Raw genomic sequence first — 144179 nt, 5'->3', positions numbered from 1 at the left:
GTCTGCAGCCAGCTGATCCGCTCTCCGTGCTTCTACAGTGTTCCTGCCTGTGTCAACTCGCCAGTCTGCATCGGATCAACGCCCTGCTGCTTTCATCTCGTCTAGACCATCTCTACTCTTCAGTGTTCTCCAGGTGTCCAGTTCTATATACTACTGCTTCCTGAGTATTTGTTTCTATCTCTGCTGGTCTACCTACCTGTGCGCTGCACCTACTTGATTACCGCTTCTACCCTCCTGGGACTTCGCATCCTGCCGGCCTCCAGCCGTTCAGGTATCTCTGCACTCCTGTCTGACAGCATGCTCCTGAACCACGGTATGCATACTTCTCATTGACTGTGTTGGTGTATTGCATATCTTGCTGGACTGAGTTGTTCTCCTCTGGAGTTTACTATCCGCTGAGACTATTGCCATCATTTGACTGTGTTACCTTTTGCCCGGATAGTTCCTGTGACTTTGTATTATTGTGCAGTGCTGTTCAGTCATTACTATATTGTGCATATCATCGTGGGATCAAGTTCAGTGTGCCCGTGTATACTCTGTATTGCATTTCTCTCCCCGTGCTCCTCCTCACATATATATTCAGTGGTACAACTTGCTAGAGGCAGACCACTGATCCCTGTTTCCTGAGTCACCTGTTCCAGTATCCTTTCACTATAGCAGTGGTACAACTTGCTAACGCAGACCACTGACTTCCCGGATACCTCCACCTGGATTCCATTCCTTCACCTAGACAGCGGTACAACTTGCTAAACGCAGACCGCTGACTCTCATCACCTCCTCGTTGTTTCTGGACATTCCTCTTCACTATAGCAGTGGTACAACTTGCTACCGCAGACCACTGACTACCCTCACGTTTCCTTGTCCATTCAGTTCCTCGTGTATTACTACATATATATTACCAGTGCTGCTAGTCATAGACTTTCCACGAGCATTCTCTACCATCTGCTGTCTCCTGTTCCGTGATCACCCCGCTACCAGAGTACCATATTACCATCTATACTGCTCTGGTAAGTCCATCACCTGGTGATCCCTGGGTAAAGACTCCTAGTGCCCGTGACAGAAATAAAGAGACAAATATTTAAAAGAGAGTGTTATGCTTTATGAAAAATAAACCAGTAGTGTATTTAAATTTACAAAACATCATGAAATTCCTATGAAAGTAAGGATGAGCGGGCTCGGATTTCTTTAATCCGAGCCCACCCGCACAGTGCGGATCCGACGGGATCCGAGCACTGTTCGAGTATTTCCGGCGCCAAAAAAATGAAACTGAGGCTCTGACGTCCGAGTCTCGCGTCGGATCTCGCGAAACTCGGATTGCAGAAATTCCCCGCTCGTGCCCGGCATCTTCAGTCGGGCTCAGATCATTGAAGAGGGAGGTTATAGGTTTAGTGGTGCTCCGTCCTGTGTCCTGTGTCCTGTGACTCTGTCCTGCTTAATATCCAGTGGTTACTTGGTCCTGTGCTCTGTCCTGCTGATCAGTCCAGTGGTTATTTTTTCCAGTGCTCTGTCCTGCTGAGTGCAGTGGTGCTTTTGTCCTGTGCTCTGTCCTGCTGAATCTAGTGGTGCTGTGTCCTGTGCTCTGTCCTGCTGAGTCCAGTGGTGCTGCCTGTGTCCTGTGCTCTGTTCTGCTAAGAGCATTGTCAATTATTCAAAAGTTATAAAAAAAAATTTTAAAAAATTATAAAAAACTTATACAAAAATAATTAAAAAAAATTATAAAAAAAATTATAAAAAAATTATTGAAAAAAAAAAGATAAAAAAATTAGTTAAAAAATACTAGGTACTGCTATTTCAAAGTCAAACTACGTTCACTGTTGCTGCTGTACCAAAAAAATAATAGGTACTGCTCTTTACTATTTATTTATTTATATACTGTTCATTATTTCTGTAGTTCCAAAAAATAGGAACTGCCAGTTCTATTACTACGGTCATTGTTTGTGTAGTTCCAAAAAAATAGGAACTGCCAGTTCTATTACTACGGTCATTGTTTGTGTAGTTCCAAAAAAAGGGGAACTGCCATTTCTATTACTATGTTCTTTGTTTTTATAGTTCCAAAAAAGAGGAACTGCCATTTCTATTACTACGTTCTTTGTTTCTGTAGTTCCAAAAAAGGGGAACTGCCATTTTTAATACTATGTTCTTTGTTTTTATCTGTGCAGTGGAATTCAGACCAGTTGAGGGTGATATATTGTGGCCCCGATACCAAATTGGGTACCGGGGCCACTCCACTACGCAGTCCAGATAGATGTGTATCAGATATTAAACTACATTCAGTGTTGGGGGCAAATCCAAAGTTAATGAAAATGACCTGTCATCGTCAAAAACAAGAGGTATTGACGCGCTCGAACTACACCCTGTATATGCTGCAGAGGATGTAGGAGCAGGCAGCTGTGCAGTGGAATTCAGACCAGTTGAGGGTGATATATTGTGGCCCCGGTACCAAATTGGGTACCGGGCCCACTCCACTACGCAGTCCAGCTACCTCGGTGCAACGTTTTGGACTAAAAAGAATATTGTGAGGTGTTCAGAATAGACTGGAAATTAGTGGAAATGATTGTTATTAAATGTTATTGAGGTTAATAATAGCGTAAGAGTGTAAAAAAAAACAAAAAACGGATTTTAGCGCTTTTTATGCTTTTTTAAAAATAAATCAGAACCCAAAACCCTAAATCAGAACCAAAACCTTTCGTCTGGTGTTTTGGCAAAACAAATCAGAACCCAAAACCTCAAGCTAATCAGAACCTAAAACCAAAAACACAAAACACTAAAAGTGCCCGGTGCACACCCCTATATGAAAGTAAGTTATATGTGTATTGCACAAAAAGGAAAGCCTTTTACCAATGGCAAGTTTTTGAAAGAAAGCTTTTTACAATGTTCCTAAGATATTTTTGTAAATTTTCCAAACAAAAATAGATATTATTGCTCAAATTTGAGATATACTCCTCTCAAACTGTTCATATTATAAGCGACAGTTGAAAGTAAAATAGTTGAAAACTGATTTAGAAGATTGTAAAGTCTTTAGTCTCACTTTGGACGAGAGCACAGACATAACCCATTTAACAGTAGTTGTTTCATTTTATTCACAGAAGCACAAATATGTTGTAGAAGTATTATGTACAGTTGTTTCAATGAATGGGACCACAACAGGATTAGATATTCTTAAGATTGTCATTGAAATGACTTTAAAGTATAATTTGAAAAACAAATTGTTTTCTGAATGTACAGATATCATATAGTACAATTTGCTTTTGTTGAACTTTTAAAACCAAAAGTTAAGAAGCAGATTCTGGCATTTCACTGTATCATCTATCAAGGAGATTTGTGCTCTAATGTTTCTTAAATTTTTTTAAATGACGTAATGATTCTTGCAGTCAAAATTGTTAACTGTGGCATGATCAACGCTTTCTCACAAGCGATTTAGAAGAAATGGTATCTTAATATGGTGATCTCATATTGCACTGCTGTCAGGATTCCTAGCATTAATACCACAGAGAGAATTGTAGAATGAACAAATCGGTTTTATTAAGGCAGAAATACAAGGAAATGATGGTGCAGTAACTGATAAATGGCAACTCAGTTCAAAGCAGCAGATACAAACAGCAGGACTGGCAATGATAGCTTGAATAACTCTGGAATTCACAAATCATAACACAGTTCGTAGCACAGAATAGCCGGATTACCATAGCTAGCTCAAAGGCTGAAGAAGCAGAGAAGGCTGCAGACACAGGATATACCACGGTGTCAGGATACCTGGTAGACTCAGGAGATATAAGGCACTGGAAGAACCATGGATGGCAGGATACCTGTATACTCAGGAGGCATGAGGCACTGGAAGAACCATGGATGGCAGGATACCTGTACTCAGGAGGCAGGAAGCACTGTAAAAACCACAGATGGCAGATACATGGTATACTCAGGAGACACGTGGCACTGATAGAACCACAGATGGCAGGATACCTGGTATACTCAGGAGACACAAGGCACTGGAAAAACTACGGATGGCAGGATACCTGGTATGCTCAGGAAGCATTGGATGAACCACAGTAGTCAGGACCCGAGGTTTTGCCAGGAGGCATGAGGCACTGTATCGATTCATAGGTATCAGAATAGAGGAGGTTCAAACAAGCCAAAGAGTCAAAAATGAGGAGAGACACGAAGGTACCTGGGAATGAGCTGTAGCGTAGTCAAAAATGGAGCCAGGGTCTGGGTCAGAAAATAAGCGGCAAACTGAGGAACAGGCAGGGGAAAATACCAGGAAGTCAAACAGGAACAGGGCACAGGACACACAACACAGGATTACTCTGAAGAACCACAGAAGCATGCAAGGACAACAATGAACTGCCATAGATTACTGGGAGAGGCAGTTTTATAAAGGCAGTGAAACAGGTGTGGATGCTGATTAGGGAAAGGGTAACTCTTGCTTGTGAGGTGCATGCAATGTACAATGGTAAGACAGCAGCACCTCTGGTGGTAAAGAAGTACCGCGGGCCAGATTCACATAATGGCAATGTCCAAACATAGTCCTTGTGGCGATTATGTAGTATATCTAATGACTGATTGTTATTTTCTGTTGAATTTATTTATAACACTGTGAAAATTTTATGTAACCTTACAAAGTGTATTTTGTTAAAACACCTGAGTCTGACCTAGGCAAGTGTCAATGAAAATAGCCAGACCAGGGAGAGATAGGTTAGGGGGAGTTTGAACCCAAAGTTGTGTATGCAGAGGAGTTAGCCAGGCTGAACAGCAGAGGTGAGCACTCAGGTCATGTAAAAATACTAGGTCTCAGGACATCATCATCATCAGGATTTGACTTAATTGAAAGTGGAAATTCCTAAGGTGGGGGTTCAGGAGCCAGTAAGAAATGGTTTTAAAATCCCTTGTTTCAAACATGAAATTATCATTTCTTGAGGAGAGTCTGTAATGACTGAAATGTGCCAAAACTTCTCAATATGTTTTCCTCACATGCCAATTCCTGAAACTTGTAAGTAGGGATTCTGGTTTCATTTCCTATTTTATTTTCTGAAACTCATTTGTGCATTTAATGTATGTCTGTTTATTACCTTTTTGTAAATAAGCCTTGAAAATATTTTTAAGATTAAACATATTTAATCTATCGCATTTCTCAGTGATTCTTTGCAAAGTTACGATGCCCAGGGAGGCTCAGTTAATACCAGTCACGGTCAGCTGTTCAGATTGCTGTATCTGGGACAGGCTGAGCGTTCGTGACAGTCCTTAGTAGACAGGAGCCGCAGGAGATTTCTTTCAGAAATCTGTGAATTTTATCCAGAATTGGAAATCAAAGAATGGTATCTGAACTTTATGTTTTTGACAGATATCACCGCACTTTTAAATAGCCTGAACGCACAACTTCAAGTTCAAAGGCAAACTGCTAAACTTGTATGAAATGCTCTGAGATACTTTACAACAGTTAAAATATTTATGGATAAGCATTCAGAATTAAACATTCAATAATTAAATGCATATATTTGTCATTTGCAATAGATTTCAAGATGTCCAAATTCATGGCCCTATGTTTAAAATATCTTGAACTCTGAGAAAGCAACAGAAAATAACCGGGAACATATCTATTTTAAGTCTCAAACAGAATATCTGGAAATGGAATTAATTGATTTTCAGAGCTGTAATGCATGGGTCAAGAAGTTTACAGCTATGAGGGATGAACTTTTGAAAGATGAAAATCAATTCCTGCACTTTATGGAAAGTACAAGGGGAGAACTACTGGCAAAATTTTCAGCAATGAAGAAGTTGCATTCTCTCTGTTATATGCTTTAGGTACAAGTTATTATTTTGATCAAGTTTTTTCAAGACTAAAAACAAATGTAGTCCTGTTCGCAGTCAACTAACAGTAAAAAAATCTGAAGCAAGTCTTCGTCTCCAGACTATAATTTATCAAACTAACCATAGCAAATTAGCTTCAAAAAGGAAGGACAGGGAAGTCACTAACATTTTAGTACCCATCTATTACTTTTAGAAAAGTTTGTATATGTTGTAATGGTGGTGGCAGTAGTTTGGAAATATTTTTGGCTTCTAATTTTCAACGTCTGGCACCCAAAGAGAAAAATGTTGCCTACCCCTGAATAGGAGACTGGATCCCTATATTCTTAACCCAAGTATATAACTTTATTTCAAAGACATATATTTATATAGCTAGTGTAGTATAGTTTTGATCCCTACACTTAGCAAATAAGCTTGTTACTCTGAAATTCATTTAATTGTTGGAAATGTAGAATGTTCACACAATTAAAGGGATTTTAAGTGATAGTTGAGCCAGTCAAATATACAACCAACCGAGGTCAGAGGGCAGTGAATTCAATGCATTGCACTAGCAGGGACCATGAAGAGAAACAGAACCAACATGGAATAGATATGAAGCCAAGAGACTGATACAATGTTAATATAATTGGAAACTTCCCTCCTTTTTACTTAAGACGATATCAAATCTGTTGCAGAATTAATTGCTTCACTTTTTTAGTAGCACAATTATGATTTTTTTTTTTATTAAGTTTATAGTACTGTTACTGTGCAGTTTTCTCAGTCACAATGGCCACTTGGACTCATATAAAAAGATCAATAGGAAGCTACAATGGGCAGAATGGATATTGTCTAGAGACTTTTTTGGAGGGCTGTCTAGCACTTATTAGTGCTTGTACTATACTTATATAAAGGAGCTAATCATTCCAACCTCGGACTAGGAATGCCCTGTTAGTAGGTTGGCCATGCCTCCCAGTCATACATTGCACATAATGCAGAGATGTAGTGTATGCTGTGTCGGGAAGAAATGCTGCAATATGGAGGTTGAAACGTTAAATATTATTAGCACTTTTCTGCATTGTATATAACACAGAGAAGGGCTCATAGTGCTAAATGTGCAGTGGCAGCAAAGGTGAATTCAAAGAGAACCATCACCTCTGCTGTCAACGGTTTGAATAAGGATATTGATGTAATTGGATCATTCACATAGTTTCTTTTTAAATTTATTCGATCTTACCTTTTTCATACATATGATGCTTTATATATGTTTTTATGCTAAATAAATGTGTATTTATATTATATATGATTATTTTAACTATTTAGGTATACTAATACTTTATGTATTCATATACTGTATGTCTGTTGTAATAATTATGAAGTGTGCAATCATGGGTGTTATATATCAAGTATGATTTATAGTTATGTATGCATATTATTGATATACATGTAGATTGATGATAAATTATGGTTTTAATGACACTATGGTAACTGAATTAATTAATTTATTAATTCATTGTATTACGCTACGGTAAACTCCAGTGCTATTGCAATCTGAAATGGATGCAATCTTAATAATACTTTATAAATATTATTGATTGTAAAGTTATTTTTGTTTATGCCTTTAGCAGTGAGAATAATGAATTAAACAAATTGTAATTGATATCTATGTATGTGTGTGTGTTCTACATTGTAATAGAATGACACTCCACTGATGAAGTATCTTACATACAAAACATGCTGGCTGTGTTTCTGATCTGATTGTCTGACATCACTACCTTAAATTACATCAAACACTACTTCTGTTGCTATCATCTCAAGTCAGTCCAAAGACTGAGGTATGCTATGCTGGTTGGCCTTTTCTTCTCATCTGGGCAGGGTTTGTTAATTTAAATGGCTCCCATTCAGAAAATCCAGATAAGCGCTTTAAAGTAAATATTGTTTTGGTTATTAATAAATATGAAAATCATATTTTCAATATACAAATACCTCTACATCTGTTGTTTCCACCTTTAAAAAATGAAATAGGATTTCTTGCCTGCAGTAATACAAATGGAAAATTTCAAATATATAATGGGAATAGATGACCACAAATTCATATAAAATAGGTGCAACTCTATAATAAATTAAGTAACAACGGGAAGGGTCAATAAGTAGTTAATCAGAAGCGGCTAGATGAAACATGAAAAGAAATAAAATGATCTATGTAGAGTAACTGTGTGTACAGGTACCTTTGTGTTATATAGAACATTTATAAAATATTAATAGGAACTATAAAGCCTACCCATAAATGGGGTATATTTTCCATTTCATTTTTTTATTTTTTATTTTAAAAAAGAGTTTTGCATTATCAACCTGTCCTAAAGGAAATATTATAGAAATTCTTAAGGGGGAATTCAGCTGTGCAAGATGTCCCGTTGGAGACTTGCATGATGTGCACCTGCATGCACTTCTGTGTATCATGGTAAGTAAAACATTGCTGATTTTTGCTCACATCTCATAGAGCAATGTTTTAATACAGTAACATATTGCGCAGCCTCATCACTCAAGACTCTGACTGGACTTCACGCACAATTTTAATAGATTTTTAAATCTTGAATGTTAACAAGCAGTTAATAATTTCTGTGTGCAGCAAGAATTCGGTCTATGGTTTCATGAAATGAGAATGTGAAAACAGGACCTGTGAATGAAACTCAGGCGTGAACCACAAGCAAACCTCTAATAGTTAGTGGGGGAGAAATGATTGTTTTATTTTTATAAGACAAGCATTTAGCATAAATAATATTATCACATTATGTTTTTGGATGATACTTAAAATGACATACAAAAACATGTAGAAACTTTTTGTACAGAATACATCAATGTTTGCCAATCTACTTAGCGAAAGGCGCCATCTACTGTCTGTTTGGTCATGCTAGCCAACAAGGTTTCTAATATGTTAGGCACAACAGAAATGAGAAAACAAAGTTAATATCAGCATGAACCTTGTAGATCAGACTTATACAACCTCTGGCTCTCTAGCCTTTGTGGAACTAAGAGACCCAGCATACCCTCCTTGCTGCAACTTGTGGTTCCACAGCAGCTTCATAAGCCATGGATATGCAGCTGCCTCCTCTTCCAACTTCTTATGTTTGCATTAAAGAGTGTATGTAACAGTACTACCTAACTGGCGTTAAAGTAGATCTCTTTCTCTTTGAGCTTATTGTGCCTAATGCATACTCAGTTGCTCCTGAGAAGTATGCATGCATCTACAGAAGTTTATTAGACTATGGTCTTATCTGTGTGAAGTTTGTATGTTCTCCCCGTGTTTGCGTGGGTTTCCTCCGGGTGCTCTGGTTTTCTCCCACACTCCAAAAACATACTAGTAGGTTAATTGGCTGATAATTGACCCTAGTCTGTGTATCTGTTAGGGAATTTAAACTGTAAGCTAAAATGGGGCAGGGATTGATGTGAATGAGTTCTTTGTACAGCGCTGTGGAATCAGTGGCCCTATATAAATAAATTATGATGATGATGATGATGATGATTAGTTTGGTCGACAATATACAACAGCTACAGGAATACTCTTAGTTAAATAGGCTAAGGTCTAAAGTACATTGAGAAGTACAGAACTGCCAGACAAATCACATAATTTTGGCCCTGCCCTCTAAACGATTGTCACAATTTTGGCCAATTACAGATGACATGATATTTGCGTCATTAAGCCGTGCCCCCGTCACTTATCTATTGCAGGGGCGAGAACTGGGAGGTTGCCCTGCTCTCCCGGGAGGTCTCCAAGAAATGCAGGAGTCTCCCGGACATTCCAGGAGAGTAGGCAACTATGCGTTAAAGAAAAGCAGCTAATGAATCTCTAGAGACTGAAGTGTCTATTACATTTCTGTCTCCATTACTGAAGTCATGTTGTCTTACCTGTCAGTCTTTGATTAAATCTTGGTCACCATGAAAATGGCCAGCTCCAAAGGCATCAATACATGGACATAGGACACAATTTCTGAACTGTGTCATCATGCCACAGATGACGAAGCCAACCACGTCTTGTACTGGCTCAGCATCAGGGAGATTGCCAGACTCTTCAGGGAGTGAGGGAGATCACCCCTATTTCAAGGAGTCCCCCTGACATTCACGCAGAGTTGGCAAGTATGGATAAAATTCAAGCAAAATTCAGTAGGTAGAGTACAATCAGAAGTCAGTGAAAAAGAAGAAGCCAATAATAAAAATGTACAGAACAGCCAGATAAGAAACTTAAAAAAAGTTTATTGGGCATCTAAACAACAGCAAGTCTGACATTATATCGGTGCAGAGAACAAAAGTCACTACATGAAGGAACAAAGTGCATCTGGGTGTTCGAGTGCAATTGTGTGAGGGCAGCGCATGTAAGAATCCCAGACATGTGCACTCCTAAGAATATTTCAAATAAGTAACATTTTTAAGGTGTAAAAGTTGAAATATATTAATATTAGAGATGAGTGGGTCGGATTCTAAAAAATCAGACACAACCAATTTTGGGGTACCATGTCGAACCAATCCAAGACTCGTTTTCTCCTGCCAAATTCAGATTTGAAAGTGAGGCAACACATAATTTCTGTGTTTTGTATCGAGAACCAGTTCTCCCTCCAGTTCTTAGGTGCCATTTTAGAATTGATAGCATGTGGAGAGGTTCATTGCTGGAATTGTGTGCTGATAAAGTGGGTCATAGTGGTTTGAAAAGAGTAAAAAATGCAATCAATGTGTATTGTTTTAGCTGTGATTTTACTGCAGAAATATATACTTTATTTACAAATAAAGCTAGAATTTTGTGGTAAAGTGGGTATAAGAAAGTGAAGAGTAGACAATCAGTGATTACTGGTAGTAATACTAGTATATTAATAAACTAATTAGTAGTGAACAAAAAAGCAAAAGTATTTCTTGATTTTAAAATACAAGTCTTTGTTGAATGTGAAGGCTATTGTGTGAGGGGCAGCACCACATTTGTAATAATAAGTGGCCAAAATACAGGGTGTTGTGTTTGACTGTGAGCAGCACACCTCAAATAGACAAAGTATTTCTTGGTTCTAAAATCCAAATGTTTGAATGTGAAGGCAATTTTGTGAGGGGCAGCATTATATCCATATTATAAAGCACCCAAAATATAGGGTACTATAATTGTGGATCTGACAATGATGGATGTGTTGTTGTATCAGATATACATCAGAAATAAGGTATTTGCTTTTGAAAGGTTAAAACAGAAAAAACTAATTTTCTACCCTGGTCTCAGAAATAACGATTTCCTATCACACAATATACACAATATCAAATAAGTGCACGTGCAATTATATAAATCAGCGGCCTGCGCTATTTGCTTTAAATAAATTTATACCAAAAGTTATTTAATAGTGATCCAGTCACGGGAATCCTCTAGGTGGGGTCTTGGTGGAAGTCTTGGTAAGAGCGATTATACTCGTAGGGTTCCAGATGGGCTGAAGTTCCGAGGGAGAACAGAGGTCAGAATTGTCGAAAGAACGGGGAAGGGCGTCCACCCGAACGTTCTTGGCACCTGGATGGTAGGTAAGAATAAGGTCGAAGCAGGAGAAGAAAGGCGCCCACCGAGCCTGGCTTAAGACACTGTTGAGAAACTGTTCTGGATCCAGAGTGTCATTCTTCCGTTTAAAAAACTGGTGTTTGCTGATTGTTGTCTGAGGTTGGGTGGGATCGTCACCTAGAGACACGCTCTCCCCTTGGATCTCATTAAAGCACTTTTCACAGAAGTGGTACTAATCAGCAAGAAGACCATATTTGGGTGAACTGTTTTGATAACTGTAGTAGGTAGCATCACGCGGAATTGTACACAACTGTTAACCATAACATCACAGTGTTTGTGGAGAAAACTTGAGACATTTAGCCTCGCTAATATAGACTAGGTTCTTGTGCCCATAAAGACTGTTACCGGATGATGGGAATCCTCTAAAAGGTAATGCCATTCCTCCAGTGCTAATTTAATGACAAGAAACTCTTTGTCGCCAATTCCATAGTTCCTTTCATGATTCAAGAACCTCTTGGAAAAGAAACCACAGGGAAGGTGAGTGCCCGGTAAGGACTTCTGGAAAAGAACTGCGCCAACTCCCATGGTGTAGGCATCTACCTCGGGGAAGAAAGTTTCCAGTTGGTTAGGTTGAGAGGACCGGAGCTAAAGAGAATTCTTGTTCCAAGCGAAAAAAGGCCTCCTGAGCGTCAGGTGTCCAGCATTTGGGATAGACCGATCTCCGAGTGAGGGCAGTAATCGAAGCACTGATGGTAGAAAAGTTCCTGGTTAACTGCCTATAGTAGTTGGCAAACCCTACAAATCTCTGGACAGCTTTAACGCCTTGAGGAAGAGGCCAGTTGGTAATGGTGGTCTCCTTCTCCGGGTCCATACGTAATCTGGAACCAGATACGATAAAACCAAGACATGGAACTTGCTTGACCTTGAAGATGCACTTCTCCAGTTTGCAGTAGAGCTGATGGTTACGAAGACGAGAGAGAGCCTCCCGGACATGTGACCGATGAGAGGCAGGGTCCCTGATGTTTAACCATTACTGGGCTCATTACCATATAGCAATTTACAAAAGCCTAGTGCTTATATAACATGTGGGGACTTGCCCATAAGGGGTGGTGGCAATGGAATGATCATTACTGCCTGGGGAACAGGATTTGCAAGCTGGGTGGCAGAATCTCTGCTGAACTTATATGAAATTTTTCGTGTTGGTTGAAGGTTGACTGTCAATAATATAATTGTGATGTATATCTTGGTATCTGGCACATCTCCAAATACTGTGAGTATATCGGTATAGGTATGTAATTTTTCTTACGTTTCATTTGTCCTGGTACAGATGCAGTTCATATTGGATGGGATCTGCGGTAAGGAAGGACAGTACACTGGAGGTTATGGAAGAGTTAACGGCTGTGCGACATAACTTACAGGTCTGGAATGGCGTGTGTCCTTAGTAAGTCCTCTATTCTCGCAGTTGACACGGTGAGTGCAGAGTTATTATGTACAAGTTGTTAGGGGCAAATTTTTCCTGGGGGTAGCAGTTATTACATTATAATGGTACCTATAGCATTCAGTTGAGGGTCGGTAGCGCCAACCCGGTTTCCTCCTGGTTCACTTATTAGGTGGAGGTGGGATGGTTCTTGCAGGTGAGTAGGGTTACATTATTCGGGAATACTCTACCAGCAGGGCCCAGATGGATTTCTTGTGCCAACCTGGGTCATTTTTATTTTAGGCATTTTTGCGGGCGAGCAGGTGGCTAAAATTTGGGGTCCACAGGGTAATGGGTGATCCTTTATTAAGAATGGTGCCATACAATATATCACCTTAAGCGCATGGTGCTACCCGCCCGATCTAAGTTTTTCTTCAGCTTCACTGGCTGAAGATTATTTGGACGGGTCAAGGGTTCTATGGCATGTTAATGTTATATGTGTGCAGGGCTGGGCATGCTGATTACACTACTAACACAGTGGAACAAACCTGTTTTAGCTGCGATGTGGAAGGGCAGCATCACTCAGATTTAGGTTACACAATAGGCTGTATATATGCTGATCTATGGAAAAACAATAGACGAGAGACTTGGCGCATAGGGGAGAGGAATGAACACATGACGTATGGGGAGTCCACCGATGTGGTCCTTAGAATCTATAACATGAGCCTTCTCAGGTGTAGGGTCTTATATAGCCGTGTAGAGGAAAAATGGGTATACCAAATTTATAGCCCCATATATATATGGTTTTGTTCCAACTAAACATTAACAAAGGCTTCATGTATTGTACATGTGGCAAAACTGATTGCGGAACATGCAGTCTGATATGCAGTAGGGTTCCCGGACTTGTATAAATATATAATTGGCATATTGTGGCATAACCCACTGAAGCTCACGATGTATAATGAATTGTAAGGGGCACAAGTTAGTAAATTAAGAACTATTCTTATATGGGAATGGTTAGTGTTGTTGGAGATACAGGTTCGTGTACAGATTCAGTTACATATGCAGAGACATGATACAGATATGTTGATCGGATACAGATACATGTAGGGTATGATGATGTAGATATGTTGATCGGATACAGATGCATATGCAGAGACATGATACAGATATGTTGATCAGATACAGATGCATGTGGGGTATGATGATGTAGATATGTTGATCGGATACAGATACATATGCAGAGACATGATACAGATTTGTTGATCGGATACAGATACATGTAAGACATGATGGTACAGATATATGGATCAGATACAGATACATATGCAGAGACATGATACAGATTTGGCAAACGGATACGGATGCCTGTAAGGTATGATGATGCAGATACGTATGGGATGTATGGCACGGCTGGGTTCACGTGGTCAAGCAATGCTCCTCGTATGAAGCTACGGGTTTTGCAGAGTGTACAGGACAAAGCTGATTGTGTCTAGACTTAGTTGACTAAGGTACAGGGCATTTGGATATAGTTGTTTGCAGGAGACCTATTGGCTATCAGCAATGTTTGAACACTAAAGGGGCTTTACTTTCATTGTATTTCTTTATGTATGGTATTAAGCGTTCCTGGGACAGTTGTTAGAGTGGGACAGTTTTCAATTTGGATCAGGCCCATGAGCTGATGATATTTAGGAAGTGGCTTCTTTTAGTGACACTGTTGTCTTTGCCCTCCTACAGGAGTGGGCCATCAAGGGGGGCCTATGCCCTGGTGTTCCAGCCTTACTTCTTCACTGGTTTATTTCCCCATGCTGCATAGTAATATACATTTTCAGGGGTGGGTCACGTGGATCCATTTATTGTCAATATCTCCTAAACAAATTTACCCATCTGCAGTTACTGAACACGGATAGGTCGAGTTGGTGAAGGGGGTTTGATACAGTTTCTTTCATGCCCTTTGGGACAGACGGCATGCCTTGCAGCATTGAGGACCTTCCTGATGATAGTTATGGATCTGGGTAGGGACCCTAGTTTTGATGGAAGTGGGTTTTTTGGAGTTGGCATTTCTGGACTATAGGAATTTAGACAAGAATTTTCCTTGTGGTCTTCATGGGAGACACTGATCATTGTTATGGGGTTAATCATTGGGCCTACATGGGCACAGTGTAAGTAGCCTGGCATTTTTAGCCTTACATTTCCAGCTTAAGTGGTGGCATTAATCCTGTGAGGGAGGACTTTGCTGGATAGTGATTGGTATGGCACTATAGCCTGAGCAGTCAATTATATTTTGCTTTGCTCACTTCGTTTATAGGGTAGGGGACGCTGGATCACTCTGGCTCCCAGGGTTGGTTTTCCTGTATGAACGGTTGCAATTGTGTGTGGATTTACTGGCTTTTGGCCGGGATATCGTAGCGGAGGAGTGGTGATGGTTCTTCCCTAATCTGGTACATGTTGCTGGTGGTTTTTCAAGCTGACATGGGTTGCAATAGGCTTGAATAGTTGGGCATTTCTGCACCCAGTCCTTTCAGAACGGGGCGCCAAGTCTGCAGAGGTTGATGGCGCTTATGTTGCAGTATGTGAAGGCGCTAGGCTGATGAAACACTAATGTTTGCAAGCTTTATGTGATGCTGTCACTTCCTTCGTGATTTCTCGCCTAACTTACACTCAATGCTGGAAGACACAGGGTTACGGCTGCTTGTTGCCTTTGGAGGCAGGGGCGCGAAGGGACTTAAATGTACGTCCTGCTCTTCTTAACTAATCTCTTCTAACTTTTCTATTTTCTGCTGCGGTGGCACAGGTTTTAGACTGCTTGGGCCTTTGGAGGTCGGGTGCGAAGGGATTTCTCCATTTTTTCCCCACTACCTTACAGACCATCGACCTTGCTGCGGATCTGGGTGCTGGGACACTCATATATTCATTGGGCTGGTTTCCCATAGGGCAGCTAGGGATATTTCTCCTTTTACGGGGTCAGAGGTGGTGCAGTGGATAGATCATAGAGGATTCAGATGGCCTGGGTTTCGGAAGCTCCTTATGGGTAATGTAGCTAGTCAAGGGTTTCCCCAGGTGCTGGTGATACATCTAGGAGGAAATGACATAGATGGTAGCAAGTCGATTGATTTGATATTATGTATTCAGGAAGACTTGGCTTGGGTACATGCCTTTTGGCCTGCCCTGGTCATTTGCTGGTCAGATATTGTGCCAAGGAGGATTTGGCGTTCATTTCCTGATGGATGCATAGCAGATGAAGTGAGGAGGAAGGTTAATTCCGTTGTTGCACGTTTTCACGCTTCATAGGTGGTTTGCGGTTTGAGCACCCGCGGATTCGTTTTCAGAGCCCCTCGCTATATAGGGGCGACGGAGTGCATTTGAGTGAGGATGGCATAGTTAATTTTGTTCAAGATATTTAGAGGATTTTTAGCATCGGCAGGTTTAGCTATGGTGGCAGGCCACGGCTCCTAGGGATCTGGGCGTGGACGGAAAACGCAGTTCAGTCGACGGCCAGTAGTTGGTTGGGTGCACATTACGGTATTAGGGTACGTTGAACCCGCCTCTCTTCGAGTGAATTAGTGGCTATTAGTCTCGGTTCAGGTACCACCCCTGTGGGTTGCCATGTGGTTGCTTTCCGTATAGCCCAGAGGACGGGCGGGTTTGGTAGAATCTGGACGTAGTGCCCCGTCCAGGTAGATATGTACGCCCGGGGTGTGATTGGTTGTCCCCCACTTGAACCCAGGGGTTTGATGAGTCCTAAGGAGATGCTATGACAGTTGGGTTTTGCCTGGCACGCGTCGGACTGACTGCTTTATTCTCCTCCACCATAGTTAATAAATTAATTTAATTTTGCCACACTCAAGTCTCGTGTCGTTACGTTAAGGTCATAGTTGAATAAGACGAAGAAGATAAAAGAGGTTAAGATATCAGACATAAGCCTTTTAATTCTTGGTAGATAATCACACACGCAGGGCCGCCGAGATAGGGGGGGAGCGGGTACTAATTACCCGGGCCCGGGCATGTCTTTCTTCTTTTTTTTTCTTTTTTTTTTGCGGCGGGGGGGCTCGGTCGTTGGGGGGGAGCAGGGTAGTTAAAAAAAAAAACAACATACTCACGTGATCGCGGAGCCGGCGTCCCTCCTCTCTGCTGCTCTGTGCTCCATTCAGACTGTCTGAATGCCAGGTGTGATGTCATCATGTCATGCCCAGCATTCAGTCAGTCTGGAGCAATGGAGCACAGAGCAGCAGAAAAGACCAAGAAAGCAGAGAGGAGAAAAGGTAAGTGAAGGGAGGAAAACGAGGGGGGCACAGAGGGGTTAAAAAACAGGGAGGCAGCATGACAGAGGGGTTAAAAAACGAGGGGGGGGCACAGAGGGGTTAAAAAACGGTGGCCAGCATGGCACAGTGGGGTTAAAAAACAGGAGTCAGCATGGCACAGTGGGGTTAAAAAATGATGGGCAGCATGGCACAGTGGGGTTAAAAAGGGGGGGAGGCATGGCACAGTGGGATTGAAAAAGGGGGGGGAGCAGCATAGTATAGTGTGATGAAGGGGAGCCAGATGAAGGGGGCAAGAGCAGCATGGAGGGCACAGTGTGATCATAAGGCATGGCAATGATGAAGGGGCACATTATTGTAATATTGGAGCTGGAGGAAGGCCTAATTATTAATCGTGGATGGTATTGATTTAACGCCAGGGTTGTTTGGAATTATCTAAATGTAGCTATTTTTTTCCAAATAGGGCCCCCTGGCAACTAAAGAAACATGCAGCCACAGGTGGTGAAAGTGAGAAGAACAGGTAGGAGAGAGCAGAACAGTATGTGAAATGTTGTGATTCTAGTAGGGACAATGTCAATTTTTGGTGAGTGATGTGCCCAATGTAAGGTGGAGGCCAAGACTGAACTCTTTGTGTACACACTGCATTTTTTCTATACTACACTGTGGTGCTAGATGTCCTGAAAGTCAGGAGTGCTTGGACATATGTGACGCTCGGGCGAATTGAGAGCCTAGTGATTTTGATGTGTTAGCCACGCCCCAATGGCGCATTTGCCACGCCCCCAAATGCATGACCACATCTCAGAAAAATTTTGCGCCGCCAATTTGTTGTACCGGGGCCCTGAATTCCTCTTGGCAGCCCTGCACACACGATCTCCTACTTTCAAGGCAGGGATGGCTTGCCTCTTTCTGTCAGCAAATAATTTGTATCTGGAAGATGCCTTCTTGAGAGCTGATCGGGCTTGAGCCCAAATAGATGAAAATCTCTGACGTAGAGTATTAACTGCAGGAACCTGCGTAGGTGGAAGAGCAGGAAATTCGGGGAGAGAAGGATGGTGACCGTATACCAGAAAAAATGGAGTATTAGCTGATGATTCATGATATGAGTTGTTATGAGCGAACTCGGCCCAAGGGAGGAGATCTGCCCAATCCTCCTGACTGGCAGAGGAAAATATTCTTAAAAAAGTTTCAAGATCCTGGTTAATTCTCTTGGTCTGGCCATTTGACTGAGGATGGTATGAGGGGGAGAGACAAAGACGAATCCCTAGAATCTTGCAAAGAGCATGCCAAAACCTGGATACAAACTGAACACCCCTGTCCAATACGATCTCAGAAGGGCATCCATGAATATGAAAGATCTCTTTAATAAAGTGATTTGCCAATGTGGGAGAGGAGGGTAGTCCTACCAAGGGTACAAAATGTGCCATTTTAGAGAACCTATCTACCACTACCCAAATGGTGTTAAACTTCCTGCTAGGTGGGAGATCAGTGATAAAATCCATGCTGATATGGGACCATGGTTTGAAAGGAATGAGAAGAGGTTTCAGAAGACTGGCTGGAACTTGATGGGAGGATTTACATTGCGTACAGATGTCACACGTAGAGATGTACTCTTTAACGTCCTTCCTGATGGTAGGCCACCAATAATTCCGAGAAATAATCTCCAACGTCTTCCGAAGTCCAACATGACCAGAGAAATGAGAGGAGTGATGCCAGGCAAGAATTTTCTTCTGAAGCAATGAAGGTACAAAAGTGTTCCCTGGAGGCGGGGTGGTAGAGGAGGAAGCCGCTAAAATCACACATTTAGGGTTCAATATAGGACGTTCCTGTAGATCTTCCGAATCCAAGGCAGAAGTGAAGGCTCGAGAGAGCGCATCAGCTTTTTTGTTCTTAATAGCAGGTTTGTAAGTGATAATAATGTTGAAATGGGAGAAGAAGAATGACCATATAGCTTCCCGTGGGTTCATACACTGAGCAGATTGTAAATAGAGCACGTTTTTATGATCTGTAAATATAGTGATTGGATGATGAGCTCCCTCTAAAAGATATCTCCACTCCTCCAAGGCTAATTTAATAGCTAACAATTTTTTATCTCCAATAGTATAATCCTTTTCTGCTGGTAGTAAACTTTGAGAATAGAAGGCACATGGATGGAGTTTCTTCTGTTCAAATTTTTGAGCAAGCACTGCTCCAATGCCAATGTTGGAGGCATCAACCTCTAGGAAGAAAGGGAGAGTTATGTTGGGTTGCTGAAGAATGGGTGCTGTAGAAAAAGCTTCTTTAAGAAATTGAAAAGCTTGAAGAGCCTCAGTAGATCATTGCTTAGGATTGGCACCCTTGCGAGTCAGAGATACTATAGGTGCTATGATGGATGAGAATCCTTGTATAAATCGCCGGTAGTAATTGGCAAAGTCCAAAAAGCGCTGAATTGCTTTAAGGCTTATAGGCAGGGACCAATGCAGGACAGCTCTAACTTTCTCAGGATCCATTTTTAATCCTACTCCAGACACTATATACCCCAAAAAACGGAATTTGGGGGAGTTCAAAAGAACACTTCTCCAGCTTGCAAAATTACTGATTCTTCCGTAGTCTAGTCAGGACCTCTGCAACATGTTGTCGATGGCTGGACAGGTCTTGGGAAAAAATCAGGATATCATCCAGATAGACCACTACGCACACATAGAGCAAGTCCCGAAAGATCTCATTGACAAATCCCTGGAAGACAGCTGGGGCATTGCATAGCCCAAATGGCATAACCAGATATTCATAGTGTCCATCACGGGTGTTAGAAACTGTCTTCCATTCATCTCCACTTTTAATTCTGATAAGGTTATATGCACCCCGCAGGTCTAGTTTGGTAAAAATCTGAGAGCCTCGGATACGATCAAACAATTCTGTAATCAACAGGATAGGATACCGATTCTTTATGGTTATGGCATTTAAGCCATGGTAATCGATGCAAGGTCTTAATGTGCCATCTTTCTTTTTTACAAAAAAAACCCTGCCCCAGCAGGAGAAGATGAAGGACGAATAAAACCTTGCTGAAGATTTTCTTTAATATAATCTGACATTGCCTGTGTCTCAGGTAAGGAAAGAGGGTACACCTGACCTCTAGGTGGAATTTTACCGGGTTGAAGATCCACAGGACAATCCCAGACCCGATGAGCAGGAAGTTACTGGGAACGTTTTTTGTCAAATACATCTGCAAAGGAGGCATATTGCGGAGGCAACCCCAGTGGAGGATTATTAGAAGAAGACTCAACAATCCGGACTGGTAACACTTGAGAAAGACATTTATGACGACAGGTTGAACCCCAAGAAAAACTTGGGGGTGCTTCCAATCTATTTGCGGTGAGTGGAGTTGAATCCAAGGAAGCCCCAAAACGAGAGGACTTTTTTGCCTCAGCTTTATCTGTTAGGCAAAAAAAGCAGACTGAGGACATTATAAGCCGGAATAGGAATGTCTTGTTTCTCATTCCAGTGCGCACTACTTTAATTGAACACAACATTGTCACTCTGCTGGGAGTTTTTGTGAAGCAGAAGCAGTATCACTTTCATGAAGCTAGACAGTTTGCGGTGTGAAAGGAGATTGAGAAGATGGCCCAGCCATCGTGAATGAGAAATCCACTAGTGCGTGGAACAGCCCTATTGTGTTTGTCCCAAAACCCAATGGGAATATTAGTTTCTGCAATGAATTTAGACGGTTAAACAGCGTATCCCAGTTTGATGCCTACCCTATGCCATGGGTGAATGAACTAATAGAAAATCTAGTTAGTAGTAACAATTTGACTACACTTGACTTAACAAAGGGGTATTGGCAACTTTCCCTTGCTTCCTCAGCTAAGCAAAAGATTGCATTTTACCCCCCCCGGATGGTCTCTTCCAGTATAAGGTTCTACCCTTTGCTTCTACCCTTTGGGTTGCATGGGACACCTGCTACCTTCCATACGGCCATGGATAAATTGCTACAAACCCATACAGCTTATACAGCCGCTTACTTAGGTGACATAGTAATTTATACCCCATACTGGAGGTCACATCTGGTCAAAGTCAAGGTGGCCTTAGCTTTTCATTGAGGTCCGCGGGCTTGACAACTAATCCATAAAAGTATGCCATAGCTATGAGAGAAGCCAAATATTTGGGGTACATTGTCGGGCAAGGGCAAGTAAAACCCCAACTAGATAAGGTGGAAGCAGTCAAAAACTGTCCAAGCCCAGAAAAGAAATCACAGTTAAGAACCTTCCTAAGCCTAGTAGGTCACTACAAGCCATTTCACCACTAAAGATGCTTCACTCATGGACTTGTTAAAGAAAAGTTATCCAGCTAGCCTTGTCTGATCCTGCAAAAGCTGCTTGATCAGATTTTCACTTAGCTCTCTGTTCCTCTCCAGTACTACAAGCACCTGACTTTATCTAGAGGTTCTTCCGCCAAACCGATGCCTCCGATGTCGGCTTCGGTGCATTCTTGTCACAGGAAAAGAATTGAACAGATAATCCAGTCCTGTAGCTGAGTTGGAAGTAACTTGTCAGGGAAAAAAAAACTATGCAACGTAAAGAAGGAATGACTCGCCAACTAAAAAAGTCACAGAAGCTCTGCGCTATTATCTTCTAGGCAAAGAATTCTCATTAATAAAAGATTATCCACCATAGGGATGGATACAGAACAACCAGGAGGTAAATGTCAAGGTAATCTGCCAGTTCTTGGCACTAAAACCCTCATATTTACGGTAGACATAGGGATTTGGCACAAAAATGCAAATGCATTGTCATGGAAAATTACGCTCCTCACAAAGTCCACAAGAGAGGCACCTGCCACCCTTCAAAGCGCCATGGATAAATTGGTACGATACAGCTTATGCAACCACTCACTTAGATGGAATATTGATTTATACCCCAAGTTGGAGATCACATCTGGCCAAAGTCAAGGTGGTCTTAGTTTCATTGAGGTCTGCAGGCTTAACAGTCTATCCAGAAATGTGTGCTGTAGCTATGAGAGAAACCAAATATTTGGGGTACATTGTCGGGCAGGGGCAAGTAAAGTCCCAAATAAGCAGGGTAGAAGTAGTCAAAAACTGTCCAAGACTAAAAAAGAAATCATATTTAAGAACCTTCCTAGGCCACAGCTAACAGCAGCTGACAGGGTGTATCTGCAGTGAGTCTAAACAAGCAAAGCACCTGAATGCCTCTGTAAAGACCCAGTGGTAGTGTCACCTGTCCATCAAGCTAGGGCTGTGGGAGGAGTGTAGAGTATTTAAGCCTGATGCAGGATGAACAAAGTTGAACAAGTTGGCAAGTGACTAGGGAGTTGGTGTCTGTTAACTTATCGTTAAGTTCAAAAAAAGTGTGTGGAAATTTGTGCTATTAGCTACTTTGCCATCCTGACAATAAAAGCAAAGTACAAAGCAAGAAGTTGTTTATGTGTGCAGCTCTAGATGGGTCAGTGCCACAATATATATATTTATATTATTTTTTACGTACATTTTTTTTTTTGGGGGGGGGGGCACTCTCAAACAACACCCTGTTTTTCTGTCTACTATAAAGTTGTCACTGATGCTGCCCCTCACACAAATGCTTTCAGTTTGAAACACTTGAGATTTTAAATGCAAATAATATATGTATATTTTTTGGGGGGGGTTTGCTGCTTACAGACAAACAGCACCATGTTTGTTCTCCACTTAACAGTTCAAATGTCACTGATACTGACCCTAGCACAACTTCCTTCAGATTTAAATACTTTGATTTTAGAAGCAAGATATAATTTTTGTTTCCACTCTAATTAGTTTACTAATATAATATTATTTCAAGTAGCCACTGCTTGTCTACTCTGTCTGCATAACACCCATTTATTAGAACACATTCCAGCCGACTGATCTATAAATAAAATGCTAAGAATTGTGCAGTAAAATCACAGCTATTTCAATATACACTGCATCTTTCATCCTGTCCAACCCTATCACTTCTAAAATGGCAGCTGAGAACAGAAGGGGGTGGCTATATATAGAAGATATCAATCCAAAGCTCTCGAGAGCATCCATTTTACAGTTAATGATGTTTTGCCTCGTTTTCAGATTAAAATTTGGCGCGAGAAACCAGGTCATATATTTGTTCTATTCAGTACCCCAAAATTCAGATCTGCCGGATATTTCTGAATCCTAACCACTCATCTCTAATTTCTATAAAAAAAAATACCAGATTTTACAGTTCAATACTTGATAGTTTAAATGTGTCTATTACCTTATAATACGTACAACTTTAAATATAGCATACAGATGCATGCAAAGCAGAGATGTGACAGGCTTCATCATCATCAACATGTAAACGTGCACCACGACTACCTCGCGCTCAGGCTTATGGGATGCAAAATGATGTCTCCTAAAAGTAGTATCTTAAAGACACATGTGGGTCAAAATTGGAAACATCGTAAAGGGTTAATTCAGCAAGCAAATAGTTTCTGCATGATGTTTGGCTTGCAAACCGGAGGTTTGATTCAAACTGCATCCAACTGCTGGAAGTTTTAAAATTTCATAATAATAGACTGTGCTTTGATACACCCCTCTCAAATTTGAAGTCCACATCTTAAAATTTATTTGCATACATGTATAGGTGTCTTTTTGAAGATAATCAGAATATTTACAATATGCAGATGACAAAGAAGCCTAAGAAAATCATATTCTTTAAATAACATAACAAGTGCTAAATATTTCACTTGGTAATTTTTAGAAATGTAATTTATAGTGACAGCAAAAAACTGCTATTTACATCAGTTTATAACTAGTGTAGCTACATCTATGTTTTATATCACTACCCCACAGACATCACTTATTGTAGTGATGTTAATGGAGACAGATTACTAGGCTTTGGAATTCCAGTTATTTATAAAATGATTACTCCAGGTGTCCGACACTGCAGAAGCTCTGAAATTAATCATTCTTTAGTTTTACATAGAAAACAAGCAGAGTTAAGTTATTTGATATCCATCAAAATAACTGATCCTTTTTAGGTTTGTCTAGGGTCTGAATACCTTATTATAAACAATCTTCATGTCCTGCTCATCCAGTATGTCTTTAGTTTTGAAAGGGACGGGGATAGAACAACCTGTATTCAAGCATATGATGAGAATGTTAACAGCGCTGTGTGTTTTGGAGAATGAGTGTCCCTGGATTTAAGCAGGAAGTTAAGACAGTGGAAGGAACAGGGTCCCCCAAACAGCACAGAATAGTGATGTCAGGTCTGGTCCATAACAAGAGGGGTGTCAAACACACCTCTATATGAATTTAGGTTCATACATCACACGTACAATTTTTGTTATACAAGCAATCTTATCCCTTATAATGAAAAGAAAATTACCATTAAAATGACAAAATCTAAAATACAAGGTGTCTTATATAAAATACCAAGATAAAAAGCTGTTTCCATTTGGGTCTAAAAATTATTAATATCCCTACTCAATTATACCTCAAAATCATTATCAATCATCCAACATTGACACCACCAAGATTTGATTCCAAAGTTAACACTTTGCAGAAGTTCTTTGGTTCTCCTCAACTTATATCCATTACTGTCACGAGCCGCGGCGGTACGCCACATCCTGCCGTGATCTAGCAGCCGGGCGCGTGCTCTATTTCTATGCTCTGTTTTTATTCTTTGGGATTATCCTTGTTGCATAGATGCAGGAGGGTGTAGTGACATCATCCAACTCCAGGGGGAGCTCTCATATTATTTAAACTGGTTCATTTATATTTTTATACATGCCTCTGGTTATGTTATTACCTATGTCAGTTCTAGCTAGTGATTAATTATCAGCCTCCTGAAGCTGATTGTCAGCCCTGTTCTCCTTTGTCCTGATTGGCTCTCAGTACTATTTAAGGCAGTGAGGTCAGAGCTTCACTGCCGGTTATAGCTTCCAGTTCCCTGTCTGCTAACCTGCTCCTGTGCTATTTGGTGTAAACCTTCTGGATTGAACTACTGTGTATGACCTTTGCCTGTTTCTGGACCTTGAACCACTGCTTCTGACCCCGACCAGGGCTGGATTAACCCGAGGTCTAACTGGGCTACAGCCCAGGGGCCTCGGGCATCCGTGGGGCCCTTTCTTGAAAGTACTTTTTTTTATGTTTAATAGTAGCGAGCCACGGGCCGCGCTACAGCCTGTACCGCGGTCGGCGACTCCTAATGAATGAAGGTGACGTCACTGTGACTCACCTGAAAGGACTGCCTGCAGCCAATGGTCCATCTGCGGCGCTCATTAATCTCCTTACTGAGGAGATCTTGCGAGAGTGAGACTATCTCACTCTCACGAGATCTCCTCAGTAAGGAGACAGCTGGGCGCCACGGAACGGACAGTACAGACAGCAGGGAGTGAGCAGAGCCTGAGTCAGAATATCGCTGAAGACTGAGGTAAGCTCTTGAGTCTGTACATTGTATTTTTGGGGGAAGAGAATTACAAGGTAGGCGGGGGGGGGGGGGCTGGCTGGCAAGCATGCATTGTTTGTTGGGGGGAGATAATTACAGGGGGCTGGCTGGCAGTGGCATGGACAGACTTTGCACTGTTGGGGCCCGGGGGAGATAATTGCAGGGGGCTGGCTGGCACAGTGTCCTCTTTTGGGGGAATTTATTGCAGGGGGGGGGGGCTGGCTGGCAGGCACAGTGTGCATTGTTTGGGTAGATAATTACAGGGGGGGGTTAGGGGCTGGCTGGCACACACAGACTTTGCACTGTTGGGGGAGATAATTGCTGGGGGGGTGGGGGCTGGCTGGCACAGTGTGTTCTTTTGGGGGAGATAATTGCAGAGGGGGGTTGGGGGCTGGCTGGCACACACAGACTTTGCAAGGTTGGGGGAGATAATTGCAGGAGGGCTGGGCTGACACAGTGGCACTAGGGTAGATCACTGTAGGCGTGGCTGGAACTGTTGGGAGCTTATCATGACTGGGGGGGAGGGGTGGGAGAGCATTGCAGCAGGATGGCTGGCACTGTTGGGAGCTTATCATGACTGGGGTGGGGTAAATCATGAATAACAAAAAGGCAAAAAGATAAGAGAAAATATATATAGTTTAATATGTGTAAATGGATTATGACATCACCATGTATACAGTGATTCCCTTGCATTCACACGCAATAGTCCCAAAATAGACCAAAACAGGTGAGAGACCCCTATTATTATTATTAGCACCATCTTTTATACCTCTCTATCTTCTGCTTCTCTGGTTCCTTGAGCTATTTGAATTTCAGCTTGCACACTTATTTGGTATACTTTAGAACTATTGGTGTGCATGCAGGGGAATCACTATATACGTGGTGATGTAATAATCCATTGGAGCACAATACACTATAATGTTTTTTGCTGTTCATTTTTTTATGAGAACTCTGGACCCACACGGCTGGAAATTATTAAAGTAGAAGACGTTTCATCCCCTATGTGCTGGCTATGTTGTGAATTGTGCCATAATATTGAAGCCTCTTTGCCATGATCTGTTAACATGTTAGATATTACATCATGTCGCTATTATAATGGACTCATGCTATTGCAAAATATCTTTGTTAATATATGCTTGTTGCTATTGGTGAAGGACTATAGAATATTTTATGTGCAGAGGGTCAGTGGCAAGTGTCTGTATTCTGTATTAGTTTAGTAGCTCCATATCTTTAGGGGGCTTTTGATGAAAGCCAGTTTGGCTATCGACACTGGCTGCAGATAGACACTTTCTTATTCTATAGAATAATTTGTAAGTTTACTGAGGCTGGCTGTTGTACTATTTCTTTCAATGTTATATTTTTCTGTCTGCATGATAGCTAGATATGATTTAAATATCTAAGAGTGTTGTGCGCTGTGAACGTTTGGTATAAGATATGATTTAATGTAAGTCATTTTAATGTCTCAACTACAATGGTAACCGCAGGTAAAAAATATACAATGTTAATGTGCTTACATTTTATTTTTTCACAAATATATTTTTCTTAGTTATATGACTTGAGCATTGAGTGAATATGTTGTGCAATTAATTCTTCATCAATGTGGTGAAGTCTGCATGGTTAACTCCATAATTAAGGCTATTAATCCAAATGAAATGATATTTAGTTTGGTCTGTAAAAGGTTGATGTTCTCTTTCTGTACTGACTGAAACCAAATCCTGGGGGTCGTGTCTGTCTGCCCTTTGTCTGTTTTCTGCCATTTTCCAGTTCTTCTGGCCTGGCTTTGGAAATTGATGCTATATCATGACCTCAAGCTGTATGATTGACAGGACGGCTTTGGGAAGAATAATTCTGGTGTTGGCAACATTTATGGCCCCTTGTTTGCGAGTAAATATCCATATTTATCGGCATATTTTGTTTATTATGATGCGTGGAAGCTTCCATGTTACTTCATAGAAAAGTTACAAGTAAAATTTAATATATACTAATGTACATGATGTTGTTCCTTACAGTGCAATTTGTCTGAAGCTAATTTATTTCTGGCTTGTTTTATATTGCTAAGGGTATCCTAAAAAGAACATGCCCAATCCGATATTACTGGCGAGCCCCCAATAATATCGGATTAGGCATAAGTCGCTTGAAAAATGGGGGCCTGGCAGTACCCCTAGCCCAGGGGCCTACAGTGTCTTAATCCGGCCCTGACCCGGACCTATTGCTTGAACCTGAATTTTGAACCTCTGCTTGTGACCCCGATCTTACGCCTGTCTCTGGACTCAGAACCTGTGCCTGTGACCCCTGACCTTGGTTCGTTCCTTGGATGCGTTGTCTGCTGTCTGCCATAGCATTCTCTACCTGGCTTCTCCTTGGCTAGTACACATCTCACGACCCTCTGTTTGTCTGCAGCCAAGTCTGTCCCCACCACTAGGGGCACCAGTGAACACCAGACTTCAGAGCAGACTCCGGGTTTTGCTGTACTGGCTGGAGGGGTTCCTAACAATTACAATGAAACTTAACCAGAGTTCTTGTAAGCCAGACAGCCATAACTTACATACAGGAGATTATTTTGTAAGCCAAACAATCCCCTGTATGTCAGTTATGTAGCATATTGGATGGCAAGCTATCTAGCATGTAAATCCTTTAAGAAAACAAAGACAGAATGCAATTAATATGACAATAAATGTCACAATGCTTAAGGTATAACAATAAATAATTAAATGACAAACAGTAATATACAATTATGCAAACAAGTTTCTAAGAATAAAAAATTATGAAGAAATAGTTGAAACCACTGTCAATGCATTTTGGTGTTATAACTAGGGATTATCGATTTAAAATCACGTTTTTATTTTTAGTCATTAAAAGATTTTTTCAGACTCTTTTATATTTTGTCCCATGTGTAATATTAATAAAATTTTAGTATGATAAATAGAAATAAAAAGTGTATTAAAGTTTAAAAACAGGGGAATGAGAAATGTACTCATTTAGTTAGTGCATTCAAGATTTCTTTAATTTTTTATATTTGTAAATGGAGTAACATCTTTTCACCAATCACTTATATTGTTTCAGGGATTATTGGGTAATATAGAAAGATATTTTAATGCTATATGAAATTGCTGATATCTTTGTGATGGCTTATAATATTCTCATGATAACATTTTGGTAACTTATTTTGTCTCTTATCATATAAGTTTTTTATTACTTTTTCTCTAGCTACAATATGATAGTCACTTAGGGATCCACGCACTTCATCAACTGCTTATAGTTATTTTTTTTTCAATTTCCTCTAGTAAACATTTCCTCACAAATAAATTGAGGTTTTTTTACCCAGGTAAATCGATGAAAATGCTGAGTAGGGGAGAAAGATAATCCCCAACTCAATATCGTAATATGAGTCAATGTTAAATTTTTATCTGAGAGGTTCATTATTCTTAAATTTCTATATAATTCAGCTTGTACTGTCTCTCCTGATATTTATGATCTTTTTTTCTGTTCCTTTCTTCCCTGCTACTGAGATTTCTTTAGCCCCTTCAAATTTTTCTCGTTGTCTCTACTGTCCCTCCTGTTCAACAAAGAATCCTCTAAAAAATCTTGCTTCTATATGTTCTATCTCTTTTACTTTGCACAGAAATGGTTTCATTTTCTGAGAAATCTAATTCAGATTAGTCAATATTGCTCAGGGAAGTGCCTTCTTTGTTATCAGTTTTTTGGGATTCATAAGTTTCACTTAAAAATACCTCCTGACATATTTTTTTTGATCTTTCGCAGATTTACTTTTTTCTATTTTATTTATAATTGTGTTTTCAAAATTATTAATTATAATTCTATCTTGTAGAAAAGTCTTTAGGAATTCTTCCAAACTTTGATATTCTTTTAATCTTTAACTGATCTTATAGATTTGTTTAGCATATTGGTCTAAGTGTAAATTATCATGTTTGTTCAGAATTTCTTCAGAAAATCAGCTATTTAAAACATTTTAAAAGAGCTAATTTCCAATTTTATTTTAATTTCTCTGTTAACATATGCTGAATATACATTTGGCTTTACTCCTCATTGGGTCATTGAATGTTTAAATATCCTACAAAAGTTTTCCAATTCCACCAGGTCTTAGTTTGCCTCTGATGCAATATTTTCAGATTTCCTAGATCTTCTTTCCAATTTACAGATCTTTCTTTCCCCCTTCCATACTCCTAGGATAGATGGAGCATATATCCTGTTTCCATCTGTCTTGTATATTACTTTATTCTACAAGTAAGCTAAAACTTGTACATTTTTTATGAAATTGTGGTTCACCTGCCACCAGAACTTGTGCTTTATTATTATGTGATAGTTTATTGTATTTTTTTAGCTGTGAAGAACAGAAAATATTATTTCTCCAATATTCCATCTGACAACAATTTTATATATATTGATTTCTTCTCATATCTGTGTCGGATAGTGTGAATACATGCTAAAATAAAATTGCTGAATTGAATGAATGGGAGGAATATACATTATAAAGCTATAAATAAGTAGTCAGTTGATACTGTTTATTACACTATAATTGTATCAATATTTCACATGGGAGCAACAAAATAAATAAATAAATCACCAAAATAAATATTTTCTATTTTTCTAATGACAATTTGTTCTGAGAGCGTACCCCTATAGTGAAAATATAAATAGATTACTATTAAAAAATAAAAATGGTAGACTCTATAAGTAGTTATTTTAATGTAAATGCAGATAAATGTGTTATCCAGTGTGAATAATAGACTATTGAGGTAATAAAAAGGAAAAGTACAGAAACAAAAAATCAGATTTTCCCATGCTCCGATACCTGAGGAAGCAAAAACGTGGATCAGATCCTCAATAGTAGATTAACTTCTACAAAATTGTTAATTTCTCGAGTCAATGCATTACATATTAAGAATTTTCTTCTGCCCATCATCTCCTTCCTACTTGTGAGGTCACTGGCAGAGGTGTAGTGGAGATGCTAATTGGTTTTTATGGCCTGGGTTGTTTCTTTTGTGTAAGACCAGTTTTAGAGTTGAAATCTATAAACTAATGACATCATTCCTCTGGAACATATTAGCGCCATAATATTACATTTAATAAACCAGACGCTCACAGTTGCAAATGAAAACTAATTAGGAAATATCAATGCCTTAGAAAGATATGACTTTTTGCTATATTTTACATGAGACTATTAGCTACATTTGGCATATTTGATGCATCTAGTTGCCCAGAGTATAAATAGGTATAGAGGTTTTATTAAATATGAATAAAATAAATAGTTTTGATATATTACATAGTTGATGAGTTGATGAGGTTGAAAAAAGACACCAGTCCATCAAGTTCAACCTATTTTGGATCTCCTGCGATCCTGCACTTATATTTGTAATTAATCCAGAGTAGGCAACCGCCCATCTGTTTCAATTTTGAAAATCCCCCCCAGACTCAATATTGCAATCCAATTTTTACCCTATATCCACTACTATCCTTTATTTTAAATTAACGGTCGTATCCCTGTATACACCTTTCCGCTAAAAATTTGTCTAACCCTTTCTTAAACATATCTATTGAATCTGCCATCACAACCTTCCCTGGCAATGAATTCCATATCTTGACTGCCCTTACTGTAAAGAACCCCTTCCTTTGCTGGTTGTGAAATTTCCTCTCCTCTAACCTTAGGGATATTAATTTCCTATATGATATATAGCAATATAGAATGCACTTGAAGGGACCACACTATGTCTTATTATTTACAACTGTGGTTGGCAACAGGTGGCCAGCCAGTGGCCCAGCGAGCCGTTGTTCTTAGCCCCCAGCTGGCTGCTCCAGATCTTTTTTCTTATAAAGTAGAGAATAATTCAGAAAGGAAGCTGCTGACATTCACATGAAGTGACCTCCACTGAGGCATATTTAGTACTGAGAATAATATCATCAGCCATACCTGATACAAAATAAAACATGGGTCTGTTTCTGGTGCAGACAAACCATATCTGATGCCAATCATAAATATCTGGTGCCAGCTATAAAAAATAGAACCATTTCCTGTACCAACTGTGTAAAACTGTCAAATCTGGTGACAATAAAAATATTCTGAGCCATATTTGGTGCCAACAACAGAAAATTGAGCCATATAATGAATACAAGACATAGCCAAATCTTATTCCAAATATACAAAGTTAAGCCATTATCATGATATCTGTGTGTTATTTGATGTACAATTCTCTATAGTACAAATTACAAACAGTCATTGTAGAGGAAGCTAAATAATTAAATACAGGCACAGAGCTAGGTATTAACTAAGACCTTCAATAAGGGTATAATAAGCATTTAAAGTTTATACAATTACGATTGACCCCTAGATATATTCTATAATAAAGAGTTGACTTTTAGATTAAAAAAAAACTATTTTAAGTACATATACATCTACAGTACAAATCACACATTAAAACATTTAAAGACAATCCAATATAAAATAGATCATAAAAGCATTAATGTTATAATAAAAAGGTATTACAAGTGGAAATCTTTAGCCAGGTAATTAGTTGTGATGTCTATATATTAATAACTCGTGTTATAGAGTACCAGGGTGGTAACCAAAAGGTTTGCCCCAAAAACGCTGAATTGCTGTTTGGAGGTTTCTGGGGTACCTCTTTGGTAAGCTAGCTCTCAATTTAAAAACACATATATGTATGGCCCAAATATATAGGACTCTCACAGTTTAGAGTTAGGATCACATTATTATCAAAAGCACCGTGGAGTGGCGGGAGTCTTTAACATACAGCTGCAAATATGTGCAACTAAGGACTTTTGCATTTTTATCTACAGTAGAAATGGCAGGTCTTTTGCTGGCTATAGCAGTGTGCTGGGGGAATTTTCTGTGTGTTTGTTCCTTTTAGGATAACCCCACTCTTTCAAACACCTGCGATGAGCCTATAAAAAAGTTCTTGCCCTTAGATTTGCCCTCATTCAAGATGGCCGTGATTGCCTCATGAAGATTCCATCTTGGATCCCATTTCCTGTTTGGGCCTAGAAAAGGCACTTCCTCTTATGCAGCCTTTGCTCGAGTATTGTGTTTGTGTCTGAACCAGATGCTTCCACAGAACCTTGCTCCCTTGTGATTTGGAATACAATTACTTGGTACCTCTACAGGATATTTATCCTGTTGATACTTTGGACTTGCTTGCTGGACATTTAAGATTTATTTTTGTATCAAAATAAATCCTGTTTACTACAGTACTACCTGGCTATTGGGTTCCGTTTGTAATACCAGAAGTGTGACAGGATACTCGAGCCCAAAATGACGGACCCCGCCGGGTCAGAACCATCTGCTTTACAGCGACTTTCAGATCTGAGTTTCCACATGCATTCTGCTTCAAGACAACTGCAGGAATTTCATGCAAAATTTCAAGAACTGGAGACCCAGTGTACAAATAATTTTCAACTGCAAAATCAACACGTAACTGAGTTGCAAATAAATGTTCATGAACTCAAAGATCAAATAGCTCTACAAAATGGAGTTATTACAGAACTACAGGTGCGGCTTCAAGAAGTTAATGCTGTAGCACCTTCAGCTGCAGTACATCAGCCCACACTCCCACTACCTCCGGCTCGATTCTCAGGTGATCGTAAAAAATACAGAGGTTTTATTAATCAATGTAATATGCATTTTGATTTACATCCTACTTATTTTTTGACTGATGTACAGAAAGTACGTTGTATTCTTTTATTGTTGAAAGATGATGCCTTGGCATGGGCTTCTCCTTTGATAGAAGCAAAAAGTCCCATATTACAAGATCTTTCTAATTTTATGGATGCAATGAACCAGATATTTGATGATCCAAATCGAAGTGCTACTGCTGAGTCAGTTTTATTAAAGATGCGTCAGGGAAGACGTTCAGTGGCTGAATACACCTCTGATTTCCGAAGATGGATCTTGGACACAGATTGGAATTCGGCAGCTAAGCTGTCTGTTTATCGAAAGGGGTTATCTGAGTTCATTAAAGATGAATTATCTAGAGCTGATGCACCCACTGAATTTGAAGCCTTTGTTAAACATTGTATTCGTATTGATGCTCGTCAAATGGAGAGGAAACAAGATAGATGGGGTTCCATGTGGACTCGTCCTAATTATCCAGAACCAGCAATATCAAATTACTCTGGAACTCCTGCAACACAACAGATTGAGGAGTCTGAGCCAATGCAAATAGATACCATTCGCAAACAGATTTCTATTGAAAGAAGAGATCAACGACGACAAGAAAATCTCTGTATTGTGGTAAATCTGGACATTATGTATCTAATTGTTCTCAACGACCTCGCAAGACAGTTGCTACATTGATGGAACCTAAAGACTCTGACCAGGAATCTATTATTTCATGCTGCTCACATCAACTGAATGCTATTATTCCTCAAATCTCTTCACTGTCTACATTTGAGAGAGAGAACAGAAGAATAAAGAATCATTTTTCAATACCAATACAACTTGAGATAAACTCTCAACTTATTTCAACCATGGCAATGCTGGATTCAGGAGCCAATGGTAATTTCATGGATATAGATTTTGCTAAACAAAACCATATAGTATTTCAAGAAAGAAAGACTCCTGTATTGATGGAGACAGTTGATGGGTCTCCTCTGAATTCTGGTCCCATCACACATGAGACAGAACTTATGTCCCTGATGATAGAACCCAATCATAAGGAGGAACTCACTTTTTTTCTCATCTCTTCTCCAAATTTTCCCATAATTTTGGGTCTCCCTTGGTTCCCTAACAATAACCCAGCCATCAACTGGGAGTCTCAAACCCTAACGTTTCAAGAGCCTATCAGTGTGGCCCCGCTTGCACAAGAAGAGAATCAGATCTCAGTGTCCCCCTCTTCTGGGGTGGAACAATTGCCTGTTCAATATCAGGATTTTGCAGATATCTGTAACAAACAAAATGCTGACAAATTACCACCCCATCGACCATATGATTGTCCCATTGATCTATTACCTGGGGCTGCTATTCCTTTTGGTTGGATTTATTCATTAGCTGATCCTGAATTAAAGACGCTAAAGACTTACCTGGAGGAAAATGAAACTAAAGGTTTTATACGTCCTTCAAGATCTCCAGCAGGGGCTCCTATTTTTTTTGTAAAAAATAAAGATGGATCTTTGCGGCCATGCATTGATTATAGAGAATTAAATAAAGTTACTATAAAGAACAGACATCCACTTCCTTTCATCCCAGAATTATTGGAAAGACTGCAGACAGCAAGTATTTTCACAAAGCTCGATTTAAGAGGAGCGTACAACCTAATACGCATTCGACCAGGTGATGAATGGAAAACGGCTTTTCGAACAAAATATGGACATTATGAGTACCTTGTGATGCCGTTCGGGTTATGTAATGCCCCTGCTACTTTCCAACATTTTATAAATGATGTCTTTCGAGATTTGCTTGATCTGTTCATTGTTGTATATCTTGATGATATCCTTATCTTTTCTAATTCTTTACCAGAACATCAAGAACATGTTCGAATTATTTTACAACGGCTACGTATAAACCAATTATACATCAAGTTGGAGAAATGCGAATTCCATCGTATTCAAATAAAATTTTTGGGTTACATTATATTCCCTCAAGGACTGTGTATGGATCCCTGTAAAGTGTGTGCTGTGGTAGATTGGCCCATACCTAAAAACGTCAAAGATGTGCAACGATTTATGGGCTTTGCTAATTTCTATCGACGTTTTATAAAGGACTTTTCTGGAATTGCTGCCCCCATTACTCAGCTCACAAAAAAGGTTTCCTCCTTTCAGTGGTCACCAGCAGCTAATAAACCTTTTTCCATTTTGAAAACGAAGTTCACGTCAGCTCCTATATTAATTCATCCTGATCCTACACTCCCATTTGTTTTGGAAACTGATGCATATTTCAGCTATAGGAGCAGTAATTTCACAAAGAGTAGGAGAAAAAATGTTACTTCACCCCTGTGCTTTTTATTCAAGGCAAATGACTGCTCCTGAAAGAAACTATGATGTGGGAAATTAAGAACTTCTTGCCATTATAGCTGCTTTTTCAGAATGGAGACATCTTTTAGAAGGTGCAAAGCATCAAGTGATAGTCCTCACCGATCACCAGAATTTGGAATTTCTTAAATCAGTAAAAAGATTATCTCCCCGACAAGCTCGATGGGCTCTCTTTTTAAGCCATTTTGATTCCCTAATTTCCTATAGACCTGGATCGAAGAATGGAAAAGCTGATGCCCTCTCAAGAGCCTATGCGGAGAATCCTCAACAGGTAAAGCCTGTTCAAACAATAATTCCTGATTCAAATTTTTTGGGGGTTATTTGTACAACTGAGTTATTAACAGAGATCAAGAATGGATATGATATGGATTATACCCTCATGAATCCTCCAAAAAATGTTAAATTATCTTATGACAACAGAGTCTGGCATATGGCACATCAACTATACGTTCCAGAAAAAGCACGGTTAAAGGTCATGCAACTATTCCATGACTCTAAATTAGCAGGCCATAAAGGACTTCAGAAAACTCAAGAACTGTTAAGCCGTTCATTCTGGTGGCCCAACTATAAGGAAGATGTAGCAAAATATGTATCCTCTTGTACAACGTGTGCCAGATTTAAGACTCCTCGTGCTTCTCCTTTTGGACTACTACAACCTTTGCCAATACCTACACGTCCATGGGATTCCATTTCCATGGACTTTATTGTAGAACTTCCGAGATCTAAGAATATGACCACTACTTTGTGGTAATTGACAGACTGACAAAGATGGCTCACTTTATACCCTGCCAGGGTACTCCTACAGCAAAAGAAACAGCCGACTTACTTATAAAAGAAGTTTTTCGTTTGCATGGCGTTCCTAATGATGTGGTGTCAGACCGAGGTGTTCAATTCACATCACGATTTTGGAAACAGTTTTGCAAATCCCTTGGCATTGTGGTGAACTTGTCCACTGCATTTCATCCACAGTCAAATGGACAAACGGAGCAAACAAACCAAACACTTGAGCAATACCTCAGATGTTATATTTGTCACCTACAAGATGATTGGGTTGATATTCTCCCCATGGCTGAGTTTGCATACAATAATTCTCAACATTCATCTACAAGATTTAGCCCTTTCTATGCTAATCTAGGATATCATCCAAATATTTGTCCCAATCTACCTTGTGACTCTCCAATTCCTGCTGTGGAAGATAGACTCATTATTATGCAAAGTAATCTGGAATTATTAAAAGAGACATTGAAAACTGCTCAAGAAAGATATAAACGTGATGCTGACAGATCACAAAGGGCTGCTCCAACTTTTAGTATTGGTGATGAAGTATGGTTGTCAACTAGACATTTACGAATGAAGGTACCATCTGCTAAGTTGGGAAGTAAGTTTATTGGTCCATATAAAATCATTGCACAGATTAGTTCAGTGGCTTTTCAATTGGATCTTCCTGATTCCATGAAGGTACATCCTGTTTTTCATGTATCATTACTAAAACCTTCAGTTAAGAATCCATTTCCTGGACGCTCTTTGCCTCCTCCTGAGCCAATTCAAGTTGATGAGCATGAGGAATTTATAGTCGAAAAGATCCTGGACTCTCGTATGTCTCGAAATCAATTACAGTATCTGCTACGTTGGCAGGGATATGGGCCAGAAGATGACTCTTGGCAATCTGCAAAGGATGTTCATGCCCCACTTTTGGTAAAAGCATTTCATCAACAGCATCCTGGGAAGCCTGGTCCTAAGTCGTCCGGAGGACATCGTTGAGAAGGGGGCATCCTGTTATGTTCTTGCCCTTAGATTTGCCCTCATTCAAGATGGCCGTGATTGCCTCATGAAGATTCCATCTTGGAACCCATTTCCTGTTTGGGCCTAGAAAAGGCACTTCCTGTTATGCAGCCTTTGCTTGAGTATTGTGTTTGTGTCTGAACCAGATGCTTCCACAGAACCTTGCTCCCTTGTGATTTGGAATACAATTACTTGGTACCTCTACTGGATATTTATCCTGTTGATACTTTGGACTTGCTTGCTGGACATTTAAGATTTATTTCTGTATCAAAATAAATCCTGTTTACTACAGTACTACCTGGCTATTGGGTTCCGTTTGTAATACCAGAAGTGTGACACCTGTGTTCCTGCGACCTTGGCCTGATTGACGATTCTCCTGGATTCTCCCTTTGTAAATCTCATACCGATTGGCTTGACCCGGACCGTCTGACCCTTCATTACACTGGCAACAGACTAATAGGACCGCGACATGCGTACCCTGTGCAGCGAAGTCCAAACCTCCTTGCGGGGGTCCCTGGCGAAAACCAGGGGTGCATTAGACTCTGCACCTATTTGCTCAGTGGCGCTAATACCGGTTAGTGTTCCCTCTCTATTCATGCCTGACAGTTTACTCTGGCCATGACGGATGGCTCCGATGAACCCTCGGCTCTTGACCTCCTCATTCATTTGGGTCAGCGCGTGGAACAACAAGAGTCCAATCAGGCTCAGCTCCTGCAGTGTATACAAGGGGTGGTCTCCCGCCTGGATGCCTTGAAATCCACCTCAACCATCTCCTCCGGCCGCACCTACTTCAAGTGCGAATACCGCTACGCCCAAGAATCTACGTATACCTTCTCCTGAGAAGTTTGATGGTAACCCTAAGGGCTGTCGAGGCTTTCTCAATCAATGCTCTATCCAATTTGAACTGGCACCGGAGAATTTCTCTTCTGAAAGAGCCATGGTAGCCTATATTATATCCCTTCTCACTGGTCAGGCTCTGGCCTGGGCTTCCCCGTTATGGGAACGGAATGATGCATCTCTATACAACGCCACTATATTCATTGAAAATTTCCCGAAGGTGTTCGATGAGCCCGGCCGAGTCTCCTTGCCCTTTGTAAAGGGTCACTCTCGGTTGGTCAGTATGCTGTACAATTCCGCACCTTCGCCTCCGAACTGGGATGGAACGATGAAGCCTTGACAGCTACCTTTTGGCAGGGGTTGCCTGATCCAATCAAGGATGCTCTCGCTTCCCAGGACCTTCCTACTAAACTGGACGAGCTGGTCTCGCTTAGCGTTAAGGTGGACATCCGTCAACAAGAACTTTCCCAGGAGAGAGATCAAAGTCACCGCTTCACTCGGTTGGCTCCTCGTTTCCAGTCCCCGGCACCCCCGATTGAAGAACCCATGCAGATTGGCCATTCTCGCCTATCTCGGGATGAAAGAGAACGCCGGATTAAGAATCGCCTGTCTTTATTGCGGAGAGGCTGGTCATCTATTATCTACTTGTCCTAAGAGGCCGGGAAACTCTACCTCCTAGGCAATAGTAGGGAGGTTGTCCTAGGATCCAGTCTCCATTCTCCCTACTCCCCTAAAGATACTAACTTCCTCGGATACTTCTCTGGAGTGCTCCGCCTTTGTGGATTCTGGATCCACAGGGAACTTCATTTCTGCCACTCTGGTGTCGAAGCTCTGTATACCCCTTCATCCGTTGCCGCAGCCTCTGGTTCTTACCGCAGTGGATGGTAATCGAGTCGTTAGCGGTTCCATCACCTGTATCACTAGTCCAGTCCGGTTGCAGGTAGGGGTCCTTCATCAAGAGTGGATCAAATTCTTGGTCATTCCTAGATCCATCAATTCCATAATTCTGGGTTTACCCTGGCTCAGGACTCATTCTCCACAGTTTGACTGGCTTCATGCTCAGGTATCTTCTTGGGGTGCTTCTTGCTTCAACAATTGCCTCTCTAAGGTACACCCACCCATCCACGTGCCTTGTCTTTCTCTGGTTTCCCAAAGCAAGCCTCCAGAGTCATATCTAGAATTTCTTGACGTATTTAGCAAATCTGCTGCGGAGACCTTACCTCCTCATCGTCAGTGGGATTGTCCCATTGAACTTATGCCTGATAAAACCATTCCCAAAGGTAGGGTGTATCCATTATCCCTACTGGAGACTGAGGCCATATCCAAGATTAATCCAGTCTCCTACAAACTCGCTTTACCTCCTTCCCTCAGGATCCACAATACTTTCCACATCTCCCTGCTGAAACCCCTGGTCCTCAATGAATTCTTCAAAGAACCAGTTACTCCTCCACCCATCAAGTATGAAGTAGAAGTAGAACGAATTTTGAGGGTCCGTTCCATTCGTGGCAATCTTCAGTACTTGGTTCACTGGAAGGGCTACGGTCCCGAGGAGAGGTCCTGGGTTCCTGAAGCAGATCTTCATGCCCCCCGTCTCCTTGCAAAATTCCTGAAGAGGACTAATCCTTCTATTGAGGAGAGAAAGGGAGGGGGTACTGTCAGGTGCCGTCCTCGCCGTTCTTCCTCTCGGCGGGGACGGTCGCCTGTCTCCGTCGCTCAGCCCGGACAGTTGCCGGGCAACACTACAGCCACGCCCCCTAGTACTGTCAGGCGCATGCGCACCAGGCCATCCCGTTACTAGGCAACGGGACGCTTTCTTCGGCACTCGGTGTGCCTGATTATGACTCCTCCAATCCCAGCACTCCTGTCATTATTTAAACCTGGCTCTGGCGCCCTTAGGGTGCCAGAGTAACAGGTTCCTGCCTCTAGCTCCCTTGTGCTTTCTCCTTGTTGTGACCCGGCTTCCTCGACCACCCTTTAGTTCTGCCTTCCTGTTGTGACCCGACTAGCTGACCATCCTCTTTTCTGTGTGCCCTCCTGTGTTCCTGCGACCTTGGCTTGATTGACGATTCTCCTGGATTCTCCCTTTGTACCTCGCATACCGATTGGCTTGACCCGGACCGTCTGACCCTTCGCTACACCGGCAACTGACTAATAGGACCGCGACCTGCGTACCCTGTGCAGCGAAGTCCAAACCTCCTTGCGGGGGTCCCTGGCGAAAACCAGGGGTGCGTTAGACTCCACACCTATTTGCTCAGTGGCGCTAATACCGGTTAGTGTTCCTCTCTATTCGTGCCTGACATGGACTCTTTGAATAATTCAGTACAAACACATCTTAAAGAGGATCTGCCAAATATTACAATTTTGCAAAATTTTAATTCCAAATAGGTTTATACATTGCTCGTATATTCATTAACCATACATAAAGTGATGCTCATGCTTTAGGGAAAATCTCTGGCCAGGAGAAAAGTCCCAAGCAGGGCCTGAATATGGGTTCAGGCCATCCTAGATTAATACACTTATAGCGCAATCTCGGCTTCCATGCCAGCCAAATACGTGATGCTTTCGAAACGCCACTCTACTTGGCTTTTTAAAGGGGTCATGGCAATCTTTGTGTTAAGGACAGAATAGCAAGAGATCTTCAACTGCTAGAACTCCTTCACGAGATGTTCAGCTTTAGCAGACCGTTTCCGAGAAACTGGCTATGTTCCCCAGTACTCAGTTGCCCCCAAGACTTAAGCTCGGGTAGTAGCATATGTTCTACATAGATTCATCAGTCATTAGATATATTATATTTCGTCACAACTGTGATCAGTCTCAGGCTCTCATACCTGGAGAGGACACTGGATGCCTTCTGGGAGATACTGCAAACGGTGACCAGTAAGTCCTTTATTTTTTATGTATGTAGGACATAAGGTCCCTCACTTGAGAGGGTGTTCCTGTGCGTTAGAAAACAGATAAACAGGGTAGGAACTTTTGTTATGTTTTATTTGTTTTCAACATGGCAAATAAATCCAGCTGTGGCTAGTTAATCAAAAACTATTGACATATGTGATATCCTTGACTGAACTGTATTTATATATATATTCTATATACACATACATACACATATATACACACAGATCAACCACAACAGTAAAACCACTGTCAAGTGAAGTGAATGACATTGATTATCTCGTTACAATGTTACCTGTCAAGGGGTCGGTAAATTAGGCAGCAAGTGAACAGTCAGTTCTTGAAGTTGATGTGTTGCAAGCAGGAAAAAATGGGAGAAATGGGCAAACCTAAGGATCTGAGTTACTTTGACAACGGTCAAACTTTGATGACTAGGCGTCTGGGTAAGATCGACTCCAGAATTGCATGTCTTGTGGGGTGTTTCCGGTATGCAGTAGTTAGTACATGCCAAAAGTGGCCAAGGAAGGACAACCAATAACAGTCAACCTCATTGATGCGTGTGGGAACAAAGGCTAGCCTGTTTGGTCCAATCCCACAGAAGGGCGACTGTAACACAAATAGCTGAAAATGTTAATGCTGCCTATGATAGAAAAGTAACAAAACAGAAAGGAACTTTGCTCAATCAATTTATAAGCTAAGAGCAGGTGCTTGCAAGGGTGTGGTTACCCTGAAGAGAGCAAATACAGAAACAAATAACCAGGCATACTGCTGTTAACCTGTAACAAATCTGCTATTTATATTTGTACATAACAATGCAGAATTCTTAGTTACACAAATTTACAAATGTATGCCAAGCCACCCGCCACTTCACAGTGCTTCTGCTAATAGGGTGGTCTTAACTCTAATCATTAACCATAGGACCACCCAAATAGCAGAAGAGCCGTGAAGTGGCGGGTGGACAGTCATGGCCAAAAGTTTTGAGAATGACACAAGTGTTGGTTTTCACAAAGTTTGCTGCTTCAGTGTTTTTAGACCTTTTTTTCAGATGTTGCTACTGTATACTGAAGTAAAATTATAAGCGTTTCATAAGTGTCAAGGGCTTTTATTGACAATTACATTAAGAGCAAATATTTGCAGTGTTGACCCCTCTTTTTGAAGACCTCTGCAATTCGCCCTGGCATGCTGTCAATTAACTTCAGGGCCACATACTGACTGATCTCTGTTCATTCTTGCCTAATCAATGCTTGGAGTTTGTCAGAATTTGTGGGTTTTTGTTTGCCCACCACCTCTTGAGGATTGACCACAAATTCTCAATGGGATTAAGGTTGGGGGAGTTTCCTGGCCATGGATCCAAAATTTTGATGTTTTGATCCCAGAGTCACTTGGTTATCACTTTTGCCTTATGGCAAGGTGCTTCACCATGCTGGAAAAGGCATTGTTTGTCGCCAAACTGTTCTTGGATGGTTGGGAGAAGTTGCACTTGGAGGATGTTTTGGTACCATTCTTTATTCATGGCTGTGTTCTTAGGCAAAATTGTGAGTGAGTCCACTATTTTGGCTGAGAAGCAACCCCACACATGAATGGTCTCTGGATGCTTTACTGTTGGCTTGACACAGAACTGATGATAGCGTTCACTTTTCTTTCTCTGGACAAGCGTTTTTCCAGATGCCCCAGTTTCATCAGAGAAAATGACGTTACCCCAGTCCTTAGCAAAACAATCCCTGTACCTTTTGCAGAATATCAGTCTGTCCCTGATGTTTTTCCTGGAGAGAAGTGGCTTCTTTGCTGGCCTTCTTGACACCAGGCCATCCTCCAAAAGTCTTCCCCTCACTGTGCGTGCAGATGCACTCACACTTGCCTGCTTCCATTCCTGACCAAGCTCTGCACTGGTGGTGCCCCGATTCCGCAGCTGAATCAACTTTAGGAGACGGCCCTGGCGCTTGCTGGACGTTCTTGGGCGCCCTGAAGCCTTCTTCACAACTATTGAACCTCTCTCCTTGAAGTTCTTGATGATCTGATAAATGATTGATATAGGTGCAATCTTACTAGCAACAATATCCTTGCTGTGAAGCCCTTTTAATGCAAAGCAATTATGACTGCACGTTTCTTTGCAGATAACCATGGTTAAAAGAGGAATAACAATGATCTCAAGCACCACCCTCCTTTTAAAGCTTCCAGTCTGTTATTCTAACTCAGTCAGCATGACAGAGTTATCTCCAGCCTTGTCCTCGTCAACACTCTCACCTGTTTTAACGAGAGAATCACTGATCTGATGTCAGCTGGACCTTTTGTGGCAGGGCGGAAATGCAGTGGAAATGTTGTTTTTGGGATAAAGTTCATTGTCATGGCAAAGAGGACTTTGAAATGAATTACAATTCATGTGATCACTCTTCGTGACATTCTGGAGTATATGCAAATTGCCATTATAAAAACTGAGGCAGCAGACTATGTGAAAAATAATATTTGTGTCATTCTCAAAACTTTTGGCCAAGACTCTACATTTGCAAATGTATGACAGACAGGTGTCATAACACACAGTGCACTGCATTTTTCTGCGCATGGGGCAGTGTAGCTGCAGACCGGTTAGAGTGCTCATGCTGACTGTTGTCCGATGCCAAAAGGGCCTACAATGGGAAGAGATGGCACCAGGGTGCACTACAGGAAAAAGGCAAGCTGGCAGAGGCTGTGTGCTGCTCTGGGCAATGTTCAATTTAAATAATGCTCAATTGGTATTAATATGTGCCAACAAAACATTTCCCCCACCATTACATGCTTGCATTGCTGACACAAAGCAAGAAGAACCGATGGATTCATGTTGATTACGTCAAATTCTGAATCTACCATCCGCATGTCACATCAGAAATCGAGATTCGTCAGACCAGGCAACAATTTTCCTATCATTAACTGTCTAGTTTTCGGTGGGCCTGTGCCCACTGTAGCATCAGTTTCTTGTTCTTAGCTGACAGGAATGGAACCCAGTGTGCTTTTATGCCACTGTAGCCCTTCCACTTGAAGCTTTGATGTACTGTGTATTCAGAGATGCTTCTGTGCATAATTTTGTCCATTCACCCACAGAATTGCAGCTCACTGCATGGTTTTTATTTTGTGCACCATTCTCTGTAAACTTTAGAGATTGTTAGACGTGAAATCCCAGAAGATCAGCATTTCAGAGATATTTAAACCTACCTATCTGGCACCAACAATCATTCCCCGTCAAAGTCTCTTACAGCTCATTTCTGCCCCATTCAGGGTTTTGGTCTGAACAACAACTGCACGTCTTGACCATATTTGCTTGATTTATGCATTGTATTGCTGTCACATGATTGGCTGACTAGATATTTGCATTAACAGTAGGTGTACAGGTGTACCTAATAAATTTGCCACTGAGTATACATTTATATAACAAAATAAGATGGCTAACACATGAACAATAATGATGATGGTGCTAAACATATTTAGCTTATAGGTGAATAGTATTTTATTAATACCTTCCCTTTAATGCTAGGATCGTATGTAACATTTAATGTAGAGTATTGAAAACTGTATTGAGATTGCCATTTGTGCTCGTCAATCCAGAGAGAAAAGATGGAAAAGAATAAAAATGAAAGCAATCTTACCAACGATTTTGGTACAATGAGGTTCAAGCATACAAACAAACAGCATCCTCTTCAACAACAAAGAGGGCACTTTAAGTCTGAAAAGCTTTCAGTATGTAAGTTATAAAGTCCAAGTTTTAAATTAATCTCTTTACAAAAGAACAAGTCTCAGAATGAATCAGAATGAAGCTCTTTTATATTAGTAAAAGCCACCATAACCTGCAAAAATAAACAATACAACATGATGAGTGTATACTTTCCTCTGGACACATACTTTCTTTTTTTTCGTAAACCTTTCATTAAAAGAAAGGATATAACATTAAACTGTTTTTTATGTTGAAATCCATGAGCACTAAACTTAAACTTGCACTGTGGGCTACTTAGCAACTGTCTTTCCACAGGCCATGGGCATATGACAGACATGCTGCATAGAAGCACAATGATTGTTCCATGCTTGAAGGAGAACCTTAATACAAATTTATTTTACCTCTACCACCTGAAGATGGATACTTTTATGGCCACATATTTAACATAACACCTTCAACACACTCTTACATTAGCTTTGATGCCTTGTCTAGGAACAAATCTTCCCCCATGTGAGCTTCAATTATTTCAATGACCAATGAACAAATATGGTCATTAAAGCATATGGGCACACAAAGTACCTTTTTAGTTGCTGTGCACTGGATCATCTCTGTGATGAGTAATTGAGAAAAGGAAGTACAAACACATGGTGTGAGCTTTTAAATAAGGCACTGACTGCACAGAGCTGCAGCTCATAAAACTAAAACAGACATGTTTACTCTCCAAAGCTCTCCTGTTGTTAATATGTGGAGGGGATCAGCCGTGCTCGTATAGGTGAGTGGTACCAACACAATTCTAGTACTATCTAGTGGGAGGGGGTGGTGACTTAAATGAACTTTGTGGGTGGGAGTTAGGAACCCCTCCAGCCAGTACAGCAAAACCCGGAGTCTGCTCTGAAGTCTGGTGTTCACTGTTGCCCCTAGTGATGGGGACAGATTTGGCTGCAGACAAACAGAGGGTTGTGAGATGTGTACTGGCCAAGGAGAACCCGGGAAGAGAGTGCTATGGCAGACAGCAGCGTTGGGTCCAGGCAAGGGTCAGCCGGCAGCAGACAACGTCTCCAAGGAACAAACCAAGGTCAGGGGCCACAGGCACAGGTTCTAAATCCAGAGACAGGCGTAAGATCAGGGTCACAAGCAGAGGTTCAAAATCCAGGTTCAAGCAATAGGTCGGGGTCAGAAGCAGAGGTTCAAGGTCCAGGAACAGGCAAAGGTCATACACAGTAGTTCAATCCAGAAGGTTTACACCAAACAGCACAGGAGCAGGTTAGCAGACAGGGAACTGGAAGCTATAACCGGCAGTGAAGCTCAGACCTCACTGCCTTAAATAGTACTGAGAGCCAATCAGGACAGAGGAGAACAGGGCTGACAATCAGCCTCAGGAGGCTGCTAATTAATTACTAGCTAGAACTGGCATAGGTAATAACAAAACCAGGAAGCATGTATAAAAATATAAATGAACCAGTTTAAATCATGAGAGCTCCCCCTGGAGTTGGAGGATGTCCCTACACCCTCCTTCATCTATGCAACAAGGATAATCCCAAAGAATAAAAACAGAGCATAGAAACTAGAGAGCACGTGCCTGGCTGCTAGATCACGCCAAGATGCGGCGTACCACCGCGGCTCGTGACAGTGGGTATATCTTTTAAAGTGGACTTTTTACCAGCACGTAAAAAAGGTCATCTGTAATAGTTAGGAGCCAGCAATTTTGTACAGAAAAAAGAGGGGTGGTGCAATGCAAAAGTGTCTACACTTTATTCACGAATTCATTGCACCACATACAACAAAGTAGATCTTACCTAACACTAACTAGCACATAACTGAAATATCTATTATGGCATCATAATAGCTACCAACTTTACGCTGACAACACTCAACTATACCTCTCCTCTCCTGATCTCTCTCCCTCCCACATCTCTAGGGTGTCCGCCTGCCTCTCTGCCATCTCCTCCTAGATGTCCTCTCGATTCCTCAAACTTAACCTTGCCAAAACTGAGCTCATAGTTTTTCCTCCCTCTCATACCTCATCCCCTTCTGACCTCTCCATCACTGTCGTCAACACCTCTATCTCCCCTGTCCCCCAACTTCGCTGCCTTGGTGTCATCCTCGACTCCTCTCTCTCCTTTGGCCCCCACATCCTCTCTCTTGCTAAATCCAGCCGCTTCCAGCTGTGTAACATCGCTCGCATCTGGCCCTTCCTCTCCCAAGATGCCACCAAATGCCTTATCCACTCTCTGATTATCTCCCGCCTGGGCTACTGCAACATCCTCCTCACTGGCCTCCCCCACTCTCATCTCGCTACCCTTCGATCTGTTCTTAACACTTCCGCTAGGCTTATTTTCCTTTCTCGCAGCTCCTCTTCTGTCTCCCCCCTCTACCGAGCCCTTCACTGGCTCCCATTCCCCTTCAGAATCCTCTTTAAGCTCCTCACACTCACCTACAAGGCCCTCGCCAACTCCACTGCGCCCTACATCTCCACCCTCCTCTCTACTCATGCTCCATCCCGCCCTCTCCGTTCTGCCTCTGACCGTCGCCTCTCTTCCCCCCTTTTAACCTCCTCCCATGCGCGTATCCAAGACTTCGCCCACGCTGCCCCCCTCCACTGGAACAAGCTCCCTCCCTCCATCAGAACTTCCCCTAATCTGTCCAGTTTCAAACGGGCCCTAAAAACTCACCTTTTTCTTAAAGCCTTTCTGTCTCCCACTTAACTTCCTAATTTATCTTCTGCCTCCGTCCCCCTACTCTCCCTCTCTCCCCTGCGTCTCTCTGTCTGTCCACCCCTCCCCTTAGATTGTACGCTCCTCTGAGCAGGGCCATCTCTCCTCCTGTTTCCACCACTTCTAACTCTGCTCTCCAGCTACTTAGCCCTCCTCCTCGAGGGTCCTATAGGTCCGATAGGTTAGCTAACAAGTCGGTTCTGACACACAGAGAAGCAAAGCAGTGGAGGTCAAGTAGCAATTCAGGTCTGAAACACAGAAAAGCAAAGCAACGGAGGTCGTTATTAACTCATTGGAACAGGTATCCTCATTATACCACCAAAGTACAGTTAGTGATATATACATTTATCAAAGGATTATTATTACCATACATTCTACTTAAACTATACATATTCTGTAACAACTGACTCCAACAAAGACGGCAATCGAATCTGACACTTATCATGGATATGAGATATCATACCATCATTCAGTCTTCATGTAATAGATACTAAACGGGAACGGACTAATGAGATAGCAAAAAGGGCATGAGTAAAACATGCCAAGCGTTATGATTATCCAAGAAGTCTTGAATATCAACATAGATGTGAAAGGAGATAGCAAATGTTTTCCAAGCTTACACTGCCACTTGTTTTCAATGTAAAAAAATATTATGCCTGTGTAGCAGTCTGTGAGTATTGTGTGACCTTTATGCCCAATACATTTATATCTACATGTTGTCTGCAACAGCATTTAAAATTTGTATTTGCCAGTACATAGTCATGGACAAATGTTTTGAGAATTACACAAATATTATTTTCCACAAAGTCTGCAGCCTCAGTTTTTATGATGGCAATTTGCATATACTCCAGAATGTCATGAAGAGTGATCAGAAGAATTACAATTCACTTCAAAGTCCCTCTTTGCCATGACAATGAACTTTATCCCAAAAACAACATTTCCACTGCATTTCCACCCTGCCACAAAAGGACCAGCTGACATCAGGTCTGTGATTCTCTCAATAACACAGGTGAGAGTGTTAAGGAGGACAAGGCTGGGGATCACTCTGTCATGCTGACTGTGTTAGAATAACAGACTGGAAGCTTTAAAAGGAGGGTGGTGCTTGAAATCATTGCTCTTCCTCTGTTAACCATGGTTATCTGCAAGGAAACACATGCAGTCATCATTGCTTTGCACTAAAAGGGCTTCACAGGCAAGGATATTGCTGCTAGTATGATTGTACCTAAATCAACCATTTATCGGATCATCAAGAACTTTAAGGAGAGAGGTTCACAATAGTGAAGCCTTCTTTACAATAGTTGTGAAGAAAGCTTCAGGGCGCTCAAGAATGTCCAGCAAGCGCCAGGACCGTCTCCTAAAGTTGATACAGCTGCGGGATCGGGGCACCACCAGTGCAGAGCTTGCTCAGGAACGCCAGCAGGCAGGTGTTGGTGCATCTGCCCGCACAGTGAGGCAAAGACTTTTGGAGGATGGCTTGGTGTCAAGAAGGCCAGCAAAGAAGCCACTTCTCTCCAGGAAAACCATCAGGGACAGACTGATATTCTGCAAAAGGTACAGAGATTGGACTGCTGAGGACTGGGGTAAAATCATTTTCTCTGATGAATCCTCTTTCAGATTCTTTGGGGCATCTCGAAAAACACTTGTCCAGAGAAGGAAAGGTGAGTGCTACCATCAGTTCTGTGTCATGCCAACAGCAAAGCATCCAGAGACCATTCATGTGTGGGGTTGCTTCTCAGCCAAGGGAGTGGGCTCACTCACAATTTTGTGCCTAAGAACACAGCCAAGAATAAAGAATGGTACCAAAACATCCTCCAAGAGCAACTTCTCCCAACCATCCAAGAACAGTTTGTTGACGAACAATGTATTTTCCAGCATGATCGAGCACCTTGCCATAAGTCAAAATTGATAACTAGGTGGCTTGGGGATCAAAACATCGAAATTTTGAGTCCATGGCCAGGAAACTTCCCAGACCTTAATCCCATTGAGAAATTGTGGTCAATCCTCAAGAGACGAATGAACAAACAAAAGCCCACAAATTCTGACAAACTCCAAGCATTGATTTAGGCAAGAATGAGCGACCATCAGTCAGTATGTGGCCTAGAAGTTGATTGACAGCATGTCAGCGTAAATTGCAGAGGTCTTCAAAAAGAAGGGTCAACACTGCAAATATTGACTCTTTGCATAAACTTAATGTAATTGTCAATAAAAGCCCTTGACACTTATGAAATGCTTGTAATTTTACTTCAGTATACCATAGCAACATCTGACAAAAAGGTCTAAAAACACTAAAGTAGCAAACTTTGTGAAAACCAATACTTGTGTCACTCTCAAAACTTTTGGCCATGACTGTTCATTGCTCTGTTCTTTACTTTGAACATTTCACACAGCTGGCAAGCCTTAAGGACAAACTGAGAGCCCACCGAATACATGGCAGGAGCACAAGCACTGGTCCCATGGTATCTTTAGGCCTAAGTACTCTAAAGTGCACGGCATTGGCCTGCATAGATGATCAAATAGTGCAGGGCGTAGGGTGCATTGATAATGGGGAGAGCTTCCCCCCAATCGCACAACAATTCCCACCAGGTAGATTTCATATCAGAATACATGCACTATCTATTCATCAGACTATAATGTTGTGACTAAATAAATATAAACATCCTCACCATCAATGTAAATATGCCTGTGTTTAATAAATGAATCTTGACTTCCCTTTTTACAACTGAGACTTTTTATTTCATTATTTTTTCAAAATAAAATCAACTTGTACATGTTAGGCATTAGTGATAAACAATAGTTTATCTTTTTTCTCATTATTACATGATTTCAAATAGTTTTCAGAGGCTTTTTATTTTTATCACACCTCAAAGAGGTACAAAATAAAACAGTATATTTGCCTGTTTAACGCGCCGAGGTTAAAAAACAATTAAATAGCTTTTAACACGGCTGCCTCTCACACACCCTATACTTTCAATAGACCTACTACTGGAGTGCGAGAGGACCATTTCATGAAAAAAAAAGTAGCGATAAAAATGGAATTGAAGCCTTGAAATATACAACTTGCAGTTATGAATACCCCCCATAGTTGGGGTAGAAACTAATTTGCACCCCTTGCATTGTAACATGGTTTTGTCCAAGATCAAATTTAATCCTTTTTTTGCCTTGCTCTCCTTAATGACTCAGGCCACTAAGCATTGCCCATTCAACATGGGAGAGATTGATCAATGCAATAGTTTCTTATATTCAGAATCCATCAGTTTAACTAACTGCCTCTGGTGCCTCCTTTTGTCTCTCTGTCCCATCTGCTACATTGCTACTCTCCTTACCTTATGCCACTTGCTGCCCCAACTTCCCATATGTCAAATGTTGCCCCTCCTGCCTCTGTGCCACCTGTTTACTCTCCTTACCATCTACCACATTTTAACTTCCCGCCCCAGTGACATCTGCTGCCCCATCCAGTCCTAGTGATATCTGCCTCTGGGTCAGCCGAGCAGCAGATAACATCCAGCAGCACAGGGAATGTTGTGCCAGCGGGCAAACGAGGCCGCAAGACCAAATGATTTTGTTTCCTTTCACCCATGTTTTTGTGCGTGTCACTATTTTTGCCTGTTTGCTCCACTCAATACACCATTTTTAAAAATAAATGGTTTCCTTAGTTATTTGTCCAATTATTTTAAGCATTACATTTTTAGCCAACCCAAAAGGTACTTACATGTAAAGTAAGATGAATTTGCATATGCCCTGAAGGCTGAATAATCTTGTGAATCCAGGACTAGGATAAAGGTCCTCTTCCTCCCATGGCTGACAATATTGTGGAAAAAATTCCCTTATGCATTGTAGATTGTAATCCCCTTTGAAATTACATATTATAGACAAAACATACTGCCAGCTAACAAAGCTTGGTCTGTACAAATATGTAAACTTTTTAATATTGTGTGTCAAAAAAATAAAAAAAGCAGTACAAAAAAGTATGAAATGTGGTTTTTGAAACATGAAAAAAAAATTATAATGTATGCAACCATGTATAAACTGCATCACATAGGCAACACAGTCCTAACATTTTAAAACAAAAAAAAACACATTGCCCAATGTATGCAACTATGTCTAAACATTTGAAACAATTACCATACTTGCCTACTTTCAGGCAGTGCAGTCCGGGAGAGGGGCATGACTATGTAGCGGGGCGCGGCCAATCGCGTCATTTTCGCCAGCAAATAGCGGGATGTGGGAGACTTGCCTGCTCTCCCGGGAGTCCAGGAGACCGACCCAGATTTCGGGAGTCTCACGGACATTCCAGGAGAGTTGGCAAGTATGCCATATACTGCACTGCAAATTGTGAATTTATTAGGGGTATTTTATAAGTCTCACTTTGAAGGTTATTTTAAAAAAGGGACAGCGGGACAATTTAAAGTATTCTCACATGCTATCGAATGCCATGCTTTTGCAGGAAAATAGGTTTGTTGCTACTGAGATGCACATGCGAAGGTTTCACCTACCTCTTTCAAGTAAGCAGTTTAATTTATTTTCAACTGAAATTATACAACAGCGTCCACCTGCCATGATCTTATGTTATTTTGCTAAAATGAGTGGTGTCAGGTGTGCAGGGGATTTGTCAATTATCCCATTAGATTGTGATAGTGAATGCCGCGTTTGATCATCACTACCATCCGTCACCTACACCCGCCCTGGAGCAGATGCCAACTTTACATCTGAAAAGGAGCGTACTTCTGAGTACGTCCAAACTTAAATCGCCCACATCTGTTTGGGAAAGCCATAACTATACCTCAGCCTTCCCCCATTTCACCTTTGAAGTCATAGGCAGTAGTAAGTGTAATTTGCGTTTGAAGATTTATTGCATGCACTTGCGTTCACTTGCATGCTGGTTTGTTTCTGGACATGCGCAGAGCAATTATATGCAAAATACGGCACGTATCGGGATTTGCCTTCATTATTAAATCAGGCCTACAGTGAACAATATTCTGATACCTGCCAATAACTAACTTCACCTGCTGCAACCTGCACTGTACTTTTTAGTTCACATTCCTGGACATTGTGACTTGGTTATTAATATACTTGTTGTCTCTCTTTATTTCCTTGCTCTGCTCTCACCATCCAGATGTTCAATTCCTGCTCTCTCTGATCCTTACCTAATACCTTAGTATTTTGCTTTCCCCCAAAGCGCTTACCTCTACTTTCTCACAACAAAATAGAAAGTTATTCCAGCTGTACTACATGGAAAAAGTATGCAAAATAATCAATGACAAAAAGGGACAACCAAAAACATTTATAATAAAAAAAATATTCAGTATAATAAAAACTTATTTCAGTTTTTTTTATCCAAATATATAATTTATATCCACTTTACCTTTAACTTATGCGTTTGTTTTTAATGGAAATGACTTCTTTGAGAACACTCACCAACATATTAGCGCTCTAAAAATCAAAAGCATACCTCCCAACATTTGGGTAGGCAGCATCCAGACAGGGGTGTGAAAACGCACACATGTCCCCATGTGGACATTGACAAACACATGGGGGCGTGCCTAGCGCTTTTGAAGCACTAGGCTGTCTGTTCTCTCCTTCACTTCCAAATCCTTTCATTGCCAGAATACCTTCCAACTTTTCCACCAATCAAGATGGTGGGACAGAGCCCTCAAAACGGGACTGTCCCACCTAAAGTACAGGTATGCAAACATGATTAAAAAAAAATGCTTGAAATAACACTTCTAATTTAGAGCAAGGGTACAAAAAAATATGCAAGAAATACCTAGTGTAAAAGCCTGATATGCCAAGTCATATCTGGATCCAAAGCCTGATAAAGAACCACATTAGGCCCCAAAGTCTGATATGAATAGCCATATCTCATTTCAAAGCCTGATATGCACATTCATATCTGTATCCAACACTAGATACGCACAGCCAGATATGGATCCAAAACCTGGTATGTACAGATTTATCTCAATCCAAAGCATGATATGCACATCCATATATGTATCCAAAGTCTGATATGTACAGCCTTATATGGTACCTAGTAATACACTTACTGATTCTTGCCAGCTCTCTGAAAGGAGTCCTCCAGTCTTGCACTACACTCTGACAAACAATTAGAGTTTAATCTGGGGCAGGAACTTAAAGAGTTAGTGAATCAAGTGGTACAAGGCACTATGTAGTAAAGCAAAAAATATAACCAGAGGACTAGTGCATTACTAAAAAAAACAAAAAGAAAACAACAAATTCAATAGGCCTCTCTGTGAGCTGTAAATATCAGGGTGCAATGCACCCTCTCGGGGCTAGCTCGTCGGTGGCATGGATGTCTTCTGGATGAAAGCTAATCGCATCACTCTTGAATGACATGAACAGCGTACTCTTTCTCAGCATTGTATCTTTAACATACACTTTAATTCAATTTCAAGGGTACCAATCCGGTTTCCGACCCCCTCCACTCCACTAAAACCACCCTGACCAAAGTTACTAGTGATCTTCTATCAGCTAAATCTAGGGGTCACTTCTTCCTACTCATCCTCCTGGACCTCTCTATGGCCTCTGACACTGTGGACCACCCTCTCCTGATGTAAACCCATCTCTCTTGGACCCTCTGATTCTGTCCTCGTCTGGTTCACCTTATACCTTGCTAACCGCTCCTTCTCTGTATCCACGTCTGGTTCACCCCCACCCTCCCCACTCCCTGTAGGTGTCCCTCAGGGCTCTGTTCTTGGCCCTCTACTCTTTTCTATACTACCTCCCTGGAATGCTTTCATCTCTTACTTCGATCTTCAGTATCACCTATACACTGATGACATTGAACTCTACATCTATTCTCCTGATTTTTCCTCCCCTCTCCACTCTCGTGTATCTGTCTCTCTGCCATCTCCTCTTGGAGGTCCTCATGCTTTCTCAAAATTAATATTGCTGAAACTGAACTCATTGTCTTCCCTCCTTCAAGATTCTCATCCCACCTTGACCTTTCAATCTCGGTTAACACCGCCATCTCCTCTGTCACCCAACTCCACTGCCTGGGCAACATCCTCGACTCATCCCTCTCTTTTGCCCCCCACATTCAATCCCTTGCTCAATCCTGTCGCTTCCAATTTCGCCCACATCCAGCCCCTCCTATTTCAGGATGCCACCAAAACTATCATCCATGCACTTATCTCCCATCTTGATTACTGTAACCTTCTCCTTACTGGCCTCCACCACTTTCACCTTGAAACCTTCATTCTATACTCAACGCGGCTGCAAGACTTATCTTCCTTTCACTCTGCTCTTCTTCTTCCTCCCCTCTCTAGTCTTGCCTTACACTGGCTTCCCTTTCCCTACAGAATCCTGTTCAAACTCATCACCATCACATACAATGATCTCTCCAACTCAATTGCCCCTATATCTCTAACCTCTTCTCCATTCATACTCCCTCCCCCGCTTCTCCTCTACTCTGATCACCTCATCCCATTCCAGAATCCAAGATTTCTCCAGTGCTTCCCATCTTTACTGGAACGACCTCCCTCGCTCCAGCTGTCTGTCCCCTAACTTATACTCCTTCAAACGGGCACTTAAAGCTGTTCCTCAAAGCCTACCAGTCATCCAACTCTCTCTTCATCTTTTCCGCTCATTCTAATATCCTCTCTTTTCCTGGCCCATTTTTTTCACACCTCCCCTCTACTGACTCCTCTTTGAGTCTGATGTCTGTCTACCCTCCCTTAGGATGTAAGCTCTTACGAGCAGGGCCCTCTTTCCTCCTGTCTCAATACCTATTCTTCTATCCAACTTCACTACAATAACCATGCCTAGAGTCTCTGAAGTCTTGTCATTATTCGTTTATTGTTCTGTAGGGTTTTACCCTACTGTTTGCATTGTGTACGGCACTGCGGAAATGTTGTGGTTTCTTACAAAGGATAATAATAATAATGTGGGGGCGTGGCCTAGCAGCCATTTAGGATGTACACATCTCCTTGCAGCTCCTCACCTCAACGGAGAATATCCTTGGTCATCACCTACCATCAAACCTCCTGATGGTATATATCCAACACCTAAGTCATAGTACATTCCACCTGTGCGTCCGGGTATCTCAATATTGCCTCCATGTCTAAACTGACTGATATGGATAATCAATCCACACAAAATGGAAGTTGAATTAAAGCTGGTTATAAAAATAATAGGATGCGTAAGAGTTACATAAGCTACAGTATATATATATATATATATATATATATATATATATATATATATATTATATTATATATTGTAGCAACGGGAGTGGTTTTCCACAGGCCTCTAATAGTGGAATTAGCTATGGTGCTAACTGTCTGCAGGTAAAAGGCTGCAGACCAAGTTATATACAGGTTCAGTAATGTACAGGTCAGAGACATGTGGTAAAGTAAATGTAAAAAGTAATTTACTTGCATGCTTTAACGTATTTGTATCCACAGAGCTGATAGGGATGGCTGTGCTGATTAGGCGTTACAGAACGCCTGAGGAGCCATCCTTTAAAGACAAGGTGGGAGTGTCGCCTGTCAGTCATCCAAGCCTGTGGGAGGAGACATCTGTATTTAATTCTGAGTTGTGCTATGGTTAGTGGTGACTGATGCTGAACTAGTTGGCCAGTCAGTAGTGAGCTGGGCTATGTCTAGTTAGTGTTTAGGGTCACCAGGAGGTGCAAGTAAAGGTATTGCTTGCTGGTGTCATCCTGACAGAAGTGTTATTTATTGTGATGCCAACAATAAATATGTTTGATTGAAAACAAGAAGTTTCGTGTTGCTGATGTCTACTGGGTATTCTTGCAACAGAAGGTGACAAAAGTGCCAAGAGAAGGGTGCGGTTTTGTTAAAACCACCCTAACACTGCAGTCTTCTCTGAATGCAGATATCTCCCTGCCTGAGCTCCTGGCGGCTATAAGTCCTTGAAGGCTTTGTCGACTCCGGGTCCTGATGGTCTCACCCCTCAGTATTACAAAAAGTTTGCTGGGGTCCTTGGTCTGCACTTAACAAAAATTTTTAATGAAGTGCTCAAGGGGGCTACCTTTGATTCTACCACCACTAGGGTTAGCATAATTGTTATCCCAAAACCAGGGAAAGACCACTCTCTTTGAGCAAGCTAGAGTCCTATTTCATTCCTCAATGTTGATTTGAAATTAAATGCAAACATTTTGGCCTCCAGGTTGAACCCGCTCTTCCATGCCCTCATCCATCCCGACCAGATGGGTTTCATTCCAGGGCATCAAGCCCCCGATAATATTAGATGGGCCATCTATCTGATACATGCGATTCATTGCGATAACCTTCCTTCTCTTCTCATGGCATTCGACCACATCTCCTGGTCTTTTATGGATGGGGTGCTCAGACCGATGGGATTCTCAGGCAGGTTTTTGAAAGGCATCTTGGCTCTATATCGCTCTCCCTAGGCTGCTATTTCTGCAAATGGTCTGACTTCGGTACCCTTCTGAATGGCACACGCCAACATTGCCCACTCTCTCCACTTATATTTGCTCTCATCATTGAGCCTTTGGCCACCAGGATCCGGGCCAACCAGTAGATAACTGATATACCTGTGGGCCCCTCATAAAATTGTGCTCTATGCTGATGACACCCTACTGTCCATCACCCATCCTACCACTTCTATACCACCCCTCTTGGCCGAGATGGACGTATATAGCCACTTTTCGGGCTACAAAATCAACTCGGACAAGACTGAGGTTTTGGATTTAATGTTTCTCACTCTGACAAGATACTCCTGGAGCGTTCCTTTCAATTTCCAAAAAATCAAGTATCTGGGGGTTTTTATTGCTAAACATTACTGCCACCTTTTTCAAGCAAATTTTCCCCATCTCCTTGACCTTAGTTAGATCTTACAGTTTGGTCACAGCTTTATATATCTTGGATTGGCCACATTAATGCCATTAAAATTAATATCCTCTCCAGATTGCTTTATCATTTTCAAACCCTCCCCTTCCGTATCCCACCCTACGTTTTTAAATTCCTCCAATTCTATGTCACTAAATTTATCAGGTTGGGCAAACAGCCCCGGGTCCGACTTAATGTCCTTCAGAGATCCCCGTAGGGAGGGGGCCTTGGTATTCCGGATTTCTGCCGATACTACCTTTCCGACCAACTCACTCAATGTGTTCTATGGTGTGGTTCGACAGTTTCCAGAGTCACCTGTTCGCGGCATCAGCACTCCTCCTCCATGCTCCGTCCGCACTGAATGTCGGGTGTGACATCCTCATGTAACGCCTGAGAAAAAAGCTCGGGCATGCGCACAGAGATCTGGACTGAAAGACGGTGGGTCATGTAAAAGGGAGGGATCACATGATCCCTCCACACATGCGCTGTCCAGCTCTGCTCTTCAGAGCAGAGCTGCCGACGGTGAAACTTTTCAATTATGTTAATGTACGCATGTAATGTATGAGCTGGCTTACATTAACACAATTGAAAAGTTAATTTCGTACATTGTTAAACAGCATTACTGAGCGCTCCCCATACACTGTTATGGGGGGTGCTCAGTAAAATGATAAGAGATGCAAAGCAGCGATGCTACAATCATGAATAGCAAATTAGTGATTAATCCACGAAAACTGTTGTTTTTTCGGGAATTAAACAGGGGGAAAGCGTTGATAAATAGGCCATCATGTAACAGAGGTTATTAAACCACTAGTTACTGGCAGGTTTCTCTCATTGTTTAAAGCAAATAGACAATCATCTTATTTTTATTTTTTAAGATAAGACCTAAAGTAAGGACAAAATATTATGATCATCTCATCTAAAATGTGTAAATTGGTTTTATCGCTTGGTAGGTGCCTAAGTCATTTCTGTCAGAGGATATTTGAGAAACTAACCCTGTTTCTGGAATTAAACTTGAAATAGTTTATATAAAAATTGTATACACTGCACTAAAATTGGCAATTTCAATTTAAAGATTTAGGTGGATATCAGTGAAATAGAGACACCTCGTGTGGTAGTACTTGCTATAATAAATACAGGGTGCCACAATTAAATGCTTTGTTTACCCTCCATAATTTACAGAGGAAGCTCAGCTGTCACTCTGCACTATTCGTTATCCCAGTCGCCATGGTCACAGCATTGCTCCCGCCCTGAATGAGCTGATCCGTCACTTTCCATACAAAGCTCTGTGGCCAAACCAGAAGTGTCAGTCAGAGGCATTTATTCGGCCTCTTCTTTTTTTTTTTTTTTCTTGTTTCGTTCTTCTGACGTCATCAGCTTCGCAGCCACCTTGGTCCCTCCCACCCACCACTGACTGCTGTTACCACAGAGACGAGTCTCACACACTCAGTGGAACCAGGGAACCGAGGAGCAAATCACGTGACTTGGCAGCTAAACAAACAGATACCCCGATTTCAGGACCAGGTGAGATATAAGGAGTGATGGCGTATTGTACTTTAAGTCCATTCACATTATTATTATATAGACTGTCTCCACAATGCACAAGTGCCTCAAGATGACCTCTGTGTGTGTGAATATTCACGGTTACAGACAAACTAAGCACATATATGTATACAACTATTGTATTGAATGTGTTTTGATGTTTCTAAGTACAACTTCTTTTTAAACGCTCATTTTAAATATGAGGCTGTGGTAAGGCCATTTTCTATTCTGGACTGCAGTTGGCAATTGTATAGACTGAATAATAATTAACAGGTATTTTGAAGGCTTAAATCAGAGGTAAACTGGGCGTCTTTCTCCAGCTGGTGTGGAGCTACAAGTCCCAGCATACCCTGGAATAGACAAGCAGGGCATGCTGGAACTAGTAGTCACACAGCGCTTGTAGTGTCATAGGTTGTAGGTGTCTAGGTTATATGATCATGGGACATTTAACACCACTATTTATAGAGGAAGTTAATCTGCTTTGAATATAATTGTTTCTGTTCCCAAATGGCTCTGGGCTTGAAAAATGGCACCAAAATGACCAGAAATTACCATTTGGTCGCTTTGAATCATTGTTACGCCATCACTGGTTTGTTTTTCTGCATCTATTATATTTTTTATATCAACTGAGCTCTAAAATCAATGTTATTTTTTTTATATAAATATGACTATAAAAACATGTAACTGTAGTAGAGGACCTCTCATTATGAATTAAGCAGTAAGCCTTGTTTACAATGTCCCTGAAAAATGCACCTGTTTGTCTGCATGGCACTTTCTATACATTTTTTGGCACTGCCTCCAGAAATGTACTTTTGCAAAATGGTAGGTCCAGATAGAAATACATATCATCATCATCATTTATTTATATGCTGCTACCAATTACACATTGCTGTTCATAGAATACCGATTCAGTCCCTGTCCCATTGGAGCTTAGATTCTAAATTCCCTAACATACACACACAGACTAAGGTAAATTTTGTCATCGGCCAATAAATCTAGCAGAGGACACCCACACAAACTCCACACAAGAATCAAGCTCATGACCCAGTGCTGTGAGGCAGAAGTACTAACCAATGAGCCACAGTGCTGGTGACAGGAGTAACAATGCCACCGCAAAGTCAAGCCTACTAGAACTTTATGACAACTGTCTTCATTAATTGAAGTGTTCTGATTTTCTTTTAAAACACTGCTGGTTCCAGCCTCATTCATGTCTTAAATTACTTCTGATAATTAGGGGACATTGAGACTATACTTATGATATGTGTCACAACTGTTTTTGTTTTATTGGTTGAAATGCACCCAAAAATACACTTCCCTGTAGAAAGTAAAGTAAGAAAGTGCAAAAGTTGTCCAATTATCAGTATAAGCAGAGGCCTAATCTCCGCCTCTTCTGAGAATATGTAAAAAAAAAAAAAAAACACAATCCCTTTGGGACAAGAAAGAGGTTTTGAAACAACCGCATTTAAATATCTTGTCTCATAGGGTGGAATTAATTTGGCCGCGTTGCTGCCGAAAGTAATGTGGCCTGTGATATTACGGTAATAGTGCTCATTATTATCATTAATACGTTAATCTTTAATGCTGGTTTTTGCTCACAGCTCAGGGAGCCACGTGCAGAAATCAGGGTTAAAATTACCGTATTAATGATAATAGATTTAGCGCCACGTTACTCGTGGCAGAATTGAATTCCCCCATAATGTCATTTCTTTGAAGTAGGAGCAGTAGCAGGAGCATAAGTGTACTTAGGCTGCATTCAGTAAATGTTACACTTGTTTGTCAAGCTCCTTTCATCAGAAGATGCAAAAATTTTCATCCTCACAGACCATATTGATGCATAGATTTATGTACCTCTTGTGCAATCACACAAAAAAGGCACATGACGCTGCAAATCTTCACTTGGCGAACCAAGTGAACCCATTGGAACCCTGCCATTCTTTAGATCCTGTGCCCCTTGAACAGACTTTAGAGCAACAGTGATTGGAGGTTATGTACACCCTGTCAGTGGTATTGGAATGCCACTGCTTGTTCCATTACCATGGACAGATCTCTACACAAGTTACAGGTACCACTGTCAGGTAAACAGTGTACAACCTATCTGGAGCAGTAGCACCATTGTCTTAATCAATGGGGAAAGGGATGGTAGTGAAATATGTGCTATAATTAGACATCCCTTTAAACCAAAGATACATTTTTGGTATCAATTTTATTGTATACTAAACACTGTCTAATATTTTGGTGGCAGGATTTATTTCTTTACATATGAGACACGTGAAAGCGCAATGTGAGTCTTAGTATAGATTGGATTACCGGAGGAAGAACATTACCAACATGTAGAAAATGGGAACTAGTCCACCTTATAATTAAATATCCATATTTTCATATATTAAGGGACAGTCCATGCTGTGTGGAAGTGATCATTTTCACTCTGTAAAAAGCCTTAAATTTTGCACCGGACTAGAACTGGCGGTCTCCTGCTCTTGTCCTATACAATCCAATTTGCTAATCCATGTTGCAGTTTGCCAGAGAGGTGCATTTCTTGTTGTTACATCCATGTGTATAATGTATTTCATCAGTAAGATATTCATCTAAAGGTACAGAGAAAAGTTAATTAACTCATTAGTTTGAGAGGCAGGAAACTAGAATTTAAAACATTGCTATAATCAGTACAAAGTGAAAGAGTAGTTTGATGTTATCACAACAAGTTTTTTTCTATAAGTAGCCATATACTTGGATTTAAACTCAGTCTTGCAATAACTACAATTATCCACATTCTGATGCTGTCTCCGGTCATTGATTCCCAATCTAAACAAACGACATAAAGATAGTGGACATCAAATGGACGCACCAATTTGAAGTCACTTAATAGAGTCACCATGTGCGGCTAGTAGGGGTTGTTTGCACCGTACATTACGTGTACCTATGTCTGTAGTTGTGTTGAAGGCTTGTAGCACTACTCTTCCACAAAAATGTCAATCAGCTGATGCCTCTTTGATGGTTGGAAAAATGCTGTCCCACGTATCATTCCAGAATAACCCATAAATGCTTTATTAGGTTCAGATCTTGTGACTGAGAAGACATATGGATCACATCTGTGTCATGCTCATCAAACCATTGGGTGACCACACATGCTCTGTAGATGGGACCTTGTTATCCTGTAGTACAATCCTACCATAAGGAAAGAAATGCTACAACATGGGGTCAAGATGATCACAATTAAGAAGTCATTAGTATTGACCTGCATTCTAAGGGAATCTCTGCACCCAAACCATGCCAAGAAAATGCTCCCCTCAACATTACAAAAACCCTTTACTGTTGAAAACAAGTACTCGGGACTGTAGAGTTGTTTAGTTTGGTGCCACAGGTGCACGTCCGTTTGCTGATATCATGATAAAGGATGATTCATTTGACCATATCAATTACTTCCACTGCTTGGTAGTATAGTGCCTGTGCTCTCTGCACCACTGAACGCGCAAATATGCATTGACCGGTGTGAAGAGTGGTGTATATACTGCAATCCGTCTATTCTGTCTTTCTGGAGCTCTTGTTGGACTGTTTTTGATGAATCTGTCTGCTCGCACCTCAGGTTGAAATTTAAAGTAAACTTACATTTTGAATTAATGCATGAATATCACAAATCCAGAGTATCCACTTCCACACACTGTTGCCCTTTGATGTTTTCCCCTAATAGTTCCATGTTGACGTCATCTTAGAAACTGTTGTTCGCAATACATTGCCAAGTTGAGCTGTTTTGGTCACTGAAGTTTCTGCTAAACACATTCTAACAAAGTCATTGAAGTCTCTTGCAGTCAAGCTAGCCATAATTATATACAACCAGGATAGTACAACATGTTTATACATGACTCTGATCATGATAGGATGTTATTTGCCTTATTAAAAGTTAAGGCACACCAGTATGGAAGTCCTTTCTTTTAACATACTTAGTGAATTGTGTTTTTTAATATTCAACTTTTTTCGGTCTTCCTTCTTTGCTGCTTTTCTGTTTGAATCCAAAGAAAAAGTAAAAAGGTAGAGAGAAAGAAGCAAGAACATGCTTAAAAAACATGAAACAAAATCTACTGTTCATTTTATGAATTTATGCATTTTTGAAATAATTACATGTTCTTGAACAGGCACACTGATTTTTGTCCAATTTACCTTCCCATGTAGATATCAAGATTAGATGGCTTCAATCTTGGTGCCAAGCGGCTAAATTACACAGGGCCTATTAGTGTGGTTAGCAGATGATAGCACATAGATCACAGTCATTGACTGACTGTATTCCCCACCAGTTCTGATTTGGTATTTGATCATTCCCGACAAACAAACCACTGTGTGTATGGACCGTTTTAATGTTCTGTTTGTTTCTCTTTTATCCTGCATGTAAAATATCTGACTAACCACACCATGTCCTCCTTTTTGTTTTACTTCAGTATACAAAACTTTATTGAAAGCACAGTGTACTGTAGCGTTAGTCGTCTCAATAGATTTCAGTGTGTTCACATGTGGTAACATATTCAGAGGAGCTGCATGTTACATTTGGAGAGTTTGAGCGCTCTTCATTTGCATAACCCAATCAACAGGATAATCTATCATTAGCTACTCATGGACACTTAGTAAAGAGATATTATTTTTCAATAACAACTTAGGCTGGGTACACACTGCAGGAAAAGGTAACGATTAGCGATTCACTAACGACAGAAAAAGAAAAAAAAAGACCTGATCAGCATGCCGATATGTGTATACACACTATAGCAATCACCTTCAGATGTCTGCTGTTCATCTGTCATGACCATCAGCCTGTCGCTTTTACTGCACTCTGGACACGCTCAGCCTGCATGGAGCTCTGCTGCTGCCTGGAAGTCTGGGTGCACACACAGCTCAAAGGTCACCATCAGCACAAAGGTCACCCTCCCCATCCCCTACGTGCAGCCTCTGCGTTCTGAAAATGAAAGCTAGAAGTACTAGCAGGGTCTGCAGCAGGATACAGAGGGAAGATAACAGCACACTTCCAGTGACAGGTAAGTGCTGTTTCAAGCAATGTCTGTCCAATTCTGCATACACACTGCAGAATTGGATCGACATTGTTCATAACTGAACAAGATTTTTTAAGCATTACGACCAATCCGTTCAAACGATGGTCTGTGCTTTGGAACGAAGATCGTTCATCATTCCAGTGTACACACTACTGTGATATCGGGCCAATCAGTCGTTTATCGTCTGATTGGCCCGATTATTGGCTGAAAACAGTGTAGTGTGTACCCAGCTTTATGCTCTAGGTTGGAATACATCATTATAGTTGCTTGATCATTGTCAAAATTCATAAGAGCATCTTGTACAGGACCCTTGGCAGTGTATTCTCTGGCTATACTAGAACCGCCTCTGGATAGCTTTGGTGACTAGACTTGCAGCCTGTAAGGATTCCAGCTCTTTTGGTATGGTAGCTTGCTCTGTGAGACTCGTGGCTCAGTCTATTGCAGTGCCGTAACTAAACATTTTAGTGCCCTGGGCAAGACAGAGCACTGGCGCCCAACCCTTTCCTGCACACTCGCGGGAATGCACTGCCAGAGTGGACATTCCTACCTATTGCTGCTGCCAATGTCTTAAATGCAGTATCTGCTTGGCCGGATCCTGGAATGTTGGGTTCCCTGTTTGGAAAAGAGATAGTTACTATGCACCTCCTGGAAAGTCGAGCATGCAGTAAATACTACACCTCCAAACCAGTCCGACATTAAATCACTAGCGTTTTTTGTTCAGAAAACAGCCCTCCTTTCACAATTAATGAATATTGCTTATTCTCCCCCATATAGCCCCAACATTTAATTAAATAGCACCTGCATTTAAAAATTATGTCTCCTTCCCCCTACATTAGTGTTTACATTTAATAAATAAGCCTCCTTACCCCAAACGAGCCCAATTAAATTAACTTAAAATCATTCACATTTAATAAACCAACCAATATCACCCTTCACCAGTCCCAGCATTAATAGCATTCTCATTAAATACAAAGGCCTATTTCTCCCACTAGCCCAAAATCAAATTTATGGCACACAAATTTCCACCACATTTAATAAAGATTATTATTACTGCCTTTTTGAATATAATACTTATTTATTATTTAGAATTAATTACTTATTATGTCGCCTCTCCCCCTACCATGGTTTTTTACGGCCTCCTCCGCCCCTCTGTTCTTTACAGCCCCTCTTTATCCCATCCTTTACAGCCGCATCACCCGCCTCTTATCTTTACTGCCCCCTCTCTCCCCTCCTGGGTTTTTTTTTTCAACCCCCTCTCTGCCCTCATGTTTTGTTTTTTTTTACAGCCCCTCCTCTCCTCATTTTTTTACAGCCCCCGCCCCCCCTCAGCAATATACTTACATTAGGGCTTCTCCTGTTTCTGCATCCTGATCCTGCCTCTTCTTGTTCTGTATTCTCCTTGCTCTGCAATCTCCTTGCTCTGTCTGCTCTTAGCTCTATTGTCTTCTTTTTCTGTATGTATTCTTCCTGCTGCTTTTCTTCATGCAGGCTCCTCTATGCTGTGTCCTGACGTCACATATGCACGTCGGGTACACTGCAGAGAGCAGGAAGCAGGGAGCCAGCGCTGGGACCACCTGGGTGTTGCTTATAGTGGGTGGGTGTTGCGCCCCCTCGGCTTTGTGCCCTGGGTGGTCGCACCACCCTCTTTACGGCTCTGGTCTATTGGTTGGGAAGCCCTTATTATCTGCTACAGTGATAAATGTGGTGTAATCGCTCTTCTCTTCTGCATGGCTCTTGGACTCTCATGCACATACTGCTCACACTGGTTGTGTGTTCTATATCTTATGCTCTCCTGAAATGACCAGAAATTTCCCAAAATCTGGGTAGGTCTCCCTGACTCCCAGGAGAGGAAGCCATTCTCCTGCATCCTGCCCGCTTCCTAGTGAAGCAGGCAGGATGAGAGCCTTTGGGCTAGATTTACTAAGCTGCGGGTTTGAAAAAGTGGGGTGTTGCCTATAGCGACCAATCAGATTCTAGATGTCATTTTGTAGAAGGTACTAAATAAATGAAAGCTAGAATCTGATTGGTTGCTATAGGCAACATGCCCACTTTTTCAAACCCGCAGCTTAGTAAATCTAGCCCTTTGTGTCATTTTGGCCCCACTCCCTGCTGCAAAATGCCGCTTTGGATCATTGTATCACAGGGGGCAGGGCCAAAATGATGCAATATGCTACACCATACCTACTTCCATCCTCACACATCATTTCCTCTCCGGGATCTCCCGGAAGTTAAGACTAAAGAGTCGACAAGTATGGTGTTCTATCCTTCCCAGCAGTCTCAGTAGCTAAGTACTGTGCAGGCTATCTGCTTTTCTGCTCTCTGTGAGACATTATGGGACATTTTATGTTCCTAGTTAGAGGTCATGTTTAAAACTACAAAATAAAAGGTTTAGATATGTATGCCTGACTTATTTTTTTTAATTATCCATGATTATTTGTGAATCATTCATCTATTCTGAATATTTAGCATTGTTGTTTTAACTATTACCTATATTAAATATATTTTATAAACCAATTGTATGTGTTTTACATATGAATTCTGCTATATAAGCTATGATTTAGAGCATTATTAATCTAATCGAATTTATAGCGCTGTTTTTTGCTTCTTAGTTCTTATTAAACAAGTATACTTACAAATAATATAACTCTATCCCCCTATCAGGAAATCATATTCTGCTCCCCTTGCCCACCGATTTTCTAAATGATTGAACCTAGGTGGAATTAAATAATTGATGGTAAAACCCTTTGAAGTCATTACTTATTTTAGGACAGTATACTGCAAATGACTACTAAACATATAATTAAAATTGTTTCTTTAGTAAAATAGTTTGTATTTGGACCTTCAATTCTACAAATATTAATTATTTTTGCTAAGTGTATTTGGGTTAACAAGTAGTACTGTCCTCTGTGTGTCCTTTGGTTAATTCTTCGCTAATCTTCTATAAGGCGATTACTGTTTAGTGTGTCACTAAGACTAACGGCAGTCTGTTAGCAGTAGGATTTTCTTATCATAGCTCGGCTCCTAATATTAGCGCAATTTTCTACAGTGCATAGGTAGTTACTAAGGTGCAGAAAATTATGCATATTCCATATTTTTAGGGACAACAAATAAACATAATTTGTCCCCTAAGGACTGAATAATGGGTAGCATCAAAATGTTTCACTCTTTGCTGCAATATTTTAGACACAGTAAAATATTGCTCAGTAGCATGGTATTCAAATATTATTGGGATAATCTGAGGTATTGTTGTAAATATTAAATGAGAAATGAGATTCAGCCAGCTCGTTGTTCTGCTATCAGGATCGATCTGGAGGTGCTGGGGACCCCGAGATCAGCAAGCTTTAAGTGGGGCGGACACAGAAAGTATAGACCTACAATGAAGATTTTAATCCGCTACAACAAGCTGGATATGTTTTAGCTGGAAAGAGAGATACAGGCGCTTGATTCAGAAAAGAGTTGCTGTTTTGCCTGTTCCTGACACACCAGACGGAGCTGAGATTTCCTGTCGGAGACCCTGATACAGATAAGCTGGTTTTATTTTACTTTCTGGTACGCTCCCACCTATTTGATTTGTTATCTGGTGAACTGTATCGTTACACGCAATTCCACTTAATCCTGTCTATCTGTTGAATCGCAAACAGTATTACTTCTGTTCAACGAGCTCCATATGGTTAGCTAGCACACCTCATACAGTGGCATTAGAAATTGACTATCTTTACATCAGTGACTGTCATGCTTGAACATTCTGTCTAGCGTTTGGATTTGTGAACTGGTTCAACTACATTATTGTTGGATACCAACCCAGAGATTTGTATCACATCCTTATGCCAACCTATTCTGTACCCACCTTGTTCAGTATAATCTGTTGACATCACTATTGCGCCCTCCTTCTGTTGCACCTACCACATCTATTTTCGGCCTTACCAGCCAGAGTTTTGAAGGAAGGCTGCCTCCTCACATGGAAGAGGTGTATATGTGGGTTTAACCTTATCACTTCATTTATACAATACTGCATTGAGCGCCAGTGTTTATATCTTGTTGTCTACATTGTTGTAAATATGTTAACATTGTTCTTGCCTATTGTTAAAAAGTAATTTCATCTTGGAATAATGATTGTAATAAACATAGACTCTTGCTGACTCTTCCACAATGTCTAGGATTCTCCTGGACAAGCAAGAAAGTCTACAGCGCATTTCAGATGTCTTTGTTACTAGCATTTCTCCCAGCATGTCTGTCCCCAGCAGCGGAATAGGAAGCGCTGGCACGGTGTATTAGGGACGTGACCACATGGAGACGGGCCTCTAGCGCTGTCCATTTCATGCCTGCCTTCCTCCAACATTTCCACCCGCGGGACTGTCCCGCTGAAATCGGAACAGTTGGGAGATATTCTTTGAGGTCATTAGAGGTCACTGTAGACTTCCATAGTGCATTTAATTTGTGATTAACATGTTGAATGGAACAAGATGCGTTCAGAAAAATGCAAAGCACCTGAAAGGTAGTAAAAACATTAATGGATATGGTGTCACTGAATACAACGAGTTCCATTTTCTGACCCATTTATGTCCATTTTACTAGCGTTAATGTTAATAAAATGCATAAAATTAACACCAGTGGGTATGAAGCCTATCTTCTCAAAATGCTTTCTTGATAGCAGAAGTACAGCCACATCACATCTCTTTATGTAGTGATTATGGTGAAAGAAACTAGACCTACCACGATACATTACTGCAGAACTAAACTGTTTCTGTCACTTCCATGTGACACTGTCACCAAGCTGCTTCCAGCCTGGTTGGATTAGCTACTGTTTGAATTCTGTCTGAACAGAGTTATCAGTTGATCGGGCAGGGTTTACTAGACAGTCCTAAGGCTGCATTTTAGTGTCTGTTACTCAGAACAACCAAACTAAGCAGAAATACTCAACAGAAGGAGAGTCTTTGCTGTGTCTCCTAAACTAAAACTCAAACATATTATCCAAGGTATCTCTTAAATATTATTAATTTTTGCTTAGGTGAAACAATATTGCTGCACTTTGAAACATTGATTATATATTTTAAAATGTGTTGAAATACTGCTAGGATTTTAGTGTATACTAATGGGATACATCGAGCTATTTGTTGCATATTCTTGTTATCTATAATCTTGTACTACATTTTGCTTTGAATGAATAATTTAAGTTTCTAAATTTGTCCTCAACTTTCCACCTCTAAGCTTTAGGAGATAACCTCTAATTATTAACCATATATATAATGTTTAGAGAATATGTTAAATAGTGATCTGAAGGAATCTTTCTAAAATGGAAAAGTGATAGAGAGTATGATTTGAGAAATGACAGGGCCTCCAGGTGTTAAGTTACCCACAAACGGAATGAATATTTTAATCAAAAGTTGTTTTTATAAACAATTTTTGCATTGAACAATTTAAACACATACGGAACAAATTAAATACCATAAATTAGTTATAATGAGCAAGTGCCTGAAATATATAGATTGATGATGATTGTTTAATCTGCTGACAGACATAGCGATACTATACGTTACAAATACTGGGAGATCAAAGTTTTCAAACTTGATCATAGTTCTGAAGAGTCTTTTCTATTATGGTCTTTCAATTAATTTTTTTTGTGTGCAACACATGTACGATAATTGTAAAATCTCATCTAATCTGATCCATACTTACCTACTTTTGAAGGCAGCTGTCCGGGAGGGGGTCAGTCGAAGGGGCATAGCCACGCATGGTGTGGCGTTAGGCTCCGCCCCTGTCAATCCTATGCAATTTCGGCCAATCGCAGCAGGGGGCGGGCCACGATGCCACATTTAGCCCCGCCCCTACCCATCTTCAACAATGGAGACAGCTGGATCCGGGATTTTTGCCTGCTCTCTCAGGAGTCCGGGAGAACTCACAAAAATTACATTCCGGGAGAGTAGGCAACTATGATCTGATCGCATCATGAGGAAATGTTGATGTATTAATAGGGAAGGATTGTCAAATACCTTTCCCATACCTACTAAACATCCCAATTTAGACGGGACAGTCCCAGCTTTGTCCCGATTGGTGAATTATACAGGGTTGCTGGATGACACATAGAATGAATATAGGAGTAGCAGTGACTATTTCAATGGGGACTGGATAGTTATAATCTGTATCAATATTGTATTTGAATTTTATTTTTATTTTTTATTTTTTTTAGCCAATAAGAAAAGTGACTGCCCTTGATTAGATAGTTGTACATAAGCCAATTAGAATATATTATATTAGTATTTTGCTGTTATATGATAATTACTATATTTCCTTTTCTATGACATGTACTTCTGGTGCTCAAATGAGATCAGTGTTTTACTGTTTGATGACTGATGCTGGAACAAGTACACAGAAGGGTTCACATACTGACATAGCATTAAGGTACAAAAATGTGCAGTACTGCACTACGCTATAGCAACAAATAAGACACTTGGTTTTTTTATGTCTAATTTGGACTAGACATAAAAAAGCTAAACACTGATGGGCTTTTGTGATACAGTGCATGTTTTACACCAGTGTTTAATGTTCGTAAATGAAACCTGGAGAACTAATTGTACATATTTTATCTACATAGTGTTGTGTAGTCCATGTTTTTACATACCTGTTTCTCACGCAAACAAATGACATGCCGAATAATAGGTATCAAGGAATATTAAGTACAAATTCCCGGTAGACTTTTCAAGTGTCACAACTTGATCTTGTGCAAAAAGCTCTAATGGTTTTTGCAAGAAGCAAGTGTAACATATAATGGTAGTGATAATTAAAGATTATGTGGATGTCAAGTTACTTGGGATAGTGACAAAGAAAAGATATCGGCATATACTGTAACTTTGTGCAGCCAGTGCAGGTCCATTACCTGAAACATGAGTTAGCACAACTAGGTCACAGCCATTACGATAAGTTCAAAACTGTGCTACATTTTATATCCTGGTAAATATAAACTAGACTTGTATATACTATAATGCTAGGATCACACAAGCATAGTACACACATGTAACACCCATGTTGTTGCCATTTATTCTGGCATTCCATCTCCAGCGTGGTGGGGTTCTGCACTTTTTTTCTATTGTGGTGAACTCATTTTTGCTCCCTTTGTGTATTACTATTTTTGCTCCCCTTCCTTAATTTCTGCACCTATTGTCTTCCATGCTTCCTTGCCTCTGTCACTTGATTTTCCCTGTCTTCTGCCTACTAGTGCTCACATGTCTCCTACATGTTTCTACTGCATGCTGTCCAAATGCCTCCTCTGCCAATGCCCCCACCTACCCTTACTACACCTACCCTTTGTCTTCACCTGCTTCACTAGCACAACCATTGTCTCTTTCTCCTTGTCCAAACCACCATTTACCTTTTGCCACATATATGTTGCTTGCTACTATGTTTCATATCTGTCTCCTCTGCCTGGTTTCACATCTGTCCCCTTTTTATCTTTTGTACCCACTTATCTCATTGCTTGTGCAATGAGGTAAGATGAAACCTGTGCCCATGGGCGTGGGCACGACTAACAAGAATACAGCCTGATAAGTGGTGTGAAGACAATGGAGGAGTGGAGTTCAAGGAGGAGGTGCACAGTGTAGCTGGTTTGCAGAAGTGATAGGTAATGAAAAGAGGAACAGGAGGGAAGAGGACCCTGCTCACTAGAGTATACAGTCTAGAAAACAAAAAGGAGGGGTTGACACAAGAGTGGGTGAGATGGAGGGTGAAAGAAGGTTTGGTATACTTTGTAGGGGAATGGTGGAATGGTTGACTTCAAGTTACAAGTGGGTTTTTAAAGGAGCGTTTGAAACTTTGCGGGTTAGGGGATTAGTTAAATTGCATCAATTCCTGCTCAGTCTGATTGAAACAGGACAGAGCAGAACTACATGGACCTGATCAACAGAACATTTACACTCCATCAATGCTGCCCTTACTAAAGTCACCAATGACCTACTTTTGGATAAGTTGAAGGATTACTTCTTCCTACTCATCCGACTTGACCTCTCTACCGCGTTTGATATAGTTGGCCACTCACTTCTTCTCAATACCCTTCACTCCTTTGGCCTTCACAGCACTGTTTTACTCCTGGTGCACCTCCTGCCTTTATATACGCCCCTTCAGTCTCTACTTCTGACACATCCTCCCATCCACTTCCTCTGTTGAGATTCCGCGCCTCTTGGAATTTCTATTTATACCCCTTCTCTTTGTGAACTAATATGCTTTTCACCCTCCGCTACCTATGCAGACAACACTACCTATGTAGATGACACATAAATCAACAATTTTTCCCCTATCCTTTTCTTTTTTTTCTGTATGTCCAATTGCCCATTTCTACCTAGAGCTCAATATGTCCAAAACAGAGCTCATCATCCTAGTGTCACTCTCACTCCTCTAGTCTCCTTCACGATTGACAATATCACACTCTGATCTGATTTGCAAGCCTGCTGCCATGGTGTCATACACTGTCCTCTGCTTCATTCCTCATATCCAGTCCCTTGAGCTGCCTTTTTTCCTACTCCTTCGAAACATTGCTAGAATATGCCCCTTTCTCACTTGTTAGAAAATTCCTTATCCAGCCTTCACTACTGCAACTTCTTGCTATCTGGCCTTCCCATATCTTATCTTTCCCCTCTATAATCCATCCAAAATGTTGCATCGAAATCTTTCTCTCTCGCTGATCCACATATGCTGCACCACTCTCCAAATACATTCTCTGGCTCCCCATTACCTCCAGAATTCAATTCACACTACTTAACCTTACCTCCAAGGCCCTCTCCAACTCTTACTCTTCATACATTTCCAGCCTCATCACAATATACATTTACTCTCATCTTCTTTGATCTGCCTCTGACCTACTTCTCTCCTCCTCTCTGATAACCACATCACACACCTGACTTCAAGGCATTTCCCAACTCATGTAACCCCCTACTCTGCCTGACCAAACTTTTTCCAAACCTTCAATCTTTCAAGAGCTCTCTCTCTCTTTTTTAAAAAACGCAGTTTGTAAATAGTGTAAAACGCAGTGCGTAAATATTATTACAATGCCTCTGGAAAAGTTTTGCAACTTATTTATAGCTCACTTTCAGGTACCTATCACTTGTTGTATTGTAGGTTCAACAAAGATAACTCTAAAGGCAATAGTGACATAAGGGTAGGAATACTAATTGATGTCAGAATTTAACAACACATTTAAAATGTGTGGTCAAAATGCTGCACAACTTTATCCATTTGGCAGACATCAGAATAACTTAAGTATCTCACATGTGTTGATCAGTACAGGACCCAGAGCATCATGAAAAACCCAGGCTATGCCTCAGACTAACTAACAAGTACTGCGCTGTCCTATCTCTATCACCATGTCAGGATGCATTTTAATTAACTGCAGATACTGGAAAGGTAAAGTTATACAGCGTTTATACAGGTGCAGTAAACATTAAATAATTAAAACATTGCTGATTTAACTGCTTCCTACAGAGATGTGAGCATTGGTGTGGTCAATTAGTTTTGATTCTTATGAGTAGCTAATCTGTAACTAACCAGCAGCTAATTGCCTCTTGTGTCAAGGGCTCATACAACACAGCTATTTAGATAAAAAATTCAGAAATCTGCCTCCAGGACTGGCAAAACTTTTACATCGAGTCTTCCCAAACAATGTTTCCAAAATCTCCTTCCATGGTCACATATATATACATCTAGTGTCACTGGATTTTGAATGCCAGAATAATTTATTATAACTTTTGCTGGCATGCGACTGTTAATGAAAGGCTACACTGTGGGGTGTAAATACTGACTACATGGTAGCATGCTTGATCTATTGTGTGCTTTAGTCATCCTACCAAATAAATGATATGCCAACAGCATTTTTTTTTTTATCTTTTAGGTTCCATTTGAAATGGCAACTTTACTGAGTTCTCAGCATCTTACCAACACTCGCAACATAACCCCGAAACAGTAAACTAAAAATAAAATGTTTACATGTATATTTTCCACATAATCATCTTACAGCAGGAAATTGTTAACACTGGCTCTTAACGGTCACTGTGTGTAGATACAATCCATTTACCCGAGCCTTATAAAGCAAATTACAAAAATGAACCGGTATACCACAATGAAGCAACTTGGGGATGGCACATATGGTAGTGTGCTAATGGGGAAAAGCAATGAGTCTGGAGAACTAGTGGCTATCAAGAAGTAAGTGAGCTGTACCACCATATATGTTATGAAATTATTTTGTACTGTACCTTAAGTAAAATGATTAAATAAGCTTTTGTTTTGCTAGTTACTTTTACAGAAAGAAAACCTAAAACTTAAAAAATCTAATACAGTTTGTGTTCATTGTTGTTTTTTCTTCCCACAGGATGAAAAGAAAGTTCTACTCCTGGGAAGAATGTATGAATTTAAAAGAAGTGAAGGTAATTTTATTTAAAGTGAAGCTACAATTTTGGTGGGGTGATTGCGAGGTGGTAGCACAAGTGTTGCACAGCTTATGTACCTGGCAAACAATATGCACAAACTTGACCCTTTTGTGATATGAATTTGCACACACACAATTGCGCACTTTGCTTTCCCTGCTCGGTCCTCCACTAGATCTATGCTTTAAAATGTGTATTTAGTTTAGCGGATCAACAAACCCTCAGGTTCATGTTTACTAATCCAAGGTTTCCAAATATTGTTGTGTTTCAACTGATTATCTTTATGCTCAGAAATATATTTTCCAACTTAATCGTATCATTTACAAATGTCATCCATTAGATCAGATTAGGGAATTAATATGTCCTCTGTAGTTTTGCACATTCCATGATAAAAAAATAATAGTTGCCTTTCAGCTCGAATTTATGGATTTTCTGCATGGAGTTTATCTAGCCATCACAGTGTAAGTGGGTTTTCATCAAGTTTAACCCTGTATAAGAATAGATTCTTTTAATACATCTGCCCAGTATCTTTAAAGCGCGGGTATTTCCCAAACATGAATAAGGTCTGTAGATGAAATTAACCTATTCCTTATTTGATTGTGTATGGCTTTAAAAAGCATGCCGTCAGAGTAATATGTTCAGTGAAGAATCAATATTTGGCTTAATTTTTGGGAATAATTTAGAAAATCTGGATCTATAAAAGACGTTTGTAGGAATATTGAAATTAGTTTGTAAATTTTTAAATGATTTCAACATCCCAATTTTTTTGAATTGTACCTCCTTTGCCTTTTTTTTTATAATCTTTTGTACATCTGAGTTGTTCCATATAGGGATACATTGTGAGAATCACTGGTAAATTTAAATATTTTTACTTTTTTCCTAAACTAGTGTAATCACCTCTAGTGTGGGCAATTGTTTTCTTATTGTTACAACCCCCTTTACCTCAAAGTTCCCAGCCAGATGAAAAGTATGTAACCAACAGGACAGAATTTTAAGTGAGGATTCTGTGACTGTAGCAGTGCAACAACAGACAAAATGCTTTATTTATGCAGCCGAAGATAGAAATATGGGTTTTTGGCTGCCATTTCCCCCTCATTATTCACTCTTTGAAGAGTAGTCAATTTAATTCTAGCTTGTTTCCATTAAAAAAAGGATCTAAAGAATATGGATAAAAGATGAGAGTATAAAGGGAACTAGCTAGGTGAGAAAAACCTAGGCAATAAAACCCTTTTTTAATATTCCAATTCATTTGTAGACCCAAGAATTTCCCAAATATTGTAACCACAATTTTGTGAGTAAGTATTTAATTAATGTTTCTCTTTTATTTTTGCAGTCTTTGAAAAAACTTAATCACGCTAATGTGGTCAAGCTAAAGGAAGTGATCAGAGAGAATGACCAGCTCTATTTTGTGTTTGAATATATGAAAGAAAATCTTTATCAATTAATGAAAGACAGGTATGATCTTATGTCCCAGAGTTACATTCTAACACAGTGGGGGTTATTTATTACCAAAGTGCAAATTGGCATTCCCCCATGAAAGCCAATCAGAAATTAGCTTTCATTGACTGAGTTCAAATTAGACAGTACAAAATAAATGAAGTATCAGATTGGTTGCTCTAGATTTATTCTTTTTATTTTATTGTACGCTTGCACTTTTTAGTAAATAGCCCCTGTGTCTGTTTGATCTAGCTCTGTTTATTAAGGCATGGTGCCTTCATACTGAACTGTGCAATCTTATATTTACTAAATAAATATTGCATCACTCTGTAAATTCAGATAGAAATATTTCAATTACCTAAATTTAGATTTGAAAGAATATTCACCCAAACCACTTCAGGGTTATCTTTAACATAATGATAATACACCAAGTTTTCTGTAATCAAAGGTAATTTAAAAAAATATGCACTCAGTGAACACTTTTTTGCTCATTAATGCAAATATCTAATCAATCAGTGCCAATCACGTGGCAGAAACTCCATGCATAAAAGCATGCAGACATGGTCAAGAGGTTCAGTTGTCTTTCATTCACTGGAATGGAGAAGAAATGTGATCTAAGGAAGATGAAATTAACTCAAATAACCATGTGTTGCAACAGTGGTATACAGAATAGCATCTCTGAATGCACAGTACGTTGAACCTTAAAGTGGATGGGCTACAGCAGCAGAAGACCACTCCCACTCCTGTCAGCTAAGAACAGGAAGCTGAGGCTACAGTGGGCACAGGCTCACCAAAACTGGGCAGTTGAAGATTGAAAAAAAATATCACTTGGTCTGACATGCAGATAGTTGGGTGAGAATTTGACATAAACAACCTGAATCCATGGACCCATCCTGCCTTGTGTTACTGGTGCAGGCTGGTGGTGTAATCGTGTGGGGAATGTTCTCTTGGCACACATTAGGCCCCTTAATGGCAAATTAACATTGTTTAAATGTCACAGCCTAAATGAGTATTGTTGTTGACCATGTGCATCCCTTTATGTCCACCGTCTAGCCATCTTCTTATGGCTATTTCCAGCAGGATAATGCGCAATGTCGCAACGCATACATCATCTCAAGGTGGTTCCATGAACATGACAATGAGTTCAATGTTCTTCAGTGTCCTCCATCTTCACCAGTTCTCAGTCCAGTAGATGACCTTTGGGATGTGGTGGAATGGGAGATTTGCTGCATTAATGTGCAGCCAACAAATCTGCAGCAACTGTGTGATGATATCATGTAAACATGGACCAGAAAGTCTCCAGCACCTTGTTTAATCCATGCCACGAAGAATTAATTTTGTTTTGGGGATAAAAGTGGGTCCTACCCAGTACTAGAAAATAATACCTAATAAAGTGACCACTGAGTGTATAAAACGTTGCTTGTATGGTGTTGTGGCTCTAACAGCAGAAGCTTGATTATGAGTTATCTGAGGTTTTAAGCCAATTAACTTGTCTTTTTGCAAGCAATATAATTATTTTGGTCATGGTAACAGATAGAGGCACTTTATAGACTTTTAGTCTGATGCATACAGCCTAACCCTAGTGTTGAATTTAAATTTTACTTTTAACAGTATGTGTATTTTCAATATATGTATGGCAAAGATACTGGAAATCAGGAAGTGCTTGACTTTAAGACTAGTGTCACACAGGAATTTTAGTACAGTGCAGAAAAAGCTTTAGTAATACGAAAGAAAAGCTTAGTTTCATTGTTACACTGAAAGTGCTCCAAGTGTGCCAATTGTAAATGTATTCATTCTCAGCACTAACTTCTGAAATCCCAGCTCTTTCATATCTTCTTTTCTAAATAAAATATACATACATAAAAAGAAGATAGTGTGAAACTTATTGCATAGATAACTGGAGTCCACTAACCTAATTAATTGCACAAGTGATTAATGCGCTGTTTATGTGAGCTAAATATATTCTTACGTTTCAGTGTGACTCCATCTCCTGTCCTTGAATACAGTTGTCAAACTCACGGGTGTTTTAGAGCATTGTGATTTTCCGAACCAAAGAGCGTGGCATTTTGAAACTCCCGTAGTGATGCATAGAAGTGAAATTAAAGACTTCCCTGTCAGACAGCAAACGCTTCAGAGTACGTCAGCTTTGATAAGGCAGCACATAGTGTTCTTACACTTGAAGCCCTTTCCATGTGACAAGGAAACAAAGCTTTCCCTTCGTATTACTAAAGCTTATTCTGACTGCAAAAGTGCATTGTACTAAAATGCCCGTGTGACACTAGTTTGAAAGTCAAGCACTTACTGATTACAAGTCTATTTGCCATACATATATTGCAAATACACATACTGTTAAATGTAAAATTTAAATTCAACACTAAGGTTAGGCTGTATGCATCAGACTGAAAGGCTAAATGATAAAGTACTTCCATCTGTTAGCATGACCACAATAATTCTATTGCTTGCAAAAACACAAGTTAATTTGCTTAAAACCATATGGAGAACACATAAACCGAATGATCCTATACTAAATATTTATATATGTATAATAGTATTAAGTTTACTGGCTTGCTCACGCTAATTTTTGAAGTATTGGTTAGGCAACCCGCTTTGGATCCATTTATGAAGCACAGCTATCGTATGGATCATTATTTGATCACTGTAAGAAGCGCTCATGCTCGTTCACACCTATCCAAAGCTAAATCATAACACAGGGAAAATTATGCTGCAGCTCCATGTGACTATACAGGAATGGTTGCTGTAATGGTCAGTTATCTCTGTTACAGCATCAATTTTAAGGCCATTCTGAAGGGATTTGCCCTGGGCAGACATGTAGCAGGCAAACATAGCAGTAATCTCTCCTGGTAGACAAGCTGATCATGATTAAAGAAAGTAAATGAATTTGTTTCTATTTAGTGATATTTCACTTTTTCATGTATTGTTGTTTTGTTTTTGTATTTTTTTAATAAAAGAGGAAAGCAATGTAAATTCCCTCTCTGTACACCTTCCCCAAATCTTAGAACCATACTTGTTACATATATTTGAACCACATGGTTCCAGAGAGAACCCAGTCAGCACCTCCAGGCACACAGGGAGAACAGTAAAGGATTCTTCTTGCAACAAATTTTTAATTTCAAGTAATAGATCTAACGTATATTTCAAAACTGCACATAATCCATTGTAGATTAATAGATTTATTACAAAACTAATATTGTGCACATTGTGGCTGATGCAAGGCATGTTTTAGTGAACATGAATACAAAAAAAAATTCTTTAAGGCCTTATTTAGATTATAATACATTTTGTGCTATGAACACACACATAAAGAGCATTTTTATGTGTGTATGTTGAGTCTCATGCATCTCCAGATATGTTCAAATCTAAAAGTGAAAGTCACTTTTACCTACTCGTACACTTTATAATATAATGAAGTGTTATATATAGTATTCAAGAGAGAAAAGTGTCTTAACAGTGTTAGTAGTTCTCATTTTCCACACAAAATGCCCCGTCTCACTAGATCTGACGCACATAAATGCACAACACTATTTTAAACCTTTCTGTGGCAGGGCAAATGACCAAGGATTTGAATTACTAAACTCAGACATAGCAGAAAACAAGGTAGAATTTGTTTCCCTGACCTCTTTGCTTTTATGTACTCAGTGATCTTTAGATATACTTCAAGCTGGTTACTGCGACAGTTATACTTTATCCTAAATTTAGAAAATTAACGATTTTACCCCTACTCTCCTGCCGCCCTCATTTATCTGCTGAAATCTCAAGCTTCCTAGAATTGCTCTGAATAATATCCTCTTTACAGATACACATAAAACGTGGTTGTGTATTGCCAAAAGATTGGAACACCCCAATACCACTACTAAATATACTACTATCTGGGGTAATCCTGCATTTCATCCCTGGTTTAGACAACAAACTCTTCTCGTCATGGAGAGCTAATGGTTTTGCCTCAATCCGGGATGTATTTGATCCTGGAGGCACACTATTTCCTTTCCAACAACTCAAGGAAATTCCATCTTCGTAACGCACACTTTTTCTATACCTACAATTACATCATTATATCATGCTATATACAGATGGTAAACTGACTCTCCCTGCTCCCAGTGCACTGAAGAACCTTTTACATTACTCAGAAAGCCAGAAATTTAGAATCCGATTTCTGTATAATGATTTATTTCCCCCAGATATCTCAGAACTTTGGGATGCCATCAGTACATCCTGGGCTAAAGATTCCTTATTGCTTCCCTCACTGTCTGATTTCATTAAATATCACAATAATATGATGAAGTGGTTACACTCAAGCAGGCTGCAGGAGGTTCACCTAAAATTGTTAAACACAGCCTACATCTCCCAGACCAGAGGAAACATTATGTAAAAGATGAGACAGTGATGTGCTCCAAATGCAAACACACACCGGCCTCCTTCTTCCATAATATATGGTCATGCAGAAATATTCTGAGTTTTTGGAACAAAGTCCTGAACTTTCTAAACTCTCCAGGCATTTCCTTACCTATAGATCGGGATGCCCTCCTTCTTTTGCAATTATGACAACTGGATCTCAATCCTTCCCCCTACGGGAAACTCAGGATATTAAACCATTTATTACGGCTGTTCTCACCATAGCCAAACTCCTAATTCTCCGGCATTGGACTACCCCCTCCCCTCCCTCACTATCTGAGGTTAAAATGAACTTCTTGATGCACTCTGCTTTGATAGAAGGGCGAGCCTTCCAGATATTGAGAAGGGGATGATTAAATGCTGTGCTAAATGGGGCCCATGCATAGACTCTTTACATACTGACTTACGAAACGATATCTTAAAATTGTTTGATAACACCACCTGGTCTCTGTATAGGACCCTGGGGGCTGATTGATCTTTTTTCGTATCTCTCCTCCCTCTACCCCATGCTTGGTCTGAAGCTCTGGGGTTGCTACACCGGACCTCCCCGTCTCCGGCTCCCCAAGGAGTCTCTCCTCATTACACTCTCCAGGACTCTTGGTAATCTAAAATTTATAAAGTAGGTTCCTTGGCTGGCCTCAGCACCTCTTTTAGCTTAATAGGGTGATGTACTGGAAAACGTCTTGTTGTTTAAGTTATGTTTTGTTAGATTTTATAATTGGTAGTCCTTATTCTTGTCAATAACCACATCCATTTGCGCAGTCCTTTATTCCCAGTGTTTAATCATTTCTATATATGGATGTCTGGTTTATTGCCATTCTCTACACACCATTAATTCATCATACCATTCTTGTGACTAATGTCTCCTGTGGATGCTTAAATACCGTGAAATTGCATATGTGCACTGTATACAGCCACTTTATATATATCTATCTGTATTTTTTCTGCTTTTTGGACAATCCCCTTATATTTAATGTATTATGTACCATGTTTTGAAAATTCAATAAAATTAAATGTTTAAAGAAGAAAAAAAAACACACAAACACCCTCACATATGTTGTTTACCCCTATAAACATCCAATGGGAATCTTCTTTCCAGCAGTAGTCCAAACGGAAATGACAAATAAGTAATACAAATAGACTGCCATGACTTGTCCTAATCTAGATGTGATGCTAATGAATTAGGTACCATCAGCTGGAGAAGTTAATACACAAATAGCCAATCAGAAGTTAGTGCTCATCATCATCGCTTATCTTTAGAACAGGCATCCTGTACCTGCAAAAGATATGTCTCCTTAGAGACATATCTGAAATGCATTCAAAACTAATTGTGTCGCATCTCCAGTGGGCATGCCAAACATATGTGCACACACCATTACTATACTCAACTTATAATTGTTTCCTCTAGTTCCGCCTTTCCAGGCTTAAGGAGATGAAAGTTTAAGACATGCACAAATCTAGATTCGGACACATTTCGGTGCTAATGCAGAGTACGAAAAGTATATATGTACACCACAAAAATTAACATATGCCCCACTCTAAATGAGGCTCTTAGCATGTAACTATGCAACTGTACTAGTAGTACGGGGTTATTTTATAACAATCATAGCAAAAAGCCATAGTTCTGCATGTACACTAAAAATACATTCAAGAGACTTTTACTCTGGTTATTTTATGACGGTTCAAACTAAATATATATACTTAACTGTTGTGGACAAATATTGCTATTTACATTACAAATAAAATTAACTGTCTGCATATAATATGTATTCCATATTAACATATCTTATACCGTAATACAATTTTTGCATGAAACAAAACTAAATATATTAGTTACCTCATATAAACACATACATTTTCACTTCAGTTGTCAGTCACTTGTAAACTTTAGATACAAACCAACAATTTTGTAAGTAAGGCTTTATACAAGCTTTATTTTCCAAATAAATTTGAATCATTGCTTGAAATGTTTAATTTGTCTCTTCACAGAAATAAGTTGTTTCCCGAGTCAGTCATCAGAAATATTATGTATCAAATATTGCAAGGGCTAGCCTTTATCCATAAGCACGGTAGGTTTCTACAGAGAGTTGTGTGTAACCTTTGCAATCTTCTATTTAGGTCATATATATTCACAGTTTTATTGAATGTCTCAAAAAGGGACATTAGGAATAATTAGAACTGCTCCCGTCACCTACACACAGTGAAGTCCGTTTAATGAGAATGTACCTTATCAGTTCTCTAGGAAGCAGGTAATAAAATCACGGAAACTCTGTATATAGGTGACAGGCAGGGTAAATAAAATGTATTCATAACTTACTTAAAGTAATGTGCTAGTTCTCTATTCAAAATTATACAGCAGACTATGAGAAATTATAAATCAACGTTACTGACATTACCAGTATCAAGTTTAATGATCCAATTCATTACATTCCCCATGGCATCACAACGCCTTTTCAAATAATGAATGCCGTTGTATTTTCAATGTTTTTTGTCTTTATGAACAATGAAAACTTGCGTTCTTTACCTACACTGTTCTTTTTCATGCTTTCTGCAGCTTTCACAGGACCACTGATACCATTTTGATAAAAGCAGAGTAGACATGATAAAATGTCCAGATTTGTTTGGTCATCCCTTCTGCTCTGTATAGCAGCATCTCCCCAGTGTGCAGAAATTTTTTATTCGACAACATGTTCACTTTTAAACAAGGTGTCCAAACATCTAAAAATTATCTGGTGACACAGTTTCTAAATGGTATTAAGTGTCCTTGGACTAAATTTTCTTTTCAATTTCTTTTCACATTATGTTTTCTTCTGCTACTGCTTTCCTACCTCTACGTCCTGCCAGAGAGAATAAGATGTTTACTGAGAATGAAATAAGGAACATTATGTTCCAAGTGCTTTCTGGCTTAGCCTTTGTTCACAAGCATGGTAAGCATTTAGATCACCATTTTTATTTGCATTATCCCTTTTCTTTATTTAACAAAGTATCATAATGGTTTATTTTTTTTTATAAACCATTATGAACTGCTTTATGTCTGTCATTGCATTTATCTGTCAGACTTTCAGCTACTTGCCAGATGAAGCATTAACTATACACCTGCATGAATAATGCACTTGTAATGTTAATATATGTATAACCTTCTGTAAATAATATATGTATAAATGGTGAGTTCTGATGTCATTGGTTTTACTAGCTGTGTTCTGATTTAATTACTTCAGTGTTAATTAGGAAAACCTGTGTATTATAGATAATAATATACCTCCTTATGTAAATTATTATGGATATCAGGGGGTAAATGTATCAATGTCTGGATTCTTCAACTCCGGCGAGATCAGCGTCTTCAGCGCTTAAATTTAAAGCGGCGCTGCCTTGAAGAATCTGGACATTGATACATTTACCCCCAGAAGTCACCATGGATTTTCATAGCCTTTATAACCTTTATAAAATAGCTTTCTGCAGCCTTATACCTTGATGTGTTCACAGAACTACATGATGACTTTGATAATACCAATGTAATTTACAGTAGGCAGTGTAGTATCCAAAACATTTTTTCACATAGAGGTCTGCTGGGCTGGGTTACAGGGATACCTAATTTATTTATTTTTTTAAAATGTTCTTAATAGACTGCTGAGCAGGCGATTAGGAACATTTTCTTTTTTTGGGAAATGTGAAAACTATACATGTTATGTACTGGTCACTTTTTTTTGTTTATTCCCCTACTAATCCTAAATTAGGGTTCTTTCATCGAGATATGAAGCCTGAAAACCTTCTATGTATGGGTCCTGAGCTTGTGAAAATTGCTGATTTTGGATTAGTACGTGAGCTGCGATCTCAGCCACCCTATACAGATTATGTGTCTACACGGTGGTATGTTTCCTATTTTCACTTCTGCTACATGAAGTCACAAAAATAATGCTATCAGGTGCACCTATAGAGATTATACTAAGCGGATAAATAGAAAGATAATATAAGATGATATAAAATAAGCATTTTTTTATGACTTTTTGCAAAATATTTCCAGGCAGGATTACCACCATTATCATACCAACAATTTGTTTTGTATTTAGTTGTTCTTTGTCCATTAAATCCTGTAATCATCTACAATTGTTATACTTCTAGATTGGTTTTTCAGTGTTTTGTTTTTTTCTGGTGTATTTATGGAGTTATGCAATTACAATTGTATGCACTTTACTTACTGCTTTTGTTACCATTACATGCTTACAAATAGATAGGAGATGCATTAAAAAAGCTCAAACCAATAATCGATATTGGACCAGCTTCGATAAACTGGTTCTGATATTCAAAAGTTTGCTGTGATTAATCTATTTTAGACTAATTTAAAAAGAGAAATTACTTAATTTGAGAAAGTTGAACATGTACCAGCTCACGTTATCGCTAAATTTGATACCATTTGGCGTTTTTTAATTGCAAACCTTCAACAGCAAACTTTGAGTTTGGCAGTATTCAACCTTTGATTTAAATAAAAATGTTAAAATACTTTTTATTGTTTAAAATTTTTATTTAATTAATGTTTAAAAATATGTAAAACACATAATTTTAATGCAAACCTTTTAACACGATCGTCATAATAGGAACACAAGCTGAACATTTTCATACACAAATTCAAATTTGGGTCTATTGTACAGTAAACATTGTCATGGCCATCAAATTAGTGAAATTTGGTTCGAAATCTTCAAACATCTCTAATATCTGTATCAGTGGTAAAAATGGAAATTTAGAAGTGATGGTATGAAAAAATCAATGATATTTCATACTTTTACAATCAAAGCAGTAGAAGTGGCATTTTCGCATACCATAATATACCGCTCCTCTTTAAAAACTGATCTGTATATAGATAAATACTAGATATTGTCAAACAGAGGACCTAGTTATTACCGACATTTTCCACTATATATTTAATCCATTGCATGATTGTCATTAGTGGTATGGAAGTAGGTATAGTTTTAATATTTAACACAGGTAATGACAGGCAAAGAACTATAGGATACAATGCAAAGTACAATTTTGTGCTTAGTACTGGAGTACCAATATAGGTGTGTATCTGTCTTTTTGTATCTTGCTTTTTTGCAAGCAAACTGGAAAAAAGTCTTACCTCAAATATAATTTGTATGTATATATATTTTGTATGTGTGTATATATATATATATATATATATATATATATATATTACATATACACACACACACACACACACACACACACTATGTACAATCATTGTACAATCCATTTTGTTTCCTTTCAGGTACAGAGCTCCAGAAGTGTTGCTGAGGTCTTTGATGTACAGTTCTCCGATAGACATATGGGCAGTTGGCAGCATTATGGCTGAATTATATACACTTAGACCGCTCTTCCCAGGAACAAGTGAGGTTGATGAAATCTTCAAGATTTGCCAGGTTCTAGGTACACCAAAGAAAGTGAGTGCTTGTCTTTTTCTTCTGTGAGTGTCCTTAGCAATACATTTTATTTATAGGTTACTGAAATGCAAACGAAATATAAATCTTTAAATATGGTTATTTAATGTTGTAATTAAAAGTAACTCATTATTTTACTCCGTAGAATGACTGGCCTGAAGGACATCAACTTGCTACATCCATGAATTTCCGCTTTCCACAATGTGTTCCTATAAACTTGAAAACTCTCATACCTAATGCTAGTGAAGAGGCATTAACGCTAATGAGAGACATGTTGCATTGGGATCCCAAGAAACGTCCCACAGCCAGCCAGGTACTTGGCAACCAGCTTCCTTTTCATTTTATGTAGAAAAGAATATACCACAAACATTCAAGTCAAATATCTGGTTTTATTTTGATAATTTTATTTGTTACTGGGTTTTCTCCTTCCAAAGGCCAGTGATATGGACATTTAACATAACTTATGCCAGATGTACAATATGTCTATTCATTACGGAAGTGGGTTTAGCCAGACATAATGGATCTGTCTCCTCATACCTTTATGTAAGGGTCTATGTTAAAAGTGAGATGTGATACCACATACATAAATAATTATGGGTTTTGGATTTGATTAATGCATAGAAAGTTACAAATCACAAGGAGGAATTTGTTAACAAAAACAACTACAATGCATGATCAGAATTCAAAATAAACATATTGGTGCTTTACACCTTTGTTGCAGTATATCCCCATGAGACAATGCAAACATATTAAAGCAGCCTTTTGTATACTTCTCGTATATTGTATATTACTAGGTTGAATTAAGCATTCAGTCTGGTAATCACATAAAAAAAGACTTTTCTGCTGGGTACTTAGTGTTAGGGAATCTCTATTTTTTTTCCAATTGAATTCTGGAATTGAAAAATAAAGAATGCCGACTTACAAAGTTACTTGCTGTATTTAGTTATGTATGCTGCTCAAATGTAGAGGGCATGGAAAATCCATATACAGAAAAATGTATTGCCTATAAAAAGAAATAAAGGGACGATTGTAATCCATTTGTTCATGTGTTAAGGCTTTAAGGTACCCTTATTTTCAAGTTGGACAAGCACTAGGACCTCCAGCACAACATATAGAGCAGAAAAAGCCTTTAAATAAACCAGCACAATTCAATGAACCACAGCCATTATCTGAGATAAAAAAGCAGTCTTCCTCTCCACCTGATGCATTGGAAAAGATATCAAGTGACTCGCCTGCCACACACCGACCACTACAGCAAATACAGCTGCCACAGAGCACAGCTGACAACCAGCTGCTATCCAACCCTCCTCAAGTGAATCTCCCCAACATCAGCAAAAGCATCTCTCCAGTAAGTAACAGTACTGTGATGTGTGTAAGTGACTTAGTAACAAACATGCAGACAACATTCCAAAAAATGCTCATGTAAAGGATTCCAAACTTAAAATTGTATTTAATTTGCACTTGCAGTTCCTTTTCTTTTAAAGTCTGTTTTTGACCCTCTTTGTAGCCTAGGCTTCTCAAACTCCGGCATTTTTTTTTGGGGGGGGGGGGGGGTGTCATGGGGTTTATGAGTATATTTTTAGACTGAGAAAAGTCATGAGATGCCTCAATGTTGCCAATAGAGATCTAAACACCCACATGCACCTTTAATATGATTTTGACATTTTTCATGTCTTTTTAAAATATAAAATGAAGCACAAAGCAGTAAACAATTTGGGTAGTCAAAGCTTTAAAAAAATGCAATGTTTTAAAAATAACATAAATCGTATAAACAGCTCAATCGTAATAAATTATGAACACAACCTTTTTTTTTCCACAGAAACCAGAAGTTAGAAATTGCATAGTTCCATATTTATATGATAATCCAAATACATAGTCACTATTTTGCATAAATAAATAAAGTTTATTGATGCCAAGAGTAATTTATCCCAGAACAAGATTTTTTAACTTATTACAATGACACACTGTAATAATAGATAGTTTAATGCTTTCAATATATATATATATATATATATATATATATATATATATAATATAAATGTCTAGTGGCGTGTGTTGGTCTGTCTGTGTGTGGAAAAAAAAAACCAAGCTGCAGCGCCACCTGCTGGGCAGAGTTATACACTGACCTATATATTTCTTGAAGGAGAAGTGACAGTTGGGAGTTGTTGCCGGGATGACAGTGGGGAGTTTTTAACACCTTAAGTTTGACTAGAATGCATGAGTATCATGCACGGGTTAACTGACCTACTAAATTCTTAGTGTGTGTGGAAAAAAAACCTCAAAAAGGGCTGAAATTTGGTATACTGACATTATTGACGAGTTAAGGGGTCAAACTCATTTTCGTGAGGTAATTTTACCTCATGAACACATGTGTACAGTGGCGGATCCAGGGGGGTGCGATCTGGGCAATCGCCCCCCCCCCCCTAGCAGGGGTTTGCTGCCGACGGCTGCACAGTATGTGCAGGTCCGTTTGGCAGTGACAGTGTGCTGCCCGGCTGCTCTGATTGTGTTTTAAACACAATCAGAGCAGCCGGGCAGCACACTGTCACTGCCGAGCGGACCTGCACATACTGTGCAGCCCCCGGCAGCCTCAGAAGTCGGAAAGGGGTCGGGGCCTAAATAGCCCCGCCCTAACATCCCCCCGGGGAACAAACATTTTCTAGATCCGCCCCTGCATGTATAGCGGCGTGTGTTAGTGTGTGTGTGTCTGTGGAAAAAACTATTTTCTCAGAAAGGGCTCATCCAAATGACCTGAAATTTGGTACACTGCCATTATTTGACAAAAAAATGCATGAGTATCATGCACGGGTTAACTTGTGTGTGTGTGTGTGTGTATATATATATATATATATATATATATATATATATATATATATATATATATATATATATATATACACACACACAAGTTAACCCGTGCATGATACTCATGCATTCTAGTCAAATCAAGCTACTTAAGGTGTTAAAAAGGTTCTTGTCATGCATTTGGGGCTAGGCCAGGCCTCCTCAGGGGAAGAGCGTTACTTCCCGACGTAAGCGCCCTTTTTTAACGTGGTTTTGTCCACATGTCACCACCTCATCATTCTTCTCCATCACCTCATCCTTCATCTTCATCGCCACATCCTTAATCTCCATCGTCTTACTGTTCTAAAACCTCTCGATACACAATGTTTCTGCTAAACACCTTATCGCTGTGCTCAATCAGTCTTCCTTGAAGCGACATACAATTGTCCATGACCAAACACAGGCTCTGGTAAATAAATACCCACACGGTCAAGAGTTTGAGCCCTCAACTGGTAAATTTAGCCTTTACTACCCCTCCCATGGGGGGAAGGGGGGATGATGGAAGTTAACTGACTTCACTATTATAATTTTTTTGTCAAATTATGTCAGTATACCAAATTTCAGGTCAATTGGATGAGCCCTTTCTGAGAAAATTGTTTTTTACACACACACACACACTAACACACGCCGCTAGGCTTATATATATTATGTATATATATATATATATATATATATATATACATACATATATATATACACATACATACATATATATATATATATATATATATATATATATATATATATATATATATATATATATATATATATATACACATACATACATATACTATATGGACAACAGTATTTGGCCACACCTGTTAATTATTATTGAATTGGGTTGTTTGAATCAGACCCGTTGACAGAGGTGTGTAGAATCAAACACCTAGCCATGCAGTCTCCCAGTCTTCATTTGCAAACATTTGTGATACAAAATGGGTCGTTCTAAAGAGATCAGTGAATTCAAGCATGGTACTGTGATAGGATGCCCAGTTCATGAGACTTCATCCCTGCTGGATATTTCACGGTCAACTGTAAGTGATATTAGAAAGTAGAAGTGTTTAGGAACAACAGGAACTGAGCCACGAAGCGGAAGACCACGTAAAATCACAGTGTGGGGTCAACAACTGCTAAGGTGCATGGTGCATAAAAGTCACCAGCGCTCTGCTGATTCCATAGCTGAAGAGTTACAAACTTCCACTGGCATTAATATAAGCACAAAACCTGTGTGGTAGGAGCTTAATGGAATGGGTTTCTATGGCCGAGCAGCTCTGTGCAAGCCTCACATCACCATGACCAATGCCAAGGGTCGGATGAAGTGGTGTAAAGCACACCGACACTAGACTGTGGAGCAGTGCAAACTGGTTCTGTGGAGTGACGAATCATTCTTCTCTGTTTGGTAGTCAGATAAGCGATTCTGGGTTTGGCGGATCCCGGGAGAAAGTTACCTGCCTGACTGCATTATGCCAACTGTGAAGTTTAGTGGAGGAGGGATAATGGTATGGGGCTGTTTTTCCGGGTTTGGAATAGGCCCCTTATTTCCAGTGAAGGGTAATCTTAATGCTTCAGCATACCAAGTCATTTTGGACAATGCAATGCTTCCAACTTTGTGGCAACTGTATGGGGAAGGGGCGTTTTCTATTCCAACATGACTATGCCGCAGTGTACAAAGCAAATACTACATGGTTTGATGAGTTTGATGTGAAAGAACTTGACCTTCATCGAACACCTTTGGGATGAACTGGAACAGAGATTGCGAGCCAGGCTTTCTCATCCAACATCTGTGCCTGACCTCATAGGTGACCTACGGAATGAATGGGCACAAATTCCCACAGAAACACTCCCAACATCTTGTGGAAAGCCTTCCAAGAAGAGTGGAAGCTGTTATGGCTGCAAAAGGGAGACCAACTCCATATTAAAGTATATGTATCTGAATACAATATCATTACAGTCCCTGTTGGTGTAATGGTGAAGCGTTTGAATACTTTTGTCCATGCAGTGTGTGTGTGTGTGTGTGTATATATAATATAATGTGGTCTTAATAAAAATATATATATTTTGCTAAAATAACTTGACATACAAACTTTTTTTTGTCCATTTGTTGGCAAATCCTAATTTTGTTACACAGCTATAAAACATACAACATAGGAAAAAAAGCTAAAATAGTTTTTTTCCACATTATAGAAACCGGTAGCCAATGGACCACAGACCAGTGCTGTTAACCTTAAGCATGGAAGACGACGCTGGGGCCAGTCCATTTTGAAGGACAGCTGGGATGAGATTGACACAGACTTTGGCATGTCATTTTCAAAGAAGCCAAGCATGACTGTGGCTAAAGAGAACAGAAATGAAGATTCTTTATATGGGTGAGACTCATATTTCAACTGTATGTCCCTGTGTTTAATTATGTATAACTATATAATTGTATGACATTTTATTTTGGGAGGGATCAGGGCCCTTAAGTAGCAGACAAGGATGGCAGCGTTACAAGTGCTGATTTCACTTTACTTGTCTACCAGGGTTTTGGTGGCAGAAGTTCTTGCCCATTTTGAGCTGGATTGCTGTGGTGAGGCTATAATAAGTGGGCGTTTTGCTGAGCTCTCAAACTATGTGACCATTTAGTGCAATTCTTAGGCATGCCCACTTTTATTCTTGTTTTATAGGGGTTGAACTACCAGCATACACTGAAGCAGTGGACACAAGGCTGTGTAGATATCATATGATTGGATGTGAAGCGATCAAGTGCTGCTAACAGCCACTCATGTACCAAAGTTTTTTGCCAGGAACACCTGCTGCTTCAGTGTCTTCCATTATCCTGTAACTCACTGAATATTACCCAATATTAAAATTTTAGTTTTGGTTGGAGTCATTCTTTAATATCTAACGTTGCCCTTTCAGAAAAGTCAATGCTGTTTTATTTTCAGTTATACAGATTCAGGATCTACTGGAGAATTTAATAAAGGTTCATCAAATGTGGGTGTAGTGAGAAAAGACTCTGGGCAAACGATATCAGCTAAACAACATTATCTTAGACAATCAAGATATCTACCAGGTAAATTATTATTTTCATTATTGTCCTTCATAGTGAGAATTGTTTTTTTTTTATAAATGTATCCTATCAAGTACCATCTAAGTGGCATAAGTAACTGATGAGGTGTAGGAGGGATGTCCACCTTTTAGCTATACAATAATATTTACAATTGATCCTAATTAAATATTCCCTACAATTTTAGAGTTGTACGCTTGAATCTGCTGCATTCATTGCATATCCTTACTATTGATTTGCCTGTATTTACATGAAATATACACAGAATTTCAATGGCACACAGACACCAATACTTTCACAGACATCTTTCTCACCACATCCTCTTAACTTTCTTGGTGCCCTGCGTGAGAATGTTCCGAATTCGCTGTCCCCTGTGCTCCTGTTAGGGTCAAAGCAATAATTGAGACAGAGGATACAGTAAGTTGCGATGATGGGACTTCCTGTTTATAAATACATATAGCATCCTTTGGGCTTGTGATCTGCTCTGGTCATGAATGGAGCACATAGGAAGGATTTCAACGTTATCTTTCATGTCAGGAAATGGTAAGATCTTTAGTGTATAATTGACGTCTTCTGACATTAGAATGTGCTGATAATACAACTGTTATTCATGGCAATATATCTAGTCCATTGACATGTATTATGCCAGGCTACTTGAGCTGGATTGAGATACATTTAAAACTACAGCCCTCAATAACTGGTAATAAAAACTTCATAATAGTACTTAGTTGTTATTTACAAGATATATGGAAAATCAGGCCTTTCATTTGGATGGTACAATATTCAGTGTGTGTGGTTAGAAGACTCTGTAAATACTTTTTAATGTATTAATGTGAAACTCGTTTCTTTTTACTGTGTTAAGGCATGAACCCCAAGAATGCAGGACTGATGTCCACTAATAAAGAAACAAATCATTCAACCTGGGGCAGCGCACTGTCCTCAAAACCACTCGCTCCACTAGGTGGTGGAATAACATTTAATAGAAACAATGCAGGTAATAACGGGTGTTCAAAACAATTATGAAAGTAGATAATGCAGATATTCTTGGGTTGTGGGTCCAGACCCAAAACTATTGGTTGCCAAGGCATTTAGCTACACCAGTATTCAAATGGAAACTTTTCTTCAGATCTGCTTGTACTCAATACAAGCGTATATGTGTGCAATTTCCGCCCATTTATTTATTTTTTTAAAAAAAAAACCAAATTCTTGATAAATCCGGCCCATAAATTGGGTCCTGACCAGAAAAGAAGTCCAGATGTCAACTACCATGTACTGGAGATTATAAGCACTGAGGGGTTATGTGACCATAAGGCTGCAGGGTATGGACCAATGCAGCGCCGCTTTAAATGTAATCGCCAAAGACGCTGAACTAGCGGGTGTTGAAGAACCCGCAGGTTAATACATTTACCCCCAGGTCTCTTTCAGCACATCCAATTGCTTCCTGAACACATGCTGCAGGAGGACCGTGAGACCCAGAACTGCTCTCAATATGTTACCATGCTCTAAAATAGGCATTGTATGTTACGGACATCTAAGCCTAGAATGTAGAATGTAATACAGGCAATAGTAGTAACAGTGAAAATTAAATAAAGTAAATAACCTTATGCACAAAAGAATTTACATGTAAATCATAGTAAAACCCATACTTGAAAACAAGCATTTGATGAAAATAAGTAAGAGACATTGGCACAATAACATTTTTAATTTTTGTATTTAAATTATTTCCTGTATTTTTCCCCCTGAATAATGCCCATAAAAGCAAAAAGAGGGGATTATGCTTACCAATATTTTTTTTTCCTCGAAAGACTCCATGGCAGCCATAATTCTGCATAGATTACCTTTCCAGTTTATATACAGAAAGGTTAAAAAATATCACTGTGGATTGTATATAAGGTAGTGACTTCCCAAACCTTCTTCTGAAAAATATTAACAAAACATTGTAATACTATACCAAGCTAGTACTATACCATTTCAATTTGGATAAAAAATTTATAGCTAGTGAAATTGGAATAGGGGCTGGGAGACTGGGCTGCCATGGAGTCTTTTGAGGAATTATTGGTAAGCATAATCCACTCTTTACCTCTTGAATCCTCCATGGCAGCTCTGAATCTGGGAGTAAAGCAATACAGTAGGGAGAGACACACACAAAAAAACAACCAGCTATATATGCTGCAAATTAAAAGTTTTATTTAGTGGCTGAACTGAAAATATGTCTCACAAACTGAGAATTCCAGGAGTATAAAATATCCAGATGATAATGACTAGAGAAAGTATGAATATATGACCATCCAGCTGCTTTGCAAAGCTCCACTACAGAAGCCTGAGCGTTGCTTGCCCAAGATGTTGCCAAGTGTTGAGTGAGCACTCAGGATCTCTGGCGCCTTTCTCCCATTACTCTTGTTTGCTTTTATAATAATTTCTCTGATCCATCTTCAGAAGTCTTGTTCAGAAGGCGCATATCCTTTCCTTTTGTTCTGTGATTTGAGCCCCTATGTGTTGGACATATATGTGGAAATTGTTTCACTAAGTCCAGTGAATGCAGCTGTTTCATCTTCATCTTTGCTTGTGGACAAGATGATGGCAATACAACCTCCTGATTAATGTGGAACAGAGTGAATCCAGAATTTATACCTAAAATCGTGTCTAAGCCCCACTTTATCCATATAGACATTGAGAAAAGGCTTCTTGCACCACACTGCCTGCTGGCAGTTCTCCAACTCTACAAGCTGATGTAATTGCTAACAGAAAATCACCTTCAGTGTCATCCAACTCAATGAAACTTTTGCAGTGGCTCTAAAGATTTGCATGTAGCCACAAAGGGTCTGAAGGAGGGCCGAATTCTGTTCATTGCTCGAGGAAGCGAATAATCACATTTTCTGAACCTAACATAGGTATCTAAGAATACACTCAACACAAACACTTGTACCTTGAATATAGACAAATGAATAACTTTGCTAAACTCACCCTAGGGGGCATATTCAATTCCGATCCGATCCGCGGTAACGCGCGTTACCGCGGAAAATGCGCACTACTGCCGGTAATACGGTATCGCAATAACGCGGATTTTCGTACGCAGCCCTACGGGCTGCGAACGAAAATCCACGTTATTGCGGTACCGCGGATTAGGTTCGCGCTTGTTCCAGTGCAATCCCGCGAATCGGGATCGGAATTGAATATGCCCCTAGGAGTCAAGGATCTGTGACATGGTTGCTGCTGCTGGATTGAATTTAGAGAGACACCATGCATTTAATAACATCTAAATCCTGTAATAGATATCTGAAGAATTATTACTTGTCTGTAACAATGTGATGATCACAAATGAGACTGAGACTCCCTTTTTTCCTGAGCAGCTTCCACTAAATTTTAATGCCTTCAAAGCTTAGCCTCTCTGGATTTGGATGAAGAACTGGTCCTTGGTTTAAATCAGACAGTGAGGTCAGAATAGAAGAATTGCTATGACTTCTGCCCTTTCTTTTTGGATCTTTTTTTAACATGCAAGTGATGTGTGTAAATGGAGGAAAGAAATATCATAGGTGGAATGTCCATTGAACAGTCAGAGCATCTATTCCGTCTGACTCTGGAGTCCTATGGCAAGAAAAGAACCTGGACACTTTTGCATTTTTGCTTGTTGCCATGTTGTCCACTTGATGAAGTTTGAATGTTTCGGAATATTCCAGCTGGAATATTTCCTGATGAAGTGAACATTCTCTTGTGTAATCTAATCTTGGGTGAGGTAATCTGCTAACACTTTCTGTTTTCCTGTTACATGTAATGCTGAGAGTGACTTCAAGTTTCTCTCTGCCCATATCTTCGCTACTTCTGTCATCAAGATCTGGCTTCTAGTACCTGTCTGATGATTTATAAAGGCTACCACTGTCCTGCTGTCTGATAAGATTCTGAGATACTTCAATTTTAGATGAAGATGAAAAAGTTTAATTACTTTCCACACGGACATGATTTCCAATACATTTATGTAAAGACTTTCCTCATTACATGACCAATTGCCTTGCATCACTTATCCCTGAAGATTTTCCCTTCAGCCTGCGATACTGGCGTCTGCTGTGATTGTCATCCATTCTGTTTCCAAAAGTGATACTCCTTTTATTTTGGTCTTAGCCACCACCTGAAAGACTATCTTGTGACTTTTAACAGGGTGATGGCCTGATTCATAAAAAGTCTTTCTGCGATTCCACTTTTTAGAAGTTCCCAATGGAGATCTTGCATGTGTCATCTTGCCCACGGAATGATTTCTATGGTGGAAAAAAACATGCCCAAAAACTGAAGCACCTTTCTTATTGACACTTGACCATGAGCCTGTAGTTGACATGCCACTTACTAGATGTTGATATACCTTTCCTGTGACAATGACACTTTGCTCTGTGTGGTGTGCTTGAATCACAAGAAATGGTGTCTGTTGTAATGGGATGAGAGGGCTGTTTTCCTTGTTCACTATCCAGTCATGTTGTTCAAAGAAAACATATCACTTGAGAAATCTTGCAACTGACACTGCTTTCTGAAGTCCCCACCACAAGAAACTTGTCCTGATAAGACCATATCTCGATTCCCAGTTTCCTCAATTCTGCCATTAGAGTGACTAGCACCTTGGTAAAAGTCCTGAAATTTTGCCAGCTTCGAAGGGCAGGCAAGTGAACTGAAAGTGTTGGCCCAGGAACTAGAACCTGAGGCATTTCCTGTGATGAACTGCAACAGGGGTATGATAATAGACATACTGAAGGTCTATGGACATGAGAAATTCTCCTTTGTTGATGGCCATGGGAATTCGATTCTCATGGCCAGACTCCATTTGGAAGTGTCTGGTAGGAACACACTTGTTTTGCCTTTTCAAATCTAGAATTGTGTGAAAAGCCCCGATAACTTTTTGACGAGGAAGAGTCTGGCATAGACACCTGTGTGTTCTTGACCTGCAGGAACAAGAGACATGGCAAGTGTCTTCATTAATGTTTGTAGACTGTTTAGTAAGGCTACCAATTCTGACCTGGCTGTCCTAGACTGAAAAAAGAAGCTCCCTTTAAGTTATCGGAGGAACTCTATCCCATACATGTTTCTTACAATGTCCAACACCTATTGATCTGTGATAGAGTGGCTCCATATGTCTGCATACTGTGCAATTCTGCCCTCTGCTGGTGGTAATGGGGGACGATCCTGCAACCAGAGGTCTCGCTTACCGACCTCTGCCGAGGCCGTTGTTCTTGCTGAAAAAGCAGTGGTATCCAAAGACTCTTCACACAAAAACTCTATGCCTTTCTACATTACCTCAGTGCTTTTCAACATGTGTCTATTAACTTTTTCTTGGACATCTGAATACAGTGTCGTCGTCGTCGTCGCCCCCCCCATACCTCCCATAATCTTAGAGCTCTTGTTTTTGAAGCCATAGCTACACTAAAGCTACACTAAACTTCAAAGTAATTACAGGAGAAATATGAAGGTTCTTAAAACAACTCTCTATCCTTCAAATCTCTAAAGTATATTTTCTTTAAGGACCATACTCCACTTCTGAGCTTCCTCATTATTAAATGGATACATTTGTTCTAGCCTACTTAGGTTAGAGTGACGCTTATCCAGCTGTGCCCATTTCTTATAAATTAATTATTTCACCACTTAGTGTACAAGGAAAAGTCTACCCTTCCAACTATGGTCATCAAAACGGGATTTTTTTTTGCATTTCTGTGGAAACCTGTTCTTTTCCAGTCCCATGGATTTGTAAATCTGCTTAAGCAAACTTTCCACATTGTCCAGATTAAACATCCTGGGTGACTCTTTAATTCCTCCAGATTCACCACTGGAGTAAATGTCCAGATCTACTGGGGAATCACATTCTGATTGCCCTATGCTTGTTTGGGATCATGTTCTCTTTAACCCATATATGCCACACAAATCTTCTCTAGTTACAAAAGCCCTTTTCATCCAAACTATAAGTTCCTTATACTGCTCTGGGAGCTGAGTTTTACCCTTGGGCAGTGAATTGCATATTGTGTAACAACCTCTTTCAATTTCACTTACTAAAGGCTTGTCACAGGTTCCACAAATTGTATGCATCGTGCATAATACTGCACCCATCTTACCACATCTTATGAACTTGCCTAAAGAGGGTTCCCTTCAGCTGTTCGGGGTCTGACTCAGGCTCCATACTGTTGTCTGGGAGTAGCTGACTCAAACTGTCTCAATTCAAAATGTTTCCCAGAGGCAGGGACACTCAGGGCAGCTCCATGCCTCCTATCGGCCTGGTCCTGCATCTTGGTGCACTGTGACCTGTGATGCAGTGCATCTGCAGAATGCTTAGGTCTGTGAACCTACGCCAAAATAAAAATTACTATACCAGATCTGCTTCTCTCATCCACTCTTATCACATCCTCCCATTCCGGATTACAGGACTTTTTTCGAGCTGTACCCACTCTATGGAATTCCCTCCCTCGTACACCAAGACTTCCTCTGGTCTACAAACTTTTAAGCATTCTCTGGAAACCCACCACGTCAGGCAGGTTTATAATCTTCCTCAAACACCCTCCTAACCTCACTAGGTTACCCTGTTACCACTCTTTACACAAGTCACACATGCCAATAACTCTCTGACCCCCTGACTAACATTGCTGTGTGACTAGATTATATAGCATACAAATCACTTTTTACCTTTGCAATCTGGCTAGACAGAAATGCAATATGTAGACTTAAACTCATGTATCCAATTCCCATTGTCCCATAGATTGTAAGCTTGCGAGCAGAGCCTTCTTGTCTATATTACCCAGTATTGTTTATTATTGTGTTTGTCCCCAATTGTAAAGCGCTACGTAATTTGCTGGAGCTATATAAATTGATGAGGATGATGATCTTCCTGGAGGCAGCAGACTAGTGTCCCTCCAGTACCCAGCCTGGTCCTCAACTTGCAGAGCGGACTAGTGCATTTTCAGTACCTCAGAGAAGGTTAGCCCATACACTACAGAACAAACCACTACCTGCTTTATCTATTCTAGAGACAGGAAAAGACATAAGAGAAGAGAAGGAGCTAAATTATATACCATACGGGGTGTGTTTTTTAACCTGTCTCTATCTAAACTGGAAAGGGAATCTACCCAGAGTTATGGTTTCCATGGAGGATTGAAAAGTAAATATATTTACTTAACTATGGAACCAAAAGAAAGTCCTATATGCGCCAAAAGAAAACCCAAACAATATATTGGGTAGAGTAACACACAAAGTTGTTCTCAGGGCCAACCAATGGAGCACAAACATTTTGAAAATGGTGTGGCCACCTGAAGTGCAAAATTGGCACACACCTCTAGCAGCAAAATAACATAATAATAAAGATCACATTACAGCCTGCATCCATCATTTCTAAGGTTCCCCTGATTTAAAATAGTTCTAACATTTATCACTGAGGGTCACCATATTGGTTTGCATCTATATCTAGAAATGAAGGTTAAAGTAATTTTCCTGGAGAGTACCTGAGCCTTCCACAAAGGTAATAGGAAGCCCAGAGCTACAGTATGGCAGCCACAGACTTCCCAAAGTTGCTTCCCACAGTAGTGCTACAAACAGAAGGCAAGTTACTCAGTATTTTATTTTTTAAAATAAAGTGTGATATCTTGAAGTTGGTTATTTTGGGAATGGGGAGTCAGTGATCTACATGTATATAGCTCACTGAATTGTGTGAGAGGGACATGATTATATTGTCATGCCACAGGTCATCTCCTTTCTACAGGCACTTTAGGAGGATTTGTAGGACCTGCATACAATACAGCAGGAGGATACATCCCTTCATTTCACAAGAAGGAGGTTGGATCAGCGGGACAAAGAATACAGCTTGCACCAATTGGGGCTGCATCAAGTAAGACTTTTGTGCCTGAAAAGTATCAATTTGAAAACGAGGGTATAATAAAGGGGAAACTGTGAAAGAAAAGGGTTCTCATAAGGAGTGTATGGGCTCCGGAACTAAGGATTGAAAATCAATTACATTTGAGGGCTATTCCAGCTAAGTCATCAGAATACAACAATAAGGATTTGTCTATGGTTGTTCAAAGTTGTTGAGAGGTTTGTAAATTGGAAACTATCAGCCTCCTTTACAATTCAATGGATGCATGGAATCCTGATTCAGAAATGCCAAGGACATATGATGGTGGCTTTTAGTCGCTCTCCTACATGCAGGGTAGGCTTTCCATTAAAGGTAAACTTATTAGCAACCCAATTATATTTCTTTAACTTTACTTTTAAACACTACTAGCCAACTCAGACATATAGGGGTGATTTGAATAATTGTAATTAGAACCAAATTACTAAATAGGTTTGTATGGATAAATCCATTTTTATTTTTTTTCCCCCCAGACTTGTGGCTTCAGCCTTATCATCGTGTTAATTTTAGTTTAGTGTTAACAGGCATCATGGCTAAAGGAATATATAGCAATTGTTTTTATGCACTTTAAAACCAGTTGGGTTAGCTTAAAACACATTGCACTTTTCTTAGTGCATTGACCATGCATATGTAAGTCTAGATATAGTGCTACAATGAAGCATGCAAAAATTTCAAGGTTAAAGCATACATCAACATGGTGCAACAGTTTCCATAGCAATTGAAAATGCTTTCTTTACTGTGCTCCTCATATTACTTCTCTTATTCTTAACTTTGCTCTTCCTGTTTTCATTTCCCTGTTCTTTCTTTCTATTCTTATCAGCTTTACCCATCAACAGTGATGCTGTGAATGGTAAACCAAAAATCATGAAACCTAAACTCACCTGCCAAAAGGCAGTAATTGACAATATCTCAGGTAATCTGTCCGTTTGAAGGATTGTGTACTGCACACAGTCTAAATTATTCCTAGAATGACCCCTTGTCTATAACAGTTTTCTCCTAATCCTCTATTTCCTTCCATTTCTCATTCCCATTCCTGCAATTTACATATTCTTTTAACCAAAGATATTGTACATTTGTTGTGCCAACGTTCCCTCTTCTGCCATGGTTCATTGATTATCTACAATGCAGTTTACACTTATACATATGACATTGTCTATACTGTGTGTATTATAGTGATGTACACTGGACTTTCTCATATACTGTATATCAGAGATTTTATTTGTCGCAAAGGCATCTTGCATATTCACTGTACCAACCCATCGTAACAAGTTCATTGTAACTTTGTATTTAAAGCAGCAATCCCATGTAGGTTTTATCCTACAAATTATTATTTCCTTTTCAAAATCTCTTTGGAAATTACAAAATGTGTCTGCCAGTTACAGACACGGGCTCACAGCTCTCAGCATGCCATGTGAAGGCAGAGGGGCAGGTTTTTTTCATTACACAGCAGACAGAGCTTAGAGGGGTGTCCCAAAGCCTCTCTGCTCACTACATTATGTTACTGTTGCCATTGTAGTCCGACACTGTGCAGAAGTATATATCATTAATAGGAGTTTGAAGAAACAAAACAAGTTAAAGTGATAAATACCATCATTCTTCTTATAGCCTGCCAGTGATTTATGTAAAAAAACATGCATCATTCATTTAGAGGATGGTATTTACAGGACTATAAATCTTTCCAGAAAGGTTAGCACTCATGCCACTGGATAAATTACTCAGTTTACAGATAGGGATGTGTAGCAAAATTAAATCCATGCACTAACAAATTGATGGAACATGCAGCCTTTGACATGAAGTTACCTGTTTATCCAACTGTAATACACAATAAACTGTCCCAGGAATTATGGAAGTACAACCTGTATGTAAAGGAACACTGGAAATATCTTGTACTCCTAGATAACACAAGTGAAAGTGTTCTATGAACTATAGTTTGGTCACAAATACAGCTTGTAGCAACAGGTAGTGCAAAGTCAATGTTTAAAGGAGTTAAGTTGTACAGTTTTCCTGCATTACACAGTCCAAATCAGGCATTATAGTGTGTGTGTGTGTGTGTGTGTGTGTGTGTTTTAAAGAGGCAATATAGAAATTAATTAATATCTCTAGTTGCCTTTTTCTTAACACAATATAGATAGTGATAGTAAGGTTGGGTATCTTTTTAGAAAAGGATAATATAATGAAGGTGGACTGTGTGAAACTAGATCTCAACCATGTTTTCACATTGGCAGTGTTAGGATACCATCATTTGTTACAATAACTTAAGCAAGGTTTCAATTAGATCTCTTCCACTGCAATTTAAATTTTAAGGCACGCCTGATAGTGAGAAACAACTGCTGAGGAGTAAAAAATTAATACATTGAGCCAGATTCCAGGTAGCTTTATTTTTTTTTTTGCAGCAGTAGTTTTTATTAAGGACTTTCTAGGATTGAGGGTACAGAATCATAGAACAGGGTGGGTTGGAGGTTCACAACAAGGTGTTTTTCTGAAGATCAATTCACAGTTCATGAAAAGTTGTTCACTGTTGATATGCTCTCATGTCAAATTCCACTTCCATTACCTTTGTCTAGCCAACTAGAAAACAGTGTATTAACTGTTTCCTACGCTCTCTCTCTTAAAGAATTTATTTATTTCCTTGATATATCCTGTATTACTTTTTTTTCCCAAATTCTGCTGAGGTTCTTACATGAAGTCTATGTTTATAAAAGGTATGTGTGACAAGACTGGGAATTATATTGAGAATATTGGACCAACCCGGTCTGACAGTCAGTGGACCAATTGAACAACAGTGGCCCACTCTGTTATTAAATGCCACCCCGTGGCCAGATTCAGTATTGTTGTGGTGTCCAAAGAGGGAAGTGAGAGGTTGCTCACAGGAAGTGTGAAACAGCTGTGGACCCTGTGACATAAAAAAAAAAAAAGAGTGGAAGAGGTCTTTTTCTACAATCAGGAGGTGGACTCTGCCTATTTACTGACCATTGTTCCAATGCCTCTCCAACCCAGACTGGATTGCACGAACACAGCAGATGGTATACCACAGATGTCATCTTCTACCTCCAACCTTGTTGCCGCCTAGACTCTACACACCACCAATAATGGGACCATGGCTGGGGGGGATGACCCAGGGAGGGTGTCAGGATCGGGTGACTTTGTTGAAGAGACAAAAAAGGGGCCAGAAAGGATTGAGACAGAGCTGGCAGTGTGCCTCTTGGATTGATTTTGTCACCACTGCACTTGAAGACACTTGCAGATTCTGGGGAATTGGTGAGCCTACATCAGTAGGGATACTAATATCCAGGGTACCACCAAGCTGGTGGAGAGTTGGCCGAGGGGCTGGGATCTTCAAGATACACAGACCCATCTTACAAACCACTTGGATTGTCGTTTGTGGACTTTATTGTTGAGAATTTGTAAAAACAATAAACTGCGCTCATACCAGAGAATGATCTAAAACATATTGGTGGGAAAACTAAGTGATAGACCAAGGGTGTATAAAATCTTACAAGTTGAGGGTTTTATACACCCTTGGTCCATCATTTAGTTGCCTCACCAATACTTTTTAGATCATTCTCTGGTATGAGCACCATTTATTGTTTTTATAATTTTAATGTGTAAACTCAAGGAGGGATACCTTGTTCAATTACTAGCTTTACCAGTCAGGATGGTGTTTTGGTATCTTGAGGGCAGTGTTCCCCTCACCATTTGAATTGTTGGGAATTTGTGCCTGCTAGGACTCTGCTGCGAGGTAACCTGCTGAAGACTTTGTTGGGGAGTTTTCACTTACACTGATAATTTCCAAAACTTGTTATCTTTGGTGAGGGAACAAATTTCTCCTTGGGGAGCGCTTTTATTTCACTTTGTTTAATAAAAGGGGTTATCTTTTTTCTTGCCTCCTTATCTGTGTGACCTGTGAACCTAGAGGACCAGGTTATCTAGAGAACTACGGTTGGTTCTAATCTCATTGTCCTCACAATATGTATCAAACGCCAACAATGTTCAATGCCTATGCAGAAAGCTGTAGCTCTGTAAACTGGAGTGGATGACCCAATATGCAGAGTCTGAGAAATCTCTGATATTACTTTAGAACAGGAACATGCAAGTAAGCTTCTTTGAAGTTTGTGGAACTTATTAAATGCCCCAGTTCTATGACTCCCTGGAGAAACTTCATATGAATTATTTACTTCAATGAAGCGGTTGACGTACGAGATCCAATATGGTTCCGAATCTGCCTATATTCTCTCATGTTCCATCTGGAAAAGTTACTAATGAAATTGCCTGGTTTTCAATGAGTATTTAGTATGATTTACAAAGGCTGTCCTTTTTTTTCCCCCTTCTTCTGGGGAGTGCACGACTAGGAACTTGTCCCTGCATAGTATCTTCTTGAATTCTAATAATTACGTCCATATTCTGTCGAACCCACAAATCTCCTGGCTCTTGCTTCTAGATTTCGTCTGAACAGAAAAGCTAATGTTCTGTTTCCTTTATCCACCTTACTATATTGAGGAGGATTCTCTTTTGTGCCCTGGATTCTTTCCCCGTATAGGAGCTATAGCCTTCTCTGTATTACCTAACTTCTCTGAAAGAGGTTCCAGAAGTAGTTTGCTGACTGGGACTGAACTCCTGCCTGTAAAGAAAGTGCCCCGGAAAAGGAAAGTCAGCAATCTGTTTTTTTTTTGCCCAGGTTCAAAGCCATAATGCTCTCCTTGCTGTCAATGAAATGGCTTTGGCTTTAAGACATATGACATCTAATGAAATCTATTGCTCTCTGCCTTTTTCCATCTGTCTTAAATTACATTGTGCAATTTACACCTTGCATTTCAGTGCCAAGGTTCCTCATCCATACTCTGTACCCTGATAACTCCTTGACATTTTCCAGAGACACTTAGGGCTAGATTTACTAACAGGCGTGATCGCGGCGGTTTTCCGGCAGGTTTGCATTGCAAACAGCCGGATTTACTAATGGGCGCATTTCAGCTTCAATTTGAAGCCGCCGGCGATGTAACGGCGGGATGTAATGCTCAAAGCCGCCGGCGGCTTTGAATAGAACATGGCGCTTTTGCTTAAAATGACGGCGCTTTTGTGTAAAGGCGGTTTTTTTGAAAATTACACCTGTCTCCTGGCCTGTTACTATTGGCTATTTTCAAAGTCAGGAGATTTGACATCACAAGCCCTATATAAACCACTGGCCTGACACTTTTTTTCTCTGATAGGGTTTTGAGGAGTTTTGAGAGAGGAGTTAGTTGGTTTGAGCTTTGGTAACAGTTGGAGTTTGGTGGATTGGTGAGCGATATCTGATTGAAGTGTGAGTAGTCCTTTGCCATTTTTCTGTTTTGTACATTTATTTTCTCTTTTATTTTCTGTCTTGTATTTTTTGTATTTGACTTGTCCTTTGTCTGTGTTACTTGTGTGTGCCTGTCTGGAGAGTGTGTCTGTATTTACTGTAGTTTGTCCTTTGTGTTTGTAAGTCTTTCTGTGTTTGGCATTTATTTGTCATTATGTCCAGAGATAGGAGGGGAGAACAGGCTGAGGAGAGGGAGATGGAGGTTGAGGGGGCAGAGGAGGGAGAGGGAGAGGTTGAGGAGTCAGGAGAGGGCAGGAAGACGAAGACAGGGAGAAATGTCCGATTCTCCCACGACGAAAATTGTGTTCTGGTGCACCACATAGTTCCCTGCTATGAGGTCATCCTAGGGAACCTGGCAGCCCGGACTCCTCTAAGGCGGCGTCACCAACTGTGGGGGAGAGTGTGCGATGCTGTGAATGCGGTGGGCCCACTAAAGAGGACAGTGGCTCACTGCCGCAAGCGCTTCTCAGACATCAAGAGGAGGCTTAAAGAGAAGAAGGCCCAGGAAAGGAGGTCCACCAGACGCACGGGTGGTGGCCCGCCTCTTCGCATTGAATACACTAGTTATGAGGAGGAGCTGCGGCAGATAATGCCCCGTGAAAACCAAAAAAAAAACCTTTACATCAGTAAATAGGATGCAATAATTCTGGGTGAAAAAAAAACCAAAAAAACCTACCCTCAAATTACATGTCAGTTTGCCCATTTCCCATATACAATCCTAAAGGAGGAAACTTTGCACAAAATGGCTCTCTCTCATGTTAAAAATTGCTAAGTAGTTCAAACACCACACTGTTTGAACAATCTCATTTTGGTCTATTGAATGGTGGTTTTCCGGCGGCTTTATAAACCCCCTAATAGTAAATCCGGCTGTTTGTATGTTGAACATTGTTGAAACCGTCATGGCGCTTTATACAGAGGCGGGTTTGGAAACATAATTTCTGGCCGTTTGGACGGCGGGTTTAGCCTTAGTAAATCCGGCGATGGCTAAACCGCCGCCAAACCCACCTGATAGTAAATCTAGCCCTTCGAGCTAGTTTGTCTGTTATCTGGGAAATCCCATTCCCTGACAATTCTATTTTTGATTCCTTGGTGAACATAAAGGCTTTAAATCAAAGAGACTTCTTAAGTGTTTTTTAGTTACAAACGTGTACAAATATCACTCTTGCATAATCTTGGAGGGAGAAATGTAATAATAAAATTGCCTTATATTTTCTGATATATGAAACATTTTTCTGTAGCATACAAATGAGATGGCCTATTGGCTAATGAGAGGAGGCCTCTAGGCTTCACTCAAGACTTGGCTGACAAGTTAGAGGAGATTTAAATCAGATGGTAATCTCATGTTGTCCTACAAAGCCAGTTGGAAGCCTGAATTATAAAATGGCAGTTTATACTAGTTTCTAAGAAAGAGGAGATAGGGAAAGAGAGGTTGTTTCATTTACAAAATATGAAAGTGATCCTTCACAGTCAGTGAATGGAAAATAATAAAGGCTATACCTTAAATTACTACTAAAAAAGCCTTCGATGTTTGCCATCAGATGAGTGTAAGGGGGTGGGGCTTTTTTTTTCCTTTAAGTGTACAGTGTGTATATATATATATATATATATATATATATATATATATATATACACACATACCGATTCATTTTCTGGTGCGTGGTTTTGCACATTTTTAGCTGGTTTTATAACGGACCCTTGATGATTTCAGTTGTGGCATGCGATCAGGTAAAAGGGAAATAATCTGGAGTTGTGTAATATACAGTCATTTAAAACTATGGCGATTGATTAGTATTTCTTATTTTCAAGCCACTCATTTTTCTTTGGCTAAACTTGGATTTGAATTCAAAACAGAATAAAGCTAACATCTGATCAAAGAATTGTCATGCTTACATAAGATTGTGTGATATAATATATACTGTGCTGTTTATGTTACTAAGTACATTTGACAGAAAGCAATAGACACAGGTGTAGATAGCTACCTTTGCCCTATAATAAACCAGATATTACATGCCTGCACTGTACAACACAGTAAGATTTTAATTACAGTAGACTTACTGTGTATATTTGCCTCCCAACACATGATATAATTTGACTTTATTTTGTAAACCATCATTAAAATATGACCAGTTACCTACTATATGATCCTACAGCTGCATAAATACTCCCTCATGTGGTGTTCTGCAAACGACCAGCCCTTTACTCAGCATTTAATTCAGTAAATGATATGTATTTTACAGTGGTCAAGAAACATTAAAAAAAAAAAAAATACTATTTTTGAAAAGTCTAATAATTTTTCCTCTGTTTTAGATTATGACACATGGAAAACAAAAGCTATGCGTTCTCAATTGCCAGCTCCATCCTACAAGCCAGCCACTAAAAACCTTTCTGTGTTAAACCGGCCACAACCAATACATGGAAGAACGGACTGGGTTGCCAAGTATGGTGGTCATCGTTAGTCAATGAACATTATTTTTTTTTTTTATATTGTAGGAAAGAAAAACCTTTTGATCACTGCACTATTTTTATTCATTTTCTAGGATTACAGAATTGTGTAAATATGCCTGGCAAAAATGTACTAACAAGTAATGCAAGGCTAATTTTATGTAAAGGAAACAAAATAGTAAACCGTAAACAATGCATTAATAAAGGTTTTATTTTTGAGCTACATGAACATCCACTGCTGCCAATACAAATAACAAACCTTTCTAATGCGCAGCATCACAAAGAAAATTGGCATCTTCATGGAGCAAAATACTATATCATTCCACATTTACAAATATCCTCATTATTGCAGTTTACATTTAATTCCTGAGATTTTGTAGAAGACCAGTCCCAAGTTTGGTGGACATCTTCATAAAGATCCTTCCTAATCATTTAGGTTTGGTTAATTGTTTAATAATGTTGTATGTTAAAAGATCTTCTGAGCCTAAGTAGTTGTTTACAAGTGGAAAGGCTCAAGGAAAGTATTATAATATTTGGGTTATTACAGTCCTACTGTAAGGATATTAAGTTACCAAATGTTGTGACCATGCCAGTGTACTGCTTTTATGCAGGGTACAGAAGTGTGAATATGAAGAGCAAGGTGCCCCAAGAGGGGATGGGGAGCAGTTACAGAGTACCAGGGCCTGGGCCTACCTATGTAGTGGGAGGAACCATCAACCTGGTGTGGCCACACCCCCTTTGGCAGCTATGGAAGGGGCTCCAAGGAGCTGCGGCACCGGGGCCCAAAATTCCTTTTGGCAGCCCTGACTTCACTATATACCAATTACAGGGATATAATTTATAAACCAGACTTAATACAGATTTGAACAAACCCTTGCAAGTTACAGAAGGAAAGAAAAAATAATAAATTTATATAAATTGTGAGAATATGTATATATATATATATATATATATATATATATATATATATATATTATATGCACAATTCTTTACTATTATACAGATGCTTGTCTAAAAGAAACCAGCTCTATTTAGAAGTGACAAGAAGGATTAGTAGAATTATTTAAATAAAGAAGTGTTTTAAATGGTTCTATGCTCTGGATTTTTTCCCACAAGTTCTTTTAATTCTGTTTATTTCACTATAGCAACAACAATAGATCTGTTCCACAAAATATATTAAGCAGTTAATGTAGAACTATTCATACTGTGAAAATCAGTAATGCCTGCCATTCTATACTTTGTAGTCTACCAATACCGTGGTCTCTAAAACCTTTTGAAGCAATTTGTATCACTATTCTCTGAATAAATATACTTTGCTGACACAAACGCTAAATGCAAGCTCTTTCATTTGGTAAGCAACTCTGCTAGTGGCTTCAATCTGGAAAATGCTTTTTTTTATCCAACAGTGCACTCTACTGGTAACTCTGTAAAGTGCAAAGCAGGCTCCTTTGAACACAAAAAAATCAAACCCTTATTTTAAGCACAGAAAAACTGGTAATTTGTAAACCGCAAAACATGCAAGTACTCTGTGCTCTCCATTTTGCGAGAATGTGCCTATCTGTATGCCTTGTGCATAACAGGCACAACCACATTCCTATATATGCTCTGTGTTACCATTTGCTGGTCTGGTTGGCAATGCACATGAGAATACTTGAAGTAGTTATATCAAAGTCCAGCCTTTCATTAATTACCCCATTAATTAATTTAAACTAATTTCCTAAACTACTGCTCAGCTTATTCTTACGTATATCTTAAATGTAAAAATGAGAGTGAAGGGATTGTTTTGAGCATTTGAGAATGTTATAACATTTGTCAAAGTGCGTCTAGGATTGTGCTGTCTCAATGTGCACCCGGAAGGTACAAGAGGTGTATCATGGTAAAGATCTAATTTCCGTGACCCCATCCATTTGTAAAAGAAAACAAGTCTTTTTGTGGAGATAAAAATGCTTGGCCCATCACTAAATAGCCCCCCAAATGGTGCACCTTTTTCCACCACTTAAATCCCATTTAAATAATGTAGTCCCACAAAATTAAATATTGTTTAACATGTGGTACATACGCCTAGCTTTCACTCAACCAGGAACGTCCCAATCTGGCAGACTCTTCCTAAAAATGTAAAACTTTGCACACTCACAAATGTTACCAATGGCCTGCAAATCCATGCTCTAAGCCCAAGAAAATGTACACAGGCAGTTTTGCACATTCGTAAATAATGTCGTGTTAGTGGCATTTATGCTTGTGAAAGTCCTAAAGTCACAGCTTTTGCTAACGGGGAACTTCCAGATTAAAGAAAAAACTATGATAACAGAAATACACCGCTCTTTACTTTATTTCTATATATCATTCAAGTGCGATACATAAGCAAGTAAAGGAGGTTTAAAATATCTGCTGCATCATGCTTTGCTGGTATCAGAGCAGTTTTATTGATCTAAATCAGTACTTGAGGATGTATAATACCTCTGTATGTGCATATGTAACTTCAGTGATCAACTTCTAATTGATTTTTCTAAAAGCAAGCAAAAAAAAAAAAAAAAAAAAAAGAAGTTCTTACATTTAAAGAAAAGTTAGTATGATGATTTACTCCACAAAAATCTAAAAATATTTTTTTTCTGGTTTAGTTTCAACTAACAAACAAGTTTATTGTAGAGTACAAATATTAGTAAATAGGAATATTTAAAAATATATATTGTATTTACTGGCCTAGAAATCAATACATTTTACAATTGTTTAATATGTCCTTAAAAAAAATATTTTAAGCATTTTAAAACACATTTATACACCGAAACACATAATAAAATAAAGGATTCTATTTTCTTACTTTGTGCCATGTGTATTTGGTGATGTGGTGGCATATTCTGATCTATTTAATAAGAGTATGTGATACAACAATCCAAAATTGTGAAGGTGGGGCAACACGGTGGCGTAGTGGCTAGCACAACTGTCTCACTATCTGTGAGGAGTTTGTATAAACCCCGTGTTTGCGTGGGTTTCCTCCGGGTGCTCCGGTTTCCTCCCACACTCCAAAAACATACTGGTAGGTTGATTGGCTGCTAACAAATTGACCCTAGTCTGTGTGTCTGTCTATCTCTGTCTGTGTGTATTTAGACTGTAAGCCCCAATGGGGCAGGGACTGATGTGAGAGTTCTCTGTACAGCGCTGCGGAATTAGTGGCGCTATATAAATAAATGATGATGATGAAGGTGTTTGAAACAACTGGCCCATCTTCAAAGTTAAATCATAGGATTTCAAAATCGAACCTCTATCTCATTGCACCTGGTAATGGGAAATGACCTCAATGGCCTGTGATCAAGAATGTGGTCTAATGGATGACACTGCTCATTTACTCAACGTTCACTATAACTGAACGCAAGGAGGTCAATGTGACACCCCAAACTGCAAGTGCTGGTACTACTGCATATGAAATGCAATGTGGTGTTACAGACACTCTCCTAATGCCAGTGTGCAAACAGCCTTATGCAGTAGTCATTTGTAACATTATTTAATTTTTGGATATTAATGTGGTGCAAAACCTCTGCATGTTGTCAAAAACAAAATATTCTATACACCAATAAGAATAAAATTTTTAGAAAATACATAATTAGATTTGCCTTCGTGAGTGCTAAAATGTTGGATATTTACATGAGAAACTAGTACTAGGGAAAAAGATGCTGCAACTAATTACCATATTTTGCCGAGTCCAAAATTGGACCAGTGCTGCAAGAATGATAAGTGTGAAATTAGCATGCAATGCCACTGCAAAACTTATCTACTGTGCAAATACTTACACACGACATGGTGAAAAACTACACGTTTGTGCTGTAAAAGTGAATACCTGGCATGCGTACTGTGGTTAAAAAAAAGAATAAAATCAGTGGTCCCTGCATATGATGAGTGCCGCAAAATGTAGATACTTCTGTATAGTGTGGAAAATACATGCTCTGTACAGAGACAATGGATGGCCACAGTACAAAATAGAGATGCAATTCAGAGCCCATACTCTGGTGGGCAAGGTACATTGCAAAGTCCATGTTCTGGCGACTACAACACAATTATAGGGCTCATACAGTTTTGTTTTTTTTGCTACAGCACATTTTCAAGACTTCTGTAACCTGTGCAAGTTTTTGTAAACTAAACAGAGCACGTGAAAACTATCCTGATGAAAACCAGATAGGTAGAAACATTTACTGTAACCCATAGCAACCAGACCACTGCTTTATTTTAAACTAGTTATAGGACATCTGGTAGCCATGTGTTACAGCAGTTGTTACTACACACAGGTTTTCATAAGTGTCCCCCAATTTTTAGTGGGTCATATACCTAAAAAGCAGTACTGAAAACTTATAGCACTAATGTGGGTCACTTGTTGGCAGACAGTTGAGTTATTTAAGTTGTTTCTTGAAATTCTGACATCCAAGTGTCAATAAGGTGCATTCATACAAACTGTGCTGCAGTATAATCCATTTGTGGGTGATGACTGTTTAAACAAAAGTAAATAACCACAGATGAACACCTATCATAATGTGTGTACACATAAGCGCAGTTGTAAAGGAGTGCCCCATGACATCTTGCTTCTCTGCAAATATAAAGTCCGCCAAACGCTTTCATTGCTTCATGTGATGTGCGTCTGTGCTCATCATGCAAAGTAAATAAAAATCAATATTTTAGGGCCTTAACACCCCGCAGTTTCATCACGCAAGGCTGCGAGGGGGTCTTCACTAGTAACTGAATCCCATTGTTTTTACTCTTTGTTTATACCATCAGTGATGACTAATATACTTTAAGAGTATTTTTTTTACATTCACTTAAATTGACAATTAGAAGCAATACCTGCGACCAAAGAAAAATCCTCTACAGTACCATGGTGGGGTTTTGTTGACAATCAATGAATATAAACACATGCACAAATAATGAACTACATTAATAGCATTAAAAAGGAATACCACTTTCTTATTTATATCCTCTAGTTCATGGGTAATGATTTGCAAATTAATTTTCTGCTGAGGAAAAGTATATAATAAAACGGTCTCCAACGTATCTGCTTTTGTGCTGGATAAATAACGGACATGTGTGGACTTATTCCAAGAGGTTGCTGTTAATTAAGAATGTTAACACCCTCTTATTTCATTAAAGAAACGTTTAGGGGTTATGTCCTGGCATAACAGCTGGAAATGCCAGTTTAGTTCAAATGTCTGAGATTGTGGAAGGTAATGTTATACTGGGAAGAGCAACTACTAATTTTGCAAGAAACCAGCAAGGGTAAGCAGGGCCTGTCTGCCTGACACGTTCTATGGTTGTGTGCATGGAGGGACACAAAAGAGCCCCAACTACAAGGTTTCTCATATGAGCCAATTAATTCTTGTTACTTATGCATCACAAATCACACAATGCAAGTGATCACTTCGTAAAAACAAGTTTTACTTAGAAAATTAATGAGATTTACAGCTAACAAGTACATACAGAATCTGGACACTGTTCATTGTAGAATATATGTAGATTTCTTGATTTCAGTGCTTGGTTTCCATCATGAATCATGAGGTTTCTCCAACATTTTCAGTCCCAGTCTTCCTAACATTAGCAGACTGCAGAGGGGGGAAAAAAAGAAACAGATTTTTTTCCTAATAAAAGTAGTCCTATTTGGCTTGCATTCACATTTTAGGACACCTAAATTAGACAGTGTGGAATACTCTTGCAATCCAGCAGATGGTGGCTAAATAGAGACATTTGTTACAAACATATATTAGATTATGGATTGTCCTCCTTGTCACATTTATGTCAGCAAGGCAAGTGACATATTTCAGACAGAAATCCCTGAAAGACATATTCCCCACACTACTGCCATTATACATAGTGGCTACATATGGCGATACCCTAGTGTGTTTTGTTTAACCGTTGCATGCTGGCTGTTTCATGATTTTTATTGTTTGTTGTGAGATTAACAATTTTTTAGAGGATATTTTGAAATACAAATAAAAGTTATTTTCTCAGTGCAGAATATTATTTTTTTTTTAACCTTTATGGGTATATTAAAAAAAAATAACAGCAAAATGTGCTCATTATCAATGAAGGAATTCACAATTACCACTGTAACTTTGTCACATGTGAATAAAAAGTTGCAAAAGGGGTTCTTGGCAAACAAAAATAAAACAAGATTTTAACAGACAATCATTCCATGATACAAATGCACTAATTATTAGCCTAATCTTCCAACTCCGTTGCCTGGGTGTCACCCTTGACTCCTCTCTCTCTTTTGCCCCCCACGTCCAATCCCTTGCTCAAGCCTGTCGCTTCCAATTGCGCAACATCGCCCGCATCCGACCCTTCCTCTCACTAGACGCCACCAAAACCATCATCCATGCACTCATCATCTCCCGCCTGGACTACTGCAACCTCCTCCTTACTGGCCTCCCTCATCTCCCATCTCGCCCTGCTCCGATCTGTACTCCATGCAGCTGCCAGACTTATCTTTCTCTCACGTCGCTCCTCCTCTGCCTCCCCTCTCTACCAGGCCTTACACTGGCTCCCTTTCCCTTACAGAATCCTCTTTAAACTCCTTACTACCACTTACAAAGCTCTCTCCCAGTCTACTGCTCTCTACATCTCTAATCTCCTTACCATTCATACTCCCGCTCGCTCCCTGTGCTTGGCAAACGACCGTCGCCTCTCCTCCACTCATTACCTCTTCCCACTCCCGAGTCCAAGACTTCTCTCGCTCTGCCCCCCTGCACTGGAATGACCTCCCTCGCTCCATCCGTCTCGCTCCCAATCTGTGCTCCTTCAAACGGGCACTCAAAACTCACCTGTTCCTGAAAGCCTACCAACCATCCACTTAACCCCTCATCCACTCTGCTTGTTCTCCCCCTCTCCCCTGCATCACTGCCTCCCTCCGTGCCCGTTTTGTCCACCCTCCCTTAGGATGTAAGCTCGCATGAGCAGGGCCCCTCTTGTCTTCATACCGACTCTTCTGCTCCGCCCTCACTCCATATGTCTGCCCGGAGTTTCCGAAGCATTGGTACTTCGTGTTTATTGTTCTGTAATGTTTTACCCTGTATGGTCTACTGTTCGTATTATGTAAGGCGCTGTGAAAACCCTGTGGCGCCTAACAAATAAATGATAATAATAACAATCTTGGCAGGTACTAGTAATGTGCGTTCTATTTTCCAGATTTACAAATATGCCACAAAAAGTTACAAAACTGTCGTTGGTCAACTAGGACGTTACAAATTTCAAATTCTTTAACACAAGGTGCACACTACAAATACTATTATGTATGTGTCAATAATACCCCTGTTCTGAGAAAATGCACATTTTCACTCACATGTATCTGTAGAATTGCCTCCCCTTGTGAGGGTACAGTCCTAACTTTATATACATATTTAAGGTTATTAGTCACTTGTACTAGGTTTAGTGGTCCTTTAATTTATTTTATATTTTAAAAATTTTAATTAACTGGATGCATTTCCCATAGTTACACAATGCATTTTGGCCTGGAATAAGAACCCCATTTTCAATTTATATATGTTAAGTAGGTTTCCATTAACAAGTAATAATTTAAATACATTTTCAGAATTACATCCAATTAAATAAATGGTTCAGTGTATGTCAATAGAAAAAAAGCCTAAGTTCTACCCATATCTACAGCTGATCAAAAATACCATAAATAACCAATACCAATGTGTGCTGAATTAGTAACTGTTCTACCTGAATGTTGCACTACCCTACACCTCCAAATCCACGGTTTGGCTGTGTCAATACAGGATTTAAACTATTAAACAATACATACAAACAAACATTCAAAGTAAAATGAATATACAGCCATTCACTGCCATCCCATGATGTTTTGATACCAAAGATTAAGATAGAAAAGTGTCCTACAACATGGCTTCTATGTAGAAATGCTGTGTGCCGGCATAGATAAGCATGACTTATCTATCCACTCCTTGATAATCAGGAAATCATTCTGTGTACTCCTCTAACATGGTAGGACGGATATCTTGGTTATTGCAAACCTCTTCCCCACCCATCCTTACATCTTTCTGCTTTTATCTTTGCCTTTGTTCTTTTGCTCTTTATACTTAATTGGTCTTGTGATATCTATTATTGCAATAAAAGCACTAACAGCTTTATTAAAAAAAAAAAAAAAAAAGCAACCTTCAGTTTCTACAGTTCTGTACACACCAAAGTCATGTTCTAAAATCCATGCAAACCAACACAGAAGTGACAGTCCCAGGGTTTAGAAACTACATTTGCCCAGTGTTGGACTTACACTCTGTACTCAATGGAGAACGCACCATAAGTACAAGCCCAGAAGATATGTCCCTGCTCCCGTTGAGCATATGCCCAATGGGATAATATAGCTACAGATCTGATTAGGATATCATGTGATGTGAACATGTGATTCTGGATACCCAAGATCCAGTGCTGTCTGCAACACTAGGTAGCTGTTTTGTTTAAATAAATAAATAACCATGAATGGATTCGTTTACTACAAATCATTCAATTAAAATAGGAAACCTTCACGTAAATGTACTCACCTGGCACCAGCAATTAATCCAGCAGGCATGAATTTTCCAGAGCTGTAGAATCGGTAGCCCATAACTCCCGCCAACGTGCCGGATGCAACTTGAATATAAAGGAGGAAGCATATTCCAGTACTTGTTAACAAGTGCAACAAGCAATTAGGTGTCACATTTCTGAAGACTACTATTTGCATTAAATTAGACATTGTTTTTGGATTTAGGTTGTCTTTAGAAAATTATCTGGGGCAAGAAGTATTAAACGGATATTAGAGCAATAATTCTGTATGGTAAGAACACCTACAACATTTATTACAATATTTGCCAGCATCCATTTTTGCTACATTAGGTACAAGACAAAATGTAAACAAACATTATGAAACTGCATCTTAAAGATATGATGTTGTCATTTTTTTATGCCAGATATAGTTGCATCTATATAGTTTGCTTCCTTAGCCTCTGAAATCTAAACGTAGAGAAGTCTTATTGCCGTGAAGAGGGAGATCAAGAAACTTACTCAGTGAAACTAATATATTCTTTGAATCATGTGACATCTGATAGGCCCCCAGACCTGATAGACCTCCAAAAAGAAGACCGGCAGCGAGAGATGGAACACTACCTGAAAAGAGTGCAACACCATAAATAAACACAATTGTCACAATCAGCCCTGTTAAAAAATGGCCTTATTCGTTTATGGATTATGTCTTTCATCAGCATGATCAGTTCCTCTCTGCAGCAAGTAAGTGAGGGGGAAGGTGGTCGTGTGGATAATAATATGAGGATGAAGGTCAATGGAGAATGATAATGAAAGGGGGTCAATGAATGACATATACAAAAAACAGTTGTCAGGACATATGTATTCTAGCAAAATATAGCACACTTTGATCCAAACAGTTAAGCTTGCAGCCCATATCACAGGTCCTCATATTTGCAAATTGTACAGTCTCATCTATGCCTCAAACAATGCTGAAATTTCCTTTGTTTGTATACAGATGGGGCACTGGTACTGTCATGCAGCTGGTAGCCTGGACAGTATGGGATTAACCAACAGTGAGTGTGTAATATATATATATATATATATATATATATATATATATATATATATATTACACACAGCAACTGACAGTAGCACTCCACTATACTGTATAAATCCCTTTTAGGTGCTAAAAAGGTTAATCATTTTGATTTCTGCCCTAGATTATTACCAAGATAGACACTCATAAATTATGACAAACTTATATAACGTAAGAGTGACTGTGTACCAAGAAGGTGAAACAGTGGATGTTAGACAACAAACCACACCAAAGTAAAGTCTTCTACTGACCTCTAGTGGTCAACTCTAAGAATATACTTATCATTTAGCAAATAGTATTGTAAACATATTACTTTGTATATATTTTCCTTAATGATACAATGTAAAGTACTTATAAAAACTGAATGTGTGAATATAAATAAATATATAGGTAAAATGTTTCTATAACTGTAGGATGATCTGTATGAGTAATAAATTAGCATAATATGTATAATCCCAATTTATACATTTATATTACATTCACAATGACTTATATTTAAATTCGTATTTGTCTATTTACAGTTATATTACACAACTAGAACCCTGAAATATTAATCTCTTAATTTTCAAATTTTGAAAACAGTTGATACTTATTAATGTTCAATATTTGTTGATTATCTCTTATTTTATGTATATAGAATGTTATAGCTTTTACAGTTTATATGAAAAAAAAAAAAAACAAAGAAGGATTTTCATTTGTATAAGTATCTGTGGGAAAATAAGAGGAGAGAGACTGATAATTTAGGCAGCACAACAGACTAATTTGTGTGGTTAACACAGGGGAAGCACCAGTGGTAATTGAATCAATGTGCCTTCCTTATTTATAACTGCAGTCTTTTAAGTCTTCAAAAAGCAATGTTCAGGTAGCAATTTTAGTATGGTTTTAAATCACCTAGTGAAATAAGTTTACAGGTAAGGGATCCATTATTTAGAATACTGGTACTTAAAGAGTTTTTTTTAGATGATTTTGGAACACCATGCCTAGAATGTGCTAAATTACATTTACAAATGTACCCTGCTTTTCCCTGCACTGTCCGTGTTATACGCTTTCTTATAAATTTGTCTAATGAGGATAGGGGAGATGATTGGAAAATAATGGCAGCCCACAGGTAGGAAGTACAGTATTTTCTTCCTTTCTGGACACTTCTGGAGTTAGCTTGGTATATAAAAATGAACTGCCAATGGGAAGAGTCAGGGTGCTAATAAGTGTTCTGGTGTGTATGTCATTATTACTGAAAAGCATTATCTACCTTTCTCTTTCCGGATAATGGGTTTCCAGACAGGAGATCCCACATCTGTACTTTCACCACTTAGACCTGTAGACCTCAATAGTGTCTACTCTATGACAATGCCGTGCAAGCAATTTACTAAGACTCCACCTGAAATCTCCCCAATCACGCAGTGCTATAGAAAATGTAAGGAGCTTTATAAATAAATACTAAAAAGAAATTTTAAGAATAATTATCATCACATACGCCATACTGGTTAATAGGTGTCGCTTCTTTTGGCCAAGATCAAGTGAGTACATGTCTGAGTAAGGGGTTGTCTGCCCCCCCTGAAATGGCCATGGGAAAGCTTGGTCGGGCCAGGAGACTGGTAGCTTGAAAGCCTGGAACATAGTGCCACTGGAAGTCAGGGGTTCTGGAAGTCACTTGGGGAGTGGTGACTCTCACTTGTGAGTATAGCGCTATGCACAAAACTCACTTTTTGGCTACCACATCACTTCCTTTGCTGTGGCCTTCTGGCTTGACAGGAATAACCATGTCACAATCACTATTTAATTTATTTTTCTCTCACTGTTTGTCACTTAATTTTATGCTTTTTTTTTACTCACGGATTCGCGATGGTGCGGCAACCCTAATGAGTCCCATCCCCAACGATCTAGAGGAAGCGGTGTGGTCTTAGCGGCTCCCACTTCCCTGAATTTTGAGGCAGAAAATTTGATGCTATGGGGAAAGCTTTGGCCGAACCCCTATGCAAAAGATGGCCCCCCTAGCCTCGATCCCCTACGTGGCCTTTTGCGTAAGGGGGGGGGGTCGGTTGTAATGGGGTCATTCCTCTGTAGAGGAGGATCTGAAAACCGTACCCTTTTGCACGTTTTGAGTTTTACACATTTTTTAAGAGCACTTTGGGAAAGAAAGCACGTTTCAGACTTTCAATTTATTTTATTTTTTTAAACAGTTAATAGGTGTCCCTTTACTCAGACAGTGAGCAACGTAAAATAAATGACTTTCGGGGTTTTTGGAGCAGAATAAAAGGATATAATTTACAAGCAGATGACACATTCATATTATTGTCAAAATTCCTACCATCAAAAACATACCTGCTTTTACATAGCCGATAATTCCTCCTGAAGTGACCAGAGCTGCATAGCCCAAACCAAACCACTCAACGCCCATTCTAAAACAGAACACATCGTTACAGTAAAACAGTATCACCAGGCCTTTTAACAAAATATTGTAGAGGCTCATCAGTGAACACCCCAACTGTCCTGATTCCAAGGAAACAGCCACACTTTCTGTTTTTCTTTTAAACAGTTAGAAAAAGGGAAGTTACTTTTCTATACAATTGCTTATACAGAACAGTTTATTCCTATTGATATGTTATATAACATTTACATTACACAACATTGAAAGTCAAAGACACATCCAATAAAACTCATTTTAAACCCTGTATATTAGGAACAGAGTATGACAGGATAAAGGTTAGCATGTTTAATAAATAACTCTTTAGAGAATACAATTACATTTAAAAAATTAAAATCCTTACATGCAATTGCAAACATTAAGGTGCTCACTATTGCTTTCTGACCTCTATGTAACTGGTCATGCATGTGTTAATTAGGAGTCATTTCTGACCATAACAAGTGAATATTTTATAATACTTTTTCAACTGAAATGAGTTAGCCAATACACTCATGTTCAGGCCTACACAAAACTTCCAGCCACACGTTTTCAATGAACATAGGACTTCTCCAGCCCCTTATCCTGCACTACAGACACATGCACAGGACCACCCCCTGGTCACACAAGATAACAGGATAATGTGTGCTACTGGCTGTACCTACACTACCAGCACACTGCATACATTACACTAACAGCATGTGGACGTCAGGGAAGTGCAACCGCATACTGTCAATATCACTGGCCGGCCATGTGACTAATAACAACACACAGGCAGCATTGTGCTGGATGACTCACCTTGACAATCAGTTAGACAGGACACAACTGCGGGAGAACAGCTCCAAGTCAGAGTATCAGTGAGGAGGAGGAGGACACTGCTCACGTGATCTGACATAGAATCACGTGACTGTACTGTCTCCACCCACTACAAGGTTTGTCTGCTCTGGAGACTGGTGTCTGGGGGAGGCAGTCTCAGTGTTATAACTACAACTGGATATAAAATAATATCCATTGCACGTGCTGCAGTAAAGAAGTAAATATTAAATATTGATTTTGGGCTAGAATAAGTAGGAAAACACGTTCCAGGCTTTCAATAATAAAAAAAAAGTTAATAGGTGTCTCTACACAGACAGTGAGATAGCAAAATAAATATGACTTATGTGGTTCTTGGTTAAGAATAAAAGGATATCATTTACTAGCAGATGAAATATTAACATTATTGTCAAAATTCGTACCATCAAAAACATACCTGAGGTGTATGTGGTGGCACTTTTTGAGTGATGTGGGGGTCGTTTTGGGGCTGTTTTTTAATTCTTGAAATTAAGGATAATGTCCCTTGAAGCATGTCAGGTTGCCAATCACTGCGGTAGGTTACAGAGAAGTAGCAGAAAAACAAGTGTTTTTGTATTTATTTTATTTAGCTTTTCTTGGGGTGGGACGTCAAAGACAATTTAATTGGCGCTGACAGGCTCTTCAATCCTCCTCCTCTGTTTTTTCCACCACAGGCTATTGTGCGAGTGGCAGCATCATATCTGTACTAGTAAGTGGCCAAAAAGCAGGGTGCTGAGTTTTACAGCACAACCCAAAAAACCCCAAAGTATCTTTATACTAAATTGAATGATATTGTGGAGCAATGTCTGAATTGCAAGGTAACAGTCCCTCATTTCACTATTTCATTGGGTGTTCATCTGCAGAAGGGTTGGCTAATTGGTTAGCACTTCTGCCTCACAGCGCTGGGGTCATGAGTTCAATTCCCGACTATGGCCTTATCTGTGAGGAGTTTGTATGTTCTCCCTGTGTTTGCGTGGGTTTCCTCCGGGTGCTCCGGTTTCCTCCCACACTCCAAAAACATACTGGTAGGTTAATTGGCTGCTAACAAATTGACCCTAGTCTGTATGTGTGTGTGTGTGTGTGTGTGTGTGTGTGTGTGTGTGTGTGTGTGTGTGTGTGTTAGGGAATTTAGACTGAAAGCTCAAATGGGGCAGGGACTGATGTGATTGAGTTCTCTGTACAGTGCTGCGGAATTAGTGGCGCTATATAAATAAATGGTAATAATAATGGTGCGGTGGCAGCTACACGTGGCTCCAACTTCAAGTATCTTTATTCCTGTTGCCAATCATGGATCAATCTATAGATCAGGAGCATCCCAGTACTAGTACTGACAGTAGTAGCACTTTTTCAACTTCTACTAGCAAAAAAGGTCATGTGGGATGAAAGTGTAAGAAAGTGCTTTTCATATAAAAACAATGTTTGTCAATCTCAAAGAAAACATCAACGCTTGATGTAAGTATGAAGGGAAAAGTCAATGATGAATGTGGTGATTTGTCTACAACAAAAGAAAAATAGATAACATTCCATATACCACCCGCAATGCCAAGGTAAAGCTTAGACCATGGCCTTTTATGTCAGTAGTGGTCCTGCTACTGCTCTTACAAGTACTAGAATGCCCATTGCAAAAGGGAGTGCTGACATCGGCATGAATCTTCTGTAACTTCTCATTCTGAGCATAGGTCTTTCACCTCCAAAACAGCCACATCAAGTGCAGGAAAAGAACACGAAGGCAGAAGAACAGAATCCTGAGGAGAGTCTAAGGTTGTCCATGAGTGCTATGTGTGAGTCCGACATTTCAGATTCTGACACTGTAATTATAGAACCGCCTCTGTCTAAAATGATGCTGATTTAGGAATAGAAAATAAGGATGCTACTTTGGAATTGTTAATGTGCAACAGGATAAGGGGGGAAATTGTGTATCTGACAATGATGAATGTGTTGGACTTGAAGAAGATAATGATGATGATATTGATTGTGTCCAAGCAAGGCAGCCACCAGTGGTACCACCTCATGCTCATGATAAGTGCATTGTCATGCCTGGACCATGGTAGGGACTATTTGGACATCTGCTCCCTGTTATGTCATTTGCATCAAGTTTATTAAGGTGGTTTATCAAAAGCAGGATAATCATGTATTGCAACAAGTAGTCCAGCAACTGCTACCAGCAGAATTGATACCCCATGCAATCTTTACCATTAACACCCTCATCATCAACCTCTTTATTTTTAGTACATAGTCTAACATCTCATTTACAAATGCAAACTCACTCCTCTACTGCAATCCATCATCATCAGTTATTTATATAGCGCCACTTATTCCGCAGCTCTGTACAGAGAACTCATTCACATCAGTCCCTGCCCCATTGGAGCTTACAGTCTAAATTCCCTAACATAGACACACACACAGACAGACAGACAGAGAGAGAGAGAGAAACTAAGGTCAATTTTGATAGCAGCCAATTAACCTGCTAGTATGTTTTTGGAGTGTGGAAGGAAACCAGAGCACCCAGAGGAAATCCACGCAAACACTTGGCGAACATACAAACTCTACACAGATAAGGCCATGGTTGGGAATTGAACTCAAGACCCCAGTGCTGTGAGGCAGAAGTGCTAACCACTAGGCCACTGTCTTGCCCTATGATTCCCAAGAATAATCCATGTGTGCTAGGGCTACTACTGATGGGGGCGAAATTTCTATACAGAACGGAACCAAAAGAACTAAGCACAGTTTTAAAAAACAGATCTCTAGTATGCAAGAGGAACCATGTATGACAGACAGCATTCTGTGGCACATCGGATCACTAAAGCCATGTCAGCTATATTAACATTGGATGTGCTTTCAATTTCCGCCATCAATGCGTATTAGCAGATTAGCTGAGATTCCATTTCTCCCGAACAGCAATTCCTCTGCTGTACTAGAAAGTTAAACACACCTACAAAATGCCATTGTACCAACTATCCACTTAACTATAGATAAGTGGACACGCCATACTGGTCAAAAAGAAGACCACATGACTGTGACAGATGACTTGATAAGTGTATCGCCTTCATCAGCAGCAGTACCTGTAGCATCATCATCATCCAGCTCATCCTTTCTGCATAGTAGTGCTAGCACACAATGCCATTTCATTCACAGGCAAGCTACTCTATCACTGGCTTCATTAAGAAACATACCAGTGTCAATCTGTTGGAAAATTTCAGGAATGTCATAGCAAAATTGCTCCCCTGATTAGTCTCTGCTCAGGATTCCTCATTGCCGATAGCGGAGCAAACATTTTGTGTGCATTACAACTGGTTGAATTTCAACCCGTACCTTGCTTTACGCACACAATAAACTTTGTGGTCCAGAATCTTTTAAAAAAAAAAATAGATGTCAGTGCAGGAGATGCTGTCTGTGACCTGTAAAATTTCTGGGCATTTTCAGCATTTAGCAACTGCATGTAGAAACATTGCAGCAGCTGCAAAAATAAAATATGATCTGCCATGCCACCAACTGAAGCAAGATTTAGTAAAGAGGTGGAGTTCCACACTTTATATGCTGAAGAGATTGGAGGAACAGCAACAAGCCATCAACGTCTACACATCAAGCCATGAGATAGGGAGAGGGGGAACATGTTACCTTAATCCAGCACATCACACTGGTGAATCCTTTTGGTTTTATGGAAGCTACTCAAACCATCAGAAATTGTAATAATGAAAATCTTACTCCTAATAAAACTGCTGGAAAAGCAGTTAGAGAGGCCGAAGAAGGATATGGAAGTAAGCAATTCTGCTAAGCATGTTGACCTTGTAGATCAAGTTATTTATTTAATTTGCCATGACTCAAAAGTCTGCAACATCCTTTAGAATGTAAACCCGTGTGGGTAGGATCCTCTCTACTTAATGTCCCACGTCTGTCTACTGTCCTTCGTACGTCCTGTCATGTCTTTTGCTGCACTTTGTGTGAGTCCCCATAGCATTACTCATACTCACCTGTGCTACTTACATGTATTACCTCATGTATTTGTTACTTGCTTCTGTATCCGGCGCTGTGCAATCTGTGAAGCCTTATAAATAAATTAATAATAATAATAATTTTGAAATTGGATCACTACATTTTTTTTCCCCAAAAATTTTTATTGAAGAATTTCAGACACGTACATAGTAAGAGCCGTTTTTGTAGCATTAAAAAAAACCATAGTATTTAGGTTCAAAAACAACAGCATAAAGGGCATTTTAATTCAAATCCACATCACATCAAACTAGAAAGAGGGCATCTTTTTTCGTGGGCATCCACAAAACAAACAACAAATGAGGACCTGGAAAATCTGAGGCGCAGAGAGCCCGGGATCCTAGTAGCGACTAATCAGTGAGAGAAATAGGTGAATCTTGTAAAAATATTCTAGACTCATACCAGAGTGTCTGGTGAAAACACTCTCACAACTGTTCTCTCATTGGGACAGGCAAAGTGTGTATAAAACTCTCCCATGTCTCGAAGAATTTGCCTGTGAGTTTAGTTTTATGAAGCGAGGCCTCCAGCCAGTCCATCCTCATGACAAAGACTATTTTTTCCTTAAAAAGATCAATGGTGGGAGGGGAATCCTGGATCCACATGTGGAGAATGCATTTTCTTGCGACAGACGAGTTTTGTACTACCTCTGAAAGTACACGTTTTCGACAGTAGGATGCCATTCAGGCATGAACGGAAGATAGTTCACTAGTTCCGCCATAGCAAATGTCCACAGACGGATCCAGAAGCCCCGAATAATCGAACAGCCCCTAAAATAATGAGACAGGTCCGCACCCTCCTCCCCAAACCTGGGACAGGTATCATCAGCCGACAGCCCCAAAGCTAGCATGCGTTGCAGGGATATATAACCTTTATGAAATATGTTAAGGAACATCTCGCCATAAATGGAAACCGGGAATAACTTAACAGAAATGCTTAGGTTTTTTATTAAAATCCCATTGCTCAAGTGTGAGAACAGTTGTAAACACTGAGTAAGGCCAGTACGGACAGAGGAATAATTGAATTCGTTCCTCAAGAGCCTATAATGACATGAGATGGCATTTTGTCTAGGGGTCTTAGCGTAGCGCTGGGCCTGAACAAACGCCAACCCACAAGGCGCTAAAAATTGAAACCTCTCTATGGCCTGGGCATATCGCAGAGGTTTCTTAGAGATTTTATCCAGCAGTTGGCCTACTGAGTGCAAGCCCCGGAATTTCAATGCGCTGAAGGGATGAGCCGCTATGCCTTCCTTGAAATCAGGATTCCCAATAAGAGGTAGGTGTACAGATTTATACGGGGTTAAATTAAATTTATGACAGAGAATGTGTCATATCTGTCTTAGTGACAGTAGTAGGGGATTGTCTAATATATGTGGTGGGATTTCCTGATCATGAATATGAAGGAAAGATTCGATATGTAAAGACAGGAGGAATTGCCTCTCTAGTGCCAAATTAGTATAGACACTGTGTTGTGATATTCTATCTTGCAAATTACGCAGGTGTGCGGCATAGCTTTAGTGAACCCCGTTAGACGTGGATTGCTGAAGTCTAACAGAAGGGATATGGGGCATTTCTTCCAAATAAATGTGCGAAAGAGGCAATTCACAAGGTGTTCATCTGATTTTGTGTAAAATGTAATGTCTGTAAAGAATATAACATTTTTGGGAAGGACACCCTTCAGGAGGTTCGCCATACCTAAATATGAAACATTAAGATGATCTCATCCCTTTATCTCTGACCGTATAGCTTAGATGATCCGACCTATGTTGAGTTTGTATAGCGTGAGGAAGCAGAATGCCTAAATAAGATTTGAACTTCGATTCCCACTGCAAAGGGATAGCAGCTGCCCACTGCGGTTGATGCCTATCAGTTCCCAGAGATAAAACCGTTGATTTATGAAAGCCGATACCAATCCAAACTCCTCAATTCTCTTAATCAGAGGAATCAGGAAGGCCTCAGGGTTTGATAAATATAATAAAATATAATTTGTGAAGGTAGTGACTTTCATGCTTTCTGTTCCTATCTGAATACCTTGCATGATAGGCCATTTTTCAATCACACGCAACATTGGGTCCAATGATAGATTAAATAGTAAAGGGGACAGTGGACAACCCTGTCTGGTCCCTCTCTGCATTTCTATGGGAGTAACCAGTAACGTATTTATCACTAAGGAGGTCATCGGTTTTTCATAAAAATATTGTATCATGTCTATGAAGTCTTGTCAAAAAAACACTATTTCTCTCCATATCACACATGCTGTATAACACTGAAATTAAAATAGGATGAATTTCTCAAACCTTCTCACTTGTGAAGTGGGCCCACCTTGGATATCTTCTTTTCTAACACAACCATCCCATCAGCCAGTGTTCTGCCTGTGTGTTTTAAAGGTATCCTTTACTTTATTAAACTGCCATCCTGTGCCGCTATGTTTCATAGGGATCATATATTCTTTAAACTGCCATGTATTTGTGCCGCTGCTCTATCACTATTTTTAGCCAGCCAGATCGCTGCTGCCAATATTGGTGATAATACTTACAGTTGTGAGGTGGTCATTAGAAAATAGACTGCTCAAAATTACATGATTTTACTAATTTTTGACCATTTTGAATGAACTCCAGTTCCAAAAAACATCAAGGTAGTTTTGCCAAATGCAAAACACAAAGATGGTTTTATAACCAAAACAAAAACACAGTAGTTTCTTGTACCTGTCCAGGGGCAAACGCAGGATTTGTAGAGGGGGGTTTCCACACCACGCCGCCAGTGTGCGTGACCAGCATGCATGGGGGCGTGGTTATAAATTTAGACAATGCTTGGCTGCTCTCCAACTCTTCCTATCCCCATAATATACATGGGCAATGCTGCATGTACTACTGTTAGGTGCCCGCAGCTCTCCCTTTTCAAGCAGAGCCATGTGAAGCGGTGGCAGGGTTCAGCCACCTCAATTATACAGTACCCCAGGCTTGGAGGTGGTTTCCATGCACTAGGAATCCCCCCCCCCTCGCTTTGCCTATCCTGTCTAGTAGTAATCAGTTTAGCTCTATACCAAGGTGGACATTCTTCCTAACCCATAGTCGGATCACTCCCATCATTTTGGGACATTTTTAAATGAAACCTTCTGAAACCTTACCAAAATCCCTCCCTTCAAAGAGTAAATATCAACTCAATTACGGGTATATTTTGACTTATCCCGAACACTCAGCTGTCCACCTTATAGAACGCTCATAAATCAGTTCTCAAAGATGCAAGAATTAAATTCGCCAAAAAAAAAACAAAACAGATACCGATGCTCAGGTTTGGCGGAACACAGAAAGCCCAGTAAGCATGGCAGGAAGGTGCTGCGCTTACCGGGGCACCCTGCCAGACTGCCTGCACTGAAAAAAGTTTTTCAGCGATGTGCTGCCTTGTATTCAGAGTCCCCATTCTGAACAGAGCAAAGAACAAAATAAACACAGTCGTATGGGAGAGTGAGTACTTTACTGTGCATGTGCATGCTGGAGATTCCAGCGTCAGTCCTGATCACACTGCAAAGATACAACAGCTGGAGTAAAATATACTCATTCAGAACTTATTTACAAGCAGATTTTGAAACTTAGAGGGGAAATTTTCAATCTTAGCTTAAAACCCCAAAAGAAACCTATGTTGGCTTAACCAGAAGTTCTATGAAAAAAGTAACAAAGATGGCCAAAAATTTTAAGCAAAAAAACAAGCCATCAGAGCTGTGAGGGACAAGAGAGGGAATCTCAGCTATGCCCTTAGAATAATAGATACATCATTAAGTGAATTCTGTGAATCTCTATAAAACATTCACAAAAGAATCTCCTTTTCACCTCCAAAATCCTCTGATATTCAGCTTTACTTGGAGAGTACCAAAATTAGACCCGGACTAGCATGATGGCTTCTATATGTCATATTACAAAACTTTTGCACAAATGTTTACACCCTACCTAACACAGGTCTGTAATTACATTATGCGAGGGAGGGGGATTTCATCTTACCACTACACAGTCTAATATCATATAATTTTCTAAACCTGACAAGGACCCTGCTAAATGTGCCTGCTAAATGCCTATTTCCTGTCTGATCACAGATGTTAAGCTCTTTGTGAAGATTCTGGACGACAGACTCAGTAATCACTTGACTAGAGTGATTGACTCTGAACAAATAGGCTCCATGCCTACAAGATAAGATCTTGACAATATTATAAGGTCCATAAATTTCATCTCTTAAATAAATAAACATAAACTTCACTTACTAATTCTAGTGCTAGATGCTGTAAAAGCCTTTGCAGTCTATCCAGATCATTTATGTTTCAAACTGAAAAACTTTGGATTTTTTGGCCAACTCTTACAGGTTATTCATACTTTAGTCTTCAATGCTTCATCTATAGTTCTGAACAACAGGCTTAGCTCATCCATGTTCAGCTTCAGTAATGGTACTAGACAATGCTGCTCATTATACTCCTTTATCTACTCCCTCCACAGTGAACCCCTACCTGCTAAGATTAGACTCAACCTGGATATAAAGGGAATCTAGATCGATCTAGATAGATGCTAACCAATACAAATCTCATTGTCACAGATGATGTGTTTCTAGCCATAGCATTTCGCCACCCTCTGTCACGGTCTGCCTCCGTCTGCTTTGCAACATCTCCCTTTTGAATGCTGCTTGCATCCTGCAGCCCCTGTTTGTTTTGCACTGTGCTGTATATGTGTTTATTTTTATGTGCTGCAGCAGTACCTTCATTCACCAGAGGTGCTGCTATCGTGCCCTACTTGTTTGTATCAGGGGTTAACCTGCCCTGTAATTATTCCTTGCACCTGGGTGTGTCCCTTCTTAAACCTGTCTCTCCCAGAAGTCATTGCTAGTTATTGTTGTCATCCTGATGTTATACTCTGAGGTCACTTCCTCCTGTGGTGCTCCTGGATCTATGCTGGGTGAGATCTATTTCAAGATACATTCTGCTGACCTGTTTCATATGTGAACCTGGGACCTACCTGTGCATTTCCCTGTATATGCTGCCTGGAATCTTTCCTCACCTCCCATTTACCTGCAACTGCTGAATATCTGGTATTTCTGCAAGCTTATGATTTCATCACCTGTTCATACTTTCCAGCAATAAACATTGTTTGTTTTTTCACCTTATCCATGCCTCCTTAGCTGTATTTCTACATTGATCCGTGACACCCTCCACACAACTTGAAATTATTGGAAACCAATCTTAAATTCTAATGGAGACCCCTAGCGATTTGCTACCTGAGCATTTCAATTACTAAGAGTTTCAATCGTCTATTTTATACAAATTACACCCCCTAATCAACAATATTAAATGTGACTTAAACAACTGGAAACATTTATATCTTATGGTTCGGTAGAATCATTACTATAAAATTGAATGGTCTTACTCTGCTAGCCTATAAAAACGCTCATCAAGTCTACTGACAAGTTAATTCAGCATATATGCAATGCAGCATGGCTTCAGATAGCTGAAGACTGGAAAAACCCATGTATTCTACCCATTACATCACATATCTGGTATATTTTCTCCATGGAGTACATCACAAGTCTACTCCATGACCGTATTAATTAGGGATGTGCACCGGCGACTTTTGAGGTCTCGTGTTTTGTGTTTTGGATCCGGATTTTCGTTATTTTTGAGGTTCGGATTTGTCTCGCAAAACACTTGACGAAAGGTCTCGGTTCGGATTTAAGGTATTGGATTCGGATTTTTTTTGAAAAAAACATAAAAAGTTTAAAAATCAAGTTTTTGGGCTTATTTTCACTCCTAGGCTATTATTAACCTCAATAACATTCAATAACAAGCATTTCCACTAATTTACAGTGTATTCTGAACACCTCACAATATAGTTATTAGTCCAAAACGTTGCAACAAGGTATCTTTCTGGACTGCGTAGAGGAGTGGGTCACCACAATATATATTAAAAACCCTGAACTTTTATGATTCGCACCAATAATTGTACCTGGACTGCGTAGAGGAGTGGGTCACCACAATATATTAAAAACCCTGAACTTTTATGAATCGCACCAATAAATGTACCTGGACTGCGTAGAGGAGTGGGTCACCACAATATATATAATAAGAAAACCATCAACTTGTTTGATTCGCACCAATAAATGTACCTGGACTGCGTAGAGGAGTGGGTCACCACAATATCTTAAAAACCCTGAACTTTTATGAATCGCACCAATAAATGTACCTGGACTGCGTAGAGGAGTGGGTCACCACAATATCTTAAAAACCCTGAACTTTTATGAATCGCACCAATAAATGTACCTGGACTGCGTAGAGGAGTGGGTCACCACAATATATATAATAAGAAAACCATCAACTTGTTTGATTCGCACCAATAAATGTACCTGGACTGCGTAGAGGAGTGGGTCACCACAATATATATAATAAGAAAACCATCAACTTGTTTGATTCGCACCAATAAATGTACCTGGACTGCGTAGAGGAGTGGGCACTGGGCACCACAATAAAATATATAAAAAACCTTCAACAGGTCTGCATTACACTACACATACGGCTGCTCCTCCATCCTCTCCATCATATACATGTTGGAGTTTTAGCGTGTGACAACCTCTTGTTTTTGATAATGTCAGTGCATTTTGAATATTTTTCAATTTGCCCCACACCACTGAATGTACTTTATCTATGATACGCATCTATCTATCTTGACTGCGTAGTGTGGTGGCCCCGGTACACAATTTGGTACCGGGGCCACAATAAAATAAATACACCCTCCACGTGTCAGAATTCCACCAAACAAGTATCTGGACTGCGTAGTGGGGTGGCCCCGGTACCCAACTTGATACCGGGGCCACAATAAAATAAATACACCCTCCACGTGTCAGAATTCCACCAAACAAGTATCTGGACTGCGTAGTGGGGTGGCCCCGGTACCCAACTTGATACCGGGGCCACAATAAAATAAATACACCCTCCACGTGTCAGAATTCCACCAAACAAGTATCTGGACTGCGTAGTGGGGTGGCCCCGGTACCCAACTTGATACCGGGGCCACAATAAAATAAATACACCCTCCACGTGTCAGAATTCCACCAAACAAGTATCTGGACTGCGTAGTGGGGTGGCCCCGGTACCCAACTTGATACCGGGGCCACAATAAAATAAATACACCCTCCACGTGTCAGAATTCCACCAAACAAGTATCTGGACTGCGTAGTGGGGTGGCCCCGGTACCCAACTTGATACCGGGGCCACAATAAAATAAATACACCCTCCACGTGTCAGAATTCCACCAAACAAGTATCTGGACTGCGTAGTGGGGTGGCCCCGGTACCCAACTTGATACCGGGGCCACAATACCTCCTCCAAACATGCTACAGACAATTCGTCATTGAGATCCCATTAAGTATGTTAAAGACAGACAGGGTCCAAGTGTTATTAGTTGACTTTGTAAAGAAAAAAACTGTCCCTGTTGCACATAGTCGTGCAATGAAGACTTACTTTTTCATTTAAAGGCACGATCTTTCAAGTGTAGTGTTTGTAAGTCTAAGTCATATTATACTTTTGGTAAAATTGGTTTTTTTGGTTCCTCTTTATGTTAATTAATTAGTAATAGAATTAAAGTAGGAAATAGAATTAAATAGAATTAAAGTAGGAAATAGAGTGGTATAGAGTTGTAGTGTGGTATAGATAGAGTGGTCCACACAATATAATAATAAAACCCTCAACTGGTCTGAATTCCACCAAACAAGTATCTTGACTGCGTAGTGTGGTGGCCCCGGTACACAATTTGGTACCGAGGCCACAATATAATTAAAAAACCCTCCACGTGTCGGAATTCCACCAAACAAGTATCTGGACTGCATAGTGGGGTGGCCCCGGTACCCAATTTGATACCGGGGCCACAATACCTTCTCAAAACATGCTCCAGACAATTCGTCATTGACAGACCCCAGACAGACAGGGTCGTAGTGTTATTGTTTGACTTTGTAAACCCAAAAAAATGTCCCTGTTGCACTTGCACATAGTCGTGCAATCAAGACTGACTTTTTCATTTAAAGGCACGATCTTTCAAGTGTCAGAAAGAGAGAGAAGACACAGGAGAGGAGAGTTGTAGCTGGGGACCTGGGGTGGAAGCTCCCAGGCTCCCCCAGCATTGCCTGGAAGTCTGAGCGTGGTGACTGAGCCAGGGCAAGGAATGTGTGCCCTGGATGAGGGGGAGAACTCCATGCCACTATAGTGAACCCAAGAGAGAGGGGGACACTGCACATGGAAGAGGCCCTGGAGTGAGGGCTGCTACAAGAGGCATGGTAGCTGTAGTGTCAGATCCTGAGGCTGAGAGTACACAGAGTGACGTGTCAGAGCACAGGAGACATTATCCCCGCAGAGGAGGGATGAGCTGCAGTTGAGAGGTCTGCTGTTGAAATAGGACATGCACACTTTAACAAAGCAATCATTTCAGCGACAGGGCCTACCAAACAACTTTGACTGAAATGATTGGTTTGTTTGGGCCCCCACACCAAAAAAGCTATTCATCTCTCCCTGTACAGACTAAACAGGCTCTACTGAGGCAAGATGTCGTCCTCATCCTCAACCTCTGATTCCTCTCCCCCTACAGTGTGTACTTCCTCCTCATCACACATTATCAATTCGTCCCCGCTGGACTCCACAACCACAGGTCCCTCTGTAGTATCTGGAGGGCAGTGCTGTACTTCATTGAGGAATTGATTATTCATTTTTATAAACATCATTTTTTCAACGTTGTGAGGAAGCAACCTCCTTCGCCGCTCACTGACCAGGTTCCCCGCTGCACTAAAAACTCTTTCCGAGTACACACTGGAGGGGGGACAACTCAGGTAAAATAGAGCCAGTTTGTACAGGGGCTTCCAAACTGCCTTTTTTTCCTGCCAGTAACAATATGGACTGTCTGACATGTCTACTTGGATGGTGTCAGCAAAGTAATCATCCACAATTTTTTCTATTGTGACAGCATCCAATGCAGCGAGAGTAGACATGTCTGCAATGGTTGGCAGGTCCTTCAGTCCGGACCAGATGTTATCAGCATCCCCGCCAGTGCCTCTTTTGGGAAAACTGAGCTTTTTCCTCGCAGCCATAGATGTGGAAGAAAATGAGGGTGGAGCTGTTGGCATGTCACGGTCCTCTTCAGAGGACAATCTCCTGACCAGCAGGTCTTTGCACCGCTGTAGATTTGTGTCCGCCGGAAACAGAGACACAACATACGCTTTAAACCGAGGATCGAGCACGGTGGCCAGAATGTATTCCTCTGACTTTAAAAGAGTGACCACCCTCGGATCCTGGCAAAGCGTACGAAGGGCTACATCCACAAGAGCTACATGCTTGCTGTAATCGCAATGGCTTACCAGCTCCTCCCTCACTTTCTCCAGCTGCTTCTGCAACAGCCTGATCAGGGGAATGACCTGACTCAAGCTGGCAGTGTCGGAACTGACTTCTCGTGTGGCAAGTTCAAATGGCTGCAGAACCTTGCACAACACGGAAATCAGTCTCCACTGCGCTTGACTCAGGCGCATCCCCACTCCTTTGCCTATGTCGTAGGTGGCTGTGTAGGCCTGAATGGCCTTTTGCTGCTCCTCCATCCTCTGCAGCATATAGAGGGTGGAGTTCCAGCGCGTCACAACCTCTTGTTTGAGGTGATGGCAGGGCAGGTTCAAGCTTTTCTGATGTGCCTCTAGTCTGCGGTAGGCACTGGCTGAATGCCGAAAGTGTCCAGCAATTTTGCGGGCCACCGCAAGCATCTCCTGCACACCCCTGTCACTCTTGAGGTAATGCTGCACCACCAAATTAATGGTGTGGGCAAAACATGGGACGTGCTGGAAATTGCCCATATTTAATGCCCGCACAATGTTACTGGCATTGTCTGACACCACAAATCCCCATGAGAGTCTAAGTGGGGTAAGCCACTGGGAGATAATTTCCCTCATTTTCTCTAATATGTTGGCAGCGTTGTGCCTCTTATTAAAGCCTGTAATGCACAATGTTGCCTGCCTTTGCATGAGCAGCCATTTTTGTAGATGCTGCTACTGATGCAGCTGTTGCTGTTGCTGCGGAAGGGGATGCATCTACCCAGTGGGCTGTCACAGTCATATAGTCCTTCGTTTGCCCAGAACCACTTGTCCACATGTCCGTGGTTAAGTGGACAGTGGGTACAACCGCATTTTTAAGAGCACTGAGGACACTTGATCGTACTTCTCTGTACATTTTTGGTATCGCCTGCCTAGTGAAGTGGAATCTCGAGGGGATTTGGTACCGGGGACACAATACCTCCATCAACCCTCTAAATCCCACTCCACTGATGGCGGACACCGGGCGCACGTCTAACACCAACATTGCAGTTACAGCCGCAGTTATACGCTTTGCAATAGGGTGACTACTATCGTATTTGGTGGTCATGGCAAACGACTGTTGGACGGTCAATTGTTTGGTGAAAGACTTAGCGGTCTTACGACTTCCCCTCTGGGAAGATGACCGACTAACAGCAGCAACAGCAGCAGTGGCAGTAGTAGGCGTACCGCTGCAGGATTCCTCGGATGAATCCCGTATTGAGGAGGACTCAGTCTGGCTGGTGACTTGGGCTGCAGGACTGAATCTGATGGAGATTGTGGAGGAAGTTGACGAGGAGGGTGTTGCTGGTGTGTATCCAACTGGACCACGGGATTTAGGTGTCCCTGTACCGATGAGGGTCCTAGCCCCAGTTCCTGAACTAACCACTGAACTATGAAGGTTATTCAGGTGACGTATAAGGGAGGATGTTCCTAGGTGGGCAAGATCCTTACCCCTGCTTATTTGAGCTTTACATAAGCTACATATTGCCATACATTGGTTGTCTGGATTTGGATAAAAATAACTCCAGACCGAAGAGGTGCATTTTTTGGTCTTCTGACCAGGCATGATGATGGGCTTTTTCATCCCATGGACATCAGCTGTTTCCCCCCCTGGTGCCTCATTTACAATAACCACATCACCATCCTCATCATCAAGTTCCTCCACAGCGCCAGCTACATCATCAATAGCCTCCTCCCGAGCCACCTCTTCCCGTACAGTGATGGGAAGGTCAGGCTTGACAACCACCAACACGCTTGGACTCGCCTTGGGGATTTGTGATAATTTCTCTTTAGAAGGCAGAGTTGTTTGCTGTTTTGTTGCTGACAGCATAACTCTCTTCAATTTTTTGTAGGGGGGGGGAGGAGGAGGAGGGCTAAGATCCGTGGGTGAAGCTGAACCACTAGTCATGAACACGGGCCAGGGCCTAAGCCGTTCCTTGCCACTCCGTGTCGTAAATGGCATATTGGCAACTTTACGTTTCTCCTCAGATGATTTTAAGTTTCTCTTTTTGCTACTTTTTCTTAACTTGGGCTTTTTGGATTTTACATGCCCGGTACTACGAGATTGGGCATCGGGCTTGGAAGACGACGTTGATGGCATTTCATCGTCTATGTCATGACTAGTGGCAGCAGCTTCAGCATTAGGAGGAAGTGGGTCTTGATCTTTCCCTACTTTATCCTCCAAATTTTTGGTCTCCATTATATGTAGCACAAGATACTGCAGAATGTGTGAACTTGGTAATATTGCAGTACCAATGGACTTATAATGCTGGATTGGTTTTGCAAATTTGGTTATAATTATTATATATTTTTTTTTTTTTTAAATTTTTTATTTTTTTTTACTTTTTTTTTATTTTTTACAAACTTGGGAATAATGGGGAAATAACTATGCCCTTAGAAGCACAGAGCACAGGACACAGCACCACTGGACTGAACAGGACACGGCACAGGACCCAGCAGCACTACGGAACTCAGCAGGACAGAGCACAGGACACAGCACCACTGGACTGATACTGCAGAATGTGTAAACTTTGTAATATTGCAGTACCACTGGACTTTTACTGCTGAATGTGTGAACTTGGTAATATTGCAGTACCAATGGACTTATAATGCTGGATTGGTTTTGCAAATTTGGTTATAATTATTATATATTTTTTTTTTTTTTAATTTTTTTTTTTTTTTTACTTTTTTTTTATTTTTTACAAACTTGGGAATAATGGGGAAATAACTATGCCCTTAGAAGCACAGAGCACAGGACACAGCACCACTGGACTGAACAGGACACGGCACAGGACCCAGCAGCACTACGGAACTCAGCAGGACAGAGCACAGGACACAGCACCACTGGACTGATACTGCAGAATGTGTAAACTTTGTAATATTGCAGTACCACTGGACTTTTACTGCTGAATGTGTGAACTTGGTAATATTGCAGTACCAATGGACTTATAATGCTGGATTGGTTTTGCAAATTTGGTTATAATTATTATATATTTTTTTTTTTTTTTAATTTTTTATTTTTTTTTACTTTTTTTTTATTTTTTACAAACTTGGGAATAATGGGGAAATAACTATGCCCTTAGAAGCACAGAGCACAGGACACAGCACCACTGGACTGAACAGGACATGGCACAGGACCCAGCAGCACTACGGAACTCAGCAGGACAGAGCACAGGACACAGCACCACTGGACTGATACTGCAGAATGTGTAAACTTTGTAATATTGCAGTACCACTGGACTTTTACTGCTGAATGTGTGAACTTGGTAATATTGCAGTACCAATGGGCTTATACTGCAGGATTGGTTGTGAAAATTTTGTGGTAATTAAAAAATATTAAAGTAGTTTTTGGTATTTTATAAAAAAAACTTTTTTTTATTTTTTTAAACACAGGGGAATATTGGGGAAATAACTATGCCCTTAGAAGCACAGAGCACAGGACACAGCACCACTGGACTGAACAGGACACAGCACAGGACCCAGCAGCACCACTGACCTCAGAAGGACAGAGCACAGCACACAGCACCACTGGACTGATACTGCAGAACACAGCACAGCACAGCACAGCACTAAACAGCACAGCACTAAACAGCACAGAACTAAACAGCACAGAACTAAACAGCACAGAGGACCACCTAACACACCCTCCCTCTACCCTGATCAATGCCCGAGTGAAGATGGCGGCGACTAGCGGGGAATTTATAGGATCCGAGTATCGCGAGATCCGACAACGGGATTATGAGTCAGAGCCTCAGTTTCACTTTTGAATTTGGCGCCAATACCCGGATCTGTCTCGGATCCGACTCGGATCCGCAACGTTCGGGTGGGCTCGGATTTCAGAAATCCGAGCGCGCTCATCCCTAGTATTAATAGCTTTCAAATAGATCTTGAAAAAATGTTAAGTTTATTAAAAAAAAATAAAAAAATTCTAACATTTAGGATTTCTAAACTTTCTCATATTCTCTAATAGTGAGTGTGTGTGTGTGTCAACAGGAATACCCCCCAACCCACTTCGTCCCCCCTCCAATTCTATCTACATTTTTGCCCGCTCAAAGAATTAGATCCCCCCCACCCATATTCCCCCTATCCCACTCAAAATTAAAAAAAAAATCACCAACAACAGGAAATGTTCAGACCTATTACTTACTTCTCTCTTTTTTCTATAATGGTTCTCTAGTTTCATACAAGGTTTGTTGGTTCGGTATCAATATAGATATAACGTTCTTATGAACAGTTTTATATTTTTGGATTTCTGATTTGTAGTTGTGTTTATGTCACTTGTATGTTGTTATAAAAAAGATTTTAAAAAAATTGTTCTGCCCATACTGCACAATCATGTTGTGGAAATTTTTTATGAATGGGAAAAAGATCAGAACAAAAGGATCATGTTTAGGAAAACACACATGAACTCAAGCTTAGGTCTCCCTATCTTTGAGAGATACAATCATGCGTCACAACAACAGCCGTAATTAGGACGGTGCAAGAGGTACCACATGCTTCAGCGGAGCCCTTCACTCAATTGCACCAGCGGCACCATCCACTTAGCGTCATGTCACGGCAGTCCTATATGAATACATGCCTCAGTCTGGGTTATCGAATAAATGGAAAATATTCAACTTTTGCAGCAATCAAGATATGGGCTTCAGACAAAACATCAAAATCATACACCTCACTATTTAGCTTAACTATGACTTCTAATTATCATGGTTCAAAAGCAGCTGCATTCTAGTGGCGTGGCCACGCAGATCCCGTCATCCTGGTCATGCCCCTTGTCAAAGAATACCAATGTTGGGCAGTTACAGCAGGGAGCGGGGCCAGGGTGACATGATTAGCCTCACCCTCACTCACTTCACCAACTAAGTGGGCAGGAAGCGGGAGGTTGACCTGCTCTCCTGAGAGTCCTGGAGAACTCCCAAAAATTCGGAAGTCTCCCGGGCATTCCAGGAGAATAGGCAACTATGATTTACCTTAGTATGGGTAAACTTAATAAACAACCAAAACTGTAAGAATAATTCTCTCCACTCACCTCACTATGGAATTATCCATATTTTCCATTAGGTCACATCTCTAGATATGCCCTCCCACTGTTTAAAATTGGGATTAAAAGACTCCTTTAAATCATGGGCAAATTTGCCTCTAATTCCTTTGCAGATTTTCTAATAGATTCAACCTGCCACACGCACTACAATCTTACTATATTCAGATGACAGATGTTATCCAATCACGTTAATAAATCTTTGAAACTGAGAAGTTTGAGAGAATATGTATTTACAAACCTGGGAGATGGGGAAACATCTCTGATTTATATACCATGATTCTATCACCTAACTCGCACCAAATAGCATCAGCTTGGGAAGAAGACATGGAAGTTTCCCTGGATCAAAAGGGATGATGACTCATTTGGCAATACTTTGTTTATTAATAGAGGCTTTAGCAATTATCTTAAGCACTAAAGATAATTTTGATAATCTCTAAAGTCATTATTAACCAACTCCCCCATGATCCACTTACAGTATAATTGAGCAAACAAATGAATATAATAAATCCCCACACAGACTAGTTCGCCCTATATGGAACAGCTAAATTTGAAATAAGGACTGGAAGAAACGAACACAACCAATGTCGTCATTAACATGATCTGGTTTGTGGCATTTATGGAGAGTATCTCCAGCCTACTCAATGACATAATCAAAGTTTTTCATAAAATCCGGGGGCTCAGTTATTCAACTTGGAATTCAATTTACTAAGAACTACATACTTTTTTTAGTAGATGAGGGTTTAATATCCCGTAGAGGCTTTTCTAAACTCATGTACTTAGCACACTGACATCTGTAAATCAGTTATTGCACTTTTAGTTTACTTTTCCTACCCTGGTAGTGGGCTCCCACTTTCTTTCTATCCTATTTTCTTCCTCTTGTCCCCCATTCTCAAATAAAATATAAAAATCTCAGCAATTATAAATCATTTACTTAGTCTAAAGGTATTTTCTTTTATTATTTATAGGCCACCATTATTCATATTTGCTTAACTAAAACACTGGCCAACAGGTAGATAATTGCCTGGCTATATTTTCTAACTTGCTGGACTAGTTGTTTACTTCACTTCACTTTGAGTTTTATTATTGTTATATTCTACTTTATGTAATATGTGTCCTCATCTAGTATATTTTTGTTATAAATAGCTGCTATAAATAAAGAGATTTTCTTAAAAAAAAATAAAAAAAAAAGTGTATGTCACGAACAGCACTCACCTGAGTCTGCGTGACGCATATGTGACACAGGGTCAACCACAAAGACAACCACCTGGTCTGTCTAAAATGATTAAATCCTTCCCTATCTATGCCACACACTAGCTTTGCGATACTAATTACCACCACCAAGGTTGTTTCGGATAAGAGCTGACACTCTTATTTAGGAAGCCTTCGGTTCTCCCTAGCATTAATCCAACACAATTTACTTTAATCAGAGTTCACTTAAACCACAAGGTTTGCACAGTTTCAATTAGGTAGCGTCTGGACCAAACTGTCGCGTGAATTCATAAGAACACAGAGACTAGAACTTATTAAGTGTAATTTAATATGGAAAATACATCCACAATGCTTAAGATAAAAAGATAATAAAATGACATACAAATAGAGTGCAATTGTTTCTTATAAAATAAAAAGGATAAAACACAGAATTGATACCTCACTTAGAATCAAGTTTGTGGTGCCGGGAGGAGCAGGAAAAAATGGAACCTCTTCAATTAAACTCCCTCAGAAGAAGAAGAACCAGGAGTTACATTTTCAGTACAGTTTTAAAACCCAGCTACAGGGCCCCCCAGCCCCCTTCCCTGTGAGGTCAGAACCAACAGGAGGGGAGAATGCAAATTAGGGTCTTATGACTTTGTTGTTTGAATACCTCTAAGTCAAGTTTTCTTTACACCGTCCTAACTTTTCAACAGTATGGTTTACGAACATGATTTTACCTTCACACAACAGGTCCTAAGTTTCCCTTCATCTGCATACCACACATGCCTCTGGTATGTATGATATTGGAGAAAATGATATGATCTTTTCCTGTGCCCTTATTCAGCTTGAATCTGTCATTAACATACAACCCAGTCTCTGCAGTCGGCCTGTCTGGGGCCTCCCAAACATGTGTGAGATTTCATTGTCTTGCAAGAGATCTCCTCAAAGGCATTCACATTTGCCATCCTGCCATAAATGGTATAAGGTGCTATACTTATCGACCAACCCCCCTGTGTGGTTTAACATCCACAAAACCCATTGATCTAACAGCTTCTAAGAGAACCAGGTCACACTATTTCTAGGAAGTAATACACAAACATATATTTGCAGATTTATGCCTAAACATTAGCTTGCACATGACACCTTCCCTTTTTAAGAGATGGCATGGGGATTGACTGACAGGTCATTGCCCAAGCCATCTCCCACAGATCCCACCTGGTTCAAATGGAATAGCTGTTAGCCGGGTCTCAATAGGTTCTCTGGGGAGAAGGGTTAAAAAGGGGTTACATATCTCAGACAGCTGGGACTTCTGGTCTGGCAATATCTGTGGGCTAACCTCTGTATTCTTAAAGGGTCCTATCCCTTGCGCTGCAGCTACTAGATCCAATGGCAAGTCCTTCTTCCCCTCATCTGGCAATCTACAGACTGTCAGGGCACACGCATCACTGTCATTAGGAGCCTTCAACAGATTATCATGAAAATTTCTCTCTATCATCCTGGCAGGGGGATCATACCACTGCTTCTGGCTTGTGTGGGCCTGCGTCATGTTCTCATGTACCAACCCTGTTGCAGTGTGCACTTTGTCTCTAATTCTCATGTCCTCTAAGTTAAAGCCTAAGGGAACAATGGCCTGGGATTCCTGACACTGCACTTCTAGGTGGGGACACACTATGCAATTCTTATCTTGGGGGCTACGGAACAGGATGCTCCCCTCCCTCTTGGACTCATCTATCTGGGGGTGTAGAGTAACAGGGAGTTTGGGCCCCTCATCTACCTCCTCTAAGCTGTTAGACGGCTGGCTAAGTGAGAGTGGGCTAGCCACTGACCCCCCTGTCTCTATAGAAAACTCAAGTGAATGGTCAGAACTCAGATGTACATCTGAGTGGTGAACATTCGAACTACAGGTCCCAGCAGCAAGGTAAGGATTGCTGTCACTCGCTATTTCCCGTTGGTCAGGACTAGGTGTCTCCCCCCCATGCTCACCAGCTCTGTGTGCAGCTGGTTCAGGCACAGAATATACATCTTCACCCTGCCCGCCCTCCCAGTTACCTTGTACAGCATCTTCTGGGCATATTACCTGGGTAGAAACATTGTCTTTCTCTAGCACAACAGAAGTAATCACATGGGCATCTGTCCCATTTCTAGTAAGCATAATATTTACACCAGTATTAATGCCAATATCTGCAATAACAATGTCCGCTGTCCCTATCCCATGACAAGATGTCAGTGTGAAGACAGGTTTGGATTCTAACCCAATACTGTTATTGGCATTATCCTCATTATTCGCATTAGGTACAATAATACATTCTCTTTCCTTGTCACCTCCTGGTGCCTGGGACAAAACATGGTTACTCTCAGCAGGTTCTGGTACTGTAACATGGGCGGCATTAAAATCATTACACACTTCAGGTATAATATGGCATTTCCGTTCCCTGTCACACCCTGGTTTACACATTTCAGGTGCAATTGAACAGACCTTTTCCTTGTCACCTCCTGCTACCTGGGAACAAACTTTGGTACTTTCAGTTGATTCTGACACAGTAACAGGGGTGGCATTGACATCGTCATTACAGACATACTGAGACAACATTCTTCCTAAATCTGTCCCCAGTAACACATCTATAGGCATATTATCTGAGACCCCGACATCCCTTATACCTCTTCCAGCACCCCAATCAAGGTAAACTTTGGCTACGGGTACAGTTAGGTGAATTCCACCCACCCCTTTCACAGAAATACATTTTCCTGGAATGAAGTCCTCTAACCCTACCAGTTCTGAATGAACTAATGTAACATCCGCACCAGTGTCTCTTAACCCCACAGTTACCTTGTCACCCACAGTGACTGTTTGTATGTTGTCCTTCCGGCCCCCTTCTGGTCCCGCAACACACAGGACAGCTGGTGAAGATTGCAGGGAAGGTACCCCCCCAGCGGAGGGTGAACTGGTCTTCTTCTCTGGACAAGCGGTACTAATGTGCCCCACCTGGTTGCACACAAAACACCTGCGGGTGTCTCCCACAGCAGGCTTTGCCCCAACCCTCCCAAAAGATGAAGAAACAGTGGGTGATGGCGTTGAGGGGGGTGGCGTTGATCCTCCTGGCCGGCCCCCTTTCCAGGCCGACTGCCCTGGCACAAGAGTTCCTCTTTTAGCTGCAGGTGCCCGGGTGACAGTGTACTTTTCAGCCAGTCTAGCTGCTTCCGCAGATGATGTAGGATCACGATCCACTACCCATTCCTTCACATCAGCTGGGCACAAAGTCAGAAACTGCTCCTGGATCATCAAATCTTGCAGAGCATCAAAGGTGGTGATCTGTAGCCCTCCAACCCACTGTTTGAATGAAGCACACAGCTGGGCCACAAGTCCTGAATATGTGTCAGAGGCACTGCGTTTTAAATCTCTGAATTTCTGCCTATGCGCCTCTGGGGTGATGTTAAAGCGTTGCAACAGGGCACTTTTGATTGCCTCATAATTTCCGTCCATCTCAGGTGGAAGATCTGCAAAGGCTTCTAATGCTTTACCTCGCAAACCAGGGGTTAAATATTGTGCCCACTGATCTTTGGCCAGTCCATACTGTCTGCATGTCTTTTCAAAACCTCGCAAAAAAGTATCCAAATCCCCATCTTTTTCCAATACAGGGAAATTCTCAGGACGGGGTCTGCTAATACCAGCATCTCTGGTCTCTGGCTGGCGTTTGAGCTTCGCAAGCTCCAGCTCATATCTCCTCTCTGCCTCTCGCTCGGCAGATTCTCTTTCTGCCTGTCGCTCTGCTTGGCGCTCCGCTGCCTCCATAGCAGCACACCTCTCCTGACGGTCAGCAGCTTCCTTCTCCTGGAACTGCTGTATGAGTTGCATTTTAGTTGTAATGTCCGCTGGGCCCAAATATTTTAGGGCAGTTTGCAAATAAACATCCATAGCAGTGTCCACACATGAACCATTAGAATCATCCGAAATTAACAGTCCCTGGTTTTGAGGAATACCCACAGTCAGGTCCACTTCTGAGTTCTGGCTATTCTCTTCCTCGGACACAGCTGTGAGTTGCTGATCCCTCTGCACAAGAGCTTCAATCAATTGCTCCTTGCTTTTGCCACTGGTGGGAATTCCTCCATCCTCACAGTCTGAAATCAGCGCCTCCTTTGTCAAGCGTTTATATGCAGCCGCCATCTCCTCCGCTTAATGCCAAATAAAAAAAGATAAGAAAAAAAAGAGAAGGGGAGGGAAAGAAACAATTGCTGTATGTCTTATAATGTTTTAAGCATTGAGTTCAGTCTCTGGTGAATTAGTCTGTATTTCCTCTCTCAGGGATCAGACAACCCTAATTCACTTAAGTTCTTAAAAAAAAAAATTAAAAATATATCCCACAAGCTTGCCACCAATTTGTCACGAACAGCACTCACCTGAGTCTGCGTGACGCATATGTGACACAGGGTCAACCACAAAGACAACCACCTGGTCTGTCTAAAATGATTAAATCCTTCCCTATCTATGCCACACACTAGCTTTGCGATACTAATTACCACCACCAAGGTTGTTTCGGATAAGAGCTGACACTCTTATTTAGGAAGCCTTCGCTTCTCCCTAGCATTAATCCAACACAATTTACTTTAATCAGAGTTCACTTAAACCACAAGGTTTGCACAGTTTCAATTAGGTAGCGTCTGGACCAAACTGTCGCGTGAATTCATAAGAACACAGAGACTAGAACTTATTAAGTGTAATTTAATATGGAAAATACATCCACAATGCTTAAGATAAAAAGATAATAAAATGACATACAAATAGAGTGCAATTGTTTCTTATAAAATAAAAAGGATAAAACACAGAATTGATACCTCACTTAGAATCAAGTTTGTGGTGCCGGGAGGAGCAGGAAAAAATGGAACCTCTTCAATTAAACTCCCTCAG

General features: G+C 40.2%; 2 protein-coding genes across 9 annotated transcripts; one reads left to right on the top strand and one right to left on the bottom strand.

Moving 5' to 3' along the window:
* The first annotated feature begins 58397 nt into the window (after nucleotides 1-58397).
* MAK (male germ cell associated kinase) lies at nucleotides 58398-107114 on the top strand. Of its 7 annotated transcripts, none has more exons than XM_075213060.1 (15): nucleotides 58405-58628; nucleotides 73554-73864; nucleotides 74031-74085; nucleotides 75419-75540; nucleotides 82777-82859; nucleotides 83667-83799; nucleotides 85196-85367; nucleotides 85510-85677; nucleotides 86419-86712; nucleotides 90393-90574; nucleotides 91133-91260; nucleotides 92117-92248; nucleotides 98972-99097; nucleotides 99939-100031; nucleotides 106761-107114. In XM_075213060.1, the coding sequence occupies exons 2-15, from the start codon at nucleotides 73764-73766 to the stop codon at nucleotides 106907-106909; spliced, it is 1938 nt and encodes a 645-aa protein (XP_075069161.1). In that variant the 5' UTR covers nucleotides 58405-58628; nucleotides 73554-73763; the 3' UTR covers nucleotides 106910-107114. The 7 variants fall into 7 exon arrangements, with proteins under 7 accessions (XP_075069166.1, XP_075069167.1, XP_075069161.1 ...); XM_075213061.1 differs by lacking the exon at nucleotides 82777-82859 and adding an exon at nucleotides 81922-82001 and having other exon boundaries at nucleotides 58407-58628; XM_075213065.1 differs by lacking the exon at nucleotides 92117-92248 and having other exon boundaries at nucleotides 58398-58628.
* A 5175-nt stretch (nucleotides 107115-112289) lies between these two features.
* Nucleotides 112290-119789, bottom strand: LOC142158792 (transmembrane protein 14C-like). 2 transcript variants are annotated; one of them, XM_075213068.1, is made up of 5 exons: nucleotides 119681-119789; nucleotides 118804-118880; nucleotides 115926-116027; nucleotides 115427-115514; nucleotides 112290-112474 (listed from the first exon to the last, which is right to left on the bottom strand). In XM_075213068.1, exons 2-5 carry the CDS (start codon nucleotides 118877-118879, stop codon nucleotides 112417-112419), a joined length of 324 nt encoding a protein of 107 aa, XP_075069169.1. In that variant the 5' UTR covers nucleotide 118880; nucleotides 119681-119789; the 3' UTR covers nucleotides 112290-112416. The 2 variants fall into 2 exon arrangements, with proteins under 2 accessions (XP_075069169.1, XP_075069170.1); XM_075213069.1 differs by lacking the exon at nucleotides 119681-119789 and adding an exon at nucleotides 119544-119567.
* Between the last annotated feature and the right edge of the window lie 24390 nt (nucleotides 119790-144179).

This window comes from Mixophyes fleayi, chromosome 5 (assembly GCF_038048845.1).
Source record: "Mixophyes fleayi isolate aMixFle1 chromosome 5, aMixFle1.hap1, whole genome shotgun sequence".
Classification (NCBI taxonomy): Eukaryota; Metazoa; Chordata; class Amphibia; order Anura; family Limnodynastidae; genus Mixophyes; species Mixophyes fleayi.
Note: the sequence above shows the minus strand (reverse complement) of the source record. Positions and strands in the feature narration are given on the sequence as shown.

Excerpts from the sequence above, each read along its gene's own strand:
- MAK (XM_075213060.1), top strand. The coding sequence starts at position 73,764 with ATGAACCGGTATACCACAATGAAGCAACTTGGGGATGGCACATATGGT. Across the intron at positions 82,860-83,666 it reads AGCCTTTGTTCACAAGCATG|GGTTCTTTCATCGAGATATG; the intron begins GTAAGCATTTAG and ends ATCCTAAATTAG. Across the intron at positions 85,368-85,509 it reads TTCTAGGTACACCAAAGAAA|AATGACTGGCCTGAAGGACA; the intron begins GTGAGTGCTTGT and ends TTTACTCCGTAG.
- LOC142158792 (XM_075213068.1), bottom strand. The coding sequence starts at position 118,879 with ATGGGCGTTGAGTGGTTTGGTTTGGGCTATGCAGCTCTGGTCACTTCA. Across the intron at positions 115,515-115,925 it reads GAATATATTAGTTTCACTGA|TTGCATCCGGCACGTTGGCG; the intron begins GTAAGTTTCTTG and ends TTTATATTCAAG. Across the intron at positions 112,475-115,426 it reads GGATTAATTGCTGGTGCCAG|TCTGCTAATGTTAGGAAGAC; the intron begins GTGAGTACATTT and ends CCCCCTCTGCAG.